At 35.7% G+C, this 143,882-nt stretch overlaps 11 protein-coding genes and 1 long non-coding RNA gene across 44 annotated transcripts in view; 4 read left to right on the top strand and 8 right to left on the bottom strand.

Moving 5' to 3' along the window:
* Positions 1-26,303, bottom strand: part of LOC798191 (tumor necrosis factor receptor superfamily member 14-like) — a 42,355-nt gene extending 16,052 nt beyond the window's left edge. For 2 of the 4 annotated variants that reach the window (XM_021478552.3, XM_073910350.1), the window contains exons 1-4: positions 26,116-26,303; positions 13,996-14,629; positions 12,866-12,991; positions 12,610-12,765 (exon numbers count right to left, since the gene is read on the bottom strand). In XM_021478552.3, the coding sequence (XP_021334227.3) occupies positions 12,610-12,765; positions 12,866-12,991; positions 13,996-14,122 (409 nt within the window). In that variant the 5' untranslated portion in view covers positions 14,123-14,629; positions 26,116-26,303. Of the gene's footprint in view, positions 1-12,609; positions 12,766-12,865; positions 12,992-13,995; positions 14,630-24,228; positions 24,419-26,115 lie in introns of those variants that run through there. The other 2 variants (XM_073910349.1, XM_073910351.1) reach the window with 1 other exon arrangement.
* On the top strand, positions 24,949-27,411 carry si:dkey-23c22.6 (the record flags this gene model as incomplete). Its single annotated transcript, XM_073910885.1, has 5 exons — positions 24,949-25,075; positions 25,179-25,334; positions 25,442-25,526; positions 25,602-25,710; positions 27,406-27,411. Coding segments are annotated over 5 exons (483 nt in total), but the record flags the coding sequence as incomplete, so codon positions are not given.
* A 6,861-nt stretch (positions 27,412-34,272) lies between these two features.
* Positions 34,273-44,249, bottom strand: si:dkey-23c22.5. Of its 4 annotated transcripts, XM_073910348.1 has the most exons (10): positions 43,956-44,249; positions 42,997-43,123; positions 42,051-42,203; positions 41,904-41,933; positions 39,045-39,170; positions 37,490-37,645; positions 37,271-37,358; positions 37,010-37,197; positions 35,400-35,439; positions 34,273-35,194 (listed from the first exon to the last, which is right to left on the bottom strand). In XM_073910348.1, the coding sequence occupies exons 3-9, from the start codon at positions 42,145-42,147 to the stop codon at positions 35,411-35,413; spliced, it is 714 nt and encodes a 237-aa protein (XP_073766449.1). In that variant the 5' UTR covers positions 42,148-42,203; positions 42,997-43,123; positions 43,956-44,249; the 3' UTR covers positions 34,273-35,194; positions 35,400-35,410. The 4 variants fall into 4 exon arrangements, with proteins under 4 accessions (XP_073766449.1, XP_073766448.1, XP_073766447.1 ...); XM_073910347.1 differs by lacking the exon at positions 42,997-43,123; XM_073910346.1 differs by lacking the exons at positions 42,997-43,123; positions 43,956-44,249 and having other exon boundaries at positions 41,904-42,139.
* Positions 44,250-44,687: 438 nt separating this feature from the next.
* LOC137496340 (uncharacterized) lies at positions 44,688-48,043 on the bottom strand. Of its 2 annotated transcripts, none has more exons than XR_011016581.2 (6): positions 47,987-48,043; positions 46,637-46,742; positions 46,444-46,514; positions 45,825-46,009; positions 45,358-45,659; positions 44,688-45,043 (listed from the first exon to the last, which is right to left on the bottom strand). It is a non-coding gene; the product is annotated as an uncharacterized lncRNA (long non-coding RNA). The 2 variants fall into 2 exon arrangements; XR_012384302.1 differs by having other exon boundaries at positions 45,362-45,659.
* A 2,174-nt stretch (positions 48,044-50,217) lies between these two features.
* On the bottom strand, positions 50,218-64,108 carry zgc:153631. Of its 18 annotated transcripts, none has more exons than XR_012383832.1 (13): positions 64,064-64,108; positions 61,813-62,005; positions 60,060-60,185; positions 59,764-59,916; positions 57,764-57,845; positions 57,549-57,650; positions 55,122-55,305; positions 54,972-55,013; positions 54,629-54,754; positions 54,310-54,523; positions 52,989-53,076; positions 52,743-52,924; positions 50,218-50,600 (listed from the first exon to the last, which is right to left on the bottom strand). XR_012383832.1 is itself a non-coding variant. In XM_068223027.2 (10 exons), the coding sequence occupies exons 2-10, from the start codon at positions 61,949-61,951 to the stop codon at positions 50,575-50,577; spliced, it is 1,035 nt and encodes a 344-aa protein (XP_068079128.1). In that variant the 5' UTR covers positions 61,952-62,005; positions 64,064-64,108; the 3' UTR covers positions 50,218-50,574. The 18 variants fall into 18 exon arrangements, 5 of the variants coding, with proteins under 5 accessions (XP_068079128.1, XP_073765944.1, NP_001038889.2 ...); XR_012383833.1 differs by having other exon boundaries at positions 54,310-54,465; positions 54,629-54,725; XR_012383828.1 differs by having other exon boundaries at positions 54,310-54,465; positions 57,551-57,650.
* A 7,560-nt stretch (positions 64,109-71,668) lies between these two features.
* Positions 71,669-74,775, bottom strand: mad2l2 (mitotic arrest deficient 2 like 2). Of its 2 annotated transcripts, NM_001017595.1 has the most exon segments (9): positions 71,676-71,923; positions 71,966-72,002; positions 72,256-72,348; positions 73,374-73,447; positions 73,524-73,618; positions 73,706-73,806; positions 73,908-73,979; positions 74,254-74,372; positions 74,454-74,752. In NM_001017595.1, coding segments are annotated over 9 exon segments (636 nt in total). In that variant the 5' UTR covers positions 74,494-74,752; the 3' UTR covers positions 71,676-71,918.
* Positions 74,776-76,837: 2,062 nt separating this feature from the next.
* smim1 (small integral membrane protein 1) lies at positions 76,838-78,598 on the top strand. Of its 2 annotated transcripts, NM_001163726.2 has the most exons (4): positions 76,838-76,884; positions 77,600-77,631; positions 77,732-77,853; positions 77,971-78,598. In NM_001163726.2, exons 3-4 carry the CDS (start codon positions 77,762-77,764, stop codon positions 78,095-78,097), a joined length of 219 nt encoding a protein of 72 aa, NP_001157198.1. In that variant the 5' UTR covers positions 76,838-76,884; positions 77,600-77,631; positions 77,732-77,761; the 3' UTR covers positions 78,098-78,598. The 2 variants fall into 2 exon arrangements, with proteins under 2 accessions (NP_001157198.1, NP_001189359.2); NM_001202430.2 differs by lacking the exon at positions 77,600-77,631.
* A 3,515-nt stretch (positions 78,599-82,113) lies between these two features.
* On the bottom strand, positions 82,114-92,805 carry lrrc47 (leucine rich repeat containing 47). 2 transcript variants are annotated; one of them, XM_073909466.1, is made up of 8 exons: positions 92,614-92,805; positions 92,200-92,533; positions 90,370-90,837; positions 90,144-90,260; positions 86,758-86,873; positions 86,319-86,421; positions 84,610-84,699; positions 82,114-82,788 (listed from the first exon to the last, which is right to left on the bottom strand). In XM_073909466.1, the coding sequence occupies exons 3-8, from the start codon at positions 90,718-90,720 to the stop codon at positions 82,567-82,569; spliced, it is 999 nt and encodes a 332-aa protein (XP_073765567.1). In that variant the 5' UTR covers positions 90,721-90,837; positions 92,200-92,533; positions 92,614-92,805; the 3' UTR covers positions 82,114-82,566.
* A 554-nt stretch (positions 92,806-93,359) lies between these two features.
* cep104 (centrosomal protein 104) lies at positions 93,360-124,141 on the top strand. 3 transcript variants are annotated; one of them, XM_003199077.7, is made up of 22 exons: positions 93,360-93,406; positions 94,009-94,135; positions 95,029-95,202; positions 95,348-95,486; positions 95,575-95,637; positions 98,645-98,721; positions 98,795-98,975; positions 99,178-99,333; positions 100,720-100,929; positions 102,407-102,613; positions 104,637-104,804; positions 108,393-108,566; positions 113,034-113,210; positions 116,103-116,303; positions 116,418-116,513; positions 117,330-117,390; positions 117,758-117,833; positions 118,121-118,229; positions 118,850-118,988; positions 119,959-120,026; positions 121,751-121,841; positions 122,081-124,141. In XM_003199077.7, the coding sequence occupies exons 2-22, from the start codon at positions 94,023-94,025 to the stop codon at positions 122,245-122,247; spliced, it is 2,847 nt and encodes a 948-aa protein (XP_003199125.3). In that variant the 5' UTR covers positions 93,360-93,406; positions 94,009-94,022; the 3' UTR covers positions 122,248-124,141. The 3 variants fall into 3 exon arrangements, with proteins under 3 accessions (XP_003199125.3, XP_005167010.2, XP_073766426.1); XM_005166953.6 differs by having other exon boundaries at positions 117,755-117,833; XM_073910325.1 differs by lacking the exons at positions 113,034-113,210; positions 116,103-116,303; positions 116,418-116,513; ... (5 more) ...; positions 121,751-121,841; positions 122,081-124,141 and adding an exon at positions 108,636-108,926.
* A 5,032-nt stretch (positions 124,142-129,173) lies between these two features.
* b3gnt7l (UDP-GlcNAc:betaGal beta-1,3-N-acetylglucosaminyltransferase 7, like) lies at positions 129,174-130,730 on the bottom strand. The gene is given in 1 exon segment (NM_214777.1): positions 129,174-130,730. A coding segment is annotated over 1 exon segment (1,239 nt). The 5' UTR covers positions 130,557-130,730; the 3' UTR covers positions 129,174-129,317.
* Positions 130,731-131,801: 1,071 nt separating this feature from the next.
* Positions 131,802-136,493, top strand: si:ch211-147a11.3. 3 transcript variants are annotated; one of them, XM_005166903.6, is made up of 4 exons: positions 132,033-132,097; positions 132,773-132,850; positions 133,016-133,387; positions 135,401-136,493. In XM_005166903.6, exons 1-4 carry the CDS (start codon positions 132,083-132,085, stop codon positions 135,500-135,502), a joined length of 567 nt encoding a protein of 188 aa, XP_005166960.1. In that variant the 5' UTR covers positions 132,033-132,082; the 3' UTR covers positions 135,503-136,493. The 3 variants fall into 3 exon arrangements, with proteins under 3 accessions (NP_001038302.1, XP_005166960.1, XP_005166959.1); XM_005166902.5 differs by having other exon boundaries at positions 133,013-133,387; NM_001044837.1 differs by lacking the exon at positions 132,773-132,850 and having other exon boundaries at positions 131,802-132,097; positions 133,013-133,387; positions 135,401-135,564.
* Positions 136,494-136,895: 402 nt separating this feature from the next.
* dffb (DNA fragmentation factor, beta polypeptide (caspase-activated DNase)) lies at positions 136,896-142,855 on the bottom strand. Of its 2 annotated transcripts, none has more exons than XR_012383586.1 (7): positions 142,702-142,855; positions 142,486-142,612; positions 141,552-141,740; positions 140,279-140,358; positions 139,147-140,162; positions 137,956-138,056; positions 136,896-137,441 (listed from the first exon to the last, which is right to left on the bottom strand). XR_012383586.1 is itself a non-coding variant. In NM_194404.1 (7 exon segments), coding segments are annotated over 7 exon segments (1,002 nt in total). In that variant the 5' UTR covers positions 142,822-142,845; the 3' UTR covers positions 137,098-137,230.
* Between the last annotated feature and the right edge of the window lie 1,027 nt (positions 142,856-143,882).

Raw genomic sequence — 143,882 nt, 5'->3', positions numbered from 1 at the left:
CAGCTGAACAGACTCGTGGTGGAGTCTCCATTCTCCAGGACGCAAAGGCTGCCGTGAGAGCGCATCGGCTGCATGGTTGAGCCTGCCTGAAAAATGAATGGCGCACTGATTTCAGCCGCCGATGACTCCAGAGGAGCAGACGGCGGGCAAGCTGAGACATGCGGCAAGAGCGAATACCCCCCATGCGGTTGATATACGCCACCGCCGCCGTGCTGTCCATCCTGACCAGCACGTGTTGCTGCTCCAGCACCGGAAAAAAAAGGTGATGAGTGAGGTGTACTGCCAACAGCAACAGGTGATATGCCAATGCAACTGGGTTCCTTTCCACAGGCCCGCAGCTGCATGCCCGCAATGCACAGCCCCCCAGCCCGTGCTGGAAGCATCTGTTGAACAACAACATGACTGGACTTCTGTCCTAAAGGCACTCCGGCCCGTAGGAATGAGGGGTCGTTCCAAGGGCTGAGGGCGCGGCGACACAGCGCAGTAGCAGTGACTCGGAGTGCAGATCTAGGATTGGCCGTGACCCACTGCTCTTTTTGGGCACGATGAAGTGCGGCCTTTTAAACCCACTCTCCATCTCGGCTGGAGGGACCGGCTCGATTGCATCCTTCACCAGGAGGACAGCAATCTCCTCTCGCAAGACAGGAGCAGACAGGGGGCTGACCCTGGTAAATACACACTAGTGAACTTGGGGGGCCGTGTCGCGAACTGAATCGCATAGCCGAGTCTGATTGTGCGTATGAGCCACCGCGAAGGGCTGGCCCGCGCTAACCAGGCAGGCAGAGCTCTCGCTAATGGACTCATTGCTACAATCGCTGACGTACCAGCAGTGGGGCAGCGCGGAGTGGGTGTGCTGATCCGGGAAGCGTGAGGGTCCCGCGGAGGAGCTGGAGGCGAGAGCCACACTCCGGAGGGGAGGCTCGAGGGGTGGGAGAAAGGAGACCATCCTCCCAGCGCTCGTGAGCCACTGGCAGACTGGCAGATTTCAGGCTGTCACATCCGGCGAAGTGGAAAAGTGCTCTTTCATTGATGTTTTCATGGCAGTAAAAAGTGCCGTTAGAAATAAGGCCCCGCCCTCCAGCGGGGTAAGAGCAAGTTTCCTCTGATCCAGATGACCTGTCCCAGGGACGCTTCGCGGTCCGTTACCAGACTTAGCGGCGCTCTGGGCAGGGGGGGCTGCCTGCTTGTGCAGAGGCATGTGCGGGGGCGGTGCAGCTCTCGTAGGCGGGCGCCTTCGGCGAGGAGCAGCAGATATGGATGGCACGGCGGGCGGAGCCGGCATACAGTCCCGCCGATAGGTGACATTACCCAAAGCCTCAGACTGCTCTCTCACTGCCTTGAATTCCTGGGTGAATTCACAGACAAGAAAGCGGACTTTGTCGACTTCACGTATATCAGCCAAGTTTAGCCAGAGGTGGCGCTCCTGGACCACTAATGTGGACATCGTCCTCCCCAACGCACACTCAGCGGACTGGTCCGAAGAGCGTAGTCGGATGCGGTGCGAAGCTCACAAGCCTGGGTTGGACCCATCCTCGTGCAGCTCGGCCAGCGCCTGCGCTTGGTAGTGCTGGTAGGTGGCCATCGAGTGCAAGGCGGATGCAGCCTGGCCCGCACCCTTGTAAGCTCTAGCTCCGAGGGAGGCAGATAATTTACAGGCTTTGGACGGGAGACGAGGCGGACACCGCCAAGAAAAGGCGCCACGCGGACAAAGATTGACCGAAATCGCGCGCTCAACCTGAGGAATCGCTACATACAGCACGGGCAGAAAAAAAGTGCCCTCTAAGACTGTGTGAGCCTACTGTGCACCTCCAGGAAGAATGGGACGAGAGGCTTCAAAGGCTTGGCCCCTTGTCCTCTACGTAGCACCCATCTAGTCGGTCTGGCCGCGGAGCAGGGGGATAAACCATCTCCAACCCACGGCCGAAGCAGCCCATGAAAGCACGGCTAAAATGTCCGTTTCAGGATCCGTCTTGACAGCGCTCACCTGCTCCGAGGGGGCGAGCGGGTCTGGATCATCATCGGACAATGAAAGCCCACCCTCCGATGCCACACCTGTCAGCTAAGAACAGGAAACTGAGGCTAAAATTCACACAGGCTCACCAAACTTGAGCTCCGCACAGCTACCGATTATGCTCTCATGACCACCAAATCGGCTGCCCGTGCCCTGGGGAAGACGATGGCCACTTTCGTGGTCCAGGAACGCCACTTTTGGCTGAACTTGGCCGATATACGAGACGTTGACAAAGCTCGCTTTCTCAATACTCCCAGGCTGGCATGTTCAGCGACACCGTCGGGGAGTTCACCCAGGAATTCTCCGCGGTGAAGGAGCAGTCCAAGGCGATGGGGGAGGTCATCTACCAGCGGGCTCGGAAAACTGCTCCTCCCGTTGCCCCTTCCGCTGCGGCCGTTCCTCCGCTTCCGCTGCCCGCTCCACCGGCTAAGCGGCAACGCCGAGCCTCCCGCGGGAGGACCGCGAAGCGCCACTGAGACGGGCCATCCGGAGAAGAGGGGACCTGCTCTTTCCTCGGTGGGGGGCCGAGGATCATCACATCAGTTCATAACAACGGCTTTAAATTCATCGCTGCTGGCCTCCGGGCTGGCGGCAACCAAATTATCAATAAAAGAGCAGTTTCCTCTCTCTCCGCATGCGCAAACCCGAGGACTGCCAGTCTGGGACGCTCTGCCTTCCAGCTCGCAGCGCCGGGACCCTTCGAGTCAGGCCCTCAGAGTGCAGCAGAACGGACTCCTTTCTCACTCCGGCCTTACCGCGGGATCCAGGGAGGAAGGTAAGAGAGATTCTCTTATTTTCTGCTCTTCCTCGGGCCGCACCGCTTCCCGGGGTGAGCACTCCCATCCCGAGCTGCCCCTCCGCTGGCGCGTCAGCGATCGCTCCGATGGTGCCATTAGCGTGCGCTCTGTCAGCTTGGTTAGCTCTACCCAGCGTGTCGCGGTGGCTCATACGGACGGTCAGACTCAGCTACGCGATACAATTCGCCATTCGCCCTCCCAAGTTCACGGGTGTCCTTTTCACTAGGGTCATCCCCGAGAGCGCCCCTGTCTTGCGAGAGGAGATTGCTATCCTCCTGGCGAAGGATGCAATCGAGCAGGTCCCTCCAGCAGAGATGAGGTCCGGGTTTTACAGCCCGTATTTCATTGTGCCCAAAAAGAGCGGGGGGTTAAGGCCAATCCTAGATCTGCGCAGACTGAACTGTCATTTACACAAAATGCCTTTCAGAATGCTCACGCAGAAACGCTTGATTCAGAGCGTCCGTCCACAGGATTGGTTTGCAGCCATAGACCTTAAGGATGCATATTTTCACGTCTCCATTTTTCCAAGCCACCGCCCCTTTCTCCGGTTCGCATTCGAAGGACGAGTGTGGCAATACAAAGTCCTCCCCTTCGGGCTCTCTCCTTCTCCGCGGGTTTCACCAAGCTTGCGGAGGGTGCCCTAGCGCCACTGCGCCTTGCGGGCATCCGCATACTCAACTATCTCGACGACTGGCTCATACTAGCCTTGTCCCGCGATCAGCTGATGACACAGAGACAAAGTGCTTCGGCACCTCGACCAGTTGGGGTTTCAGGTCAACCGAGAGAAGAGCCAACTTTGCCCTGTGCAGAGGATCTCTTATCTCGGGCTGGAGCTGGATTCGGTCGCTATAGTTGCGTGCCTCTCCCAGGAGCGCGCCAGGCTGATGCTTTCCTGTGTAAATGAGCTCCACAGGAAGACAGTGGTCCCACTGAAATGTTTTCAGAGGCTCCTGGGGAATATGGCATCCAAAGCCGCTGTTACGCTGCTCGGTTTGCTTCATATGAGACCACTTTAACGTTGGCTTCGCGATCGAGTCCCCAGACTGGCATGGCGTGCTGGCACGCACCGGGTGCGCGTCGCTCCGTTGTGTCTCCGCACCCTCAGCCCCTGATCGGATCCCCTAGGCTAGTATCCAGGCATATTGTCGTGACGACAGATGCCTCCAGCATGGGCTGGGGGGCCGTGTGCAACGAGCATGCAGCCGCGCGCCATCCACATCCCGGGCGAGCTCAACCGTGCAGCCAATGTGCTCTCACGGCAGCTAATGTCTCGGGGAGAGTGGAGACTCCACCCCGATTCGGTCCAGCTGATATGGGCGCGCTTCGGGGAACCCCACATCGATCTGTTTGCTTCCACCGAGAACGCACATTGCCAGCTGTTTTATTCCCTGACCGAGGACCCCCTCGGCATGGATGCACTGGTTCACAGTTGGCCATCGGGCATGCGCAAATATGCCTTTTCCTCAGTGAGCCTAATCGCTCAAACTTTGTGCAAAGTCAGGTAGGACGAGGAGCAGGTCTTGATTGTTGTGCCTCTCTGGCCCAACTGGACCTGGGTTCGGAGCTCACACTCCTCGCGGCGGCCCCTCCTTGGCGCTTTTCCCTAAGGGAGGACCTCCTCTCTCAGGGATGGGGCACCATTTGGCACCCACGCCCAGATCTCTGGAACCTCCATGTGTGGTCCATAGACGGAGCGCGGAAGACTTGGGTGACTTACCGCCCGCGGTACTTAACACCATCACTCAGGCTAGAGCACTTTCTATGAGGCATGCCTACGCCCTGAAGTGGAGTCTTTTCTCTGAGTGGTGCGCTTCTCGCCGAGAAAACCCCCAAACTTGCCAGATTAGCATTGTGTTATCCTTCCTTCAGGATAAGCTGGAGCGTAGGCTGTCACCCTCCACACTGAAGGTTTACGTGGCTGCGATCTCCGCTCATCATGACCCGGTAGATGGCAACACGCTCGGGAAGCATGATCTAATCATCCGATTCCTCAAGGGCGCGCGGCGGCTAAATCCATCCCGCCCCCCTCTCATGCCCTCTTGGGATATCTCTCTAGTCCTAGCGGGTCTGCAGAGAGATCCGTTTGAGCAACTCGAATCAGTATCACTTAAAATTCTGTCTCTAAAGACAGCTCTGCTGATCGCATTGGCGTCATTGAAGAGAGTTGGGGATCTGGAGGCATTTTCAGTCAGCGAGTCGTGCCTTGAATTCGGGCCCGGTTACTCTCACGTTGTCCTGAGACCCCGGCCTGGCAATGTGCCCAAGGTTCCTACCACCCCATTTAGAGATCAGGTGGTGAACCTGAAAGTGCTGCCTTCAGAGGAGGCAGGCTCAACCCACTCTGCTTTGTCCTGTTTGCGCTTTGCGCCTTTACGTGGAACGAACGCAAAATGTAAGATCATGTGAACAGCTCTTTATCTGTTACGATGGTCGGCAGAAGGGAAGTTCCGTATCAAAACAGAGGTTGGCCCACTGGTTAGTTGATGCCATCGCCCTCGCTTATCAATGCCAGGGCGAGCCGCGCCCTCTTAACATGAGAGCGCACTCTACTAGAGCTGTCGCTTCCTCATGGGCGTTATCTGCAGAGCTGCGGGCTGGGCGACACCTAACACATTCGCGAGGTTTTATAATCTTCGAGTGGAGCCAGTTTCCTCCCGGTTATTGGGTGACCCCGATCAATCGGGGGGGGGGGAATTAATCTCGGTGTCACAAACTCTTGCTGCGCCATGCTCCCTAACCCGGAGATGCGTGCGCCTTTTTCTACTCTGCTAGTGAGTTCCCCTCCTCAGGCGAACCCTAGAGTTCCTCCGAGGCCCCCATCATCGACTCAGCAGAGGAGTCGAATGCATGGCTCAGTGTGCGGTTGGTACGCCCATACGGTCTACACTCATATTGAGGATCAGTGCCAGCTATGCGCATCCCCACTTGGTGATGCCATATGCATTATTACCACAATGTGTTTCCCCTTATCAGGCGGTCCCGTGTCTTCCCTAAACCGCTAACCAGCTTATCATATGTAGCTCTCCCCCTCTTAAGGGCTAGTTCATATGCCCCCTTACCATCAGGTCTCCCCTTCTGGGTAGCAGATGGTCTCCGCCGCGTCCTCCCCCTGCGGGGACTGACGCTTTCCCAACGTACTGTCGTATTCCAAAAAATCCCTAGTCTATATTAGCTAGGTAAAAGTCACTTTTGACCCGCGATTAAACATTAAACATTTATTTCCATGTAATGGTAATATGTTGGGCCTAGTGGACGTTGGAAGTTTGTGCTCTTGGTGATGTCAGTGCGCTCACGCTTTGGCTTGGCAAACTACACATCAGAAGCATGACAGGCTTGGTTGCCGTGGCGCTTTCTATACAGTCTCCCAAAGTCTGTTTATACAGACACATGTTGAAGTTCCCATATGAAGGGGAACGTCCAGGTTACGTACCTAACCCACGTTCCCCGAATGGGGAACGGAGACGTGTGTCTTCACTGCCACAGCACTAGAGTCTCCAGCTGGGAGCTGAGTGATCGGCTCTTCAGCAGGCAAAATTCTGACAAGCTAACTCACACAGCCGACTAATATAGCTCTAATTGGCTCATCAGTTTCAGCTGTGGAGCTTAGCTCCGCCAATTCAATTGGCATTTCATTGGCCTGTTTTTATATCTTTAGAAAAGATTGGCTGTCTAAAGCACTCCCAAAGTCTGTTTATACAGACACACTTCTCCGTTCCTCACTCGGGGAACGTGGGTTTCATACGTAACCTGGACGTTCTCTTACTCTAGTGTTATAACTAACATGTTTTTTGTTTCTTTTGATTTTACTTTGGTGAAATGAGGGATATCACATGAGTAGCAGTGTACTGAGTTCAACAGATTTGACTGAAACTGCTCAACTAATAAAAAAGACAATTACTAAAAAAAATCCTTTTGTTTTTGTAACCGTTACATACAAAGTCCCATTTGACATTCAGCTTGATGGTTTTGGACAAATTATAACTCAAACATTCATGAAGCAATCTTTCAGTTCTTTGTATAATTTAAAAGTCGATATAATCAGAATGTGTCAGGATCCAGCCCTTACAGCCCTGTCACTCCTGTCTGAGTTCAATGTCTCTGTTTGTTTTATGTAAAAGCACATGGTTGTCACTTTTGTTGTGTTGGTCATGTGCTCCCCTTGTCCTGCCTCCTTGTTTTCCTATGCCTCGCCCTGTTGTTTAGTCCTTGTTTGTCTAATAATGTTCACCTGTTCCTCGTGCTCTCTACTCTTTATATATTGAGTTCATTTTCCACTTGTCTTTGCTGGTTCTTCATACTATCTTTTGTGTGCATGTCTAGCTTATCTTGTGTAGTGCATGATAGAGATTTTTTTTTCCCCATATAGTGTCGTTGTCATGTTCACCAGCGAACAACCACCAGATGTCGCTGGTAAACACACACACTTAGAACTACACTTTTCCTGGACTACATTTTCATACATGCACTTCTCCCTGACACCCATGCTCATTCACCTAACTTGATTGCATTCACCACCTGAACCTTGTCATAGACTGAACTCTTACAGCTGTAACCACCCACACAATGATTATTTAGACTATTTAAACCCCTCTTTTCCACACACATGTTGCCGAGTCTTGTTCACTGTAAAGTAGCATCACAACGCGTTTTCCTTGTCTTGTTTTCCTGTGTTTTGAACCTAGCCTTGTTTATTTAGTTGTCCTTGTCTGCCACCTGCCTTTTGACCTCTTGCTTGTTAAATTGACTACGATTCTGGATTGTCCTCACACACCTGTTTGCTCCCGTATTGACCACTGCTTGCCTGACTGTGAATAAACCTGCATATTGGATCCTACCTTCTATTGTGGTGTTACTCCCCGGCGTTACAGAAGTTGTCTTTTTATCTTTATCTTGAATTAATTTATTCATTTGATTCGGTTTATTTATTTATTTACTTCTTTCAGCAAGGTTGCTGTCATTTTCAATTTTATTTCTGTTTGAAGCTCAAGACTAATTTCAAGTTTTCATTTTGCCATTTCTGTGATCCTTAGGCCCAGTCTAGCCCTAGTCTTTTGTTAGTTCTTTATTTTTAATTTCTGTTCCTGTGTTTTGCTTTCTGTTTTATTTCTAGGTATAGCTTATTTGTCTAAGCCTTTTGTTTAAGTTTCAGTATTTGTTTCATTTTATTTTTTGAGCTCTACTTTTCCCCCTCCTAAATATTTCTTTCTTTATTTTTAAAATTCTTGTTTCTCCAGCCGTCTAGTCCTGTTGTGTTGCTTGTGTCACTTGCCTCCTGAGTCGTCACTGGTTGTGGATCCCCTTTCCTTGATGATCCATCTGTTTGCCCTCCCTATCCCTAACAAGAGATTCGGCTAGCTACCGATTGACTGCTTGGCCTTAAGTTTGGAATTCCCCTTTCCTGACCAGCTTGTGTTACCCCCTTAAGACACTCCCCTCTGTATTATCATAAAGTCCTGAGTCTCCTCCCCTCACCAGCCTGTTCTCCTGCCATCACCCTGCACTATTGACTGTCCTTCTGTGTTGCCCTGTTTACCTCCTGTAAATAAACCTTGTGTTCTCCTGTCAATTCTGCGTTTGGGTCCTCCTTGCCAGCCGTGACAAGTATGATATTGAAAAAGATCTTTATTTAACAAAGTATATTTTTACACCTCAGTTAAAAAAAAAAAAAAAACACAAATGTTTGTTTTATATATTTTTAACAGAATATTACAAAGTGGATCCTGTTGTCTTCAGAGGTAAAGATAAGGGGATTATATGATCAATGAGCTTAGTCTAGTGATGTTTGTAAAAACAAAGACTATTTCATTAAACTACAACCCATTACATATTTATTAGAAATATATTAAAACATTTTAAATGGATTTTTCTAAGTCTCTTGGCTATATATTCTACTTATGTTTAAAGGGAGTATTCTTTAATTAATATTAATAACTTTTTATATGCAGAAGTGATGGTTTTAAGAAATTATAAATTTAAGTAGTAAGAGAAAAATCCTTCAGATTTTTTTAAATTAGGACAAATTTTAAATTTAAATAAGATATCAGTATGTTGGCAAGATCAAGCCAACTTAAAATGCAATCTTTATCAAACTCAAATTTTGTTCTTTTTCCTGAAAAGCTCAGGTTTTTTACTTAATTTATCAGAGGCACTCTCCTGTACTGGCACTTAGCAATTAGCTAGGACATAAAGAAATATTAACATCTGCACTACATCTTAAAAAGATTTGATTTTTAAAAGTATTAGGGCTCTATTTTGACGGTCCATGCACAGAGCGCAAAACGCAGGGGGCAAACGCTTTCAGGGCGTGTCAGAACGCATTTTTGCTAATTTACGGATGGGAAAATGCGCTTTGCGCCAAGGCGTATGATCTAAAAGGGTTGAGTTTCTTTTCTTAATGAGTTATAGGTGTGTTTTAAGAATAAACCAATTAGAGTCTCGTCTCCCATTCCCTTTAAGACCCAGCTGCGTCGCGCCAAGAGCGCATTCGCTCTTTACAGGATGCAAAGTAAGTCTAAGTGGAAAAAATGAGCATTTTACAAGCAAACAGTTAAAAGTTTTTAACAGAAAACTGTTAAACAGAGCATCTACTGCGTGAGAATGAGAAATAAATGATCTACTTTCACTTTCGCTCTTGGATAGGGAAACCTTTATGCACAGACATCAATTAGCCTTTAAATAATTAATTTTGTTTGTTAAGATTTGTTTTAAAACTATTTCTAAATTCAGTTCTAATTTCTAGCAAACAAATAAATGAACAATAATGACCAAGTGTGGTCAAAATACTGAGTTATTTCCAAATACACCTGCCATGCCCCATATGGTCTAAAATCTGACAGGTGGGCAAATCTAAGCTTGTTTTTAATAAAACAAATATAAATATGGATATAATAAATAATACTGCTAATAATAATAACATTATACAAAAGCAAATTGTTATGAATGAACTGAAAAAGCCTCCCGAGATGAAGAAGACATAAAAGCAGTGGTTTTTCATATTTATGTAGGCTAGAAAATAATATGTTTTGTAATATTTTAATCCTTTATATTTATATCCTATATCAATTCTTTTTATATCCTATTTATATCCTTAATATTTAAATTTTTTTCATATGTAAAGATATTTGCCTATTGCTCTCATGTGCGTATTAAGCAGTGTGTAAGCGAGGCGCAATAGTCTTTTGGTACTTTCATATAGCAAATGCATTAGCGCTCATTTGTGCGCCCATAGGCGTTCTGGTCTAAAAAGGAAGGCGTTCTGAAGCGGACCGCTGGCGCGTCGCTATTTTGAGAAACTATATTCATAACAATTTGCTTTTGTATAATGTTATTATTATTAGCAGTATTATTTATTATATCCATATTAATATTTGTTTTATTAAAAACAAGCTTAGATTTGCCCACCTGTCAGGTTTTAGACTGAATACCAAAATATCAGACCATGAGAACTGTTATGGAATTTCATGAGACAAGATGCAATGTTCCAATGCATTTACTTATCTAAGAAGTGATGAAGAAACCAACTGTTCCACTGTTCTATTCAAATCACTGTTGACAATGCAAACACAGGCTGGAAAAACAGAGCTACTCTACAGCAGGGGGTAATGCGAGAAAGTCACCCTTCTCCTTCCACCTAAACCCCCCTTCTTGACCCTTATGTTACCTTCTGATTAGAGCACATTTCACATAAAATGTTCAAGGTTTTAATATGGTGTATCTTGCATCACTATATTCATGTTTGGTACCATTTTAAATGTCTCTGTGTGATTGGTAAAGTGGTCTTAATTTTACAGTAATATTTTATTGGTATATGTTAATTTGGTTTTTGACTATAAGATCTTGATAAGATGCTCTCCCTCCTAAGAGATGGTTAAGTCCTCAAATTCACCAGGCCAGGGTTTCTGTGACACTTCTATTGTCTTGAATTTATGACTGTTTGTTTTGACTTGAGTATATAAGGTAAGATGTGCTTTAGGACGGGGGGAAATTTTGTAAAAAGACACCCCATTGCAGCATCTCTGAGACTTGCAATGTATTTCTCTGGTCAGGTATGCATCTCTAACTCTTTGATTTATCTTTGATTAACGGATGTTGTATTGTTACAGTCTCATCTCTGAATTGGCTTCCAGATGATTTATTATGTAATTGGCAGAATACAATTTTACCTGACAAATAAAATGTTAAGTTTTGATTAATTCTGGAGTTTTGCGATTTCATTGTATCCAGTAGATTAGATGAGTCTTCATTACTTTTATTGTATGGCATAATTGAATTGATTAATAGGCGCAGTTGATTATTGTTAGCCATAGCGTGCCGATAACATGTAGACCTTTTAATCATTTAACCACTGGAAGTAGCAAGTTGTATGGGCTTGGCTAAGGATCTGTTTTTTTAAGACTAGGTAAGCTTTAATGCGACCAGCTTTTTCAAATATAGTTAATCCTGCATCCTCTGACTATTTTCAGAGTGTCGACATATTGTCCGTGAGAAGATGCGCAAACCCGGGGCATGGAACTCTGAGCGATGTTGGTCCCTAATGAACGTACAATTAGAATATCGGACCTCAGAAAATATCAAAACTCTAAATTAGATCATAGATAATGAATGTGATCCGTTCTTACAATTAGAAATACAATCTAAATTTTAGGATCATTTAAATTGGAGTCCGATTGAATTCGGAGCTAAAAAACTAATAAAAATAAATTCTTTTCATAAGCACTAGAAAAGGCTTACATGCATTAAACCTTCGACCATGCTGTTAGTTTCGTCATTGGACTAATGGACTCCTACAAGACCATATGGGGCACAGCATGTGTTTTAGGATATAACTCAGGTTTTTAAGCACATTTTGCTATTGTTATTCATTTATTCGTTTGCTGGAAATTAGAACTGAATTTAGAAATAGTTTTGAAACGAATATTTGCGCTTGACAAACAAAAGTATTTATTTATAGACTAATTGATGTCTGTGCGTAAAGGTTTCCCTATCCAAGAGCGAATGTGAAAGTAGTTTCATTATCTCTCACGCAGTAGATGATCTGTTTAACAGTTTTCTGTTAAAAACTTTTAACTGTTAACTGTTTGCTTGTGAAATGCTCATTTTTTCCACTTAGACTTACTTTGCGTCCTGTAAATAGCGAATGCGCTCTTGGCGCGACGCAGCTGGGTCTTAAAGGGAATGGAAGATGAGACTCTAATTGGTTTATTCTCAAAACACACCTATAACTCATTAAGAAAAGAAACTCAACCCTCTTAGACCATGCGCCGCTGCGCAAGGCAAATTTCCCGTCCTTAAATTAGCAAAAAAGTGTCCTGACACGCATGGACCGTCAAAATAGAGCCCTTCATCTCTGCACTCAGAATGCATTCATAACACACTCATTTTCTGTTGCTAAAATTTTTAACTCGATTGCTTTCCACTAAATATGTTAAAATTTGTGTACAATACTAAAGCATTATTACCTGCATTACTTGCACACTACTTTACATGACTATAGTACATCAGCCTGTGCTGTCCATTACACTGTGTCTGTTACTACATTTATCTACATTTTACTATAACATTAAAAGACTGTTATATTATTATATTTATACTATTACTGCCAATGCAAATATACTGCACTATACTCATACTGTGAATTAGGTATACATGCAGTGTCTCTGATGTGAACTTACTATTATTATCTTTTGTATGTACTGCAAGAGCTATCATATAATGAAGCTTAGTCTAACTTGATTTGACATTTTTACTAAAGCTATTTCATGTTTAACTGATTGACTACTGTAAGTAATTACAGGTACAGACCTGCTTGTTTGATATATTGTCCAGGTTGACATCTAGAGTGTTTTAGTGCAAAACTACAGCCATCCTTTTTTTGGTGAATACAGTAGAATCCTGCTAGTGGCTCACAGACAGTATTTGAAGATCGTGTGCAGGTCTTCTTTACTCTCAGACCACTGGCTGTAAAAATATATATATTTGATTTATATAAATTACATAAATAAAAGTGACATACTAGATTTTTTTTACTTGCAGAGTTTGTTTTGGAGAACATTCTCACCTGCGCCACAAGGCGTGCAACGAAAGCACGTGTATAAACCATTGGGTTCGTCAGTGTATGTTAATGGAGGACATGGAACACAAGTAGTGACAGTATCAATAGTACAACGCCAGTAAACACGGTTTCCTGCAAACATAAACATTTTTGAAAAGACACGTCATAAAAGGGTAACACATGAAAACAACTCTTAGTCATACATCATAGGTTTGTAACAATTATAATTAAATAAGCATATGAGCTTACTTGATGCTTACTATGTGATTACTGTCTATTAAAGGTGTAATGGCACACAAAGGTCATGGTTTGATATGCACCTTAGTTTTGGCCATCACAGTTCGAACGATACAACAGGAATAGCAGCAAATCTCCAGTGCTTGCTTTTTCTGTTAATTTAGTATTTTAGTATTAATTCTGCTAATTGTGTATTAAATTCAGTAAGCTTCAAAACTGAAATATCTTTTAATGGAAATGCTAGCGCTGTGTCCATAGGTAACAGCAGGTGCAGCAGACAACTGTTCAACATTATGTGAGCACAGAGAAGGAACTCACTTACTCGCAGACTGACTCACATGCACACAGGATGAGACAGTATCGTATATTCTCATTGTTTGATGGACGTGTGTGACTTAAACACTTGTGTCTTTTTCAGCACTGAACAAGTAAAATTATTTCAGCTTTTACCCCAGCAGCGTTCATTTGTCAGCCTGTGAGTTCCAGAGCAGTGGACAAATCAGAAGAACTCAGAGGTGGGACAAGTGTTGAGATTCTCTTTATGGTAAAAGTTGGCATTACAACTGCAACATGGCAGAACCACTCCTGAGTCAAGTACATACTTTGTGAAAGACTCCTTCGTTGTTGCACTTCTGAGGTTTGTCTAGCTCTAGTGACTGCTTATCTTTACTGACTATATCCATGAACAGAACTAATACATATACCATTACACCCCTACTGTCTTTTTTTGGGGTTCTTATTAGGATGTCTTGGTTACAAAGCATAAATGATGACTTTTTAAAATACACTGTAAAGTTTATTGAGTTAATTACACTAAATTGTGTTTGCTTTTAAGTGGAATTCTTTTAACTTTGTTACTGATTCAGGCAGAAGCTAATATTTAAGAATATATACTGTACCTGGTGCACACATGGGGCAGCATTCTCCATTTATCTCATATTCTGCACGAGCACAAGCACTGAAACACAGCTCCAAATTCAAAGTGACCACAGCAGCAATAAATAAGAAAAATCCAAACTTAAACATATTCAAATAAACTAGACCAATAGTATCTGGATGCAGCCTTAATGATGCAAGCTAAGACTGCATCACTCAGCGATGCAATGTCAGACACAATGCACTCAATGGAGTGAGTGACGTCACTGTGACGGGTAGGGTTAGGGGTGGGGTTAGGTGAGCGGATTAAAAAGCATTAAATGCAGCTCAGATTGCACTGCACTGAGTCTGCAGCCAGACCCCTCTCAACTAGACAGCTGTTTTTTAGTCCATTAGAAAGACCAGCCAAACATTTAATCACCAGACTTCATAAATTCTATGACTTTTCAACACATAAGATGAGGAACTTGATTTTAGACATATGGGAAATTTTCATTACTTCTACCAATGGTAGAAAAAATAAAGAGTTTTCTTCTGCAAAAATGCGGTGGTTTCTTGCAGACAGCTGCATATTTCCTGACAGTTACAGTAGATTCAATTTCTCTTCGAAGGTTTCCTCTTGAAACAGTTGAGTATGCATCTTCTAACTGGAAGGATCTGAAATTACAAAATTACAATAAGTGAGTTTCATGCTAACATAAACATAAAAAAAAATCTAATCAATAATACATCATTGTCTTGTTCAAATTTTACCAAACCAATACATTTTACCAAAGGCATAAAAGTTCCAAGTCCAGAATGATTTGTAGAAAACAAAAATACACACATCAGAAATAAAAACATTCTGACTCTGAGGTGCTTTACTTTCATCAGTTTCACTGGTGTACACTAGTTGGCTTTAAGTATATATCCAGCAATTACATTTATAAGGTAACAAAATAAGCATGTAAGTAATTTGATTAATGTGTAAAATATTTTCTTTTTTCACAATGACTAAAATGACTCTGGAAAGTACCTTGAATCCCAGAAATTAAACATTAACCTCAGGAATTGTAAACATGAAATAAAATACACCAGCGTTACATTCAGCTTTGTGGTCATCTGTCTTAGGGGCTAAAATTCCAAGGCATTCCAACAGCTTCATTCATACTAGAATAAATGTAAAACAATATTTCCCCTAACACATGTAGTCACATACTAAAATCACATGTGAAATTAGTGACACAAAAATGCTTTACCTTGACTTAACCGTGCTTCACCATATTTTTACGTGATTCACTGTGACACATGAAACTCATGTGGTTTATTGATACGGGTTTTTTTTTTATAAGTATCACATTATATTAGATATGTTTTTTGTCCGCACATGTGGAAATTCCTTGTTGGCCTCACAAATGCACTTAACATCACAAAATTAGATGCATATAACATTGAAATAATATACCAATGAATGTCACAATATAACATTTTAACTACTACAGTATATGGTCATCATTGAATAGAGTAATGGCAGACGGTTTAAAAGGTTTCTTTAAAAATATTTGCTGTCACTATGGTCTGTATCATTTACAAAGAAAAGCATTTCAAATTCATAAAAAAGAGGGTCAGTAGAGTCATGAACAATTTACAAGGCTTTCCATCTAGTCTGGTTTGTATACAGATCACAAGCTGGTTCTATATATACTTTATCCCTGTTTTTATTTAAAAAAATCAAATTTTTGCCTCTGTAAACTACTCATTGGTTAAAAAAATTTAATTACAGACAACAGCTGACGGTAGAGTAAACTTAATTTTCACCTCAAAATGTTGATATCAGTGTCAGAATTTGACAGTTATCATCAAATATAGTAATCTATAAAAATACATGTGACTAAGACTTGTAACACATGTAAGGGTAGAGTTGCAATTATATATTTGATTTATTACAACTACAATCAACAAGAAGTACATTTCACTTTCACCATGGGTTAAAAGCAAATAGAAAACGTTTGGTCATGCGGTGACTAAAATTATTTACCCCATTTCATTTTTGCTATTCTCTACACACCTATGCTGCAATGGTTTGGAATATTCATTTTGATATTCACTGTGTACCACAATATTACATTTCAGACATTCGGAAATAAATATTAGCAATTCAGTGACTCAGAAAACAAAGCAACAATCATACAGGAATAATTAAGACAATAAAATTGTATAATTAAAATCTTAAATAGTTTTTGAAAGAACTAAGCTTCTTATGCTCACTAGTCAGCATGTTTAAAAACACGCAAAGTGCCATACAAAAGGTTATACAAAAATACATCCAAAGGGATTATAAAAGGATGGAATAAAATCCACAATAAATCATGAGGTACCCCCAATCTAGTGATTTTGGTACAACAGGTTTTATTGTTTGTTTGTTTGTTTTTGTTTTAAGGATTATATTGCTCATTATATACACAACATGATCATGTTGGCTGGAAAACTATTATTTTGTCAATATGCTTGTTAATTTGCTTTAAGTAGACTGCTACAGGCACATGTTTAATTTACTCTTGGCTCTTTATAACTTATAACCTGCCAAATGACCTTCATTTGTTTTATTAATTGAAGATCTTGAAATTAAAGTCATTATGGCTCATTACAGATACATAGCATTAATAGTCAGACAATGAGAAAAAAGTTAATTTGTATTAAAACATTGTTTTATCACTGCCCTCTGAATCATCATCAAATTAAAAGGGGAGGTACCTAGAGATTCCCACTCCTAGTCAAAAATAATTAAGTAGGCTGCAATGATTAATAAGAACTAGGCAGAATGGACAAACACAAAATAATAAAAATATCCAAAAGCATATCCCAAACACAGAAATCAATGAAGTCAGGAAAAAGTAACAACAAAAGTCACAACAAACAAGGATGCCTCAATTCTCTGATTTAATGCATCACAGTTCACACTTAGATATGCTTGACACTATTAGCAGGTTTGGCATGGTAGAGAACTCTGAGCTTGGAGTTAATTGAGCCCAGGGCTCCTGCCTGATCAATAGGCATAAAAGGGTGTCCGAGATCAGGTAGGTATGGAGAGCTCCCCCTGGTAAAGGGAGTAAAAGGAGGAGATAGGATGGAGGGAGGTGGGGGGTGGTCTCTTCATTGTATAAGCTTGAATCAATCTGATTGGATTACTGCTGATTATGGATGAGAGGCCAGCCACAATCAACCCTCTAATGTGCTACTCTCAAAATTAGTTTGTAAAACTTCACTTAATGAATCGTAAAGGTCTTATTATGTTGCATTTCTGTTGCAGAAAGTGTTAAAGATATTGTTCAGCATTTATAAGAGACATGAAAGTTACCAAGAATAAACATAACTTTTTGGGTTCGGTTCATATTCATAGAGCTAATATTCCATTCCAGAGATGTAGACTTAGTTTCTTTTTATTTATTTTCACTGTACCATATTTTTGTAAATCTAATCAGAGTATACTTATTTTTCAATACCTAAGCCTATAATCTGTAGAAATAAATTCACAAAATAAAAATGCAGAACAATTTTGTAATACAGTTGATCAAGCAGAATTTGACAACAATTGTTTTCTTTATTTAACATTTATCACCAAACAGATGAAGACTACTTTTTATTTTGATTGTAATTTATTTGCAGTGTTAAAATAATACTTATGTTTAAGTCTGGGGGTAAGGTAAAACAGGAATAAGCAACAAATCTCCAGTACTTTCTTTTTCTGTTTTATTTGAACAGGCAAATTGTTTTGTCACAATCAGCTACAGAACTTAAGAGCTGCAAGTGTTGTACAATTTACATCTTGTGATGTTGCTAAAGTACAAACTAAACACAATAATAAAAAATAAAACTTTAGAATTAGGGAACGGTGTATTAAACTATCAAAGATTAAGCTCAGTCCTCTCCTAAAACAACAGAAAAACAATATTTGTGTATTATATTCCAGGTTTCAGTAAGTTTTTAAACAGAAATCTCTTTTGATTAAAATGAAGCACTGTGTACATCCATAACCAGGTGCAGCTGACAACAACTGTTCAATGTCATGTGTGTAGAGAGGGGAGTCACACATGCACACAAGATGAGTATCATATTTAGATTGCTTGACAGATGTGCGTGACCATTATACACTCGTGTCATGCAGCATTATGCTTTTTAGATGCCTTCTAAAATGATAAAACAATTTCAACTTTGACCCACAGCAGCACTCATTTGTCATTGTGTCAGTTCTAAAGAATTGAAAGTACCAGATAAACTCTGAGGCAGAACAAGTGTTGAGTGAGATAATAAAACAGAAACAAGCTTGTGAACTGTCAATACTTCACAATCGCCATTTGCTAGCCATGCAAAAATGAGTGACCACACATGAAGTAACCGTAGATAGAACAGACAGATTGGCCCACAGTCACTATTTAAATGAGAGCTCCATCTGTTGTCTTGGCACATACTGTGATACAATATTATATTATTACAGTTTGAATAATTATTTTCCATAATAATAAAATTGTGAGTAGCACAATCGCCTCACAGCAAGAAGGTCCCTGGTTCGAGCTGGGTCAGTTGGCGTTTCTGTGTGGAGTTTGCATGTTCTCCCCATGTTTGCGTGGGTTTCCTCTGGGTGCTACAGTTCCCCCACAAGTCCAAACTCCAAAGACATGCGCTATAGGTGAATAAGGTAAAACTAAATTGTCAGTAGTGTATGAGTGTGTATGAATATTTCCCTATGATGGGTTTCAGCTACAAGGGCATCCACTGTGTAAAACATATGCTGCATAAGTTGGCAGTTAATTCCACTGTGGCGCCCCCAAATTAATAAAGAAATTATGCCAAAAAGAAAATGAATGAATGAATAACTGTGGTGGCTCAGTGGTTAGTGCTGTAGCCTCACAGCAAGAAGAACGCTGGGCAGTTGCCATTTCTGCATGTTCTCCCTGTGTTTGCGAGAGTTTCCTCTAAGTGCTCTGGTTTTCCCCACAGTCCAAAGACATGCAGTATAGGTGAATTCATTTTTTTTATTTTCTGCTTAATCCCTTTATTAATCTGGGGTCGCCACAGCGGAATGAACTGCCAACCTATCCAGCACACGTGTTACGCAGCAGATGTCCTAATTCACACTTGTACACTACGGACAATTTTAGCTTACCCCATTCACTTATACATGTCTTTGGACTGTGGGGGACACCGGAGCACTCAGAGAAAACTCACGCGAGAACATGCAAACTCCACACAGAAATGCCAGCAACCAGCCTCAAACCAGCAACCTTCTTGCTGTGAGGCGACAGCACTACCTACTGCGCCACCACCCTTATATATTATATTCATTATTTTAAATTATATTTTGTTGATTAATACTTAAATGTAAAAAATGTTACTAAATATTCTTAAAAAGATTTTATTTTTACTTGCAATAAGTCTGGTGCAAGGTTTAATATGTGTTAGTTGAGAATGTTATTTCCCTTTAAGAGGGCGCACCGGAAAGCAAGAAAAAAAGGAAAAAAGGGAAGGGAAAGAAAAAGTTCAGGGTTGCAATGCTGTTGTAATGATGTTTGTGAATACTATTGTCGATGCTCCAGATTAAAGGAAAAAGAAACAAATTATCACCCAGGTAACCCATGTTCATTATGATACGTTGAAGAGACTGGTGTAGAAACAGTAAGTAATAAGGGTTACATTAAGGAGGTAAAACTGGGATTGTACCAGACACAGACATTACTCCAGTTATTTTTCAATTTAATAAAATTGTATTTATGTTTACTGTATTTTTATTAAATTGATCCAGCTCCAGTGATCATAAGAGATGTCAATACAAACTAAAAAAATGTATTTCAATTAATAATGTTCAAATTATTTAAAACTTTTGACAAGTTGCATATAAATACTTCTTTACAACGTCTGGAATGCAATAATGTATTTTGTTTATCCTGACACCATTTGACCAGAAACAGATGTCCCAATATCATCGTATTGTAATTAAGACGATTAGATTTACAAATTGCACACAGGCAAAAAACCTAATAGTCCAAGACTGGGGAGTTTTTGTAACATTTTTTTGTACATTTCTCTCGATGTCTTAGAGATCCTGTAATCCAGTGTTCAAAATGTGATTCAAACTACAGTAGTTACAAGTATCTGCTATTAAATAGCAAAATTACTATGTTTCAAACAGGAGAAGTGAAATGTTACAAATCACTCCATAGTCAGGGTTAGTTGCAAAACACCCTGGGGTGAGATGTAACATTATACTTTATAACATTATTATGAGAATTATGACAATAATGGATTTAACAGTTTTTTTTATTCAAAAATGAGTTTTTAGTGTAATTCCAGTGTAATTGGTGTGTGGCTTCATGTTACAAATCCAAATAAAATGTGCAAACTGCATCAGTTTCAACAATTGGAGCACTATTTGAGTGTACAGCTTCATCAGTCCACAGAGAATAGGGGTCTATTCTTGGTACCTCACTTAAACAATCTCAAACAATTTGGCAGATCCCGGATGTTTTAATCTTGATAACTGATCTCTGGCTAACTTAATTGTTCATTTTTTTAAGTATCTGTTGTAAATATTACTCAAAGTATGAGTAAAAAGTATCCCTTTTAAAAGTACTCATGAGTAGCGAGTATTACGTTGTGAAAAGCTGATGTGTTTACATGTAATTTGTGGATCTGTGTAAACGTAACACAACGTCATAGGACGTTAATATTAGGTTAGATTTAGGTTGTGATGTCAAGTGGCCAAAACTCAATGTCTAGCCAGCGTCTAAGGATAACATTATTTTGATGTCTAATATCAACGTTAAATGACGTTGATATTTGGTTGATTTTAGGTTGTGTTAGAAAGTGACCAAAATCCAACGTCGAGCCAACATCTTAAACCAACATCATATTGACGCCAAATACTTATATTTGTTCATCAGGTATGGCAACCAAAATCCAACATCTGATAGACGTCAGAGAGGTAACGTTCACACAACTTCAAGCTGTGACATCATTAGACGTTGATATTTGGTTGGTTTTTGGTTGGACATTGACGTTGGTCTGACATTGAGTTCTGACGTCAACCCGATTTTTATATCAGTTTAATTCACCTTTATTTGTATAGCGCTTTTACAATGTAAATTGTGTCAAAGCAGCTTTACATAGAAGATCATAGTATATACCAAACAAAATGCAACATCCCCACGACATTGGGGTACAACTTCAATCTGACATCATGTTGATATCTTGTGCTTGCTGGGTGTTTAAGGCCATTTCGGTCCCCATACAGTAAACATCTGTCATTTTCTCATCAGTGACTTGCATCTAAACAGTCTCTGGGTCAATTTAAAAATTTTGGACATTTTCTTGGATACTTTTATTGCTTCCAAACAGTTTGCTACATTTATAAATTGCCGTGTCTTGAGGAAGTTCATTTTGAGGTGATTTACTTTCTCTGTGTGATTTGATTGGACAGTTATTAAATAACTGATTTTTCTAATCCCCATAGACAAGAAAAAATAAAGTAGTGACTGCAGAATGAAGGAAAGTAGTGGAGTAAAAGTACAGATACTACACTAAAAATGTAGTCAAGTGAGAGTAAAAGTACACATTTTTAAAACTACTCAGTAAATTACAATTCCTGAGAAAGTTATTAATTACAGTAATTTGAGTATTTGTAATTAGTTACATACACCACTGACTGGTATTACGCTGTAAAAAGCTAATGCATTTACATGTAATTTGTGGATGTGTGTAACCGTAACATTCTGTAGTGCATTTAGTTATTGCCCAGCAGGCACACAACATCATAATTTTACAGTTTTTTCTCAGTCGCTTGGTGAATTTCTCACAACACTATTTACATTTGCACAACAGTTAATGCATTTGTTAAAACAATTAATACAAACTGCAAAACCTAGTTGATAACCTGCAAAAGCATGTCACTTGCTGAAAATGGGTAGCTCTTTCCTCAAAAGCAAGTATTTGTCAATGAAAGTGTCAGTGTCACCAAGATGAAAAGTCCTGACACCATTGTTTATGAACAAGATAGTCCTCTTTTGCAATTTTACAGTTTTTCTCAGTCGCTTTGGTGCATTTCTCACAACACTATTTACATTTACACAACAGGTAATGCATTTCTCAAAACAATTAGTCATTTGTGCACATCATAGTAGCAGTTTCTCATTTTTTCCAACTAATTGCAAATGCTTTCGGACCTGCAGCACCGCTCATTTGTCATACTGTCAGTTCCAGAGAAGTGGAACAATGAGATAACACACGACTAGTGTTTCTGTTTACGGGATAGGAAGTTGGCATGACCACGGCAACATTGCAAAACCATGTTTGAGATTACACAACCTAATCTTGTATTGATGAAATAAGCCTGCTCCCCAGCTGGTTTGAGCTTTTGCGCTACCAGACCTGTTACTATGCTGTTACAACAAGTTCCTTTTCCTCCTGCTTAGTCCCTTGTTTATCAGGGGTCACTACAGCGTAATGAACTGCCAACTATTCCAGCATATGATTTTGCAGTGGATACCCTTCCGGCTGCAATTCAGTACTGAAAAACACCCATATACTGTCGCATTTACACACACACTTATACCCCACAACCAATTTTGTAATCTGTATACTGCATGTCTTTGTACTGTGGGGGAAACCAGAGCACCCAGAGGGAACCCACACAAACACGAGGAGAACATGCAAACTCTACACAGAAATGTCAACCGGCCCAGCCGGGACTTAAACTAGTGACCTCTGAACCATCCTGCCACCTTATAATAACAATTCTCAGATAAATTTTGAAGAACGAAACTATAAATTAGGTCAAATCATCAATTGCCAAATTGAGATAAATGAGTAATCCACGTACAAAGAACAAACCCCAGGTCAAACACTGAACCCGATGTACTTTGGCTTTGAGGTTTCTTTTTTCATACTGAAATTAAAACATAAACAGGCCTACAGTTAAATTTGCATGGAGTTATAGTAACATTTCACTGATGTTACAAGTAACCAAGTGTTTTGATGGTACAAATGACCCAGAGTCTTGTAGCTATGAATTTTCTTACAGCTATCAGCTGTATATCTTACAGCTATCAGCTACAACATTAGCACCAACAACATGCTTTAAACATATCTACACAGACACACAATTGACATAATTTTACTACAAATCAGGCATTGTTAAACAAAAAATAAATGAAGTAAAAGATATTATACTGTTATTATTCTTCTTAGCTCAAATGGAGTTTTTCCTCTAACTTCAGCTTTGTCTGCAAAAGGACTCTATTTTTTATGTAGAATAAGGACTGTGAGGATTTGTGAGGTGAATCAACTGATTTGTTCAAGTCTCTGATTGCAGAGATTCAAATTTTTACAGAACCTGCGTTACAACCTATCCCCAGCTCCACCCTGAGGTTGGAATGCTTTTTAAAGGCAAAAGGACAACCTTATAAAATTCATTTAACGAGATAGAATTGTCTGGAGCACCTTAATTACTGTAGGGCACTGTTGGCACTTAAAACTGAAATATTATTATTCAATTATGACAAAGAAAACAATCTTTAAAAAATATTTAAAAAAACAAGTCTATAAAGACTAATTGTTTGAATTAATCTAAATAACTAAACAACACAGTTAAAATCTAACAATTTATGACCTGTAAATATTCATCTTTCATTATAAAGATTATAGTTTGTCCCTCTGAAGCAGTGATGATACGTTTAAGACAAATCTCTCTTGTAGTAAATCATTTTTTTTTCCTTGGAATGTAAGAACACTTTAGAATGAGAAGCTTACATCTAGGTAAAATAATGTAAATAATCTTTTCAAATATTTGTGTGATACATAAATGAAGGGGAAAATGTGAGAAAATAACATTTAGGAGATTTAGCGGATCTGTACAGTATGCTTATGGCAAAGAGATATTGCTCATGATTGAAGATTGAATCTTGTAGAATTATTTTTTCTCCTTTGCGTTACTGTGCGTTTTGGTTCTGTCGATGTAATTCGCAGATTATCCCTAAAACACGTATGTTACGTATGCTACGACATACCTATACACGTATGCTACGGCGCTGACGCATAGCCCTTCGCCGTGGCCATCGCCGTCACTGACGTGCACCTCTCAAAAAATTTAACTACACGTCGCAACGACGCGTAGCGTCCGCCATAGGGCAGGACCGAGAGCCGCGCGAATGGCGCTACGCCGCGCGGGCGATTGTTTACGAGTACCGTGAAGGAGCTCCGGATGGAAAGTTTTGTTTTGTGTTTACCTCATAGTTAAAGTTGCTGCACGTCCGACGGTTGCTGCCTCAAAATGAGCGAGTTTGAGCCACTTGTACATCCCGGTGTTACACCATATTCGGAAGTGTTCAGGAAAAGCAAAAAAGTAGCAAAGAAACTCGACACAGAGGAACATTTACACCTAACTGCCAACTAGCGTTTCGGAAGTGTTAATGCAGCCCAACAGAGACAGCGCGCAGAAGTATAAATGCACAGCCACGCGCGTTGCATGCGCCGTTGGTTACGCCGGTCTCCTGACGCAGAAGTATAAATCAGGCTTGCACATCTCATCTCCGTTTTGCAACGACGGACCAATGCGTCAGACTTAATGGAACTAAGGGGTGGGGTTAGGTGAGCGCATCGAGGCAGTAGTTACTATGCTCTGCTGGGCACGTCTATAAAGAATAGACTCCATAAGAAAAATATGTATCTATTTTTGACGCAAGCATATGAAACATCTTTAATAAGAACATGATCCTTTATATTTCAAAATCTTAAAGTTTATTTCTCATTTAGGTTCAAAACGCACAGATAACATAAAATTTGCATCCACTGTATAGACAGCATTTACACCTGTTAAAGTATGACTAGAAATACTTAAATGTCATTTAGTTTGTAAATCTACAGCAAGTGCCTTAATCATGTATTTACTGTGATGGTTAAATGTATAGTGTTCCCACAGCTGAACAACTTGATTTTACATTTTTTAAGGCTCAATTGTTCGCAGTGACTGCAGTGGTGATTTAAGCACCACATGTAAACCCTGTCCTTCAGGAACATTCATGAATGAACCAAATGGACTTCATAACTGTTTCCCTTGCAGAAACTGTGCTGAAGGTGCGTTCCTGTTGCCAATTTTTTGTTATCACCACGTATGCGACATCATGTATGAGTAATTTTCTAATTTCATTTTTGAGTGCCATTATATGTGTTGTTTTAGATCATGGACTTTATATCAAGAGTAAATGCACAACAATGCAAGACAGCATCTGTGATGTGCTTGATGATCATTACTGCATTGAGTTCTTAAATCAGCAGTGCAGTCGTGCGATAAGACACAGTGTTTGCAAAGCAGGACAAGAAACAAAAACACAAGGTACTATTTAACAAAACTTCAGTTAATTGTATCATTGTGATTCATTGTTTAAGAGGTAGTTTAGGCAAAATAGGGGAAAAAATGCTTAACAAAGGTACTGCTTACAGGAACAAAGACCACAGATACAGTTTGTGTGGACTGCACATATGGGTTTTATTCTCCATCAGGTCTGAAATGTATCAAATGGTTAAAGTATGTACAATGTCATTTGTACTACTTTGTATAAGTTGTGTTATCTGTTTTAATAAATATAACTGTTTATCTTAGTTGCACAGCTTTAAATGAAATGCAGACAGAAGATGGCAGCTCTGTAAAAGATGTCACATGCAGACCTACGCGGGGAAGATATGGTCTATTATGTGGTGTTAGGCTTAAGGTACATTAAGCTTCAACAGCTCAAATAGGACACCTAAAATGTGAAATGAGAGAGAGAAAGAGAAAGAGAAAGAGAAAGAGAGAGAGAGAGAGAGAGAGAGAGAGATGATTTTTCTTTTTTTTATTTAGTTACTTGGACTAAGTTACGTTAGGAGGGGGTTAACCTCGAAATGAATGTTGGAGCAGTTAGTCTCCCCTGAAATTGCCCTGATATCTAGGGACAGAGCAGTAAAGGTTAATACACTTTACATTAGGCTATTAGTTTGTACACTAGGCTAATGCTTAAAACAGCTGCTTCAGAATTAAATTTGATTAATTTGAATTAATTTAAATTTGAAATTTGATTCGAATTGATTACAGTCAAATACAGTCACGACAGACAGACAGAACGTAGAAACTGTCTCACCGTCTGAAGGTTGTAAACAATGTCAAATTCCAGATTCCTCAATTCCGCTTCTGTGTTTCCAGGATCCTTTTATAATGAATTTTGAATCACCGACTGAAAAAAACTGGAAAAAAAGTTTCAAAAATCGATTTAAACAGCAGGCATAATGCAATCCCTTATGGCTGTCGGAGTACTTTCGATTTCGCAACATCTGATCTCTGAGAGCAGAACCATATGAATCACGTGACTCAAAAAGTGAAAAAAAAAAAAAAAAAACTTTCACAGCAGATACAAAGTATTCCATTGTTATTAATATCCCTGCTAAAAAATCCAGCTTAAACCAGCCTAGGCTGGTTGGCTGGTTTTAGCTGGTCGACCAGGCTGGTTTTAGAGGGGTTTTGGCCACTTCCAGGCTGGTTTCCAGCCATTTCCAGCCTGGTTTTAGCTGGTCAGGCTGGAAAATGACCAGCTAAATCCAGTTAAAACCAGCTTGACTAGCCTGGTTTAAGCTGGACATAGCTGGTTTTGGCTGGGCTCCCAGCCTGGCTAGGCTGGTCAAGCTGGTTTTAGCTGGATTTAGCTGGTCATTTTCCAGCCTGACCAGCTAAAACCAGGCTGGAAATGGCTGGAAACCAGCCTGGAAGTAGCCAAAACCCCTCTAAAACCAGCCTGATTGACCAGCTAAAACCAGCCAACCAGCCTAGGCTGGTTTAAGCTGGATTTTTCAGCAGGGATGCTGGTCATGAGCTTTAATCTGTCAGATTTGCGTAAGCTTTACTTTAATTACGCTTCAACTCTTTAACCAGTTGAGTTCTCCCTTTGGCATAAACCTGAGTCCATCAACTAAAAGGGATAGTACATGAAAATTAAAACTACGCTGAGTACGTTTGCAACAAGTAGTTGCAGGTTTTAGATGACAAATCTACTACAGGGTGCTGTGTACGTTTTTGTGAATCTGTAATACGTTAGGATCAGTTTTGTTATACGTGTCCTTTTTAACAAATCAGTTTTATGCACATCCACAAGAAGGCAGGGCTTGTCATACAGATCGTCCTGATAAGCCTGGTTCACACTGTGTGACTTTTAATTAGTCTAAATGATTGTAGCATGTCAGACTGAACAACAGAGATTGAATGCAGTGATTGACTATCCTGAGTTCTGAAATGATACTTTACAGCAAACATAAACAATCTGTAACAGTATTTTGCTCACATTGTCTCTCAATAATACAATCAGGGGGAAAATCTGACATTTTGCAATGGTGTCTTGCAGTTGACTATATGTTACATTTATTTTATGTAATCTCTACAGAAATAAAGGTAAAAACCCTGTCACTGCAGTACCGTTTTAGTCTCACTATATATATAAGGGAAAAAACGAGTGCTGTGCTCCAGTTCAGGTCTAGTCAGACTGTGGGTTGTTAGGACTGTATTCCGCAGCCAACTAAAACCATAATTTAAAAGCATTTATTTTAGCTTGCATTGCAAGAGCATGAAAAATGTGGTATTTCATAACTTCCCCAGTCAAATACAGTTTTTTTTCATGTTATAAAATCTATTTTGATTTAAATACTATTATAAATAGCATCCTGTTGTTTTGCATTCTGTAAAATTCTGTAAACATTTCGTAATACTTGTGGATTAACTGTAAATCCTTTACAAATTAATGTATTTTTCCCTTTTTCCCTCACAATGGACATATAGGCATCATCGAGAAACAAAAACATTTTAAAGTTTCTTATAGCACTTTCAAAGCATGGTTCTTTATTAAACCTTTTGAAAATTGTTTTGTTTAGCAATTAAAAGTGGTTCAGATATTATTTAAAGAGCCCATATTATGGGTTTTTGAAAATTCCCCTCCATGTAGAGTGTAACACAGCTCTAAGTGAAGTGAAGTATCCAGCTAAGGCTTAAATCTGTGAGTGTACAGTGTTTAAAACGGTTGATTCATCTATAAAAGAGTCGACTCATAGTGCTTCAAACGAGTCGCCTTGATACCGATTCATTAGGTGTTTCGCCATGACGTACGAACGAAACCAAGTTATTCACGTGCACGCGCAAACCCGGGAGATTTCAAACCTGAGGCCCCACCCTCTGACGCAGAAACCCAGATACACACACACACCCACAAACACACGCACACAAACATGCCGGTCGATTGAAGTCACACTGCAGATGGACATTATCGATTCTCTACCCAGAGATGAAACCTCAGCATTATAACCAAGCAGTTGGAAACTTCTGGAAACTACAGGCTACAAAGAATACTTCATCTGCGTTTGTTAAAGTAAGGATCAGTAAAGAGTAACTTACTAATGGACGTCAGGATGAGTTTCTTCCTCCATTTCTCAAGTACGTGCGATTAAAGTTGCCTCGTTGACTCTAGCTTGCAAATGTATTTAGTTGTGATTTGTTACTTGTAACCGCGTGTACTGTATCAGGTTAACTGGCTATATTCTCTTATCGCGTGCAAAGTCACGTTAAAAACGCGACGCGTGCTGTTTGTTTACGGAGCTCCGTGGTAGAGGTCTGCATTCTCGCTGCTGTCCCCACGCCTGATTTCTGCGGCGCAGGAATAAATTTCCGAATCAATCGCGGGAGCGGTCGGTAACAGGTTTAATTTGAGACGGGAGCGGGCTTTCTAGCAATATCGTGGATATTGCTATGTGAATGAGACAGAGCTTTGCCTGCCTGTGTGTCTGCTTGGCGCTTGTGTGTATGTGTTAGTGCGCGCGTATGAGAGAGAGAGAGAGAGAGCTCTGTCTGGCTGTCTCTGGACTGTTTAGCTGGGTGATTTTCGGTTATGTTCTCCCCCGCTCTTTAGCGGGATCGGGCGCGGCGGGCAGAAAACGGGGCGGTTCGGGCACCGGGACAAGAAATTCTAAATATAAGCGGGAGCGGTCGGGTTCAGGCTAAAACCTGGCGGGTGCGGGCGGAAGCGGGAGCGTTGTCGTCCAGAGGTGTGTGTGTGTTTGTGTGTGTGTGTGTGTGGCAGCTAAAATCCACGCCTACACTATGGAGCGCGTATGAACTGTGATTACTTTTATATTGCTGATTAGCTATTGGGCATTTCATTCTCTGACTGAAGGCAGTCGACCAATCGTGACAGACTGTCATCGGTCCAATCAGCGCAGATTAGCTTCGCGCTAAGGAGGGGTTTGGGAACAAATGAATCACTGGACGATTCATACAGGAGTCGCTGGGATAATTAGGTAAAAATAAATGCAGATTATAAGACCATGAAAGTGTTTTTTGACTTTGCATGCATATTAGACTGTTGTTGGAGACCATTACAACCAAGATATGACCCTATTTCATGTATAATATGGGCTCTTTAAAGTCCAAGAACCCTAATTTGGTGTATTAGAACTATTTTTCCTCAGAGTGAATAATATGTTATATATTATATATACATACATACATAATTCAATAATGCATCTTTGTATGGACAAAGAAAAGGGCAGCTGCAAAAGAGCTGTTTAAAATTCATGATGTTAACCTGGACAATACATCCAGCAAAAAGATACTGATGTGATCATTTTCATGTCAACAAATTATTTTGGTAAATATTACATATTATTATAGGAAAAAATGTTGTAATATATATATATATATATATATATATATATATATATATATATATATATATATATATATATATATATATATATATATATAATTATTATTATTCATTTATTTTTTTACATTTTTTTTCAAGACACTTCTATATAGCTTAAAGTGACATTTAAAGGCTTAACTAGGTTAATTAGGTTAACTAGCCAGGTTAGGGTAATTAGGCAAGTTATTGTATAATGATGGTTTGTTCTGTAGACTATCAAAAAAATATATAGTTTAAAAGGGCTAATAATTTTGACCTTAAAATGTTTTTAAAAATTAAAAACTGCTTTTATTCTGGCCAAAATAAAACAAGAGTTTCTCCGGAAGAAAAAACATTATCAGTCATACTGTGAAAATTTCCTTGCTCTGTTAAACATCATTTGGGAAATATTTAAAAAGCAATAAAAAAATAAAATGGGGGCTAATAATTCTGACTTCAACTGTATGTATATATATATATATATATATATACACATTTAGTTGGGGGGGGGGGGGGGGGCATTTATAACTTGCTTTTACAAAATGCTCAAGTGAATCCTGCATTTTCTTGAGAGGCTTATAAAAAGGATGAGTTTCCAGAATGAAGGGAAGAAAAATTAATGGCACAAACTGTACTGGGATGCTTTTATTGGCCTCTCAGGAACTCACATCCTTCTGCATTTTGTTCCAAGCTCACACCCAAGAACACTATGTTCAGTTGTTGATATATATTTTAAATACATACACGTCTTTTACTGTATTTTGATTACATATTGGTTTGGTATAATAATGCCCACATGTAAAGACATTAATAATTCATCAAACATTGTGTATATAACTAACAGAAGCACAATTCATCCAGCTCAGTTTATTCATTCACACACACATAGGGTTTCAATTCGAAGCAGTGTAAATTGATCATTGTAATGGGGAGACTGACACGGAGGGATCCACTATGCAGTATTTATTAATCACAATCAAGCACAAACATCCAATACGCACTAAAGTGCGAACACATCAACAGTAATCAAGGTCGTTGGGCTGGCGGCTGACAGACACGGAGTGATTTACCAGGCTTAGATCATTGGCAGGCAGCGTGGTTCAGTCCTTATAACAGGCGTGGGTCGAGGGCAGGCAGCATGGTTCAGAATCCGTGTAACAAGCAAGGGTCGTGGGCAGGCAGAAGGCAACTGAGGGTGCTTTCACACCTACACTTTTGTTTCAGAACGTATCTCGTTTGCCCAGTTAGCGCGGTTCGATTGGCATATGTGAACAGGGCAATCACGCTCTGTTCCGCGCCAAAGTAATCGCTCCGAGATCGCTTGAGTAAGGTGGTCTCAAGTCGATTGAAACGAACCCTGGAGCGGATCGATTGCAGTGAGAAAGCGATCCGATCCGAGCGTGGTTATATCACAGTGTTTTATGCATATGTAATAGGCTTACGGCTATATGAAGAGAGAGTTATGAGTAGGGCGGGAAGTTTCGCGAGTCTCCGGTTGCCCGCAAACGAGTGATGATCTCCCGGTAATCTTGCGTCTCCCTCCCTCAAATAGGCATCGTAGTGCACCCTTCTCACCCCTCCCCACCGCGTCTCTCCTCAGACATGTCGCGCGTGCGCACCCTGTCAATCACCACCAAACCACCACTTCTCCTGACAGCTGAGCGGGACGCTGCAAAATAAACCCTGACACTCTGACCAATGTAAGGAGAGTTTACTCGCACGTGACTTGTTTTAGCTCTTTTGGTCCGTTTAGAAACTTTGCAGTGTGAAAGCGAACCGCTCCAAGAGCAAATAGCAACAATGTAACAATTGTAATCTCTGTTTCGGAACAACTGAATCGATTCACAGGTGTGAAAGCACCCTCAGAGTCAGGAACAGTCCAGGGTTATGCACAAGAGATCAGGCAGGAAATAACGCTCAGAAATGCTTGCCGGGGCTAAACAAGACTTCGCAATGAACAGTGGTTTGAGTGTGGCTTATATAGGTGGCGTGGGTCATTACCGTGATTCAGTTCAGGTGTTTGCACAATCAGTGTAAGTGGATGATGTAATGCTAGAAGTCCGGGGATGGCGGCCTCTGCTGGCCAGCGAGGGGAATGACTGGGACCGAGTCGGTGACAATCATATAGGCACCCACATTAACACACAAAGAAAATTACTGAGCTAAACAGAAACAAAACATGTCTTGTGTATGTTAAGGCAGTAAGTATACTCATTTTAAAATGTAAATCAAATATAACCAAAATAAAAAGTCTAAATGCAATTCTGTCAAAAAAAAACTTAGAATAATCAGCTGCTGTTCTTTCAATCTTCTGAAAATATATATTTGGCATAGCCTAACTGTTTTTTGGTTAAAGTCACGAACAGTGCCTATTCGATCATTAAATCCATCTTAAAACAATAAGAACAAAACTTACTTGGAATGAGATGCTAAATGAGAGCTCCAGACTGATAAGCTGAGAGCTGAGATGTGAATAACAGTAATGAATAAAGCATGTGACAAACTTGTGACTGTGTAAAAAAACATACAATGGAGTCTTTGCGCAGGATTCATAGAAACCCGTTGTTATTATATTAATTGGTTATATTGTTGCTACTAATCAGAGTCTGTTTTGCTTAAATAATAAAAGATACATAAATAAGATTTTTCCTGCATGAACATGCTTTAGAAACCAAATATTCAGCTTACTAAAGCTTATAGACACAACCAAATGTACCCCATGAGTCAATGGACAGATACACTTCTATTACAGCATTGCTTTTTAGAATTAATTGTTTTACCGGTTTTATTTTTAAATTGACAATGATAAATAAAGTCTTGTCTATGCATTATTTTACTCTATTCTACATTGTGTTTATAGAATAATTATTTATATTTGTAATTATCAATATTTATAAAATTAGTTTTTATTGTATTGCATTCAGTTAGTGTTAGGAAAAGGGCATTATTTAAAAAAAAATGGTCTGATGTGTGTGGAGTCAGTGTTTTGTAGTTTTTGTGGTGTAAGCTGATGATGTTTCTTTGGGTCAGCATGGATGACATGTTTAGACAATGATCGAATGTTGAGTAGTCACAAATTGAGAGGCAGCAAAGACATGCTTCTTTTATTTTAAATATCATTTATTTTAAATATGGGTTCATCATTTTTGTATGAAATGATATCAAAGTAGTTATTATATACTGTAAATGCCAACACCTTTAAATGTGATTTAAGTTTGTATACATCACTAAAGCTATCATATACATATATTTTGTAGACAGTAAGCAATATACACACATGTACAAATCCACATACAGGTGTCTTATTACTGGTTGGATTATTAATGAATACTTAATAGACGACAGAATACTTAATAGATGATAATGTGAAAAATATGATTAAAAATAAAATAAATGGGGTGAAAAACAATTTAGGGATTTGTAAATAAATGCTTTGTAAAAATAATAAAGAGTTTTTTAATCTGTAGTTTATATAATGCTTCAAGTCGGAATGAAATCAAAATGTACTGTTTTTTTGTGTGTATAGAGATGCTTGTTATAAATGATGTATCTGTGCACTGTCTATTATATTTTAAACAATTGTTTGACCTCAGAATCCTTAATCCAACATCATGACCTTCCCTCACCCTCAAAACAACTTTTCTTCACTTCTGGTCACATGGAATGCCTTTAGTTTGAGGCTATCAGTGTGTGACTTCTTTCTCCTTTCTTTAATCTTCCTCTATTTTAAAAGCAACGCCCATCTTCCAGTGACTTAATCACTTCCCAAATGATGAAATCATGTGCTGTTCTACTTTTTTTCTCATTTCAGGACAATTTCAAGTGGATGTACAGTGTGTCACAATACAGTCTATAGTCACAATAGAGGGGAAAAAGAACAAATCTTAACTTCCATTTCTATTCTTTTTATTTCAACTCTCTACTTATCCTTATTTTATTTTTATGTTATGTTTGTTATCCATATTTTAAATTGTACTTAAATATTCATGTGATCCTTATAGATTTGTTTCAGTTTTTTTTGTATATTTCTTGTTTTTTAAATAACAATATATTTAAAGAAATCTTAACTTTAATGTCGACGCTTATGTTTGCACATTCATTGTATGAAGGTATTTCTAAGCCGATTTTTCATTATCGCAGATTGTTTTGTAGATTCATTGTTTTCCACAGTCTAACCACAGCAGACTATAATATACTCACATGATTCATCTAATTAAATCTAACCTTTTAATTACACCATAGAAGTTTTTTGATTAGCTCAAGTTTAGCAAAGTAGGTTCCCTGTGCCACAAAGTTGGAAAACTGCCAAAAAAAAGAAAAGAACAAAAAAACTGGTCCAGGCAAAAAGAAACTGAAAAACGAACATGTTGTTTTTATCTCACTGACTGCAGATTAATGAGTTGAAGTTGATAAGGAAGTTATTTCTAAAAGCTCCTTTTACAAATTGCTTTTTGTTGGAAAGTCCCTACCAAACCTGTTCCAACACACCGAAGAAAAACAAACAAAAAGGAATTAATGCTGATGAAAAAATAATAAAGAGACCTATACATTCTTACAAAATCAACAACAAAATACAACATATGTAAATAATCATTTACTTTGTACTTTATCTATCAGAGTAACATATCATATATGAAATATCACACACCTGCATCTGTTTACAAATGACTACACCTACAACGACCAATTTCATTATATACAAACTCTAAATGCAAAACAAGAAAATGGTTTTATTGAGCAAATACAAAAAACTAATTCTAGTTGCAAATACAATCAGAATAAACTGATGTAGAATACTGACACTGTTAGAGAAGTTAACAGAATGTACTGTAATTAAAGTTCTAAAATCATTTGTCATTTTCATTGCTTCCATGTAATTTCTTCAGTATAGTGTATGCATTCAAGAAGTCAATATAAAAATATTTAGATTGCTAAAGCAAAAAAAGTGCTCATCTAAAAAGTTTTGTACAAAATTATACCTATACATGCAGTATTACTTGGGAGTACTGTATGTAGTGTTATGAGATCCTTCAGCTTGTAATTACTGTTTCCCCACACAGATCTACACACAGTGCTTTATAAATAAATGAGATTAGTGCTTTATTGTTTAACATATTGAAACCATAAAATTTATAACATCAAAGTAACTTTCTTAATAAAATATTCTTTAGATAATGTGGAACATAGCGGCATTGTTCCTCAGTGGTTAGCAGTCAGCTCGCAGCAAGAAGATCGCTGGTTCAAGTACTAGCTGGACCAGATGACTTTTCTGTATAGTTTGCATGTTCTCCCCTAGTGTGGGTTTTCTCCATGTGCTGCAGTTTCCCCCATAGTTCAAAGACATCCGGCATAGGTGAATTGGATGAACTAAATTGGCTGTAGTGTGTGTGTGTGTGTTTCCCAGCACTGGGGGTACATGAGTTATTGCACTCTGTGCTCGGTTGGTAGAAACTTTTTGTTTGGACACCACCAGTCAGAAGGTCAGATTTACTTCCACTATCAACTGAATACAAAGAGAAAAAGAAAAGGAAGACAGCTAAAACAAGCATCAATCATGAGCAGCCTTCTGCATTGCACTGTCAAAGCATACGAGAACAACATATTACAATAAATTTCACATAATTAAAACCTAATACTGTAATTAAATTTGTCATTATATATAAACTGAGTAACAGTAATATGTGCATATATTATTAACTTTTTCTTACCCTTTAAACAGTCAGTTTAATTTAAATCCACGGAAGTTTCCTTTGAACAAAACAGATATACACATTTTTATTTAAGCATGGTAAATGAAATGTATTACATCTTTCTCTAAAAAAACAAAAGTCTGTACCTGTCTCCCTGTATGAACAGAAGGGAAAAAAAATAAGTATTACTAATGTAATAATAATATCCACTAAAGGTCAAAATGTTGGAGTAATGTTATTAAAGAAGACTCTTATGCTCACAAATGCTTATAGAAAAACAATAAAACAACAATGATTTAAAATAATCAAAAAATTCAAAATTTCAGTGTTACATGATTCTTAAGAAATCATTCAAATATTATTGGTGCTGTAAAAATAATTCATATTATGATTAGTTTTAAATCAGCTTTTGCTAGTTAATATTTTTGTATATTCAAAAGAACAGGATTTATTTAAAACAAAATATTTTGCAACAATATATTAGTCTTTTTTTAAGTTTTTACTGCAGCTTCAGTGCAATACATTTTTGATTTGCATGATTTTCTTTCTATTTTACTTACCACAAACCTATGAATGGTATTGTTTCTATTCACAAAATGCAAACAGCAACAATGATTGTAAAAAATGTTTGCCTTTCTGTGTTCTTTAATCTTGTTTCCCCCACAGTTCAAAGACTTGAATTTTAGAAAAACTGTATACAGTAAATTGGCAGTGTCACTGTCCCATCACTGCAAGAGCTGATAATTCTACTGTTGAGACCCTTAATAAGAGCAGCCGAATGAGACACAGACTTTCATGATCTGCACATCAGCATACTGCTTTTTGAAGTACCATGTGACACTGAAGTCTAAAGAAATGATGAATGCAGCTTTGCTTTCACAAGAAAAAAATGAAAAAACAAAAAATATAACCATAAAAATAAGCTCCTTAAAGTACAATATTATTGATCACATGTATTTTTATTAAATATATGTAGCCTTGGTGAGCAAATGTCACTTCTTTTAAAACATTCAAAATATATATTAATGACTAAAACAATTTATGTCACCGTCATTTTTGCAGCAACATCTAGTGTATGATTGTCAAAAGGGTTCCAGTTACTTGACAATTAAATATTTAATGTAAGAGCTAATGCTAATGTGCAGTGGGCTGAAAAAGTGTCCGATGCTAAGAGGCTTTGGCATGACATTAAAAAGGAAATTCATACTTAAAAACTCTCCAATGTGGCTAAATTATAACAATTCTAAAAGATGAGTGGGGAAAATCCCTCCACAGCGCTGTAGCAGATTAATTGTAAGTTACCAAAAATGCTAGATTGCAATTGTTGCTGCTAAGGGTAGCACAACCAGTTAGGTTTAAGGGCACAAACAATTTTTCACACTGGGCTATGCAAATGTGTATTTTGTTTTCCCATTTATTTTGTTCTCATTTAAAAACTGCATGATGTGTTTATCTTTGACAAATATTTAAATTTGTTTGATGATCTGAAACATTAAAGTCTGACAAATATGTAAAAGGTAATCCGTAAGGCGCAAACACTTTTTCAGACTACTGTACATTTAGTTTGGACTGTCATAAAAAAATCATAATAAATAAAGAGCAAATATGTTTAACAAAGTAAAACTCACTTGTGCTTTTGTATCGTTTCATCTTCCATAAAGGTTTAAATTTCAAAACACCCAATAACGTAACGATTAATATCAAAATGGCTATAACACTAGTAATTATAATTGGTAGAGAAGTTGAGGGATTTCCACATTGAGTGTCAGATGAATGTGTTCCTGGATTTGTTTCAGTAAGTCCGGTGTCCTCACATCTGTAAATAACATCTTGGATCAGATTGGTGGGAAAACGTATGATATATGCAAAAATGAAAAGTGAGCACTCACTTTTTATGTGGCAAACAGGAGGAGAAAGATCCATCTGAATATGTGTCTCCAGTACAGTCTGCACATACAGTATCTGTGGAGCTCGTGCCTGCACACAGTCAACAAATGGATCAAAATATTTAAAAAGGTCAATATACACTCCCTGTTTCCTACTTAATGCAACTATCTCAGTACTGATATCCTTCTACACTTGTTTCTTGTTTATTTATTGTCATTTACCTGCTTGTTCGATATATTGTCCAGCTTTACATTCAGAGTGTTGCAGAGCTGAAGTACAGCTGCTTTTCTTCTTGTCAATGCAGTAAAATTTCTCGAGTGGCTCACAAACAGTATCTGATGACCGACTGCAGGCTGTGTTGACTCTTAAACCTCGGTCTAAAAATAAAAAAATATTAAAGTCAGTGGAATCTTTAATGCACTTGAGCTGTCTTTTAGCAGATCATTTTGCAGTAACTTACATGTATTTTATTTTCAGGGACAGTTTGCCTTAATAGACTTGCAATACTTCAGATCGTAAAAGAATCACTGCATTGTCTATTACTGAAATATGTAACAGAAAACCCATTAAAATTTAAGTTATTTAAAAAAAAATCACCTACATATAATACAGCCTACATATTTCGGATGATGGGGCTGCCATTATTATAGGTGCATAATGTGTAATCTTAAGTGATTCGGATTCAACATGGGGAGCCTTCATTCCAGCTATTTTTACCAAAACATAATGCAGAAAATGTTATTCTTATATCATGTGTGGCTTTTCATTATAATTTCCTAGTTAAAGGACGATTTAAAACTCCATTTGCTTTCCCAACATTACAAAGAGGAGAAAGGGGGAAAGATGTAATGGGCCACAGCCTCTGAAAGAGATTATAGGTGATGATGGACATATACACTTTAAACTAAATGCCATTTCATGGATATTTCTCAATATCGACTCAAGATATTAATTGAGGATATTGATAAAAATCAAGAAATGCTATTCTGGCAGGATATAAAAATGCTGAGACTTGTCAAGACATTCACTAAAGAACAAGCATATTCACAAAGGCACTTGATGATCCATTAATTTCAGTGTACAGTGTTTTCCAGTAACAGCTGATGATGCACCAGACAGACTTTGACAAGCACCAGCATGATTACATTCTGTGTCATTTCTTGAATCTACTGTTCCTCAGTACACACTTTACTCAGATTTGACGTTGTTTAGACTTGTTTAGGGGTTGTTGGCAGGGGTGTCCAAACTCGGTCCTGGAGGGCTGGTGTCCTGCAGATTTGAGCTCCAACTTGCCTCAACACACCTGCAGGGATGTTTCTAGAAAGCCTAGTGAGAGCTTGATTAGCTAGCCCAGGTGTGTCTGATTAGGGTTGGAACTAAACTTTGCAGGACACCGGCCCTCCTAGACACCCTTGTCTCATGGGGAAACAAAATCAGTAGTACTTCCCTTGTTGCTGTTCGACTGAAAACTATTAATGAAGCTGAACAATGTTATATTGCATTAGTATTTTATTTTCTGAGCTGCAGTAATAATAGCAAAAGGTAGTGCTAGCTCACTGAATGAAACATTTAAAGTTATGTACACATAATTGCCACAGTTAAAATGAATTTTTAATATTCTACATTTTTATGGGTTTTCTATGACACACTTCAGTAAAAGACTGAGTACTGTTTTAAACCATACACGTCTTAATGTTGATGATTTCTTTTCAATCACTTGCAAATAATTTTCACCATTTATTTTCAGATGAGCAAATATAATGGGGAAACACTCACTTGAATCACATACAGTGCAAGGAAAGCATTCCTTTAAACCATTGGGTTCATCAGTAAAAGTTAATTCAGGACATGGAACACAAGTTGTGCTGGTGTCATCTGTGCAGTCCCAATAAACATGGTTTCCTGAATAGGCAGTACAGGAAAGCCCTTTATAATTTCACATCATTTCAATAAGCAATTTTTAATGTTTTAATGCAGAATAACACAATTTTACTAAACTCTTAAAACATTAAATACATAGATTTGAAAAATGTTTTTGAAGAACATTTTAACTAACATGTTTTTATCTGGTTCTTTGGAGACTCAGGTTCTCTGTGGCACTACTGTGAAAGCCACTTTTTGGTTCTTTCTAGCGCCTTTATTTGTTGAGAGTGTATTAAAATAATATCTTTTTTATGTAAAATTGTAAACATCAATACTGATAAGGCAGTGGTTCTCAAACTGGGGGCAGGGGGCTGCAAAAACATTCTAGAACAGATTTAATAAACAGGGTCATTTGAATAAATTTTGTGGCCTGTGTCATGCTGAAGATTAATGCATTTTCTCTTATAATTTGCACTCAAAAGTTCATTCTGGGGGCAGCCTTAGGAGAGAACCCCAGACTTCCCTCTCCCCAGACACTTCCTCCAGCTTCTCCGCGGGGATCCAAAGGCGTTCACAGACCAGCCAAGAGACATAGGGTCTTTCCCGAGGCCTGTAAAACCTTCCTAGGTAGGCGTCCAGGAGGCATCAGAAACAGATGCCCAAGCCACCTCAGCTGACTTCTCTCAATACAGAGGAGCAGCTCTACTACAAGCTCCTTTTGGGTAACACCGCTCCTCACCTTATCTATGAGGGTGCACCCTGCCACCATGCGAAAGAAACTAATTTTGGCTGCTTGTATCCAAGATCTTGTCATTTTGGTCATGACATAAAGCTCATGAGCATAGGTAAGAGTAGGAACGTAGTTTGACTGGTAAATCGAGAGCTTTGCCTTCCGGCTCAGCGCCGCTTTTTTCCCCACAACGGACCGGTACATCGACCGCATTATTGCTGCCGTTGCATTAATCCGCCTGTCAATCTCATGTTCCATCTTTCCCTCACTCGTGAACAAAACCTCGAGATACTCAAACTCCTCCACCTGGGGTAAAAACTTTCCTCCAACCTGAAGATGACAAACCACCTTTTTCCGGTAGAGCACCATGGCCTCGGACTTAGAGGTGCTGATTCTCATCCCAGCCATGTCACACTCGGCAGCAAACTACCCCAGTGCATGCTGAAGGTCTATGTATGATGAGTCCAACAGAACAACCTTGTCTGCAAATAACAGAGATTAAATCCTGTGGTCCCCGAACCAGACCCCTCCAGCCCAAAGCTGCTCTTTGAAATTCTGTTCATAAAAATTATAAACAGAATTGTGGAGTCCAGCATGCACTGGAAACAAGTTTGACTTATTGACGGCAATGCGAACCAAACTCCTGCTCTGTTCACACAGGGACGAGACACCCCTTAACAGAGCGCCTCTGACCCCATACTTCCAGAGCACCCTCCACAGAATGCCACAAAGGACACGGTTGAATGCCTTCTCAAAGTCCACAAAACACATGTGGACTGGTTGGGCATACTCCCATGAACCCTCAAGCACCCTGGTGAGGGTGAGCTGGTCCAGGCCACCACGGCCTGGACAAAAACTGCATTGTTCCTCCTGGGTCCTAGATTCAACTATCAGCATAATTCACCTGTACTCTGGCATAGACTTTCCAGGGAGGAGTGTGATCCCCCAATAGTTGGAGCACACCTTCCGGTCCACCTTCTTAAAAATGGGAACCACCACCCCACTTGCCCAGTTTAGAGGTATTGTCCCCAAACTCCATGCAATATTGTAGAGTGATGTCAGCTAAAACAGCCCCACAACATCCAGAAACATAAGCTACACAGAGTAAATCTCACCCACTGCTGCTGCTTTGCCACTGCAGAGCTTGCAAACTACCTCAGCTTGGGTGATGAGTCCACCCCTTCATCCCCAGTCTTTGCTTCCTCAATGAAAGACATCAACACATTATTAAATATGAAAATGTAATAGTGGCCTATATTTAATAATGCTCAGCATATCTGCTTAGAGTTTAATAATGCATATTTTTCAAGGTGTTAATCCAATTTATTTACCCACATTTTTGAAAATGTAAATGAGCATGTTCGAAATTATTTTAAGTTGGAAATAAACAGCATTTTAAAGTCAGCAAAACTGCTAAATCTATTCTAAATATAGTGTTATTATGCAAATTATAACTTGTGGCTTAAGTTACCTCAACTTATGTAAACAAAAAAAGGAATATATATATTTTTAAAGAATTCAACAGACTGAAATCATCCTCCATTGTTCACAGAATGGTTAACTGTTAGCCATGAATAGGCTAATGAATGACAAATCCCTTTAAAATCAATACATTTTTGATAATTTTAGACTCTCAGCTGAGAAGGTACAGAGAGTACAGAAATAGCAAGAAAAAACTGCATAAATGTGATAAATCGTACACAAAGTATGGCTTTATGGAATACAATGAGGGCAGACCACAGTGCACACTGCGTTTGAATATTTCATAGGCAAAAACACTAAAACCATGTCAATTCAACATATAGCTTACAACAATTCATCTAGAGCATAAATAGTTAAATTTTAACTGTTTTAGGAAAAGTTAATTTAAGGATCTTTTTAAAATTTTTACATTTTTTTGAATTGGGGCAGCACCAAAAATGATTTGTCCTATACAATGGGGCCTTCGGCTAAAAAAGTTTGAGAACCACTGTGATAAAGAAAACATCTAAAGGCAAAACAAAAAAATAAAGAATTATATATGCTACAATTTGCATTCCTACCTGCAGCACACATTGGGCAGCACTGGCAGTCTATCTCATATTCAGCCCGAGCACATTGACAAGAACAAAGATCATAGTTCAGAGGAACAATAATTGAAATAAGAATAAAAATAGTTAAAGCGAACATGGCCACAGTCTAGATATTACTCTGTTGAGTAACTGTCAGCAAAGAAGAACCATTTCTTGCAGGAAACCTTTCAGCAGAACCTTTGGATGCCTCACATGATGATTTTGTATCTGACATGTGGCAGGTATACACAAGAAAGGATTATTGTAGAAATCTTCTTACAAATGCATTCTCTGTAAAAAACAAAACAGAAAAGGGTTCAGCTTATTGTAAATCTTTTTGTCTGTGTTTTTTTCAGTTTCCACACCTCACATGCAGTGTCGTGTAAACATATAAAAACGTACCTAATACCATTTTGGAAGAAAAACGACAGTTGCTAAAATGACATTTTAAGCATTTTTTGGGAATAAAATGAACGTTCGTTTTTTTTATTTTACTACCCAGAGTGTAAGTTATTTTAAAGATGATGTAAAATTAATGCATAGATATCAGGATTACCAATTGGAGTGCTCACAATCTCCACAAGATGGGCCTCCAGCCCTCCACACATCACTTGTACAACTCACCCACATGCTTTACATTGTATGCATAAATAAAGTATAACTAACTGAAATATACAACTTTTTCCTACAATAAATTGAATTAATATGTAATTATTCAGAATGAATTGCTACTTTTTCATGGTTTGAATGCAAGACACAGGTAAAATAATAACTATAAACTGAGAAAAACTGAAGTCGTGGAGTAACTAGGCAATTCGACACAAACTTTTTATAAACAGACTGGGACGGAGCTAAAATGTAGCCTATAAGCTAATATTGTAGCCTTTACTTTTTATAGGTAGGTAATATGAACTATTTTACGTTTTGTCAGTTTAGTGGCTAATCCGTTAAAATCATGGCCCCAAACCCCACGCCAATACTCAACTGTCATTGGGAGATGAACAAATCACATTATGAATGAGATTGTACAAATTCATATAAATGTTGGAGTTGGAGTGACGTAGTTTTGAAATATGAACATTACCTCTACAAGTGCTCATGACCTCCACAGTCACTCCACACATCATCAGTATCTCTCACCCGCCTACACATCCCACAATCCTCTGAACCTTCCGATGCTCATGAACTTGATTGTGATATTATACAGACAGCTGCAGTCAATTTACACTCTCATAAATGCAGCTCATTCACACTCAACCTTTGCAAAGTCTTTTATTTTACATCTGGACGATTTACATGTTTGTTTGTTTTGATTTTGGACTGTCTCTCTATTTCTGATTGTTTGCTGACTGAACATCTTTGCCTGTCTTGTGGATTGGTCTTTTGGATTACCTCTGTTATTTCTGTTTGTACTAGTTTGAGCATTGCCTGATTTGACCATACTCCATTATAAAAAAGCTGCATTCCTTTGTTGTACGCTCCTGTTTTTTAAAATATGTATAACTACAAATTATGATTATAATTTTAAGATATATTACTATTTTTTATACAATTTATGGAATGAATACATTTGTAATTATTCAGAATGCATTGATATTCTTGCATGGTTTGAATGCAAGACAATGGTGAAATAAAATCTGATATAATATTTAGTTCTAATATAAATCTAAAAATGCTAACATAAAAGCAGAAAAAAACTTTTTATTGACGTGAAATTAAAGGATTTTCAATTCATTTAGTAGCTATTTCGATGTAAAAAAAATTTTATGGCGAAACTAAAACATTTTATAACTTGAGGGAACTCAAATTTAACTTAACTTTCCCTTTTTTATAGGTACTGTAGGTAATATAAAGAATAACAACAACAAAAAAACACATATCAAACGCAAGACTCAAACAGAAACAATGATAACCTACAGAGTGAAAACACAAAAACTATGTTCGATCCAATCTACAGAATGAGGACAGCCTTTGTTTATGTGATGAAGCTTTAAACATGAAGCACGTTTTTCTTAGTAACACAATAACACTAAAACGACTTACCGAGTACGGTCGCTTCATTTTTTCAACATGTTGTGATCGCTTCAGTTATATGAACAGGTTCTTTCAGTTTCTGTTGCTTTGTTTACAGCGTCGGATGACTATATTACCATTAATTTAATAGCGAGTTAATAACGGCAGTGTGTATTATGTTTAATTCTATTTATGACGCACGCTACATTTAAATATCTGCTCACTTAAGTCAATGAGATGCCATTAAAATAAAACCTTTCAATTTTGTTTAGCGAACGGAATGCTTCCAATGATTTAATGTGAGGAAAGTACCGTCACATGACTGTTCCCAGATAGCAAAATACACTCGGGCCAGTTCCGGCTAGATTGTCGCCTGCCGAAGACTTACCCCTCGGCCCAACTCCGGCTGCCGGACTCGGGCCGGATGCCTGTGGACTCACTGCCCGATTCCGGCCCGAATCAAGCGGGCCAGATGCGGCGGCCGTAAGCGAGCCGACGCTGCGCATCCGCGCCGGAATCGGCGCGAGGGTAATGTGCGCTGCGGCCCGGAGCTGGCGCGACTCCGTATTTATACACCTTATAAAACCTTTTGGTATTACATTGGTACTTAATATATGGTATTACAACCATTTGAATTTATACAACAGCAAACACAGGCTATAATGTAAACACAAAGTGTAAGCACTGTGTTTAACCTTTGAATAAAGTGCAAACTGCATACACATTCTGTAACGAAAATAATCAGACAAATGACAAAATAAATAAATGTTAAACGTTTATTAATTGCAAGAAAAAAATAGTACTAAAATTTTATAAATAATTTTGTAGTGCACAAGAATATCAATATAAAAACAACAATAAAACAACACATTAAAGACACACAGAAAGATTTAAACAAAAAATCTAAAAATAACACACACACACAGATGTTTTTAAAACAACCCTGTTTTCCCAATAGACTTAAATTAAAAATTTGTACAAACAGCTAAATTTTATATAAACCTAAATATAGAAACCAATTTAAGATATAGCAAGAAACATCTTAAAAATACCAATGACAATCCGTAAAATATCCAAGTCAAACTTGTAAAAAGTACTGCAGAATTCTGAAGAAACATCTTGAAACATTTTTTAATAAAACATTAAAATAATAATAAACAAACAAACAAACAAATATATATATATATATATATATATATATATATATATATATATATATATATATATAAATAATTGCAGAAGTATAAAGTCAAACTTATTTTTAAATAAACTTGAACAAAATCAATTGCACAAACAGCAAGACATGAGTGAGATGATTATACATTTCATATATATACACGTCTTGTGCAATTTTATATTTATAATTTTATTTGTATTACGTTTATTAAAAATGTATCAAGATGTTTCTTCAGAATTTGGCGCACACACATACATACATACCTACATACCATACATATATACACACACACATACACACATATATATATATACATATACATATGTATACATATAAATGCAAATGAAAGAAACAAATTGTTCAAGTATCAGGGAACATCCTAATACACTTAAAATGTTGTTTAAAAAATAAAACAAAATAGTGATGTAGACATTTGACACATTAGCTTTCTCTTCTTTCTTCCTCCATCCCTGTCAGGGGCAAGTTGTAGCTACCTTGTAATGCATTTTTCCACTTCTTTATCAGTGGCGTGGTATGGACATTTGTCCTCACTCCATCTGTGATTAAAAGATAAACAGATAATTAGTAGTGAACAAGTACTAATGTAAAAAAAAAAAAGAAAAAATTAGGAAAAAAGTAGGCTACCTACGAAGCAAAAAAAAACAATAAAAAAAAACAAATAAACTTAAAACACTTTGAAATTAGCAAGAGCTTGAACTTACCAGTTTCTTCATTTGTTCAGGCTGCTCCTTTAGTTGATTTTCAAGCTTTTCCAAATCCAATTGGCCAAAGGAAGGTCAAATGTGTTTACATCTGGAATTTTATCACGTCTGTTTTGGTTTTGTGAAAATCAGGCCCAGCTGCTGCTTTATGACGTTGCATGATTTTAAATTTTCAGTCAGTCGTGCTAAAAAAGAAAAACAGATTAGTATAAATCAACCTGTAGCTTATTCTCATACAACTTCTGTAAATACAACAGTGGGTTAGACACTGCTGATATTCTCTAGTTGATCTTTACTTTCTAGCTGCATTAAACCTTAACAAATTTAGTGATGTCTTCAATTCTTACAAAGACATCACGAGATGCAATAAGTCTTGATCTCAAACTGCACTAGAACAAAGACTGTAAATGTTCATAGGTGTACTGCAGGAGTGTCCAAACTTTTTGGGCCGAGAGATGTTTTTTGGGCTGCAGATGGCCCGCGGGCCGTAGTTTGGACACGCCTGGTGTACTGGAATGTACAGTATCTGTGCATCTTCATGGTGGTCTTAAGATTTCTGCCATAGTCATTGATGGTGATGGTACTTGTGGTGCTGCATTGATTTCTGAAATCTTCATACCTGCCTTTTATCCAGCCTCTTTGTTCAAAGTAATTTTTCTTCATCATGGTATAGATGCGTCTATACTGTCCCTTGATCAGATACATTTACAAAACAAAACATCACTTTAGTATAGTGCCAGGGCAAAACTCACAGGTTGTAATAGATCAATGACAATGTTGACAGTATGTGTTTAAAATAATTGCAAACAAACCTGTTCTGTCTTGAGATGTATGACAGGCAATCATCGTCCTCATCTGTCTACCAGTCAGAAATCACAGTTGCATGTGGATGTTTTAGTCGAGCTTCCTCATATGCATCTATAATAAAACATCACATTGTTGTTAACCTCCCGTAAAGAAAAGTTCAAATCCTGAAATACTATCAAAGTTAATTAATGCATATAATACCTATAGTGTAAATAATCAGTACACAGAAGGTTGCACAAGATTTATTCGGAGATTCATGCAGAGTGACAGCCTTATGAATCTGAGACATAGATTTGTAAGATGGTCAAGCACATGCATTATTCTGTACCCATGAAGATTAACCTACCATTGTGAAAAATGTTTGATGATGATAGCCAATAACAATAAACCGTTTCAGCTGTTTGTGAAGCAATTAGTAATGTAATGTCTGAAAAGCTCAATTTATGTTGAAAATGTATCAGCAGTTTACAGCTTATAATGGACTTTTAGCACACAACTATAGCATGCCTATTCACGTTCAAAAGAGTGTGCCATTGACTTCTTTGGTCGTGATGTACTGCAAAATGATCTCACTAACCTTTGTTAAACAAGAACAATGAGACTTAACCAACAAATATTGTTAACCATTCATTTAAATCAGAATTTATCACCGTCAATAACATAAAAAACAAACAAAAAACATCAAAATCTGCTTTAAGACGTTCAGTTTTACATTAACTGACCATTACAGCTTGAGCAAAAGATATAATTGATTCACATAGGCTAACACATATGAATTAAAGTGCATAGTAATATATTTCTCTTGGATAATTTAAAGAGAATAGTAAACAGTCGAGTTTCGATCACTTTTCGTGACTAACTGCATAAACAAGATAAACAATAATATTTTATTAATCCAAAACGATTAGTTTTTATTTACACAATCACAGAATTAATACTGTTGGATAAGTATACGCCTGTACAATGATTTTTTCAACATCCACGGTACTTTATAAGGTTAAATCAGGAAAAAAACACGTTGCCATGTTAGTTAATGGATTCGTCTACAGAAACTTTCTTTAACGCAAAGTTAGCATACACACAAATTCGTTTCATGTTTCTTTAAAATAATTAAAATAGTTTTCAGTTACTACACACGTTACAATCTAACATTGTGTTAAAGGAAAATGAACTTTCAGGCGTGTTTGTAACTGTTAGCGTTAGCATACATTAGCTCCAGTCGTGTTTCTTAAAGCAAGTTACATTTCGTATCAAACTGTTTTAAATTACTAAACGCTGTTACAACCAAACACCGTGGAAATGTTTTAAGCTCTAAATTCGCTAATTATACAGAACACAAGCAGTAAAAAGCTTACCTTTCTGACCGGAATTCACGTGAAGTCTTTAAAAAAAAAAAAACTTTTTCTTCTTGTGATCTTCGTGCCATGGTGGTTGACAACCAGCTTTTTGGAGCATTACCGCCACCGTCTGGATTGGAGTGTGGATCATGAGTTTAGTCACGCATGTGTTTATTATGAAACCAACTTCTGCTTTAAAACAAAAACAGTCAGCACAGGAGCGTGCTATCTCAAAAATAAGCGAATTTTACATAGTTTTTCTCTAGATGACATGTATAATCTATTAAGAAATAATATTGTTTGCGTCTAAACATTGCGAACATCCACACTAAATATTCTTTTTTTTTTTTTTTTTTTTTGCTATCGTACCATGAATATTTTCTCAAATTATCATTAAACGTGGAGCTAACAGATTACTAGATAAATAAAGGACTTAATCGGTTGCCATCAGCCTTAATCGGTTGCCATATGGTTGACCGGAATCGGGCCAGTGCTTTACAGCCGTATCACAACCGCATGTGCGCGAGCGAGCTGCGGGCCGCACTCGGCCCGGATAACACTCGCCGATGCCGAGTCGGAGCCGGAGGCGCCGGAGGGCAGCCGAGCTCGGGCCGATTACTGCCTGCTATCTGGGTTGGAAACAGGAAAAACTTCATTGTAAATGTTTCATTTATTAACTATTTAGTGGGCGAAGTAGCTGTTTTAAACAAGCTTTCCAAAGATCACATGTAGAACTATTATCATATATTGTGCACACGCAAATTATTATGAAGTGTTTCATTTAGTAGCTGTTTATATATATATATGTAGGGAATATGTAATATCTCTTCCTTTCCTCCGGGGGGAGCTGTGTGTTGTGTTAGGGAGATGGGCTGCAGTTTGGCCTCAGTTGTGTTTCCCTGTGGGAAAGGTAAAGAGCATTGATTCAGCTCTACACATAATCTGTTTAATTTCGTCAATAATATTTGCCATCCATGTTATTTTATGAGATATGTTATAGTTTAGGCATTAATTAATGTGTAGATGTCCTTATTTTTGATAGATTGACTTATATTTCTGATATTTTAGTTGTTTCCATGCGGCATAGCATATTTTATTTTGTTTTAGGTTTGATAATACATGTTATTTGGTTGGTTCTTTATATCCTGAATATATTTAACATTTATAATTGCCTGTCATATGTTCTAGTTTATCTTTTCAGTGTTTAAGTTAGTTTGTGAACAGCTAGCTTACTAGTTATGTAGCTGCAGCATTTACATCATTTATTTTTGATCATTTGTACACTTTGTAATTATTTTGTGATGTACTGAGTTGTGTTTTCCTGTGGGAAAGATGTTGCAGTGCCATTTCTGCTGTACAAGTGACAAAATGAAGAGAGGAGTCCATTAAAGGGAAAGCTGCTCTGTTTGGCTCAACCACGGTCTTGGTGTCCTTCCTGTTCATCCTATCACACATACACAACGCAGAGACATTTTGGGGAAGCACACCAACGAAGAGGGTTACATATATATATATATATATATATATATATATATATATATATATATATATATATATATATATATATATATTACTTTGCAAATAAACAAGTTTATGTTATAAAACTTTGGCCAACTGAGTAAACAGCTGTGTGTGTTTTTGTTTTTGTTTTGTTGCATTTAGCATGCTGTTGCCCTTACAGTACTTTATATTGAAGGCATAAATTAGTCTGTTCTTGACTTCTTGAAATCAGACTCAGTGATCTCGGTGCTGCTACGTAGAGTCCTATTGAGCTACAAATAGAGTTCAGGTAGAAAAATGTCAAATCTAAGTAATTGTCATGCAGAGGTTTTTGTGATATGTGTTTGAGTGTACAAATCCAAATCTTGGTGAGGACTTGCTACATTATAAAGTTTATTTTTTCTCTTTATAATAATTAAAGTTATGACACCACCACAAATACTCAAGTGGTGCTCGCTGCAGAGCCATTTGAGGAGAGGTGAGCTCCAGAGAGGGGGAGCTTAAGCTTGAGCTCCACCTTTTTTGCACTTCTTCTACGAGTGATGTCACTGGGGGTAGGGTTAGGGGTGGGGTTGGTGTACGCATTAAAACAGCTTACAGGAGGAGGAGCGACAGCTCATGCTCCCCCTCTCTGGAGCTCACCTCTCCTCAAATGGCTCTGCAGCGAGCACCCTCTCCAAGTACTCCTACTAATATTGGACAAAGGAAATAGGCAAAACAATGAACTACAAACTAAAACTCCATAAAAATATGGCATGAACATTTTATTAAACACGATTTTATTTGTTCTTGTAAATAAGGGCTGTACAGAAAGTGATCTTTCCTTAGATGTGCATATATTGTTGCTACATATTACTTTCTTCTTCACAAATAAGTTCTGCATAAGCTTAACATTACAATGCAAAATCTCTTTTTTTACATAATTAAATTCTACAGTACATACATACACATACCTACATACACAGTAATAATAAAAAATGATCTTGCTGTACAGGTGATGGTTTAAGGGTTTTGCTTCAGCCATTGCAGTGAGTTTAGACAACTTCTTGTCAGATGGTGTCAGGCCAGTTCTGAATGTATAATATACTGCAGTCATTTCCAGATTTTTAGGACTTTATTTTGCCACCAACTACTGAAAGCATAATAAAAAAAACTATTACTTTTCAGATTGTACAAAAAATTATAATATGACACAAAACTGTTGTTACATAACTAAACTCTGGTTTCTAAAGATCAGGGGCCTGTTTCAGAAAGGAGGTTAACTGAAAACTCAGAGTATTTTAACCCTGAAATGAGAGAAACTCTGGGTTTTCCGTTTCAAAATGGCAGGTTTGTTAAACTCGAGAAAGCAGGGTAAGTCAAGCCTGTTTCTGAAAGAAAGGTAACTTTAACTCAGAGTCAGTTACTGTGGTAACTTACTCTGTGAATCTAACCTGGTCAGAAGCAGGTTTTATTTTCTAAACTCAGAGTTTCTGTCGGTCTCCTCCCCTTTTTTAAAGATGAAGCGTTATTTCTTGCCATAGTCTTACGTTTCCACACACCTATTTTTATGCTTATTTTGGATACGTGCATAAAAACGATTGATAGAAACGTCATGATGCACATAACTTAAAATATGCATAAAAAATGTGCATAACTGAGTAGGATAAACTTTTATTCGATATAAAATGTGCGCATAAACTACGATGGAAACACTTTTACTGAACAAATTACAGTATGTACATTAAAAAAAGATCATGATCATATGATAATGAAAATGTGTGTAAATGAACAAACCATCAGGCTGAGCACACTGTAACATGTCTTAAATATTGTTTTAGTCATTCTAAAATGCCTGAACTGTTTCAGTATTATTGTATTAATTACCTCCGAACGTCTGGTGCGTGTCAAGAGTATCCGCGTCTCATGGCTTCAGACGCCCCCACGTGTTCATTGTGTTTCAGCATTGTCTTCTGACATCGAGGCGCAAGTACATTAATTAAGCTAAATAAAGAATAAATTGACGCAGCTTCTTCTACCACAGTAAATTCTGTTTTTACTGTTGATATTTGGAGCCAGTTTAATCAGGAAGTGACGATTTTTTTCTCTTTGACTCGTTGGATGGAATTTTATTCGCATCTTTTATGCAATATTCCAGTTTTGCACATAAATTTATGTAATATATTTGGATGGAAACATAGCTATTGCCTACATTACAGTCACACACAGAAGAACTGTACGAGAATGGCTTATCCTTTTTTAATAAATAATTAAATTAAATTCACCTTCGACATGCATGTAACTAGATTAATGGGATTATTATTCTTTCTAAAAATTATTTTTAGTACTGCTTACCTTCTAAATGTTATATTAACCTCTATCACTTGATCAATAAAAAAGGCAGACACACAAGTGCACTGTTAAATCATTTAAAACTAATAAATGTAAAAAAAAAAAGTTTAGAAAAAAATATATAAATGTCACAAATTACATTACTTATTTCATTATACTTAAATATTTAAATACTTAAAAAGTGACATTAGACATTATCTTGAGCAGTGTTTTCCCACGCTAACTGTCTCTTCTTCACTGATGGTTGCTTCTTTTCAAATATATACGCTCATATTTGCTATAACTTTGCATGAGAACATCAAGTTCAGCTGGAGAAAGAAATGGTGATCTCTTTTATAAGATGTTGCCATAGTCACTCGTAATGTCTGCGCTCCATTGATAATGTCTTTTTATAGTCACGGTGTGCGCGCTTAACTCTGAGTTGGTCTACTCGAAGTTGATTGACCCAACTCAGATCAGCTATTCTGAAACCAAAAACTCAGAGTTTTTAATCTCTCGGTAAATCAACTCAGAGTTCAAGTTTAAACTCTGAGTTGTTTGAACCTCCTTACTGAAACAGGCCCCTGGTCTCTTTAAAATCCAATAATCTTCACTGTCTGATTCAGATACAAAATAAAATGGGTCTCAGACCAGACAAAAAGTACTGCATTAAGACCCATTGTTCCGTGACATGTCTATTTCATCTTGTTTTACGCTTGAACAACTAAATTAACGCTTAAGCCTATTTAACTGATTATATTTTAATTAAATGACATTATTGATGTTGTTAAAGGAACCCTATGAAATTTAAAAGTCCCATAAACTATTCACCTGAAATTTATTGGTGGCTAAAAAACACTTGCTGTGCATAAAGCCCATTAACTAGATTGTTGATAAAAGCTTATTAGAAAGATCACTATAGACATTACACTATACATTTTTATTACAAGTGACTAAGGCTTACCTGATCTTTTTCGTTTCCTCTTGCAAAAACATGTGACTGAGAAAACACTGACACATGTGATTATTGTTAAGGTAACTATAACACTTGGAGCAATGATTGTTAAAGAATTATATGGTTTTCCGCATTCAGTGTCAGATGAATGTGTGCCTGGGTTTTTTTCGGTAAGTCGCATGGCCTCACATCTGTGAATCAAAAAATTGTTGTAAAATAATGACCAACAGCAAACAGAAAAAGCACAAGACTCACTTTGTGTGCGGCAAGCAGGATGAGAAAGATCCATTTGAATATGTGTCTCCTGTACAGTCTGCACATACGGTATCTGTGGAGCTGGTGCCTGCACACAGTCAACAAATGGATGATAGTAACAGTTATCTTGCCAAGTATCTTCTATTGCAACTAACTACAGATAACAGTAAACAGTACTTCATGTTCTGTCCTTATCAGTGATGTAAAGTAACTAATTACAAATACTCAAACTACTGTAATTGAGTTTTTTTTTTCAGGAATTGTAATTTAGTACGTTTTTTTTTTTTTAAATGTGTACTTTTACTCTCCCTTGAGTACATTTTTTAGTGCAGTGTCTGTACTTTTACTCCACTACATTCCCTCAACCTGCAGTTACTGCTTTATTTTTTCTTGTCTATGGGGATTAGAAAGTTCAGTCCTGTCCAATCAAATCACACATAAAAGGTAAATCATAATGAACTACCTCAAGACATGGTCGATCCAGCAAACTGTTTGGAAGCACTAAAAGTGTAAAAGAATATGTCCAAAATCTTTACACGCAATGAACCATAGACTGTTTAGGTGCATGTCATTGATGAGAGGATGACGGATGTTTACTGTATGACAGTCAGCAAGCACAAGACGTCAAACATTACGTCAAATTGACATTTTACCCAAACGTCATGGGGACATTGCATTTTGTTTGAATATGAAAATCATGTTGACGTCAGAAGTTAACGTCAGGCCACTGTCCAACCTAAAACCAACCAAATATTAACATCTAATAATGTTACAGCTTGGTGTTTTGTTGACGTTACCACAATGTGTATCTCACGTTGAATTTTGGTTGCCAAACCTGACGAATAAATGTCAGTATTTGACATCAATATGAAGTCAGTTTAAGATGTTAGCTCAACGTTGGATTTTGGTCACTTTCTAACACAACCTAAAATCAACCAAATATCAACGTCATTTGATGTAATGTTGTCCTTAGACACCAGTATATTGAATTTGTGTCACCTGACAACACAACCTAAATCTAACCTAATAATAACATCTTATGACATTGTGTGCCTGCTGGGCAATAACTTAATACACTACAGAATGTTCCGTTTACACACATCCACAAATGACATGTAAATGCATCAGCTTTTCAAAGTGTAATACTCACTTCTCTTGAGTACTTTTGAAAGGGCTACTTTTTACTCCTACTTTGAGTAATATTCACAACAGATACTTTTACTCTACTCGCATTCCATTACATTTTTAGGCCAGCAATGGTATTTTTACTTTAGTATGGTTTTCAGTACTCTTTCCACCACTATAGTTTGTTAGCATTTACCTGCTTGTTTGATGTATTGTCCAGGTCTACATTTAGAGTGTTGCAGAGCAGAAGTACAGCTGCTTTTCTTTTTGACAATGCAGTAAAATCTCTCCAGTGGCTCACAAACAGTATCTGATGACTGACTGCAGCCTTTATTCACTCTTAATCCTCGGCCTATGATGAAAATATGTCAGCAGAAACCCCTATGCATTCAGATAATCTTGCATTTGTACTAGAAGCAAATAACAGGAGTAACTGTTACATTTATCACAATCATTCATTTTTATTAGGTAAGATTATTAAATTAGATAAACAGATATAGATGAAAACAACTTACTTGCATCACATATAGTACAAGGAAAGCAGTTCATGAGTCCATTGAGTTCAGAAATAAATGTAGATTCAAGACATGGAACACAAGTTGTGATTTTATCCTGTGTGCAGTGCCAGAGAACATGGGTTCCTGAAGATGATGACATACATTTTTTTTTTTTTAATTTGAATAAGCTTCTATAATTTAAAGATGTTTTATTTTAATCCAAACAAAGTTGTATGGCAAAACAAAAGAATACCTTCACTGAAATAATACATGATTTAAACAAGATATTAGCTAAAGGTGTCTAAAATGAAATGTCATTAATAAATTATATATAATGCTTTAACCATTTGTACAGTCTTACCAGGAGCACACATGGGACAGCATCGCTCTTCTACCTCATATTCTGAATGAGCACATCGACAAAAACAAAGTTGAAAGTTAAGAGAAACAACAAGAGCAATCCATAAATTGAACATGGTCTCAGAACCAGTTTGTCTGTTTGGTAACGCACAGAGAGGAAATATATCTTTCTTGATACCGACAGCTTCCTTAAGTCTCACATGCTGTCATGTTGGTTAAATGGCTTGATTTTTGCATTATAGCAGACAGCTTTCAGAGAATGTGACTGGTAGCTCAAGATTTTCCAAGACTTAAATCTTATACATTTCAAATTCTTACACTACAGAATATGCATCCTGTGGAAAACAGAAAGAGAAGAAAATGGATCAGCTCATCACATAACATCATGTTAACTGGCTGATTCTTCAACTTGCAGACATTTAGGAGATAAGTATACTTTGGTAAGTTTATTTAATCAGTGAAATGCTGTAGCATAAATATAACTTTTCTCTAAACATCGAGAGATCAGTTTATGTCCACTAGTCTTCAGAATTCACACTTTTCATCAATTATTAAGACGTTATTGCAGAAATAAATTTAAAAACATATTGAATAATATAAAAAATGACAGAAAACCATGGCTGATCAGTCGTAAATGAAATATGAAACATTTTACATAAAAACTTGTACATTGCACTTTGAGTAGATATAAAAATGAATACAGAGATTTGCTCTGGACAGCCTATTTGTTAATCGTCTTTAAAATCATGCTGAAAACAATAGAAACCATAGGTAAATTTGTAATGACATAAATGGTCATGTTTAGTTTTAATTAATGTTAGATGATCATTTTGTAGTGATCATCACCAAAACACTATAAACAACGAAAATGTTCTGAGTTTAATAGTTAAAACTCGATGGTAGGTTATTATTTGATAGTGTTTATAGTGGAAAATATTAAATGTCTGTGACGTTTCGTGTTTTGTATTGTTCATTTCGACAGAGAACGCATGTACTTTGGCTTTACATTTGTCATAGCTAAAATGGAAAATCTAATTTGACTGACTCATACAAATGAAAAACAAAAAAACTACTTACAAGCTGATGTAGTTTGATTTCACCAATTTTTCATTTACAAAATCACAGCAGGCACAGCACTTCCAAATCTACTTTTACTTTCATGTTCACGGTTACAACATAAGCAGGGTTGCCAGTAGCTCTGGGAAAAGAGCTCATTCACGGCACATAAGAAAGCTGCAAAGCTAATCACGACAATTCGGGAGACACATGCACGTTAAGTGACGGCAGGCACTTTTTTACAGGGACACGTGAAAGTCATAGGGTAAGGGGTCTGCTCGATCTTATAATAACATATCCATATAGAAATCTGAAGGTAATATGCAAATTGCATGTAAACCTAAGTTCATATTTGAATTTCACCTATAAAAATGTCATAAATGCAAAAAAAACCCTTCCAGCCGCAACCCATCTCTGGGAAAATTACTGACCATTTTATTTGTAATATTTTGAAATATTCGTTGCATATGGCTTTTTAAATTTGTAAATTCTGAATATATATGTTAAATGAGCTTGCATGTCAAATCTAATTTGGATGCATCACCATGTATAAATTTTCTGTATGGGTATAAATGAAGTGACTACATGTTAGTATCTGCTGGTCAAGATCAAATGAAAGTTTAAGGTTAAAAATATACTCACTCAGAGACTATTATGTTATAGGTAAACTCAGCCCAAATGGGCTATTCAGTTAAAATAGCCAAATAAGTTAGTGGACTTAAGACGTACATTTCTACATCCACCAACATAACTTGGTTATATTGACCTTTAACAATAATTTGATCTTTTTTTAAAATTTTAAAGGAAGATATATAGCTTGTCAGAGAAATGGTTAGGTAAGTGAGTCTGACAGTAAAATTTAAATTATCACAAATAAAAGTAATGAAGCAATCATAAGTAAGCATACTACATCTAAATAATGGTTTGGAAACAAAAAAACAGATATTGTACACCAAAATGGGTTTACGGGCCAAGCTATCTATATATACAAAATTTTTATATATTTTAAAAAACAGTCTTAAAAATTAGCTTTGTAGTAGTCAGAATTGCAGGGGGACATGGAAAGAAAGGAAACAGAGACCAAAAAAAAAAAAATGGAAAGATAACAGTAAAACAGGATGAATACTCACACTTTTACTAAGAAACTGCGAGGAAAAAAAAGTTTATATGCCTAGACGTTCATCAATATCTCTGGTTTGAGTTCCGGCTGGGTCAGAGGCATTTCTGTGTGGAGTTTGCATGTTCTCCCCGTGTTGGCATGGGTTTCCTCAGAGTGCACTGATTTCCCCCACAGTCCAAAGACATGCACTATAGGTGAATTGGATGAGCTAAATTGTTTGCAAGTATTTGGGTGTGGTTGGAAATGAATGAATTTACAGTGAACAATGAATGAAATATGATTAGAATGAATAGTATGGAAAACTAACTGTGATGAGTAACTTCCCTCTGTGACACTGCTAGATACTTTTTTTTCATTACAATAAAAAAAATACTAAGAGCAATAAGAAACAACAATACACACACAGAAAGAACCACAATGAGTAGATTATATGTTCCACTTCTGCATTCAGCATCAGATGTCTCGGTTCCCATCTTAATGGTTATTTTGCCAAGAGATTCACAACTGTTGGAGAAAGATGATAATAAACTTTGAGTTGAATTTGTGTCTATAAAAATACTATTTACAGAATCTAATGCAAGAACATGTTTAAAAATTGTTATGAAATATTCATTTACACTGTATGCAATTTGCAGAATGTGCCATCTGAATGTGATCCAGCAGGACAGTTATAACACACTGTATCACTAAATTCTGTTCCTGCAGAAAAAAAAGAAAATAGAGTTAACAACTAACTAAACAATTGGTTTCATATATCCACAAATGATGTGAAACTTCTAACACAATTCTGGCTGACATTTCACTTTCAAAAGAACAAAATCATTCAACTTCCTAAATATCAATGTTTTAAATAAGTGACTTTTGATGTTATTAACAAACAAACACTGTATAACATGAGGATCCGAGGTAAAAACTTATGCCCAGTCTTGTTTTCAGAAGACAGTCAATCAGGGCTTCCAGGTTTTAGCAACAAAACTAGCCCCAATGACCAGTCGAAAACACGTCCAATAACAGCAAAACAAAATATTCTACCACCCATTTTCTAAAAATACAAATTTTACATCACTGTACGATTTATAAAGGGTTTTATTCTTTAACAACTGAACTTAAATTGGCAGCAAAGTCCTAGTGGTGTTATACATTCAACATATTAATTCAATTGTAAATCAACAGACTTTCTTTTGGAGATAACACAGTTGTTAATTAGCAACAATCCTGGAGAGAGAGTTCTGCCAATTTGTTAATAAAGAAAACAGCCATAAATAGGCCCAATCCCAATACCTTTGGCCCTTCAACATCCAGTTTGCATGTGAAAGGGAGGGGGTGTCCGGATTTTCTTTTGGTTCTAGGGGAAAAGGGGAAGTGCCAGATTGCCCTTACATTCAAACATTCATTATGGTGTTCATGTTTTACAGTCATGATCTTCAAAGACAAAAAAGAAAATCCTACAAAATCTTCCTATTAATATTTAAATTCTGACATGCAAATAACAAAATATCATCTAATATTGGTAGATTTAACCCAGTACTGGATTGTGGCAGGATAGGCATTCACTGCGTAAAACATATGCCAGAGTAGTTGGTGGTTCATTCTGCTGTGGCGACCCCTGATAAATCAGGAACTAAACAGGAAAAATGAACGAATAGGCAGATTTACAGCTCGTCTGGGAAAACGTTAATGTTGTTTTCCTATGGTTATAGAATATGAGCACTGTGTAAATACACAGTACAGTTTATTATTTCTCATCTCTCTACCAATTGTATGTTTTACACGACAATCTTGTATAAAGGTGAGCGAGTGATGATATATGATGATGTGTGTGTGTGTAGTGGTGCCTCATTTCTTAGGGAAACATTTTCATCCCTACACCTTCACACCATTTCAAGGGCCAAGGTGAAGGTTTAGTGCTATAAAAAAAGAATTGGGATTGGGCCAAACAATTTTTTTCTCTCTATTGCACCTGCATCATGCAAAATTGTGCTTAATCTGTTTGATCATCCTAGCAGTTTTTATCATTTAAAGAATATAAAATTGAATGACTAAAAATATCTATACACAACTGTATAAATACAATTGATGCAATATGTCAAAATATTAAACCTGCAAAATAAAAAGAAAACCATGACAAGTAATTTAAAGTAGCTTGACAATCATGCTGTCAATCCTCAAGAAAACATGATCAATGGACGGACTTAAAGCTTCTTTGAAACTAGAACCCCAATTCAATATTTATTTACTTTAACTGCATACAAAAAAATTCTTTAACACTTTAAATTCTAGTTTTGCAAACAGAAAAGCTTATTTGTCTCAAACCTTTATAAGTTTCTTTCAACTGTTGAACACAAAAGAAGACATTTGAAATAATGCAGAAAATCTGTGACTTCAATAGTATTTTTTTCCTACTGCGACAGTCAATGGTTACAGGTTTCAGCGCTCTACAAAGTATCTTTTCTGTGTTTAAGGTTTGGACCCACCTGACGGAGAGTAAACTGTATGAACTGTCATTTTAGGGTGAACTATACCTTTGAATGAAAGTGTGTTTGTATTTAGAATTTGCTGTGATTAAAAAAATAAATACAAATTCTGTATTGCTCTTTAATCATGATAAAAGACTGACCTGTTTGGTTGATGTATTGTCCAGGTGAGCAGGTTGAATGTTTTATGGCTTTTTTACAGTTGAAGAGCTGGTCTACACAGTAATAATGTGTCAGAGGTCCACACAATGTATCTGATGTTGACGTGCAGGCCTGCTTTTCTCTTAGCCCGTTATCTTTGACAAGAAAGGAAACAAATTAATCAACTGTAAGTTTTAAAAATAAATAAATAAACAAAACAGTAACAATATATGAAAAGCAGTGGCTGACATGGAAGCACCATGACTTACTAAGAGGAAAAAAACTCATTTTTACTCACTGGGATCACAGACAGAGCATGGCAGACATTCAGTGAATCCATTTGGAACATTGGTGTATGTCATCGCAGGGCATGAATAACATGTTGTGCTTGTCTCCTCATCACAGTGGGTTTTAACTCGCTTTCCTAAAAAAACATAAATAATATTTCTAAAACATTCATTACTTATGTTCTGTGGAACACCTTGTACATGTACCGGTGTAATTACGTATGTTGTATTTATTGTATGCATTTTTTTGTATTTCTTATCTTTTGTTATCCTTATATCTTGTAAATGTTCAGTACATGGGATTTTTAAATGGTGCAAGAAATTCCTTGCCATTAAAACTTTGGAATAAATAATCAAAATAATAAAAATAATTTAAAAAGTTGTAAGAGAAAAGCAAAATACACGCTACCAATTCAGAATCTTTAGAATATTTTGAAATGTCTTATTTTTGCCAAGACTGCAATTATTTAATGAAAACTATAATATTGCAAAAATATTTTTTAATAATTTCAAGATTCCTGTTTTTGATTTAGAACAATTTGAATATTGAGAAATGCTACAAATAATTTTATTTCAGATTCTGTCTTTTCCTATAAATCAAAGAGTATTTACTGTTTTCATAATTGATAGTAATTTTAAAATTTTTAAAATCTTTTTCAAGGCATGAATATTATATTTGAAAAGTACACATTTTTTTCAATAAACCAATGCAAAAAATAATAATAATAATGCAATGCTGGTAAGCAGAGGAGACATCTTTTTTTTTTTTTTTTAAAATACATTTTAAAACTTTGAATGTTAGTGTAGATTTTCTAGTTAATTGAAATCTTGTTTTTAATAATTTCAGTATTGACTTCATTGCTGTTTTTAGTCTAAACAAACATGAATTTATAAAACTCTGCTAGTCTTGTAAATGCCAGTGTTACAACGTATCAGATTTTTTTGAAATCTGAATTTAACTAAACTGAATCAGAATATCTACATAAATACCCAGCTCATAATACAGTGCATTATGCTGTACAGTATATATATAGTAAAAGTTATATCTAACACACTCAAAACACAATTTGTCATTATAGATACACACACACACACACACACACACACACACACACACACACACACACACACACACACACACACACACAATTCCACTGGTGGTTTTTAGTACTTGTGTTACATTTTTTGCGAGTCTTGCTTTATATAAGGGAAACTGGCCTAAAATTATTGACTGTAAGTGTTTCAGGAAGCTTCGTCATGTTATTGATTGTGTATAGATTCAAGAAGCATCCTCAAACATGACTGGAATCACTAAATTACGGAATGTTGGATAGGTAAATCTGTGGATATTAAAACTATACTAGATCTATCAATTAGTTAGCTTAAAAAGGTCATATGATGAAAAATGAAATGCACATGGAGATTTTTAAATGACAGAAGTAGGCTATATAATTAGATATATCGATATCAACAACATTGCCTGCCCATCAATGAGGGTGAATTGCACGTCATTCATTGTTATTTATTATTATGACTATGAAATAGCCCCACATACACGTACTGTATATAGTTTCTTTCTTAAAACTTTTTTTATTTTTTAAAAAGACCCATATAAGCTACAAATGTGCAATCACATGTGGAACACAGAAAAATGTGTTGTCGCATTTGAAGGTGGGTAGGCAATCACATAATTAAAAAATAGAAAAATTTTGCTACAGTTAAAATGCTCATTAGTAGAGAAGATAATGAAACAGCTTGACTTACCTGGATCACACATTGGGCAACACTCTCCATTAATTTCATATTCTGCATTATTACATCTTGCTCTACTAAATTCAATGTTTATGGTGAAAAGGAGAGGTAGTACTGTTGATAGATGAATGAAAGTATAGTATGTGTACATAATATCACTGGTCAAGTGGACATAATTTTCTCATCTTCTTTTCCCTTTAATTACCTGGAAAAGAAACATGTCAAATAGCTTTCAGAATAGAAACACAAATCATTTAAATAACTATTTACCACACATTTAACAGCTATCCAAAGATGAACAAGTAAACTTATTATTATTAACATGGATGTAAAGATTGTAAATGTAAATTGGTTGTTGTCTTAGTACTTTTTGTAATTTTAAAAGTATTAATTCCCTTCTGTTATTTGTTCATGCACTGTCAAAAACAAAAAAAGAAGAGAAATACAGTCATGGCATTACTAAAAATGACTACTTTGATGCTTGTTGATGCTCTTGGTGATGAACTTATGATGTTAAAGAGGTCTGACTAGTCCATGTGCTAAACAGCAAAGCTAGACTTCATTGCATAGTTCCGAAATGTTGCAATAAGTTCAGCTGAGCTCTTCAGCATTCTCTGCATCTAAAACTTTTTTTTTTAAATCCTGTTTGACTTTCACATGCACATCAGGGTTACTTAAAAAGTAATCATATACTCATAATGTAAATTGAATAATTGAAAATGAAGTTATAGAAAGAGTATACACAATTAAGTTTCTTGATGTTGTATTGGATCATAAAACTAGTTGGAAACAGCAAATAAATATTGTGATATCAAAACAAAATTGTAAAAACTGTAGCAATAGCATATGGAGCAAGATTTATCCTGTACAATAAATCAATGTAATATAACACACTTGTGTTGCCATATTTAAGTTATTGTGTTGAAATTTGAGGGAATACATATAAATCTAACTTGCGATCCCTATGTACAATGCAGAAAAAAGTCACGAAACTGATAGAAAATGTGGGATATTTGGAGCACACATATCCTTTATTTTTTTAAATTGAAGATACTTAAGTTTAGTGATTTGGTTCAATTTAAAACAGCACAATTTATGTTTAAAGCTAGGAACAAATTACTTCCGAAATGCATACAAAAGTTTTTTGAAGAAAGACAAGGGGGATATAATCTTAGAGAAATCTGAATCTGAAAAAAATTGTGTATGTCTGTATAAGGTGTGAAATTATAAAACAGTCTGGAACAGATTCTCAAACAATGTCAGGATATTAATAAATTTAAAAAGTATAAGCATAAATATATATTATTAAATAAATATAATGAGGAATAGAGGTGATTGAAAGAGAATAAAATAAGAAAGGTATGATGGAATTTCAATTAATGGCTGTTTGCAATGCTGTGTAATTTTTAGGTGTATGTTATAAAAAGTAATTGTACAAATGGAATCAAACATATAGAACGTCAAAGATACCAAAAGAATAAAATATGTATCATGCAAAGCTCATATGTCTCTCATGTAAAAAAAAAAGATAAGTAAAAGAAGAAATCAGTTGAATAAACAATTGTTTTGTGTGGAAATGGGTTGGGGAAAATGATAGTTGTGCTTCATCTGATTCCCGCTCCATTTCGACCATGTTGAAATGTGTTTTGTTTAAAGAATTGTTTTGTGTATGATTTTTTTTTCTACTTGAATTAAATGAATAAAATCGGGGTCAAAATATAATAAACAAACAATAATAAATAAAATCTATACAAAAATATATATTGATGGATAGATAGAGAAAAGTCATTTAAATAAAAATCAAAATATTTATAAACAATAAAGATATAATTCTTTAACAATTTAAATCAAGACACTCCACCACCTTTTTTGCGCCGGGAAAACCCCCGGACAGACAGACATAATTTAAGTAAAAAATCAAATAATTTTTAAACGAAAACGGTTTCGTTTGAAATCAATTTAAATCTTCACTGTCTACAAATATAATAACCTACACGTGCGGTTACGTGCAGTGTTGGCTGGTGGTTAGTGGGGCGCAGTGTTTTGATGTTTTCAGTGGTTGAAAATTAGTTAAATCAGGACAGAAGCATGAATGCGGTTTTGATCAAACAGATAAGATTTTCAATTTCAATCAGACCATGAGATTTATTTAACCTTTAGCGAGCTGTATATTGGTACATTTTGTGTATATACATTTTGATTCCAGTCATTTATACAAACGTTACTTAAATTAAATCAAATAATACTTTATGCAGAAACTTACACAGATAAGATACATCTTCCGCAGTCGAAATTCAAACTCTTCTTCTTATTGTAAGGTTGGCAGCGTTTTGGTGCCTTACCGCCACCTTCCGGTCCGGAGTGCGGACCAGAGCCCTCAACTGCATGCTCAGACTGTATAAAATGAGGAGGGGGAGAGTGCAGCCTTGGATCCAGGCTGATCGATCTACGCCTAAATTTACGCTTCGCCCAAAGCAGTTTTACGGCCTGGGCAGTTTTACACCCAGGGTTCCTGATGCGTCCAGTTGGGGAAGGCAGTAACGTTATAGTGTTATTACAGGCTTTTAGAGGAACTTTATCATAGCACCAAATCAAGCACGACACGATAAAGTGGTATGTTAAATACGTGTTTAAAACATTAGCAAACATGAAACTTAAACATTTTTAATTAGTTTAAGGTCAATGTCAATACGTAGACAAATTGATGTAATAAAACAGCAATGTGTTAGTTTGACTCACTTTTAGCTAACTATGTGCAAGCTAGCTACATGTTCTACATCTCACTTTCTTATGTTGGCTAATTGTCTTTTACTTTTTTTGTCTGTCTTTAGCTTTTCCTGGAAAGATATTTTTCTAACCTGTTCTAATCCTCTTATTTTTAATAATTTCATATTTTCGAATAATTAAATAGTGCATTTTGCATCAACGTTAGAATGTATATAATTGTCCAAAAGAGAATTTAACTCTGCACACCCACAAAAAATACAAATATGTTGTGCAATTTTTTTTTTTAAAGATATATATTTTCACATAGATTAGACAATACACTAGCGTGGTCTGAGTTGTCAGCCAAGTCTACACAACAACCACACTGCATTATTCCTCCAAACTCGACTTTCTTAAATTTATTTTGAAATAAATCTAAACAAATCTTAAAAGATCTAAAAATTGAATTGATTTCATTTTAAATTTTAAAATGGCATTGCATTCAATTACATTGAATATAATGCAATCATGTTCTTAAACAATTTAACTATCATATATCTATAAATGCATAGAGAAGCTCACAATTTCAAAGGGTCCACTAATTTTGTTCATGTACAGTAGCTATACAGTACATTCTATATATTAGCATGAAAGTTTTTATTGCACATGCATTCATATTGTTTATCACTTATGGTTTCAGAATGTTTATAGTAACAATTTGTTACAAAGAAAGTAATTAAATAGGTTAAATATGGGGAAGTTAGGATCACATTTTTTAGCTGCAAATAACAAAAAATAAATAATAATGACTTAGTCCTTTTGTTATACCCTAATCTGTCAACATATCCTGAGAGATACAACTCATAAAATTCTTAAATCATAAATCAAATATATATCCAAATATATATATATATATATATATATATATATATATATATATATATATATATATATATATATATATATATATATATATATATCCAAATATATATATATATAATATATATATATATATATATATATATATATATATATATATATATATATATATATATATATATATATATATATATATTCTGATATGTTTTGATAGATCCAGATAATACATAAAATGGCATGACATGCTTTTTTAAAATTTTTGTTTAATTATTTATTGCTTATTTTCAATTTTTTACTGTTTCTGAGGATTGAGTTTTTAGATATTTGGTCTGGAAACAATTCAGAAACTCAAGAAAATGATTTTTGCAGAGTATTTATACATAACTTTATTTATTTATTTATTTTTCAGTGAGCGTAAAGAATTGGATGCAAGGATTCAGCCTCATTTAAAGAAAACCGGCAATTTCTAGTGATTTGTTGTCAATAAATAAATGCCTACAAAAATAATGTTGTCTGGGTATTTGTTTGTCAGGTCCTTGGAGTTTTAGAAAGTAGCGAATTGTTTGTCTAAATGTTCTGCAGCTGTCTGGTGGTCAATACCACTGCATTCTCATCAAAGCATATCAATAATCCATATTACACTGTATTGTTTGATTAAAATTTTGTCATTTTCAGAATGCAACTTTATATATAAACAATACAACAAAATGCTCTATATGAAAACGTATAACTAGGCTACAATTAACCATTACACTATCCAACTATTTGTGTTTAAAATTTTTCTAATTAAATGAATCTAAATTAATTTGCAATTGGGCTTTTGTATATCTGAAATTATTTGTTGAGTGTATTAATTGTGCATATTCTATAGTGTGTATAAAACACACTTTCTAATACATCAACTTAGTGTTTTTATTTAGCGTGCTATAATTAAAAATATATTTATGTACAGGACATTTAAAAAAACTGTAAGCGTTGACTTCAAATGTTTAGTATTTGCCCATGTATCTTTCATTCCCCCTACTGGACGCATTAGGAACAACAGGGTGACGCCTGCACTTCCTATCGTTTTCTCAGACAGTGCCACCTGCTGTTTGAAAGGTCGACTAACCTGAATTCAGCTGCTTAAAAATTGTAACTTAAACAATTTGATTGAATACATTGTTATATAAAATATTAAGCATACTAGATTTTGATTTAATGCATTAATTCTGTTGTATTTTATTAATTGGAATTGTGAATAGATTTTGTTCAGTTATTTCAATAATTTTAGACATTTATTGTTTGTTTTCTAAGGATTTATCACTCTTTCATATTGAGTTGAGTGAATGAATATTATCTTCATATGCAATAAATTTCTTCACATACAATAAATTACAGTATTCTGAGTAATTTTCTTACAACAAACTTTTTCTTGAGGTCCTACAAGTCATCAAGCTGTAAATAATGCAGAGAAAAATTGTAAAAAATAATAAATGCATTACTAATAATTGTTTTTACGTAGAAAATAACATCAAATAAATGATTTACATTCTTGTTGGGGAGATTTTTCATTTCTCAAGCAAAAAACATGAAAATATCTGCAGAACTTGGTGCATTGTATTAGTGTTGGCAGAGACCCCCTTTTTAAATTGTAATATCTATCTGGGGAAAAATACATATCACAAACTAATTATTTTTGCTTTAACCAAAAAGAACTCATATTGTAAATTCTATACAGAATAACTGATATTTTGATTTCAAAAAACTTATTTGTAATTATTACAGAACTTATTAACAATTGTTAAAGTCTTATTGTGTTACTGTTATTGTCTTTGGTAGCCCTTTCAGATAGATAATAGTAATATGTACAGTAGACCTACATAGTACAAAAATATGCTACAAATTGCGTTATATATTATACATTTTATTTTAAAACTTTTACTTTAAAGTTTTTAATTTAGCCAGAAAACATTGCTAGAAAATTGTCCCAGAATATTACATTAACATCCTGAAACATTTTAACAAATCAAACACTGAAATAATTGTTTGTTAGTGTAATATTTTACACCACATTGATTTATGCCATAAAACCTGGTCATTTTCAGGAATCGCTTTAATAATTGCCCCATACACATACACACACACACACACATACATACTTACAAACACACCCCTTTCCCCCTACTCCTATGTAATAATAATAATCATAATAATAACCACCACAATATTATTACTACTACTTTTACTTCTACTATACTCCTAATGCTTATTCATATTTGACTCTCTTCCTTTTACCTTCTATTATAATTAAAATTATTTATTTATATATGTTATATCCTATCGTAAACACCAGTTTCCTTCAAGAACTTCATAAGAATTCTGGTCTGTACCCTGTCCTTTGCACTCAGTAAACCTTTTAATGTTATTTCCTGAATCGCTATCTCCCTTAGATCATTTCTCATTTCCTCCCTCTGTTTCATACCTGCATTTTAGAATCACATGTTCTACTGACTCCTTTTCACTACAGTCCTCACACAGTCCAGTTTTATGCTTCCCTATCAATTTAAGTGTTTTATTTAATAAACGATGACCCAGTCTTAATCAAGTTATCACTATTCCTTCTCTCCGGTTACCACTACTGACTCTTTTGTGTTTAAAAACCGGTTGAATTTGATACAAATGCCTTCCTTTCTTTTCTCTGTCCCACTTCTCTTGCCACTTTTGATTTATTCTTAGCCATAGTAGACTTTTCACTTGTGCTCTACTCACCCTTCTTTGCATTTCTACATTTTCTTTTGTTAACGCCCTATTTGCTAATCTATCAGCCATTTCATTTCCAATTATCTCTTCATGACAAGAAACCCAAACTTCACCTCCTTTCCCCGACTTGTTATTTTTTGTTGTACACTGGAGTAGTGAAAACAAAATATATTGTCGACTTTTTGAAGAAAATGACCTTAGACTTGCAATAGCTGATGCGGAGTCTGAACATACCCAGACTTTGTCCCGCCCCGTCGTATTACGGAACCCCGGAAGGGACGTAGAAGAGGAGAAAAAAATGGGTGGGTGAAAAAAAAATAATGGGTGAAAGAAAAAAAAAATGAGTGGGAGGAAAATATATATTTCTAAGTTTTTTGCGTTCTCTCGCAAAGTTTTGCGTTCCCTCGCAAAGATGTTTTGCGTTCCCTCGCAAAGATGTTTTGCGTTATCTCGCAAAGATGTTTTGCGTTCCCTCGCAAAGATGTTTTGCGTTCTCTCGCAAAACTGTTTCTCCACAAACACTTCCTGTTCACTGCACTCACGTAGCCCTCCCGTTTTTGCTGAAATTCTCCCATATTTTACCATTCTACCCTACTTTCTTTACATTACTGTGCGCTGATTGTCGCCTTTCACTTTGCAACCTCTGAACCAGTGAATGCATGTTTAAGCGCTGACTGACAGACGCGCTTCGTACAATAAACTGATCCCAGATCAGCGTCTGTACGCGCCATTTAAAGGGACACTTCTGTTATCAAACAAGTGCGCAGCAAATGAATCTCGTGTTTTGTTTAGTTTGATAACAGAGGTGAGAGGTGTCTCTGTAAGAATGCACAGATCTATAATGAAATCAGTCCATTACTTTAGAAACTGTTTGTGCTCATTTAAGAGAAAATAAGCTGTTTAACATAAAACATGCAGGATGCAGGACGTTTCATATTATTCAGTGTATTTGTCTGTTTAAACATACACCCGCTCCTCTGTAAATGGCGTGTACAGACGCTGATCTGGGATCAGTTTATTGTACGAAGCGCGTCTGTCAGTCAGCGCTTATACATGCATTCACTGGTTCATAGGTAGCATACGCACAGTAATGTAAAGAAAGTGGGATAGAATGGTAAAATACGGGAGAATTTCGGCAAAAACGGGAGGGTTTACGTGAGTGCAGTGAACAGGAAGTGTTTGTGGAGAAACAGTTTTGCGAGAGAACGCAAAACATCTTTGCGAGGGAACGCAAAACATCTTTGCGAGGGAACGCAAAAAACTTAGAAATATATATATTTCCTCCCACCCATTTTTTTTCTTTCACCCATTATTTTTTTTCACCCACCCATTTTTTTTCTCCCCCACTACGTCCCTTCCGGGGTTCCGTATCATTTCTACCCATCTTAATGCTACTAACATAGCTAGCATCTCCACTGTGTAAACTCCCACATGACTAATCCTGACACTCCAGTTTCTGGGTTCTTTGCTCTATCTGTAAATATCTGTAAGTATCTCTTTGTATTTTTCTTCAACCCTTTGGTTAAATATTCTTTCCAGATTGATGCTATACCTTGCCTCATTCTTTTCCTCTAACACAAACCAGTCTACCTCTGGGCACACATGGAACAATTTCTGGATATATGACAGTAGAACTTATTCTCTAATCCAGAGGTTCTCAAAGTGGGGGTCGGGACCCCTCGAGGGGTCGCGGGACAATGAAGGGGGGTCGCCTGGTGATTTTCAAAAATCAATAAATTTTTATTAAACCTTAAGACTTACTGTATTTTATCAATAACCTACTGAAGAGAAAAAAATAGTCGTTTATAGTTACTATAAACTATATAGTTACTATAGTAGCTTATAGTTACTAGTTCTATTGGATTGCAACTTCTCGGGTAATTACATTATACTAAAGACACAGCAATACTGTCAGATGCAGCAGATTTTGTAACACCAGGTTAAACTTTCTAGCCCATTTACAGCACTGACATACATAAAAAAACAAAGAATAGACTTGGGTCTATTGGTGTGTTTGTGCGCGCCATTGCATACAAGGTTTCTGTATTTATAACCACCACCTCAGAGAATATTGGGGGTCACGAGTCACTGGCGGTGTCATTTTGGGGGTCGCGGGCTGAAAGGTTTGGAAACCCCTGCTCTAATCAAACACTCTCAATTATTTTGCCACCATGTTTCCACATAAAATTCTCTTTTTAACTTTTGTCATTTTCCCAACTCTCCTGTAATACTGATTTAGTGACATGTGAATTTGTATACCCTTATAAACCTACCCAATAATTAGCCATTAACTGCTTCCTTCTTAATTCCAGTGACAATACTCCCATTTCCACTTGAATAGCTGACACTGGTGTTGTTTAAAAAGCTCCACAACATATTCTCAGTGCTTGAGCCTGAATTACTTCTAATTTTTATAGGTTTGACTTTGCTGCTGACCCACCAGGGGTCGCCAAACTTTTCAGCCTGCGACCCCCAAAATGATAATGCCAGTGACTTGCGACCCCCAACATCCTCTGAGGTGGTTATAAATACAGAAATCTTGCCTGCAATGGCGCACACCCACCAATAGACCCAAGTCTATTCTTCATTTAATTTTTTTAATGTATGTCAGTGCTGTAAATGGCCAGAAAGTTTAACCTGGTGTTATAAAATCAATCTGCTGCATCTGACACTATTGCTGTCTTTAATATAATGTAATAACCCCAGGGGTCACAATCCAATAGAATTATTAACTACAGTATAAGCTACTAATAATAAAAATATAAATAATATAAATATAAATAAATAAACTTCATTGTCCCACGACCCCTCTGAGGGTTCCGACCCCCACTTTGAGAACCACTGTACTACCATATTCTGACACTGACTGTATTAGAGCTACGTAATTCTGTACAGCGATAGTGAGCTTGCACCCCAATCTCTTCCTCTCAAACATCTCATTACATTAATAGCCTTTTTACATTTTTCCTCCATTTTTTGAACATTGAATATGGCCTACAAATGTTAAAGATGAGTCAAGTTTAATTCCTAGAAATTTAAACTTTCCAACCCTCTACATTTTTTCCGTACATCTTTATCTTAAGCTCCTCTGGAATTCTTCTCCTTTTTTCAATGGAACACTTAAACCCCCAAACACATCCCCATTCTGCCACTTTATTAAGTGCTTTCAGTAATTTCTTAATTATATGTTCCATATTCTTTCCTCTCTTCAATGCTCCATCATCCGTGAATAGAGACCTACCTATATCTTCTGGTACCTTTCCAAACACATCATTGATCCTTATAATAAACAGTAATGGACTTACCACACTCCCTTGAGGCATGCCATTTTCCACTTCATAATTATTTGACATATCTGTCCCTACACCTTTTTATAAGACGTTTTTGTAAATTGTTAAAACTGAGCTAGCTTTCAGTATTCGACTGAATGATCAGAGCTTCTTACATTACATTACATTAATTATTATATAAAATAAATAAATTCACCACATTTGTAAATACTTTGTAAACAAGTATATAGAGACATGACAGCTTAGCAGAGTAAGTGTAAGATCACAAAGCTGTATTTAAAAATAAAACAGCAATTTCAACACAATGGCAGATCCAAAGCAGAAACTGATTAAATGAAGCAGAGGCACAAAATTTAGAAATAAACTTTTATCCTACCTAACAAGAAACAGTCTAGAACAAAGTATTTCAACTTTCAAATAGAGCATACGGCTGTTGTAAAAACAAAACCAAAACCAAAAAAACAGTTCCTGTTTCCTGTTTCACACCTTCTGTACCTCCAGGCATGTGATAAACAACAAGAACAACATAAATAAACAAGACCATCACGATGACTTCTGTGTTTTTTCTTCAACATAGAGTTGCATCTGTTCACAGACAAAAAAAAAAAAGTTGATTTTAATAATATTCCAAAACTCTTACATGTTACAAGAAAATGTTTTCATTTCATTTGGCTGTGGTGGTCTTGTGGTCAGTGAAAAACAACAACCAAAAAAAGATATGAACTTTCACAGCACAAATAAGTGTCAAACCTGCTGATCAAGTTCTCTATCATGAAGTTCTCAATCATTTTATGCTTAAGTGGAAACAATGAAATCTGATTCTCTGTAGTTTTCTTACCTTTAGAATATCAGAAGTCATTGTTTTTAGAGGAATGAGTTTAGCTTCCTCCATGTGAACTTCCTGCTCATCTGCTACAATCCATGGAAAATCCTGTCAAATGTACATAAAATAAACAAACGACAAGGAGTACATTTACATGGATACCAATAATATGATTTTAATACGATTAAGACAGTATTCTGATCAAGAGTCTACCAATGTAAACAGCAATTTTTGATTAATTTAATCTGATTAAGGTCATAATCAAACTAAACAGAAATGAAATTAAGACATGTGGAGTATGCCAATATTAACATTATTGAAGTGCAGTACAGACATTTAAACACCGCAATCAAACTATTATCATCGTGTAGGACTTTCGCCAAATTTTTTGACAGTATAGTCTATACACACAGCTGTTTGACACTATTCTCTGCTCCTAGTGAGTCCGTAAACGTCTACAGACACCTGAATCACCAAATGCAGAGTTTTTTTTTCCATACTGTGTGCGATATATAATTCCATTAAAACAACACTCTTCCAGAAGTTCATACTCGCATTAAATATCATGCCTTTCATTGGGGGGGAAGGATGAAATGTTCCTGCACAGTGAAAGTGCCAAACTGCAATTAATTAAAGTCGACTAAAATAAAAAAAAAAAACCACATGAAAATCCAGAGGAAACGTGGATAGCTTGGTGAAGCAATGACGTTAAACAAATTATGTGCTAACATGTAAAACGACATCATTAAGGGGCATAAAAAAAGCAACTCATGTAAACACAATCATATATTGTCTCATTTGGATTAATGATGTTCAATAAAATTCTTTGATGTTCAATAAAAGAAAGTATTTCAAACTATTTAGAAATTACCTAAGGGTGAGAAATCAAAATATTTTTGTTGAACTAGACTTTTGAGGTGAAAAATGAAACTTTAATATGAGAAATGAAATTTTAGACTTGTCGTACATTAAGAGAAGAGAAAAAGCACACAAGACTTTTATATGATATCTTTTTGACAAAGTGTTTTTAGGCTCTCCAGAAGGCTCACTAGGATATCAAAGACAGAAAGAATTGAAGACAGGGAAAGAAAGAGAATTAAAGAGTTTAAAAGCGTACAAATGTTTTATCACACCTTGATGACCTGGACTTTCTCCATGTTTCTTGTGGCAGCTTCCCTAGTGTGAACCAGCACTGTGAATGTGCACCCTGCAAAGACAACTTAAAATGTAAATCTCAAATTTATGTAATAAACATGAGGTCATCATCAAGACTCAACTCCTACCTGGAGGATTGCTGTCCAGAACAGCATCACACACGCTGATCTTCAAGATCATCGCTCTCAGCAGCTGCTCCACATGAGACAGCAGAGTCTCTGAGCTGACACAGCAAAACCCAACACACTCACATGAGGAAGATACACACCTTTAACCTCGATGCAAAATCTCTGAATCCCCTGTTACTCACCTGATGGCCAGCAGCGGAGGCTGTGAGATCTCAAACACAAACCTCTCCACTGGATGGTGCTCTTTATTCATGATCACCACTACAACCTTCTCAGCCTCATTCTGCACAGTATTATTGGAAAATAAATATAAGAATTATATTGTTTATTCTGTCAAAAAGTTTTCTTTATTAAGTACAGACATACGTAAAATAAAAGCCTCACCTTCTCTATCAGTGGCTTGACACAGTGGAGTGTGTCTTGAATGTACTGATTTAACTGAGGATGGCATGACATCTGTAGAAATATAAGAGCTCAAATCATTACTTCAATTCGACACTACCTTTGAGCTCAACATTTTTGGGGCTTGGTTTCCCTTTTTTACTTCATGGAGAATATGTAACCCTTCATCAAGGTTTTAATACAGAAAACTGTTAAACTGTGGTTAGTGAAGCAAAGCCATGGTTGAACTAGCAATACTATTATGTTGTTTGTTTTATTTGTAGTAAAATCATAGTCATTTGTCATAGGGAGAAAATGTATGCATCAATAATCAATTTTAAAGCATTACCTGCACAGGTACATTGTATTTCTGCCTTTTCTGAAAGATCCCAGATGGATAAATGTCTCTGACGTACAGAATGAGGTGAATGGCCACTTCCAAAAACTCACAGAGAATGTCGGCAACAACTGCAAATGATAAAACCCAACCAGAATATTCAGAAAAGCGTTGTTTGGCATAATCATAATTAAAAAATAACTGCAATTTACCTTGGCCAAAATTAAGATCTTGCCTCGTCAGAGTTGCCATACTGAAATACCCCAAATTAAGTGCAACAACCTCGCATTGAAAACATCAGCGATGGTGCATGGTTGCTCCAGAATTCGTCAGGAGAGTTTCGTATTCAATAATGAATATAAAACGTCTTTCGGGAATATATTATTGCAATACACTTGTTGGAAAAAAGTCTTAAATACGCAAATAAACAGTACACAAGCCTACATGTAATAAACAATCCAGTGTGCAAAAAATGTGTGATCTTTGTAAGATGTTTACAATATTCTTCTGTATTCTGTAGTTGAAAAGATATGTAGCAAGAAGGGCTTTCTGGCATCTACTGCCACCTACTGAAATGGATGAATACAAAAAACAACAACTGCTTCTTCTTCTTCCTTTATGCCGAGTTACAGACCAGCGTGAAAGAAGCATACTTCTCCCTACTATTTTGGAGCGTTGTTCAAAAATAAAATGACTTCTTCCACTTCATCAATCGGAGAATAATCTTATCCCAAAATAACTGACGATATTCCAGATCCAGCCTAATTTGATAATACCTTCTTTGAGTTTTGAAAACATAAAGTTACTTTCATATTCTGCAAGAAACAAGGACTCTATCATTAGACAAAAGCATTATGCTTGTATAATTATTGCAAAGTGTCCCTATTAGAAAAGTATGTACTAGACTAAATTAGTTGACTCGTAACCTCTATAAAAAAGCATTTGAAAGAAAATGTAAAAATGCACATTCTGTTTATACTCTTTTATGTAGAAATATGAGAAGAGCATAAATTACAAAAAAGGAAAACTACCCATATAGCAAAGTGTCTCTGGCCCAGCTCTGGCCCACACAATCAGCTTTTGATGGCCCCCATGCCGCAGTGATTTACGATACATGACTGGACCAAGTCTGGATTACAGACAAGGACCAAACATGGACCATATCTGGGCCAAGTCTCAGCCAAGTTAATAACCCATAACTGAGCCTAAACTGGGCCAGATTTGTTGATGTGTCACGACTGCAATGAAACTGATAAACCCAGGAATTATTGTGCTTTAGGCGTGCTATAGGTGTGCTTTATCTTAAAGCAACCTGATTGGCCGAATTTTTTTCTTTATTTTAAAATAAATGTATTCTAAAAGTGGTACAAGATAAGCCAACCTTTCATGACCCACATAACAATTTTTAACATCTGGCCCAAATATTGTGTGCCGCCTTAAAAACAGTGCCACCTCTGCCAAGCCAGGCCTATGTTTGGCCCACATGCTGTATGCCAGTGCCGGATGAATGCCTGCTGTGCCAGATTTATGCCAAATTTGGGGCAGAATTCTTTGCTACCTGGGTATAAAGACTTTAAATGACAGATAATCTAAATAAATCATATTGTTCATAGTACATATTCTAAATACACTTGACTAGTAGTTGTGTTTACTCTTTCAATAAATCATTAAAACTCTTTTACCTAATTGCCTATGTATTGCAGCTAAACCAACATGTTTAGGTTTATGTTATAACAACAATTTGTGAGTGAGAGTGAAAGAAATTGCTTGTCAGAGTGAAGAAAATGATTGAAACTGGAAATAGAAACTAGAATTAAAATAGATCAAAACGACAGATAAAGGTATATTTAATAAGTGTAAAGTAAATACCTAAATAAGAACATATAGTTAACTAATACAGGGGTGTCAAACTCAGTTCCTGGAGGGCCGCCGCCCTGCACAGTTAGTTTAACCCTGCTCCAACACACTTACCTGTAGGTTTAAAACAAACCTGAAGGACTCAGTTAGTTTGATTAAGTGTGTTTAATTATGGTTGGAACTAAACAGAGTTTGACACCTGTGCTCTAAGATAGTGTACAAATAGTAAACTATCTGTGATAACTTCACTTAATAAATATACAAGTAAATAGTTGCAGTATAAAACTATAAAACTACAAAAGTTTACCCAGTATACTGTGTTACAAGTTGTTAGCTCTTGGTATAAATTCACTTGCAGTAGAGGTGGTTGCCATACAAAAGAAAATAAAACTAGTTGTACTGCAATGTTTTACATAAAATACGTAATCAATACAATCAATACAATAATCGTTATATATATATATATATATATATATATATATATATATATATATATATATATATATATATATATATATATATATATATATTAAAAAGGGCAATCTAATTTAAAGTATTGAAGCATCTGCAAACTTTAATCTATAAGTGGCTCTCAACAACACTCCAGGAATAACTGGAGTCCCCCCTCAGACGCAGGATGTAGTTTAGGGATTTATTTATGTCTGGCAGTGATCAAAGGTTTAGCTTAATGATCTCACAGACCCTCCGCTTTTAAAGAATGACACACATAAGCAAAGTCAAAGTCTAAGGATCTGACTGACTGCAGAGCTGATGTCCTGACAACCTGTGAGTATTCAGATTATGCTTTACTACACTCACCAATTTAAAGTTTAAGCCAGGAAATCATATCATAATAGACAATCAATCCAAAAAGTAACTTGTGTCAGTAATAACAAATGCAGTTTTTGTTTTCAGCAATTTCAGAGACAACTAGATAAAACTTTATGCTGTCTGGGAAAAGTAGCAAGTAGCTTTATGTTGGCTACTACTTTCATTTTGAGCTTAAACTTTGAATTTATATTTAGTTTTTGAAGCAGATTTAGTATTGCAGCTTTAACTTTTTCAGTTTTATTCTGAAGGTCTGACATGGATTTGGTGACTGAACATGTGTCGACCATTTCAACGTGATTATGTTATTGGTGCATGAACATTTTCTGCTTGTTTTCAAGCTAACATTAACTAGACACAATTCAATCATAACTTTAATCATAATGTTAAGTTTATTAATATGTTTTTTGCATTCTCAGAAACTATAGAAATTAAAAATGTAAAACAGGAAATACGTTGGGGCCATTGTTATTGTTTACATCCTTCAAAATGGTATAAAGCAACAGTATATTGTTTTTTAATGCAAACAAACTATCAAATATATTAAGGAGTGAAGCATGAAATATGAACACAAACTAAACATATACCTGTTACTCCACTTAAAATGGACTTCAGTCACTGATATTAACTGCTTTGTTTTATTCATTAACTCTTTGAATGATTCACTTTTCAGCCAATTCATCACCAGAAATAAATGACTGTCTGGTAATAAAGCCATGAACATATAACTTAAAACTATAGCAGACATTATTATTGCTGTATTAGATTGCTAATAGCTCCTCTTCTGTATGTCTTTTCTTTGTAGTTGACTTTTAGGGGCAGCAGAGAGCTGGAAATGGAGTCCAATGGGGCCAGTGTTCAATATAACCGCTGGAGTGAAGATAACATTACCTTACAAGAACCACAATCACGCTCCAGACTGCTTGGGTAAGAGTCTTCTCTATATGGATTTAAATTCAAGATGACTAAAAAATAAACAGTTCTGTTACTCAGGTTGTGATTGGAGTCAACATATTGTGTCAATCACATCTGTACCCTATACAGAATCTACAACAGAGTGTTCACTGGACGGCTGGTCATCATGTTCAAAATAGCAGCATCGTTGACAGTGATGGTTGTCATTTACATTGCTGGATACATCACAGGGTTCTACGTTCACCAATGTGGATAAGAACTCTCTGTACTGATAAATAATGAGATATTGGAAAGAAAACTGGTTGTTATTTGCAAAGTGAATTAGATTTTTTAAACTATACTAATATTTAGCTTTTATTTTGTTTAAATGTGCTACACAGAATCACTTAACTTTAAAAAATGACTAATTTCTAATTTTTAATAAGAAAAAACATGTTAAGACTCAAAATTAATGCACTGTCATCATTTATGACTTGTTCTTTCATTCTTGACTTGTTTCAAACCAGTTTTAGTTTCTTTGTTCTGTTCAACACAACTGAGTGTTGAAATATGTTGGTAACCATTGACTTCCACAGTATTCGTTTTTCCTACTGTGAATGTCAATGGTTACCGGTTTTCATCATTCTTCAAAATATCTTCTTTTGTGTTCAAAACTGATTTGGTTTGGAATAAGACAAGAGTGAGAAAATGGTGACGTAATTGCAATTTTTGAGTGCTATTCTTAATGAAATCTTTCAATTTAAAAGATACAATCTCTATTTTGAAAGACAATCTCATATCGAAGTGTATTATAGCTATCACATTAGTCTATATAATTTTTTTATTATAGCAATAAAGCAAAATAATATCTGAATAATTATAATCATGAATAAATATCAATAATTAAATAATAATAATAAATAAAACTCTAAAGCTCAAGCTTTAGTTAATGCTTTAACATTAAACAGGCATTCGTAAAATAAAAATCAACATTAATTTACACTTACATTCAATTGTTTGGGGTCAGTAAGTTTTTCGATAAAATCAAATCATTTTATTTTGCATGGATGAATTAGTAATTGATCAAAAGTAGGAGAAACATGTTTTTAGGGTTAAAAAGCATTTCTATTTTAAATAAATGCTTTAACACTGAAAAAAATTACCTTTGCTGCTTGTTCAAGCTACTTATTTAAAATAAGTTTAAACAACACAATTCTTAAGTTTTTAGTGGGGAAAATTAATTGTTTTATGTTTAATCCATTTACATTTGTAAAAACCATTAAGTTAATTGATTTGTGTTGGGAAAACATGAAGGAATTGTGTGGAACCCAGCATTTTTACAGTGAACTTAAAGGGATATTTCATCCAAAAATGAATATTCTAACATAATTTACTCAACCTTTACTTGTTAATACAACAATTTGAATGGAGTTGAAGCACCCGCTGACACCTATAATAGATTGTTTTCATACTAAGGAAGTTGATGGGTGCCACTAACCAGCATTTTTAATCTAGTTTTGTGTTCAACAAAAGAGAAAAACTCATAATAAGGTTTTTAAACTATATTAGGAAGAATAAATTACGTAATTTTCATTTTTGGGCAGCCTTTATATTAGTCCTTTAATATTCAAAGAATCCAATGCATCAAAGTTTTAACGATTAAGAAATATTAAGCAGCACAACTGTTTTCAACATGTCAATTTATAAATCAAGTGAAATGGAAGGATTTCTGCTGAATGTTCAGCTTTACCACTGCAAGAATAAATTAATTATATTATATATATATATAAAAAAACATTTAAAATAGTAATAAGATTCACAATCTTAGTGTTACAATATGTTTACAATAATGCATTTATTGATCAAGTTGCCTGGATAAATATAAGGCATATACAAGCAGAAATGTCTCCAAATTTTGAATGCTATACTAAGACATCTTGATAGCAAAAATGACACCTAACTCATTTAACTAATGATAATGACATGAACATCATTTTACACTATTAATAATTAACATTACATCCTACATCAGTCCTGGTCATAGATTATTTTAATAGTATCCACATCCTGCTCTTCTAGTGTTTGCTCAATCTCATCCTTCGATGGTGAAAACAAGCTTGCATTTACTTTCACAATCCACGCCGTGATCCTTTGGTTAGTATAATACTCGTCCTCCACAATGTCCATCATTTCATTTTTATCGTTTTCCATTTCAATAGCTGAATCGGACAGTGACGGCTCTGATCTGCTCTTACAAACACTCGCTGAGTCCTTCAGTTCATTCCTATCATTGGCACAGATGTTATTAGACTCTAAAGCCAGAGGTCCTGCTGATGGATCATAAATCTTCAAACTGTCCTGTCTTAGGTTTTGGTGTTGAATCTGAACCGTGTCATTACAGACAGCCAGTCTGTTGCAGATCCTCTGGGCGGCTGCTGTCCGCTGACGTCCATGCTTTTGTCTGCTAAACAATGCCTTGTCCATCCTTACACTGGTGGACAAGATATTGGCTTTCTTCTCCTGACATCCATCTCCATGGCTTGGCGTGCAGGTTTTTGCACTAGACATTGAGACGGTGGATAATCTTGGGCTGTAAATAGGAGGAAGCGAGTTACTCTTGGCCAAAGCCCTGCCATTGTTTCCCTTCGACATTAAAATCTTCTGAGGAGTGCAGTTTTGATTGATTTCATTGCTGAGTAGTTTCTCTGTTGATGAACTGTAGGATCCATTCATTCCAAACAACTCCAAGCAAATCGATGAGTTGGTCTTCAACGTTTCAAGCCTATTGAAGTTTTCTGGGATGCTATAAGAAGTTTTGCTAGATCCGCTTCTCCATCTCATCCTGCGGTCCCAAATGTCATTCTTCTGGGTCATTTTTGAAAATATATAAGTATTTTTAGTAAAACAGTCTGCTGTCGGTGTGATGTGGCATGATGGACTGTCCTAAGAGACAGAGTCGTGCTTCTATCTCTTACAGACGTTCTCTCCTCCTCTTTACATTTCCTGAGTCAGCCAGACATCTGATCTGTAACCAAACCCGAAGCATTCATGTGCTCCACAGGCACAAACAAACACTGGATCAAATCTAATCCTAAGAGTTCATTCAATTATTGGTGAATGTACATTTTAAAAATAGTAACTGTGGTAGAATTATGAGACTAATAACTTCTACTATTGATAGTCAATGATGTGCCATTTTAGTATTTGCATCAAATTGCCTTAACAGAGAATTTTATATATGCAGAAAATACATTACAAGCAAATAAAGTGTCTACTTTGATGTTTTAAATAATGTTTGTGAATCTGACCTGGATGTGGCACAGGTTTATTTTTGGAAATAGTCAAAATGCAATGTCAAAAATCACTAGAAAATTAAGTAAAGAAAGACCATGTTCTCTGAAAACATTTTGCACATTTCCTTCCATAATTATATCAAAACTTAATTTGTGATTAGTAATATGCACTGCTAAGAACTTTCAGACAATGTTAAAGGTGAATTTCTCAATATTTAAATCTTTTAAACCAGTTGTATCTTAGCCAAATATGGTAATATCATACCAAATACATCAGCAGAAAGCTTATCTAGTCATGTGATGTAGGTTTCAGTTTTTATAAATGTATTCCTATGAATGGTTTTGTTGTCCAGGGTCACATTTGTGAAAATAAAAAGGTCAAAATATGTGTGAAATAATGTTTCTTTTCTATTAAGTGTAAAATAAATGTATTAAACAACAAGTTCTGACCCCTAATTATTAAAATATTTAAAGTGATCGTGCAGAAGTTTATCATTTTTAAATGAATAAACACGTATTGCTGACCACTGGGTCAAATTCTGTGAGAGTAATAATCTATAAAGGTTTAAAATGACAAACTAATTTATGCTTTTTGGTCTGTACTGATATATAAATTATAAAAAAAATAGAATGAGTTTTGTTCTAAAAAGCAATTGACAAGATTTTTGGGTATAATGGTGAAATCGAATGACGTTTTAGTAGGTGAAACTGTAAGATTACTTGTTTGATTAAGTCATCCAAGTCAAATTAATTTTAATTAAACAGGAAACACTCTAATGTATATAAACTAATTCAAGTGTATTACACTTTTGTTTTAGTGACGGAAAACCCTTTTTATCTTTGACCCCTGTAGATGTTTTGAATTCAGAGACATTAGATGTTCTTATGTACTAGCAGTCAAATACCTTGCATATTTATATAAACTTGATATACTGTAGCATGATTTGAGTGAATAACTCTATAGCTCACCCAATTAGAAAGTTCAGTAAAACAAGGGAAGTCTATGAAAGATGTTACATTTATTTCAGTGACATGGACAAAGTAACTAATTATTATTAAATAATATTAAAAGTATAAATCATAGACAATGTAACTAATTGTTAAATTATTATAGAGCCATGAATCTATGTTTCATATTCAAAAGCTGGTTGCTTTTTTTAGTGTGAACAATGTATAGATTACTGGCATAAAATGTAAGAATGTCTGTAATTCAAACCACTTCATAGTAGAAAATATAGTGTAAAATAATAATAAAAAAAATACAATAAGAAATAAAATTACATTGTGAGAATATTAATCAAGCAGTTTTCTTCCACAAGAAATACTTTAAGGAGTGTAGATCAGAGCCTTCATACAATATTTAAATGAATGTTTTAATATCCATTTTAGTTGAATGAGAGGGACATGTGGGAAGTGCATTCAACACATTACATAACTTAGCAGTTAAGGTTTGTTATCGGATGATGGATAGATTACTGGGACTGGACATCAGGTCAGTTTTTGAAGGGTAAACCACTTTAAGGTTCCCATCCACATCTACAACCTTCACTTGCAGTACGGTCAGCTCAAAGGAGGTCGGTTCCTCTGCAGGATGATCTGAAACAGCAGTCGTCTCTTCATCTGAGCCCACCACCTCCTTTGAGTCAAAGCTTAATTTATTAAGCTCAGCCATTTTCTAAAATGGAAACAAAAAACTGTCAGTGTAAATTCATGAATACTGGATTGCTAACAAGCATGCTGTTTTCCATCTTAAACATTCATAGCCTGCTATAGTGCGCAGAGAGCAGGCAGCCTTTTGTGGCTTTTCAAATGCATTCAACCAGAAGAAACTTCATAACTGAACATGCAAGTTTAATGTATATTTCTCCATAAATGCAATTGTTCTAATAATTTACTCACTGGCCAGCTACTTTAAACCATAGTAGGATACTTTGTAATTTAAATGAGTCAATAATGCTTTAAATATATAAATCTTATTTTATTAACAACATAAATAAACAGTTTTAATTATTTAAGTCAAACTGGACCTCATTCATTCATTCACTTTCTTGTCGGCTTAGTCCCTTTATTAATCCGGGGTTGCCACAGCAGAATAAACCGCCAACTTATCCAGCAAGTTTTTTACGCAGTGGATGCCCTTCCAGCCGCAACCCATCTCTGGGAAACATCCACACACACATACTCATACACTACAGACAATTTAGCCTACCCAATTCACCTGTACCGCATGTCTTTGGACTGTGGGGGAAACCGGAGCACACGCACGCAAACGCAGGGAGAACATGCAAACTCCACATAGAAACGCCAACTGAGCCGAGTCTCAAACCAGCGACTTTCTTGCTGTGAGGCAACAGCACTACCTACTGCACCACTGCTTCGCCCAAACTGGACCTCTGTTTTACATACATACATACATATATATATATATATATATATATATATATATATATATATATATATATATATATATATATATATATATATATATGTGTGTGTGTGTGTGTGTGTGTGTGTGTATTATTTATTATTAAGTTATCTTTATCAAACAATTAAGTTGTGAAAGTAAACAAACACTTGTGATTGGTTCATGATCGGCCAGATTGGCGACTACCGATTGAGTCATAAAATGTGATTATCGGTTGAGTACTGCCTGAGCATCCCTATAAGTAACTGCAATTAAATTACTTTAATTCACTTCATACTAAAAAAACTTTAAGTCACCTTCTTTCTTCAAATTATCTTTGTTTGTGTTCAACAGAAATAATACATTTCTACAGGTTTATTTAAACAAGTGGAGAGTGAGTAAGTAATGACAAGATTTTCAGCACTGGGTAAACTATCCCTTTAAAGGCAAGTGTAAATCTGGTCTATAAAAAACATTTATACTGAAATCTAAAACAGCAGAACAGATTCTCTTGGTATACTATTGATAGCATAATTGCTAATGAAAGTCAAGTGAATGCAATGAGCCTGCTTTGATAACCGATTTAATGACACTGATTATACAGAGTGTCTTATGTCATCTTACAGTAAAATATTCAGGAGTTATCTGAGCTCTCGTAAAAGAAGAATGCGCGAAAGTGGGACAGGTCATTTGCATCATGGAGGAATTCTTTAATCCGAAATCTAAACCAAATCCTGGGTTTTATCTTCCATGTCATGTTTCACGCTTTTCCATCAAGACAGTAAAAAGTAGAATATTATTATATAACTGAACTAAACACAAAACTTGACTACAAACATCAGTAGTAGTGCTTGCATAATGTGATGGTGCAATGCTTCCGAGACACTGTACACCGTGTGTGTGTATCTTTGCAGAAAGATGAGCTCATTTCTTCCACAAGGGTATCACAGTTCAAAGGCTGTGCAAGCTGTAACTCAAATCAGTGCATTCACAAAATTATTTTTTAAAATTTATTGTAGATAATACAATATAATAATACAATACAAGCATAATATAAGATATAATAAAGTATAAAAAATACAACACGCTTACTATAATCAATGCGTCCATGACATCTTTACAAATCTGTAGGCTGGTGGAGCTGGTCACTTCTAAAAACAGTTCTTTTGTGGTCTTCTTTATCTGTAAAGACAAAAAAAGCTCTTTCTTACATTAAAACTTATTATAAAGAGCTTTTCCAATTAATGTATACAGAAGGTCAAGAATCACACCCATTAAACAATTACTTTGTAAATGCATTTTTAATGTTTTGGACTGTCGGAATTTCATCACATTGACGTAGACATGAATAAGCGAATGGTGATAATAGATGTGAAAACGTTTTTAATAGGGTTGGGCATCTAAGCTATAATGCCGATCCGATACACATCTCGATACAAAAAATACGATCCGATATATTAGCGATACCATTTGTGACATATTGCGATGCAACACGATACGATTCACACCCATATCACGATGCAATGCAATAATTCAGCACTAACTAATTAGATCAAGTTTATGAGATTATGTGAAAGAGGATGCTGTGCCATTGAATGAGTTTGATTATTTATTAACCAAGCAAAACCAAGACTTTTTTTTTACAAACTGGCTTTTCTCTCAGAGCCAGAGTGTCAGTTTACAGTAGAGGGCCATTTTAGAACATATAGCACATATTATTTAAGTATTTTCAAGATAAACAGAATGTATAAGTGCAATATCTATTAAAAATATATATATTTGCACTCTTTCAACATAAAGGTTTACCATTGCACAACAAGAATTGTGATCTAACTTTTCAACTATGAAAACAAGTTTTACAAAGATATTTTGCCACTGAATATTCAAAACTTAAGGTGGTTTCTCACCACTTTTGGAGCTGGTAGCTACAGTTGAAGCAGTGCAGGAAGCCGAGGATGCAGGAACACTGGAAGATGCTTCCACATCAACACTGTGGCGCCGCTTCAAGTGAGATTTCAGATTAGTCGTACTGCCCACGTATTTTACAGATGCGCGGCACATTTTGCAAATTGCATCTGTCCTGTCAAGTCGTCCATCCTTTTTGCAGAATCCATAATGTTGCCATACTTTAGATTTAGAATTCAGTGGGGAATAAAATGTTTGTTTTGCTTCTCGCGCTTTCTGAGGGCGCACCACTAGCTTCATCCGCACACCTGATACACTGAGTTGTAGTGCAAGTGTACACATCCGCAAGTCCGTTGCTAAGGCATACTTTATGTAGGTCGATTAAATTATGCGTCAAAAACAGGTTGACAAGGTGAAGGTAAATATTTCTTGTGTGGTTAATTATAGTTTATTGAAATGAAAATGAGATTGTTTTTAAATATTGAGAGGCTGTCTAACTAATGACGTAATGTGTTTGACTGTGGAATAAAAGGGTGGAGAGTGAGAGGATTGTGTCACACACTGAGGAAGGCATTGTACTGAAACGTTTGTGTTTTCCATCACTGAAGACTGTAAAATAAAAACTATACAAAGTAATTATTCAATGAGTGCAAATCATGACCTTCTGAATAATATTATTGACCAGATCAATGAATCAAAAGCAGTTGAAAAACCACGAGTGCGCAGTGCAAACTTCATTACTCAATTATTGTAATCACACATGTGCACTGACAAAAAACTATGAATATGACAGCAGAATATAAAAAATAAAAATGGAATACAATTTACTATTTGATTATCTTCTATCTAGACCGGAAATAAAACCTCTGCATACTTTATTGAATTTCCATAATTACCTTTGTCTTGTCACTGTTTGTGATTGGTGGGAATGAGATTACATGATCCTCTGCGTCAACCAAGCAAGGGTAGAGATCTTTCCCATCAAGCAGCTGAAGGTATCTGAGATGGAGCATTAAAGTTTCGAAATACGGCCATTAAAACGTTGAATAATGAATTACGCTGAATAATGAGCTTGGTTTTTGCACTTAGTGTTCTGTACAGCCAATGCAATTACATGGATGAAATTACACCAATTACCCACAACAACAGGAGATATTTCTCGGATCACTAAGAAAGTGTTTAGATCGTAAACAAGATGAATTTAGAACATGATGTCATAGGAAAGCAGTTGGAAACTATATTAAAATTAAATTTTGAACAAGACCTTTAGCATTTCTTTAACAGATTGTGCCCTCTAGTGATTAATCGGTGTTATGCTTTTTTGTGTTCTCTTACTTGTGGAGTCCTGAAACGTTTTGCCGCTTTTTCTGTTTTCTCTGTTCGTGTGCTTCCTGTTGAAGTTGCCTCAGAAGATCAACTGCCTTCACCTCCTTACGACCCAGAGGAATGATCTACATTTTTTTCAAAACAAAAACACAAGTTATGCATGACTACATTAAAAATTTTTTTTCAAAAACAAATATATATTACTGTGTAGGGTGTATGTTTATATTGTGGTAATGATTCTGCTAAAATTGCATTTATCTCTTAATCAGGATTAAAGTAGACATAAAATATATTATTATTTTATCATACTGAGACCTACAGAATGTAATACAATTAACATCAAGGAAACAAAAAACGTGACAAATGAAAGAGAGCATGTCTATAGCTAATTTCCATGAGCTGCACATTTTGAGTGTGGCTTGATTTTAAAAAAATGTAAATCTCTGAACGGTAAGAGTTTTAGAGAACGCGATGTGCTACAACAGACAAAAACCACATCAGGTGCAACCACTGTCAGCTAAAAACAGGAAATTGCATCTACTATTCTGACAGCCTCACAAAATTTGACAACAGAACTTTGTAAAATGTTGTCTGGTTTGACAGATTCAAATTTCTGCTAAAGAATTCAGATGGTAGGGTCAGAATTTGGCATAGTGTGGATGTGGATCCATCCTACCTTCTATCAATAGTAAAAGAGATAGTTTATGCTGTAGATAATAATTTATTGTCCTCATGTGGTTTTAAAGCTTTATTAGTTTCTTCTGTTGAACACAAAAGAAGTTTTTTTGCAGAATGCTGGTTGCTGGAATCCATCGACTTCCGACTAGGAAAAAAAAGTGCCAGCTAGCAGCATTTTCCAAACGATCAGCTGGTTAAGTGTGACGTCTTGCAAAGCAGCGTCTGGGTCCAATCACTTTATTAAACTGTATAGGGAGACTCATCAAATGGTAATAATAAATGTTTACAAAGCACTGTAATACTTTCAAAATTCACGATCCCAATATAAATATCCATGCCTAATATCCGATGGCCAAAATGTCATGCATTTTTTATAAATTGTTCAAAATTTGGTGTTTGTGAAGCAACAAGTCCAGAGACTGTTGTGCGCTCCATAATTGTATATAAAATTCACTTTAATGTGTGATATGATTAAAAAGTAGCCATAGACGAATATTGTCTCAATTCAAATGAGTAGCGGCTTGGACCCGGAAACAGTATTTCATACGTCATGACTTAACGAGCGGATTTTCTTTTGTGGTCAATAGAAAAAAATAAGTTAAATCCCTTTGAGGGGGTTTGTGGTCTAATGGTGTATTCTTTGCACAGTTTATGTCCCTTTTTAGTAGCATCTGAGCTTTTTTTAATTACAACAGCCTACATAGGTACTGGTTAATGTTCATCCCTTTTTGACCCCGCACATCATGATTTTGGCAAGTATGATGTGATCCTGGATTAACATCTATGTTGATCCTGGAACATCATATTTATTCTAAAATGTAATCCCTACCCCTAAATCCAACCATAATTGTAAATTATTCCCAAAATCTGAAGGGAATAATAGCTGGAAACAGTCATGTAGAAGTGCAGAAAACTAACCGCAAGTCTAAACTAAGTCAAACATAAACTGTAAACATATCATTCTGATTGGAATGTTGTTCCTGGAGCAACAATAACGTTAATCCAGAAACATACCCTACTTGGTGAAATCAGGTTGGCGTTTTGACCACAGTGGATGGATCCTGTGATTTTACATTCCAGCAGGATCACACCATGTCACAATGCTCAAATCATCTCAAACTGATTACTTGAATATGACAATGAGTTCACTACACTCAAATGTCCTCCACATACCAGATCTCAACCCAGTCAGTTTTATATTCAGGGTTCATAGTCATTTACATTTTAACTACTAAAATTCCATGATTTTTCCAAGACTTTCAAGTAAATTTTCATGACCTAATGTTTCATGCAATGTTTACATATGCGTGGTAACACACACACACACACACACACACACACACACACACACACACACACACACACCGGACAATTTTAGCTCACTCAATTTACCTGTATCGCATGTGTTTGGACTGTGGGGGAAACCGGAGCACCCAGAGGAAAACCAAGCCAACACAGGGAGAACATGCAAACTCCACACAGAAATGCCCCAGCTGAAGCTTGAAACAGCAGCCTTCTTGCTGTTAGCTGTTTCAAATGAGGCGATTGTGCTACCCACTGCAACACCGCAACGCCCAATTTATATTTATATCTATGTAACATTTATTTAGATAATGTTTACACCAAACTAATAATGTGAGACTATGTGATTAGCCAAGGACAGAAAAGCAGTACAGACAACTAACCTATATTCAAGTATGCAGATATCTGTTTTCCACGACTTTTCCAAAACTTTGCGAGTTTTCTGATTTTCCAAAACTTTTCCAGGCCTGGAAAATGCCATGTCAAAATTACATGAACTTTTCCAGGCTTTCATAACCGTATGAACCCTGTATATTATTAATTACTTCCACAACAGTGTGACTTTCTAGTGCCTTGAGGGCCATTTCACCTAATATGATAATGATAAAGATGAGATAAATTTTTGGTCTTTTCATTGCTTTCGGAAGTCCCAAATGTTGCAAGATTTATATTTGAATCTCAAATGAAATATAAATGTATACAATAATGTAACACAAATGATTTGCATCAGATGTCATGTTTAATTTCAAAATATTGAATTTGAGATAGTGGACATGCATAAAATGCTTTTTTTAACATAGTTTTTAAAATAATCTAAAAAAAAAAATGTAACATTTTCTGTGGGATGAAAGTGCAGGATACTATGCTTGATAGTTTAAGGTGCTTTGAGGTCATTTTCATGCATATTTATACAGAAAAATGGCACCCATTAGGTAGAATGGCCCTTAGACAAATACACAAAATACTATTGCTCAATTCTCTTCTTCTCTGGCGAATAAATGAAGCCATCAATTATGGGAATGAAGCAATATAACACATCCTATTGTCTTACTGCAAGGGGCCTCTTAGTGAGGTGCTGAATTCACTGTCAACACAAAACAAACAACAGCGAGAAAAGGACTGTTCATTTATAATTAAAAACTGAGGATTATGGGAGTTCTCTGTGTCAGTCAGCTGGTGGCTTTGAAACCAGATTCCCTCCTTTGATAAAAAACGTATCGACAAAGGTTATTAAACATTCATTGCTGCTGCATTGTTTGACTGTTATGCAACTAGTGGAGTTGTTCTGATTGATTTGTGTAACACCCAAAAAAAAAACGAGACCACCAATAGTCAAGACCATTTAATTACGCTGAACTAAGTATATATTATAAATGTGAATAAGAAAACAATTAAATTAGAAAACTTTCCAATACCTTCAGTGTATCTGGTGGCCTAGCATCATACAGCAGAGGATACTTTAGCAAGCCCAGGTCATGTGTTGCAATGGTTGCTGTTGTCCTTTTGGCACAAATCTCATCATGGAGTTTGGTCTGCAGACAGAATAGCAATACAGAAATAATTATGGAACTTTAATTTTACACCTGTTTTAATTTTATTAAATAAACAGACAGATAGATATTCCTTGAGACTTTTTGTTACCTGAGCAACTAAAAACCTCTTAAGTGAATTTCCTTGTCTGAGGTTCATGCCTTTCACAATGCAGCACACAATGTATGGTCGGACATCTTTGACTGCTGCAGAAACTTTCACCGTGACGGCTGTAGGTGATTCTGAAATGTGCAGAATTCTCACAACCATCTGATTGAGCTCATCCACATCCTCTTCCTCTTTTTTGCTTTTCTGTTTCGCGGCACTTTTCTTTTTGGAGGCGTTACGACTACTGTCAACCTTCTCGTTCACCTCTCCGTCCTGCTGTTTGCCTTTCCCTTTTCCTCTCCCTCCCGCTCTGAGATAATCCAGCACTGATTTGGTAGGGCAGCCATTTACCATCTTCTCAAGCCTCTTGTCCTTCAGCTTGTTGCCTTTGAAATTAGTCTCTTTCAGTTTAGGGCAGTCAGCCAATTCTGCTGGAAGCTCCTGGAGCTTGTTGTTGGAGAGATCCAAAACCTGAGGATGGAGAGAGAGAGAGAGATGTGTGAGAGAGTGCAAGTAAAAACAAATATAGATTGACGTTCAAGAACAGAATAATTTTTAGATTATGCATATTTATCACGCATATAAATTGTAACTTAGGGCTAAACAATTATTAAAAAGTAATCGAAATCGACATTCAGAACCTATAATCGATCAAATTATTCCAGGTCAGTTTTTTCAATGATTTTCCCTATCGCGTGTGGAGCAGTGACCCTGCTCTGTTAATGCTAATTAATATTTCTATGTCGAATGCATGGGTATGGTCAGGTGCAGCCTTTGTGCAGGCACGTTTGAACTACATTGTTAATGATTGGAAGCTGCACCAGAGACGGCATATTTTCCATTACAATAAAATTATTATTTACATTAAAATATTTATTTACAAAAGACTCAAGAAATGCACTGTTTAAAATATTCTTTACATGATATACAATACGAGTTATTTTACTTAGAAAAGATACAGCTTATTTACTACTTTTCATTTGAAAAACATTGAAAATAAATGATTTTATTTCCAAAAGTGCAAGTTATTTATTTTTACTTTTTTTTTTATAAGAAAAACGTGACTGTTGGTTTCAGGCAATGTGTGCTTTAATTTCAGTTGTTCAATGTTGATGTTCAACAAACAATCATAGACAGCAGATAGTGTGTGTTTCCTTCAATTATTTTAAAATCTGGTAAATCTCTCCCTTTTAATATGCGAGTATACCTAATGTACAAAACTTGTAAGTGAACTAATATGAGGGCAAAAAAAAAATAATAATAATCGTTCATTAATTGTGATAAAATTAAATTATTAATTTAATCAAGATTTTGATTTTAGGCCATATCGCCCAGCCCTAGTCTAACTACAAACCTTTTCCCAAAATTTTCCATCAACAATATTTAAGAACATAATAGCCAACTGCCAATCTATATTCTTTATATTTTCTTCACTTAAAAATAATGTTATTATAATTTTAATATAAACTCTTACTGAATCAGCTTTAACTTTACTAATTTAATTTGCCAAAGACTTATAAAAAAAAATAATAACTGATAATTCAAAGTAATCAAAATTACAAATAGAAAAATATTCTATTAAAATTAAAGCCATTTGTGCCAAACAAATTTAAAAAGTCCAAAAGACTTTGACCAATCAAAGAATGTCATTTTTAATAAACAAACAAATATTTCAACAAACATATTACTACAATAATTCCATGAAAATAGACTATATTTATTTATTTGATTGCATAATACACTTAAACTGATTATTTTTGTGTTTACTCTACATGTTAAATTTAAATACAGCATAAAATCATGGAATTTCAGTATTTTATTCTGTTCTCTCACCTTCAGTGAAGGCAGGTTCTGAATCTCACTGCTCAGCTCTTCAATCGCGTTTTCTGATGCAATAATGCTGCTGAGGAGCTCCAGGCCAGAGCACCACAGGTCTTCTGGGAGCCGTGAAAGCTCATTTTTGGACACATTGATACTGGCGAGCTTCACACACTTGCTGAGACCGTCAGGCAGAGCAGTGAGGCTGTTACAGCTGACATTTAGTGTGTTGAGCTCGGTCAGAGCACAGATCTCCTCCGGCAGAGCCTGCAGCTGATTCACGGACAAATCCAGCACTTTGACCGCCTTCAGGTGGCCGATGCTTTTAGGCACGGAAGTGAGCTTGTTCCTGCAGAGGATCAGACTCTGTAGATGAGACAGGTTTCTGATGTTCTCGTGGATTTCATGTAAACTGGGACACTGACTGACCTCCAGGTAGTTCAGGAGCGAGAGGGAATAAAGTCCCGCATGAAGTCCGCCGCTACTCTGGATCTTTTTGTCAACCGCTGAACCCTGAAGCACCAACTCACGCCGGTTCTCCTTCTCTGCCTTTTCTATTTCTGGCCAAACATTCTGAGAGCTATTTTCTTCAGCCATGCTGTCCAACGTAACCCGGAACTTGGATACAACCCGGAAGAAGAACTCGATAAGATAACTAGAGTTTATCATTTCAAATTACGTTTTAATTGACTCAATACGCAAGTTTTTCTTTTAGAAATTTAGCCTTTATTGTTAAACTGTACAAATTGTCGTATTAGTGTAATAACCCCACTTGTAAAAGACTTATTTTTAAAAAGAACTACAAGTACCAGCATCCACCCATACTTCATGACACAAACTGGTTTAGTTTTGATTCACCCGAGTGGCTCGAATCATTTGAATCTCTGTTCAAAGGAATCGCTTAACATACCACAAAAAAGGTTCCGTTGTATTTCGGAATTTCAGTTTTTGGATATTATTATTATTATTATTTTAACTAATAAAACAATATTTAATATCGTTCAGAATATTTCACTGCATAAACATTCTTCAAACAGAGTAGACTTTTTGGTTAACAAAAGTGCTGCGTACAGACGTGAACGAGAACGATTCATTCATCCTAAAGATTTGTTCAGAAACAGCGGATTCAGTCTAGAACGATCGAAATAACCTGCGCATGCGCACATGCCACAGTTGTCAAACGGTGGTTATGGAGATGAATGTGGGCAACTGCTATATTTGGGTAAACGACTTTGTAATTTCATGTGCTAAATAGAAAATGTTTAAACTGCTAATAATTAATCGCTCTGAATTGTATCTGGCTAACGTTTAGTTTGTGGGTAACGTTAAGATCCTAAGTGCTGTTTTGGAGGAGTTGTTGGCGTAATGTGTTAGTGTTTGGTTAACGTTAGCCCGATTGCACGCTAATGCTAAACTCTTTACATACCAATCAATTTCGATTAAGGTCTATCTTAATATGCAGCAAAGCTATAAGCACAATGTGCAATATGTAAGGGTAGACTGAAATAAGTATTAACGTACAACAGGTAGCTACTAATTAACGTGGCAACTTCATGCAGCATGTTTAAGAAGGACAAATGCTATGTAAATAAGGTGTATTCTCTTAATAAAGTTCGTTGTCGTTAGTTTTTTTTTAGATTATTCTTTATCTCAGCCCAAAGATAATTATATTTTTCATATAACTGTATCAAAAGGGCTTATTTGTAGCATGTAAAGGAATGTAACTTACCACAATAAAGAATTTTTTTCTAGATTGCCAGGTTAATTCAGTGTGTCTGGAATGCTTTGGGATATTAAAGATCATGTTGTGTTTGTCCCCATCAGAGCTCAGGACTGGGATGCCTCATAAGATAGGCTTCTCTGTGATCAGCTGGTCTGGTCATGAAGGAAACTACAATGCCAAAAAGCTGATGGTCCATGCGCCCACCGTCAGTGGCTGGAGATCTACTAGGTTAAAGTACTTTATATTTCGTTTGTCAGGATATATTTTATATTCTCAACCCAGGCAGGTGTAGCGGTACCCAACATGATTTATGAGGGATCACAAATTACAAAGCTGAAAGCTCACACAAGTTTAAAGTCTGGAAGGAATGAAAGAAATACCAGTTTGATTATAAACCATGATATAATTTCAGAAAGATTATTACATTATTATATCCAGGTAGTTTCACATGTTTATTATCATCGACTGTATATTTGATTACTGGAATTAAAAAGCATTTAGTAAATATTTGAGTTTTTTTATGGCATTTCCATTTTATTTTTTTCTTTGTATTCCATAGAAAGTAAAATGTCTTCTTTACAGTATTTACATTTTCATTCAGACTGTCTGCAGCTTTTGTTCAGACAGTACATAAGTTAATCTGAGCTTTCATGGACTGTTGTAAATATTAAACTGCTGCCCGAAAAAACAAATATGTTGCGTTTTTCAAAACCGAAGTGTATGCTTGTAATACAGTGTATTCATGTTAAAATACGCAGAACACTCCATATTCACAAACTTCTTTATAAAAACAGAGCCTTGTTTTATTGTCTGCAATTTTCATTTTAATTTTAAATAATTAATTATTTTTTTATTGTCACTTTAATCCTTTAAATCTTGCTCTTTCTTTGTTTCTTTGCCGTTTGTCAAACAGTGTTTGTGTGTTAATGTTAAAATAAGGTTCTTTTGGAAAAAAATAGGAACCAATTTTTATATTTTAAAATGATGCTTTTACAATTAGGATAAATTATTTTAAGTCTTTGTAAATATAAAAGCTTTTTGATGAGCTGTTAATTATTGCCATAATAGCTGGTTATTAATTAAAGTGGTATTTACTTTAATGTTGTATCTATTGTGTGTAGGTTTTGTCCATTCCCTCAGGAAATAATTCTGCAGTTGGCCGAGAGATGCCGCATCAGGAAACTCCAGCTCCTGGCCCATCAGTACTTCATCCCGTCCAAGGTGGAGTTCCATGTTGGAGACATGCTGCCTGAGTCCAACTCAGCCCAGCAGGCTCACAGTCTCCATAGACTGGGGTGAGCTAAGAACTAAGCATCACTGCTCTTTTTTATTTTGGTCAATCTCAACAGTTAGGGTATATTAATTATATAACATTTAATCACACATTAAGAAAGACATCTTGCTGAAATATCACTGAAACGAATGAGTTGCCTTTTCCAGGTATGTTTCTCTCTCTGACAATGAGAAGACTGGGTTCAGAGCCAGAGAGCTGAAGTCAGTTCATGTTGATGCTGTTGGGTCTTTCCTGAAGCTTACCTTTCACAGAAACCATGTTAATCAATACAATGTCTACAATCAGGTACAAACTGGTTTATGTGGGCAATTGGAATGCCTTTGTTTATTGTAAAATATAAGGATGTCTTCTCACATTCTTTTCTATGTTGTAGGTTGCGTTGGTGGCTCTAAATATTTTGGGTGACCCTATAGATGGAAGTGACATTGGAACAACAGTAAGTAATAGTCATTTGTTTATGGAAATATTCTCACCTTATCCCCCAGGTGGCGTTGGTTTACTGTCAAACAGGATTCACTCAGATTTAGTTCAGAGCAGTCATCATTAGTTTGTCAGTTGCCAAATTGTTGTTTTAAACAGAATTTGTTGTTTTTAGACACTTTTTACTCATTGCATGCACAAATAAATTTAACTTGTATCATTTTGTCAGTGGTTGTATCAGATTTTTGGTTTATCTCCTGAGTTCAGATTGAGGCTCAACAAAATTGTTGATTTAAAAATATATATTTGAGGAAGTAGAATTTAAATAGCATTAAATAATATTTTTAATATCAATTAATAATTTTTTAAATAATTAATTTGTGTGAAATGTGCCCTATACATTACATATTTTTAAAATATACTTAGTTTATATATATATATGTATATATAAAGAATGTAATTATTTAAACAATCCTGTTTAACAAATAATTAAATTGAATTATGAATTATCCTTTGATGTTCTAAGTATTCATTTTGGTGGAGGTTATTTACTAATGTATGAGGAAAATATAAAACTATGTTAAGCTTATATTATGTGGTGTGGTGTTAACTATTATGAATGTATAAATAAACTTAAAATATTCAAAGAAAAAAAAATAGTTTTTAAGTTTGTTTTGAACTAATTAAATTCTTACCTGCCGTTTTACCAGTTTTAATTCCAGTTCAACATGCTGTGGCCATTGCAAGTGATATTCTAATATGCAAATAAATTTTCAGGAAAACAATTATTATTAAAAAATACCAATAGCTAGATGGAGCAGCGTCAATTTATTTGATATATTTTCTGGGATGCATCAAATTCATTTTGTGGTTTGAGGTTTAAATGTCTCACATTTTAGTTAGTATATCAGTAGTACCCGACAGGCATTTTTTTCCATATGCTGTTGTTCTTAAGGAGGTCTAATGGCTTGTGCTCAGTGGTGGAATGTGGATGTGTGTAATGTGAGTCTGAGCTCCATAAGCACAGCAGAGCTTCAAATCAGATCACTCATCAATATATCCGCATCAGCCTTCCCCCATCTCCAGTTCACTCTCTCCCCCTTCTCTTTTTCTCATGCTCTCTTTCTCCTCTTACGTTCACCTTGTCCCCCCCCCCTTTTTTATCCTCCATGACTTCCTCTCTCTCTCGTCCTCTCCCACCTTACTAACAATCTCTGCATTGTTAATCTCTAATCCTTCTCTCTCTCTGTCCAGTTTGGAGTCTCTTTGTGTTATCCAGGACTCCGGTGATAATACGTTTTGGTTCACAGGGAGAAATCAAGATATTTAACCTTTGTTTGTTGGGTAGAGATTAATAGCCAAAAGACATTTGATTCAAAGGATGTGATGCATATTTAGGTTATTCTAGTCAAAATTTGCCCTTTTGAGAACTTAAATCCTTTAAGAAGTCTCTAATTCTGTAAAACTGAACATTGTTATTGCAATATTCAAATTAGCCTTTGATCTTTCAGTGTATTTAGTTTATTATTTCTGTAATGATAATTAATATTTTTACAGTTTTTAACTAGGCCTTTCATGGTAATCAATATACTGACTTATCACACAGCACACACACATGACCTAAATATTTTTGGTGATGCTATATATTTCGCCCATGCATAAAAGTCAATGCATAAACATCCATGCAATAGCAACATTTTAGCTGTTTGCGCAACCTTAGTCATTTCAGCCAATCTCTATTGGAGATGTCAGTGTCAGCATTTACTCTTAAGTATTATAGTATTTATCTAAATACCATTGTTACCTTGCACTTTTTTGTTACAATTTATTATTTTTATTCATGATGTAACTTTTTTTCAATGTGATTCTCATGCCTAATTATTAAATTGTTAAAATTTCCCACACGTACTGCAAATTCACTAGTATCCTTTAAACGAGAACTAGAAACCCATCTCTTCCGAGAACACCTTAACCCTGGTGAATAAAACCAAGACCACATGTAGAAGCACTTTCTCTCTTCCTTCCTCTTTCTCTAAAAAATTTAAATTAAAAAACACTCAGACTTTAGCACTAAATTCTTTGAGCACAAACAAGTTACTTTGTATAACTGTTACTTTGTATTATCGCTGAATGCCTCCTTAATGGGGTTTATATGCATACGGACATTTAATTTCAGCCAACCAGCCAGCCTCAGCGATTCTGGTCTTTCCATTATAAAATTGCCATGTTTAAGGTCTGATTTCTTAAAAAATCAGTGATCTTCACAGCCTGATAGATATACAATATGAAGTGGGTTTCAGAAAGGATTAGAAGCACTGCATTAAATTCCATTTTCCCCTGCCATGTATTTGAAATATGACAGTTTATTTTATGTTTGAACAACTAAATAAATGCTTAAGTCTATTTAACTTAATGTATTGTAAATACATTACAACATTGATGCTGTAAATGGAATCTTATGAACTTGAAAATAGTCACATTAATCTTTCACCTGAAGTTTATCATTAGGTGAAAAACAGTAGCTGTGCATACACTCCATTGTAAGCTGCCTTGGACAAAAGTGTCTGCTTAATGATTAAATGTAAATGTAAAATTCTTAATAATGAAAAAATATGTGTTCTTTGAAAGATAGTGCTTGTATTCTGATACTGTTATATTGTCATTCTGGCGTTGTAAAATAAGTGGCAGAAATTGTCTTAATTACCATAACATTGTTTACCGTGATACATTTTGGTACAATATATCGTACAATAAAAAATAGATATTGTGATATATAGATATATAAAGCGTTTTATTTTATATATACAGCTATATATAATACTTTTAGAATTAAATAATTAATTTTTTTGAAAGAAATTGTTTATAATAATATAGTTTTGTTACATTTGGTCAATTTAACAAACCCTTGCTTAATAAAATAAACATTGTCATGCTTTCTAAATATAAAAAGAAATTCAACTGGAGGAATAGTGTATTTGCTTTAACTGTTTAATTAAATATTAATTTTCTTGTGTTTGTTCCAGCTAAGCAGAGATCATCTGATTGATCAATTTCTGAACAGCAGCCAGTACAGTTCCTCATTGGATGGCACTTACACAGGGTAAAATCTTTACAATAAATAAGTGCAATGTGTCCTCTATGTTTCTTGTGTGTTTACTCTTATCATCTTGCAGGCTCTCAAGTTATAAATGTGAATCCATCTCGCCGCTGGATGACTTGGCTTTTGACATGTATCAGGACCCTGAGGTGGCCCATATCATTCGCCTGCTAGACCAAAAAAAACAGGTCATGGTTCGAGAGGAAAGATTTGATTCGGCCAAAGAACTCAAACAAGCTATTGCTGACCTGCAAAAGGTAATTATATTAGCCTTGTTTTGTTTGAAAGTTCTTTATTTGGATGTACTTTGTTGAACTTTGGGCATATTAACTTGAAAGGGATATTTAAATAAAACCGCAGTTGTTATATAGCCTGGCAGTAATTTTTTGGCAAGTCAAATGTCTTCTTTAAAGCTCAGATAAGCTCTTGTCTTTTATATTTTTTTCTGTTTTTGTGTAGGTGGGCGAACGGTTGGGCCGGTATGATGTGGAGAAACTCAGTGCAATAGAACGAGAGGACTATGACACAGCCAAGCAGAAAAAGGAACAAATGGATGCTTACAGACTCGCAGTCTACCATCAGCTGGAGATCCATAACCTGCTGGACATCAGTCAGGTATACATGCACTTATCAATTTAGCCATCCAAATAATGTTGGGTTTCAGTATGTGTGAACAAAAGTGACAGAAAGACACTAAAGGTGTGGTGACAGTAGTGAAATTCCAGTGATGCTTTGTAAGCAAAGAGGGCCATTGTCACTAATGTCAAAAATGTATAAGGAACAACTTCAAACAAAGCAGTTTTAAGTAGGCATTAGCCGGTATGAGATTCTGACGGTGATAACCTTGGATATAAATATCACAGTTTCACGGCATCACGTTATTGACATTACTGCTCTAATGGATGCCCTTTTTAAAATGTCTGGGTGACAAACAAAAGCCTTTTCCCCTTTGTACACGGTATATTTTAATTTGGGAAATATTTATAATATTTTGGAACAGTAAACATGTCAGGCTAAATAATTTAAATGAATCATTGACTTCTGCTGTCCTCATTTGTTTCAAAAACACAGATTTCTTTACAATTTAAAACGGCATCTTTGGAGATCTTTTCTGCTGGAGAAAGACTTCCGACAAACCGCGGTATACCTTGAACACAGTTATCCACCCATGCCTAGTTTTAAGTATGAGTTTGTGTGACCAACTTAATAAACAAATTTTTTCTTCTCATGCAAAATTCAAAGCATGCAAATTACTGTTGGAATGCATAATATTACAGATTTTGTAGTAAGAATGATTACAGTTTTAGAAGCTTACTGAAATGTCTTTTGAAGATGAAGATTTCTACAGAAATATTAAGCATGGTATTGCTTTTCAATATAGATAATGACAAGAAACGTTTCCTGAGCACCAATTTGGATTATTAATATAATTTCTGAAGATGTCATGACACTGAAGTCTGTAATGACTTCTGTTAATTAAGCTTTATATTTTAAAATATATTAATATAAGAAACATTATTAAAGTAGTATTTCAGTGTTTTACTTAAGTGTAATAATATTGTAGCAATATTTTTTTTACCATTTTATTAAATAAACATAAGGTGTGTGTGTAAAAAACTTACATATGCCAGTGTTCAAATAGATAGTGAATATTATGTTTTTTTTTTGCATGAACTTTACCTTTAATTTGATTTTCTGAATGAATAATGCAACTGTTGTGTCGTGAGGGCCCAGCTCCAGTAAGATTAGTACTCTGATATAGCAGTTTCCTTGCTGAATAATGACTGTGCTGGTTGTTCTGAGATCAGCTGCTTGCTTCTTAATCATCTGAAGCTAGAGAGATGTTTATACAACAGAAAATAAATGATGTGGACAGTTATTATAGAGAGCTCTGTTTTTGTGTGACCAGCTGTCTTAAATGTAAGACAGCTTAAACATCAACAAATCATCAGTTCTTAACATTTTCATCCCTAAATGTGACCTTTTTTCCTGTTCTTTCAGATACACAGAATGTCTGGACTTTCTGACTCTGGATTTCTCTCTCCACGAGTGGGGACACAGAAACACATGCCTCATCCACCTGACACACATAGAAAGAAGAGACAAGGACCTGTGAAGGACACAGATGAGCAGGACACTTCAAAAACAACTAGTCCCAAGCATACCATCCCCTCAACCCCCTTCACCCCTCCTCACGTCTCCAAGATTGATGTAAGTGTCAGTGTATGCCAAAGTAACAGCCATACGGTAGCACTGCCAGGCTGCTCTAACCTTAAAACATATTTTGTTGGAATGTGTAAGTTTTAATACCATTATACAACATTTTTTTAAGGAGAGTACTTTGATGGACATTTTTAAAAAGGTACCACCAGGAAGAATTTAAAATTATCAAAAATTGAACTGACAAATCATGTTTAACTTGTGTGAATTTTATCTATTTATATTTTATGTACTTGTCTAAATAACTTTTTTTATTGTAATATAAATTAGTTTTTATCATGTAATATTTTATGTATTTCCATTTTGCCACGAAATAGCCATAAGTTGTTGATGTGGCAATAAATAAATAAAAAATAAATAAACAACCATAGCAGAATATGAAAATGTCATCCAGTGCATGTTTTGTTTTCCCCCCGGTTCTTTTACATTACCACAGATACTACTTTTAAGGGTTCTTCTTTCTGCCATACACCCTATAAAGGGTTATTTGCGTTAATGAAAAACACTCTCTCTTTCTTTCTTTGTGTGTAGCTCTACTCTTCTCCAGCACAATATTCAAACTCTATCTTCACAGACACAAGGCTCTTTGTAGATTTATTATTTGTGCAAGTGTGTGGTTTAACATGTGTGTCTGGGATCTGCATTAGCCTGAGAGTTTTATGATTTACCATTTAATAAAAAAATCTAAAAAAAAACATTAGCATCAACAACAAATTATTTGAATTGAAAGACTCTCTTGCTCAAATCAAAATGATATTTCTATTTAAAGACTTGCTTTTTTGTTCTGCAAGAATTCATTAAACTGATCAAATTTGGTAATGCAACCATAAAGAGCATAAGTATTCAAATTGTTAAAGGGATAGTTCTTCCAAAAATGAATATTCTTGTATTTGCTCACCATTGAGTTTCTTTTTAAAGATATTTTGAAGAATGTTAGAAACTGGTAACCGGTCATAAATACTTTAGAAGTCAATGTTTAGCTCTAATAGAAAAAAGCTCAAACTGGTTCGTGACAAATCATAGTTGAGTAAATTACTGAAGTTTCATTTTTGGATGAACTATTCCTTTAAGGATTTATTAGTGCACCTTGATCACTTTGGCTTTTATTGTTGTTTTGGTGCTGGCCATTCTGCTTAATAACCTTGAAATAACATGTAAGATGAGAACACAGTTTGTGCTGGACAATTATGGGATGACAGGTGTGTTTGTCACTTCAGCACAAAAGAAACCTTTCAGGGGGTTTATATGACAGTCAGATATTATTTCTTTGCAGTTTATAATGACAAAGTTTTTATGCATGTAACAAATTGCTAGCATTTTAAGAACTACTCAACATCACTTGTGTTATAATTATTATTCACGTGAGTTAAAGAAGCTAGGAAGGATTTGGATGTCTAATTTAAAAGAAAAAAAGTGTTTGGACCTCATATAAATGAATCATTATGAGTGTGCATGTGTGTTTTCACAGATTAATTCTCTTCCTTATGACGAGAGGCCTTTGCCAACTCTCAGGAACAGGTTGAGTGATCAGTCAGTCAGTGAGCTTGATGAGATACTTCCTCTGGCAGACACAGCCTCTCCACGTAGCCCTCGGGCATCAGGACAACCAGAAGAGCTCACAGAAAAAGCTCAGAGAGAGGCCAGTCTGCCCATTGAAATATATGGAGAGAGTCTGGTGAGACATGCAATATTCACATCTTCCAGTTGAATGATTTTATCATTATTATTTAAGACAACTGGTCTAAATCACAAAATATACTGATCTAAATCTCAAATTTGTAAAAGCCGTTGTTTATGACTTTGGCAAAAAATCGTTTAGGTAATTCAAACGATTTTACTTATTTGTTTTGGTAATTCATTGCAGATTGTTAATTTTTAGGATCATGACTCTTAAAACACTATTAAAACAAAATTAGGCAGTTTTATTTTTTTGTGGTACTTGTGGTGCTAAAGTTAATTTATTTGTGCACACAGATGCAACACATTTATGTTCACATACATTTGTGTTTTTTATTAAAACCACCTCTTTTAATGATACCTTTCTTCTCATGATTACTTTACTGGCACAAGGGGAGGTGACAGTAAATAGTTTGTATTTGAGACATGGGGCTCTATTTTGACGATCCAGGTGCAAAGTCCAAGGCGCAGGGCAAAAAAGCATTAAGAGCGTGTCAGAATCCACTTTTGCAATTTTAAGGACGGAAAAATCTGCTTTGCGCCATGGTGCATGGTCTAGCAGGGTTGAGCTTATTCACTTAATGAGTTATAGGTGTGTTTTGAGAATGAACCAATCAGAGTCTCATCTCCCATTCTCTTTAAGAGTCATTTGCGTCGTGGCATAGCGCATTTGCTATTTACATGGCAGACTTTGTAAGTGGAAAAACTGAGCGATTCACTAGTAAGAAAACTGTAAAATAGAGCATCTACAGGCGAGAATGAGAGTAAACGAGCCTCCTCATCCTTTACTTTCACGTGTTGTTCGCACAGACATCCATTAGCCTATACATAATTTAGTTTAAGCGCAAAGATTTGTTTCAAAACTATTAAATTTAGTTTTAATTTCCAACAAACGAAAAAATAAACAATAATAATGAAGTGTGATAAAAAAACGGTGTTATTTCCAAATACACCTTCTATGCCCCATATGGTCTTAAACCTGACAGGTGGGCAAATTTAAGCTTGTTTTTAATAAAGCAAATATAAATATGCATATAATAAATAATACTGAAAAAAGTCCCCCGAGATGAAGGCATGAAAGTGGTTTTTATATTAATGTAGGCTAAATAATAATATGTTTTGTAATATTTTAATCCTTTAATTTTTTGTCATATGTAAAGATATTTGTGTATTGCGGTACTAAATGTGTGTATTAAGCAGTGTGTAAGCGAGGTGCACAACTAACGCGCTCTGCGCTGGACTATAGGCCTGCTTTGATCTGGTTTATTGAACAGTCTATTATAGTTCCCCAAAATAGCAACGCACCAGCAATGCACCTCAACACGCCTCCTTTTTTTTTAGATCAGAACGCCTATGGACGCACATATGAGCACAAATGCATTTGCTATTTAAACAACGTGCTGCAAAACGTCAAAACGACTCTTGCGACAAGCTGAAACTAGCAAACAACAATTTCATCGCATTGCGCCGGGTGTATGATAGGGCCCATAATCTTTAATAGGTCACCCAAAAATTCTGAACATTTACTCATCCTTGACTTGTTCCAAACCAGTTTTAGTTCTATTGTTTTGATAAACACAATAGGAGGTGTTTTGAAGAATGTTGGAAACTGATACCCATTGACATCCAAAGTAGGAAAAACTATGTGTAACTAATGCTACGGAAGTCATTGGTTACAATAGGTTTGAATAATAAGGTCTCTCTACTAGCAAACTGTCTCTTAAATGAGATCTTGCAAATTATAGCAATCTTGAAATCCAATCAATTCATGATTAACAATGTCTATAAAAGTTTTGTTGATGTTTGAGAATCAATTTCACTTGGATATGTCACACAGTAAAGTAAAGATCTATTGCAACTTCCTTTTCATGCTATTTAACAACTAGCTGAGAAGGCCATGCATAGCTGTTGTTTACAGTCTCACAGCACTCTGCAAACTCTAACATAGGTGAAAAGGTCAGCTAGGGGGATTCTGTTATTCTGGAATGTGATCCTCACTTTCTTTCTCTTGTGTCTGTTAGGTGGCAGGAGCCTATTCCAAGACATGGTCCTACAGAGAGGATGCTTTGCTGGCAGTCCGCAAGAAACTGATGGAGGTCCCGTCTGGAAGCTCAAAAGCAGAACTGCGGAGCATGACAAGAGCAGCTGTGTTCCTCTGCAAGAAGGCCCTCACAGATAAAGTGTCATCAGTACGAGAGCTCTCACTTTATTTTAGCCTTTAGTCTTTTTCTTTGATTTTTATCGCCTCTACCTTTTGTTTGTTGGCCTCTCCTACTCTTTCTTTCTCTTGCTCTGTCTGTCTAATTTCTCTCATGTTGCCTTTTTTTAAGTTGAGTTTCAGGCCAAAGACAGAACGGCACCATCAGCATGACTGATAGTCGTGACTGTTTAGCAGGTGTCGTGTTCTGTCTAGTATTGTGGATTATCTGTAGAAGTGATACAGCAACAAATACTGTATAAAGACTGGCTTATCTTTCTTGAGGTTGAACTTAGCTTCGGGCTTGAGGGAAAGTGCGATTGAACCGATTTTCTTGTAGTAGTGGGTATAAAGTGGAAGAAATGAATCAATTCTTGGATCACCATCAATTAAGGATCGATTTTAATTGTAAGGCTCATTATGGCATATCCTTATAGTTAAACAGGTACTTTTTTTGAGAGGCATATATTTGACCTACACTCACATTACCGGGGCCAGTCTGATCTGTTGATTTTAAACCAGTCTGATCTATTTATTTATATATTAATCTTGCGGTTTATGGTATTACAACATACCATGAATTATAATTGTCACTCAGATTGAGTAAATGGCAATATGAATTGATTTTGTACTTTTTAAGGGTTAGTTTACTCAAATATTTCATCATCATTTATTCACTCTAAACTTGACTGACACGTTTTTAACATTAAATATGTGTGCACATTCAGGGTTCCCACAGGGTCTTAAAATGTCCTAAATTTCAAAAACAAAATTTTAGGCCTTAAAAAGTCTTAAATTCTCTGAAATATTGTGTTGTAAGTCTTAAATAATTTTAAACGGGCCTTAATTTTTCTCTGTCCTAGTAAAGCTACCCAATCTAGCCGACATCCATCAACAATCCATCTCAATAAAACTTTTTTTTTCAATATTGAAAATTTTTTTTATTGCAAAGAGATCCATTTTACAAGCGGTTTGCCTTTTTTTCTTCTTTTTTTTCTTCTTATTCTTATCAATTTCTCTTAATTTCCCTATTCAGTGAAAGAAAACTAAAAGTAATTACACAATTTCTCATGATAATAACAGAGCAACATTTCACCTTACATGATACATTATACTCAATTAATTTGGACCAAAAGTCAACAAATGTATATTTTTGATTATTTATGTAAATGTCTAAATAATAAATAAACTTTTAACAATGTTAAACTTGTCATTAAAAAAGTGTATGAATCTAGAGTAGTCTTTTTTGACTATTAAAGTATGTCGCTAAGAAATAATTACATTATTATTATTATTATTTATTTATTTATTTATTTTTATTTTATGTAGTTGTGGCAACCAACCATTAGAAAAAAAATAACTGATGTTTAGCCATGTATTAGTCTAAAATTAAATTCATAATGGTCTTACAAGGGTCTTAAAAAGTCTTAAGTTTGACTTGATTAAACCTGCAGAAACCCCGATGCTGAGAGATTTTTGAATAAAGGTGTACACTTAAAGGAAACACACATGCTATCTATGAAAATTTATTAAACATCATTGCTTAAAAGCTGAAATTAAAGCAGACATTGCCTTAAACCAACAGTCAATTTTTGCTAAAAAAAAAAAAAAAAAAAAAAACTTGCTTTTGGAAACAAAACTAATTATTTTCAGTCTTTTATATTAAAAGTATAAAATAAGCAGCATCTCTTTTAAATAATATAGTTCTTTTATATCCTGTAAATAATATTTCAAACAGTGTATTTCTTACATTTGTAAATATTTTATTGTATATATTAATTTAATGTAATGGAAAATATGCCATCTCAAGGCATCTCTGGCTCAACTTCCAATCATCATCATCAATGTAACGCAAAGTAAGGCGAGGGTTATGCAACCAGCCTTAAAGGAATGGGGTCACATGGCTCCACACATGGTAGGGAAAGTAATTGGAAAAAATTTTAGCTGGAAAAATTAGATTTATTATACGATTATAGATTCTGAATGTCGATTTCGACTTCTTTTTGATTAATTGTCCAGCCTAACCTGAGTTTACAAAAATAAAAGTTCTAAATGTTTGGAACAACTTGAGTGTGAGTAAATGGGTGAGAATTTTCATGTGTGTGAACTATTTCCCTAACAGGTTTAAAATGTCACCTCTCATGTTTTTTTGTTTTTTTTTTACTTGGGTCATGTACAGGTTTATTTCTTCATAACTCCATGCAGTCACATATGAAATATTCTTCACATTGAGCATTCAAAATTAACATGTGAAACCCATCTATGTTTTTTTAACTGTTCGCAATAGCTTTGCTTGGGGAAAATAACATGCATGTTATATTATATTAGCATTAAATGTAAGTTAAGCGTAAAATACATTTTTAATGATGTATATTAGGCAGTTTTACAAATAGGTTTTTGAATGCAAATGAAATATTCTTTAACCCTTTGGCATTCTAAAGGCCCTTGCATGTTTGTGGTTGTAATGTGACAGCTGTGTTTAATTCTCCTGACAGTCCTCTGATAAATCACTCACTGTTAAAGTCATGGCCTTTCAGAGTTTCATCTAAAGCTCTTTTAAATGCTTGTACTGAGAGTGTGAACAATGTGCCCGCTGCTGGACACATTCCAGTGACCCTCTCTCCACGGTTATTTAGTTAAATCAACACAGCACAGCATTTAACTGTGTGCTTTAGCTGACCTGTTGACGTTACTCTGCACCATGTGTTGTTGGAAAAGCTACAGAGACTCTATCTGTAAATGCACTTTAGCTGTAATTTGGAGGAAATATTAGTAGTGATGTTCTAAAATTCTATTTCATGTATTTGTATAGTATATGTAAGACTTTTTTTGGTTGTATGCTACAAAGAAGATTGTATATGAAAAGACATGTTTATAAGCACCATAAAATCTCACAGAAGTTTCGATTAATACTAACTTTGGTGTGAGTGTGGTATGTGCAGTTCATTTGCAAATGTGTGAACAATGCCATCTGAAGACTATTGTAAACAAACCGGTGGACCGAGACCTCCCAAATGAAGTCTGATGTTAGTTAAGAACTCTGAGACATCTAACTAACCAAACAGTGCAAAAAGTTTCTTGCTTTGATTTTGTTTGTTTGTTTGTTTGTTTGTTTGTGTGTGTGTTGTTTCTAGTTCTAAAATAAAACAAACAAGCAAGAGTATCTAAAAAGACTTAAGTCAAGAAGCATTTTATTGGAGAGCAAAATATACAGTATTTTTTCTGAAATAATGTCAATTTAAAGTTTTCCCTTAAAGCTAAATAATCTTAATTATCTTAATCTTATCTAAAGCTAAAATATTATTTTGCTTATCCCATTGGCAGATAATTTTTACTTATTATTTCTGAAAATTTGACAATTTTTTTCTTGCTTGCCTAGAAAAAAAGTTCAAGAAAAGTAGGTAAAGTAACCTTACACTCAGTTAAAACCTTACACACAGTTAAAAAGAGGTTAAGTAGGCAAATAGAAAACTTATGAAATTTTAATTATAAAACGAAATGTGACTATATTGAATAATAACTCTGCATGTGAGTTTTAGCATGTAGTGTAACAGCTGTGTATGTCTGTGTTCTATTTCAGGTGTTTCTTGCATCTCTGAATCTGCTTAAAACGATTTTAAGTGAGTTTATTCCCAACCATCAGCTGGGCAAATCTGAAATCAGTCACTGCGTGGAACAGACTTGGAACAATCTGATCTCCAGAGCCGGAGACTCCACTTCGAGACTCAGAACGCCGGCTATCACCTTCATACAGGTTAGTGAGCAATTCTGAGATACTTTATCTGAATACATCTGTAGCAAAGCGCTTCTCACATGTTTTCAGGTCATTGGGTGCGATGAGGTAAATTTCCATTGGAAAAATATCAACTATTCTGGTAAAGGTCTATATGGCTTTTATTGACGACTTGACTGACTAAGAATCTTCATAGGTGACTGGAAGGGAATTCTTTTGAAGGCATTGTGTACATTTATGGCCCGGAGCTTTCAGATGTACAGTATTTGTGGTTTTCTGTATGCATGAATGATGAGCTTTAATGTAACCCTGCTGTGAGATTCCCTCATTTCACTGAGCCATTATCATCAACTGGATTTACATAAACGGGTATAACAGGTATGCTTGGCTCTTGAAGATCTGTGTTTATTATCTTTGGATCTCCTTCATTCTACTGTACTTCTTAAATACCATGACACACAGTGGGGGAAATAAGTATTCAAAACGCCACCATATTTCTCAGAAAACATATTTATAAAGATGCTGTTGACGTGAAATTGTCATCAGATGTTGATGGTAACAAAAGAATTACATATATGAAAAGAAAACAAACATAATTATTTTACAAATTAAGTTGTGTAATAAAATAAAAGGATACAGGAAAAAAGCATTGAACACATGAAGAAAGGGAGGTGTAGAAAGGCAGTGAAAGCACAGACAACAGCACAAATCTCTCTGAAGTTATTCAGCAATTCTCTGTCCTTCGTCATTTTAAACTAATAATATCTGCTTCAGTCCAACATCTACATTATCAGGATGACGAAGATGAAACTACGATGGACGTTTCAGCAAGATAATGATCCAAAACACAGCCAAGGAAACTCTCAAAGGCTTTCAGAGAAAATCAAGCTGTAGAATGGCCCAGAGGATCACCTGACTTGAATCCAATAGAAAATACAAAACAAAGATCAATTTGGATAAATGAAACCCACAGAACCATCAAGATTTCTACACTTTGTTGAAGTCTGTGAAAAAAATCACACCTGAGACCTCATTCTCAACATGAGAGTCATCTTTAACTTTACCGCACTGGGGTGCTGCTATCACCAAAAAAGCCTTTTATATAAAATATTTAATACATTTGAGTAGATCAGTGTGTCATTCCATTGTTATTACACGCAAACATTTTTTTTGTTATATTTTTATGTTTGTATTGTTTGGGTTTTTACCAAAATCTGGTTCAATAACATGTGAACAGGTCCTTTGGAAATAATATTCCCAGGAAAAAAACATGACGTGTTGAATATTTTTACCACCACTTTATCAGTCTCTGAAATAAAAATGCTTAAAAGGTTTTTGCTGAACTAAAGACATAATTTGACAAATGCCATAAAGTGCTTTTGTTAAAATCATACTATTTTGCTATGTTGGATAGGTATGGCAGCAAGCAGTATTTACTCATTAATTGGACTACATTCTTCCTCTATGTAGCTAAACTGTACGTTTCTAGTCATTGAACTATCTAATTACACATTTGATTATGTATACATAAAAACTCCAGATTACCTCTGCAAATTGAATGTAAAAACCTGCTATAGCTCCACTATAATTGTGAATTTGAATTTAATTAGCATATTATTGTCAACATGTATACAGATAAAAGGTTACCAGAGTTACAACCTGCAGTAGGCTTTTAGATTGTATATAACAAGTACAATATATGTAGAAAGCAGTCTCGAATGGACTGACATGTTTGGTTGGCAGTTCTGTAGAACTTCATCTTCAAACAATCAGCAATTTCTATCTGATAGGGATGAGGATGTTTTACTTACCTGGGAAGCTGAATGTGTTTTATTTACTTATTAACATCTGCAATTACTTTATTATTCGAATATTACCACATTTAAAGGGATCATTTACCCAAAAATAAAAATGTTATCATATTGTACTCACTCTTATTTAATGTTTTAGTTCTTCTATTTAACACAAAATAAGCTATTTTGAGGAAAGCTGAAAACCTGTAACCATTGACTTTCATAGCATTCGTTTTTCCTACTAAGGAAGTTAAAAGTTACCAGTTTTCAGCTTCTTCAGGATAATGCTTGGAACCACTTAAGGGAGAGTAAAAACCTTGTACATTTGAATATGGCATGAACTATCCATTAAGGTTACAAAATAATATTCATATTTATTACATTTCTGTCATGAGGGATTGTTAGTATATTCTGAAATCACCGATCACAATTATTTCCATTTGTATTATAAACTGTTTACTCAACTTTTTTTTTAAACCATCATTCTATAACCACACCAGGTACAAAATGTCCTCTCAAATTTGCTGGGTGATGAAATGAACCACATCTCTTTCAGACAGATTTATTTAATTTTTTTTGATTGACTGATGTTGGTACAGGTTGTCTGTCTGTCACCATTGTGTAAGAAGACATCATTGTACTTTTGCCCTCATGTTCAAAAAGATATGTGACTCATACTTCTTGTCAAAAGCCACACCTTGCTGTGAACAATTTAAAGTCAAACACTAATGCCAAGACCTTAACATGTTACCGAGCCATCAACACCACATTATCCTTTACATCTCTGCCAACCAATACACATTTGTCCATTACTGTCTTGGAATATTGCCTTTATTGTGTGATTCAATGGGCGTCCACAGTTTTGAGTTGTCGTTTTAATGTGATGTGTACAGTTTAAATGTGTGTCTGACACAACAATTATAAAATAACTTTATAGAAATGAGCAATAATGTAGAAAAGATATCTAAACTGAAATTTAAATGGACTAATGCATCTATCAGTTAAATATAAAATTAAATGTAAAGTTAAAATAAATAATTATATAATGTAATCCAACGATTAGGTTTGTTCATATTGGACCCAAATATAGGCTGAAACAAAGCAGCATTTTTGCAGTATATGATACTTTTTTTTGTCCTGTATTCAGTGTAGGCAAGGTGGACAAGTTAATAATAGCATGAGCAATTTTCCTGTGCTATATGATGTGAGAAATAAATCTATTCACTTTCTGATTCATTCATCTAATTTTGTCTGCATTTCTTTTTTCTGGTCAGTAATTCAGTGGCTATTTTTAGTTTGAAAACCCATTAATTTTATTGGGACAACCAGCAGCACGAACCAGAATATTTGAACACAAACATACAACATCCCCCAGCAAGAGAACTGCTGGAAAATATGAATTGAAATATTATATATTAAAAGTTATATTAATTATTAATATTGTTGCATACTTCAAATCTTGTATTCAAGCACCCCATAAATTACCATGATAAGAAAGAAAATGACAGTTCAACATTGTTTTCTGCTGGATTCCAGGTCCTATGAGACTTTCTGGTAATGAATTGGCAGATGAGAGTGACAGAATGTTTAATTTCTTCCTCCTTATAAATCTATAATTATTTTGTGCATATACGAGAAATGGAATGGCTTTATATATAATAAACAGCTAGAGATCAACCAGAGCATGAATAAAACACACTTTTCAAATGTTAATTTTGAGACTAAATTATATAAGAGACTAGATCATGACTAAATTGTTAATATTAAATGCCAAACTGGTCACTCTAGGTTGACTCATTTGTAAAAATGTTTTGTTAGAATGCTAAATTTTAAACACTACTAGATTTTATACTGACGGGAACTTTGATGGAAGTTTCTAAAAATGTCGTTCCAGGATGAATTTAACTTTTATAACATATCAAAGTGAAAATTTTAATTGAATGTTTTAAAGCATGATCACCTCACAGCTAGAGGGTTGCTGGTTCGAGCCTCGGCTGGGTCAGTTGTCATTTCTGTGTAGAGTTTGCATGTTCTCCCAGTGTTTGCGCAGGTTTCCTTTGGATGCTCCATTTTCCCCAACAGTCGTCCCAGTATTGGGTTGCGGCTGGAAGGGCATCTGCTGCGTAAAAACATATACTGATTAGTTGGTGGTTCATTCTGCTGTGGCGACCCCTGATTAATAAAGGGACTAAGCCGAAAAGAAGATGAAGGACTGAATGTTTTTAAATGTAAAATGTTAAGTATTTTTTTTTCTTTCTGTTTTTTACTGATATATGAAGTTGTTGCTGTTATGTAGTATTTGTTTCTCTGTACTGCCTTTTTTATGAGATATGAGCCATAAGTTGCTGTTGTGGCAATAAACAAAAAAAGTATTAATATTTAAAAAAAAAATACATTCCAAACCTTTTTGACTTTCTTTTTTCTGTTGAACACAAAAGAAGATATTTTGAAAAATGTTGGAAACCAGTACCCATTTAACTTAAATTATTTAGTTTTTCCACTAAGAAAGTCAGTGGTTACAGGTTTATAACATTTTGCATAAGATTTTCTTTTGTGTTCATCAGAAAATGGTAACCCATTAAGGTTTGGATTTACTTGAGGGTGAATGAATAGATTTTTTATTTTTGGTTGAACTATCGCTTTAAAAACGTGTTCTTTGTCTTTGTCTAATGCTAGCTTGTGGATTTGTTTGCAGGAAATGGCCTTGTTTAAGGAGGTGAGAGCGCTCCAGATGGTTCCTGTGGAGCTGGTCAGACCCATGCAGAGCAGTGTGCCCGCTAGACAGGCACTGAGCAGACTGGAACTGATTGAGAAGCTTCTAGAACAGCTGGGCACCAAGGACTCTGGCTTCACCCTTGACAGCATCATGCGGGTATTGGCCTAACTTTCACTTTTTCCTCAGATGATCTCACTGGGTGTCAGCTCAGCTCAGTGGCCCTCTGTTTAGTCATGATGTGGACTTGAAGTTTCTAAAAGATTTTTAAGCTACAGTAGCCTAAACTGAATTTTTTTTTATTTGTTCAACACAAGAGACACAAAGTAGACTAAGAGACCACACAAGCACTGACTGCCATTGAGTGACGTTTAAGGGATAGTTCACCCAAAAATGAAAGTGTACTCCGTATTTACTCACCTTCAAGTGGTTACAAACCTTTATGTGTTTGTTTCTTCTGTTGAACACAAAAGAAGATATTTTGAAGAAAGCTGGAAACCTACAACCATTGACTTCCATAGCAAAAACAAATACAAGTCAATGGTTACATGCTTCCATCTTTCTTCAAAATATCTCTTTGTGTTCAACAGAAAAATTAACTCAAACAGGTTTGGAACTAGTAACAGGTGAGTAAATGATGACAGATTTTTCAGTTTTGGGCGAACTTTCCCTTTCAGTGTTTGTAAATGGTACAAACCTAAATTGTGCTTTAACCTCTAAGACCACGCAAATACTTTTTTGTGGCCAAAAAATCACCAATTTAACCTTTTTGAGAGCTGAAGGTTAATTTAATTCTCAGAGGTATCATATAGGTTCTTTAGGTCTTCATTAGACTGTACACAAAGTGGCCTTTGTATGACGGAGTGGGTGTAGTCAATTCTACGTAATGTCTGTTACTATTAGTTTCTACGAAATGACACAAGTCTGCTCTGACAGCCAGCTTCATATCCATGGCACAGTTAATGAAAGGCATTCGTAAGTCTCAGCACTCATGATGTTGTTATACTTCCCTATTTTCTCTCAGTTGCAGAAATTCTGTTTTTGTTTTTTCTTTAAGCATCTGTGAAGCATGAAGTGTGTTTGCAATGCAAACTAGTGACACAAATGCTACAGAGACTGTGAAATTTCACAGGGATGCTCAACACAATCTGAGCTTTGAGTCTGAAATCCAAATGGACTTGTAATAAAACAACAGCTTTTGCTTATTTTGTATGTCAGCTTAGAAGATTTAGGTCTTTCTAAAGGCCTGAGGTCATATTTTCCTCTACATGGTTTGGTTGGATATATTGATAATATTTAAATATTTTCAATAACTATTGAAAAATGTGTAGCGGAGGCCAGCTAGCAAAGTGCTATGCAAGTAAACTTCACTTCTCTGATCTCTAAAGTTACTCTAGCGAAAGATGCTAGAGGCCGTGGTCTTTAGCCTGCTTGTTAGAGCAATTAACCCTCATACAAAGAATTGCCAGATTGATCCCAGCTCAGACCGGGTTGGGTGCAGTAGGACCAGTGGGTTTCAATAAAATCTTTTTTACATATTTGATAATACTTTTCTTGTATAGATAAAAGCCATCTCAATTTTTCCTAGACATACAAGTTATACAGGTTTCCAAAAGTACATAAACGACAGGTGGATTTTGTTTATTTATTTAAAACGCTTTTATTCATTCATCATTCTAAAACAGGAGTGTCCGAACTCGGTCCTGGAGGGCCGGTGTCTTTGATAGTTTAGCTCCAATTTCCTCCAACACACCTGCCTGGAAGTCTAGTAATCCTAGAAAGAGCTTGATTAGCTGGTTCAGGTGTGTTAAATTGGGGCTGGAACTAAAATATGCAGGACACCGGCCTTCCTGGACCGAGTTTGGACACCCCTCAGAGTTCCTCATATTTATTGGGTCACTCTTTTATTTTGAGCATTTTCATTGGCGATCCCCTACTCAATGGTTGCTGTAGGTTACATGCAGGGATGGCTGCTAAATGCCTTTCGCATGCTGGTTTCCCGGGAGATGAGATTGGCTTCAGGGCACAGCGAGAGGCGATTGGGTTTCCTGTAATTAAAACGAAAGATCTAGAGCCTGGGGGCACATGAATGGGATCTGTGTATGGGGAAGGGGAGAGAGGAAAGGGAGACACAAATATTTTTAATATAGTCATAGAGTTTATATAAAGTCATTGTTTTACATGTTGTAAATAAAGCATAAAAATCATATTTGTTTATTAGAAATATAGAATTTATTAATATTATTATTATATATGTTTAGGCTACTCTAGGTATTCACTGCTGTTCAAAGGTTTATTTTTTTTCAAAGATCTGTTATACTCACTTTGGCTGCATTCATTTAATCAAAATTACTGTAAAAACAGAAGTATTATGTACTATTATTACAATAAATAGCTTTGGAATGTATTTTAAAATAGTAAATGCTATTTATTTACTTTTTTAAAATATTTTTTAGAATAATTTTATTCCTGTTATGAACAAGCTGAATTTTTGTTTCACACGATTCTTTAGAAAAAAAGAAGTGCTTAAAAGCTATTTCCTATTATTATTATTGTTGAAAACGATTAAAGGCATAGCTCACCCAAAAATGTCAATTTTAGACCCATTTGCTCATTCAAGTATTTCCAGTCCTTTGAGTATGACACAAAAGCTATTTCGAAAAATGTTGTAAACTAAAAGCCGCTGACGTCTATGGTAGTAAAAATACTATGAAGTCAAAGGCTACTGGTTACCAATATTCTTCAAAAGATCTTTTGTTTAACAGGAGAAAGAAACTCAAACAGGTTTGAAACAAGTGGTGAGGTAGTAAATGATGACAGAAGTCAACTATCCCTGTAATATTTTTATGGGAGCTCTAATACTTAAGTTTTTTGGTGAATTTAAATGTTTTGTCTAAGTCATGGAACTTTGAATTAATTTAATGCATCCTTGGTGAATAAAAGTATTATTTCTCTTGAACTTTCAAAAATGTTCTGGCCTTTTGTTATGAATAGCTTTCTATACTCTCCAATTGCTTTTTAAATAAGTCATTTGTGTGTGATGTGTGTTAGTTTCTGACAGGTGGATTGGAGCACAGCTCTGCCTCTGTGAGGGAACTTTCCATGAGACTCATCCAGACTGTGTACCGTCTTCATGGTAAACCAGTTCTGAATTATCTGCCACCTGATGACTCCAGCACACGTAAAAACGTCCTCTACAAGAACCTTTTTGACTCGCTTGCAAAGTTAGACGGAACAACCATTAACACACAGGTAAACTGGTCTTAATAGCGTCCTTATCTTTGAGCTTCATAATTGACATGCTTGAAATATTAATGTGTGGGCTAAAAAGAATGTTTTCAGTTTTAAGAGTCACTTTCATTTCAGAAGTCAAAAAAGGGAGCAGAACGAGACGAAGGTGAGAGGGAGAAAGAGGAAATAAGGAGCTTACAGGAGCAGCTTGCAGTGCTGAAGGAGATCAGTGTAGGTTAAACAATAATATCCATTCATTCATTCATTCATTCAGTTTTTGACTTAGTCCCTTTATTAAACTGGGGTCACCAGAGCAGAATGAACCGCCAACTCATCCAGCATATGATGCCCTTCAAGCTGCAACCCATCACTGAGAAACATTCATACAAACTCATTCACACACATACACTATGGGCAATTTAGCTTACCTAATTCCCCTACAGCGCATGTCTTTGAACTTGTGGGGGAAACCGGAGCCCCCATGAAAACCCACACGGACAAGGGGAGAACATGCAAACTCCACACAGAAATGCCAACTGACTCAGCCGAGACTCGAACCAGCGACCTTCTTGCTGTGAGGCAATCGTGCTACTCAATGCACCAACGTGACACAAATAATATTAATGATTAATTATATTTGAGATGTGCTTTTCTTAATCTCAAAGTGCTACAAGACATACAGCAACAAATAAAATCAAATAAGAACGTATAAAATCTCTGCAACAAGCCAAAAGTCACACTACAATAAATCAATAAATAACCAAAGATTATAAATTGCATAAAAGTGACAGTGATAGTCCCAAATTAAATGCTTTGCTAAAAAGATCTGTCTTAAGAAGTTTTTTATTCAAAGTTGAATTAATCAGTTTTTTGTTAAATTGTCTTTTTAATGCTGAAGCTAAATGGTCTTCTTTATTGTTAACATGACATTTTCATATATGAAAGGTCATTTGGAGAATTGGATGTGCTGTGCAGTGCTGAGATGACTGTAGAGATAACTTTTAATTTAACTCCGAAATGCATTCAAGATTTGAATCTGTTTTTTAGGAGAAAGGGAAGGACAATGCCAAAGTACCTGAGAAAAAAACAGAGAAGGCAACCAAATCAGGTGTTGTACTGGTATCATATTCAGTGTTAAATGTAATTGTTTTTGTGAATTGATTTGGTAAAGATAAATTTAAAATAGAAATCACTATTCAGTTGCAGCAGGAGTTGCAATTCATACCATGCTACTTGTCAAGAAATGTTGTTCTTCAGGCTTTTGTTTTGACCTTCAAGTATCTGTTGGCAGGTTTTTATCAAATGAAAGATTACAATGATCGAAAACAATTCCTTTGTCTGACAACATATTTTGTTTTAAATAAACCTCATGAACTGTTAATGTCATAATTTTTTTTGCCAAAGTACCGCCTGTACATGTTAATTACATGTATAGCGTATACATTCAAATTAATTATGTTTCTTTGTTTCAGCAGGTGCAAAGAAGGTAAACCAGTCTGTCTCTGGTGATGTAAAAGCCAGTCAATCATCTGCTGTAAACTATTTAGACAAGTATGTGTCTTCCTCATTGATTCTCAATTTAGCAGTTTTTCCAGTCAGTGGAATCTTCAATGACTCAGTCATTTTGCAAATGTCAAGGGTTTTATCTTGTCTAGCTGTTCAAATTTGCCAATATAATCTCAACAATGCATTTGAAAAATGATAGGGTAATGCGCTAGGCTAATGGGCACTCATTTAATCAGTTTGTCATTGTACTGCTGGGAAAAAGTCTTGATAGCACGATAAAGGTGAAATGAAATCTCAGAGTTAATGATGATTATGGTGTTGTGTGTGTGTAGTCTGTGTATTTTCTGTGGGGAGAGAGATGAGTCTTTCACTGAGGATGGACTCGACCTGCACTACTGGAAACACTGTCCAATGCTCCAGCGCTGTCTTCAATGCAGACAGGTACACACTCGCACACATACATATGTGGATTACAGGCACTCTGCATAGTCTTAATGATTTTATACTGTACAAACTGTACTCTCTCCTTAACCTACACCTACACCTATTCCTAAACCCAACCCAAATTTATTTGTCTTCAACCCTTTTGGTTTATGTGAACACAGGAAGTGTCTTTATAAGCCATTGTATAATGTAATGGCCATGGCTTAATACTGATGTGTTTTCATTAAACACAATATATTCAAGTACAAACATATATACTCACTCATAATTCTTTCAGGGATAGTTCACCCGATAATTAAATCCGTACCCTCAAGTTGTTCCAAATGTGTTTAAGTTTCTTTTATCCATTGCACATAAAAGTAGATATTTTGAAGAATGTTGAGACCAGTTTCCAATGATAGTAGTCCAGTTTCTTTTCATAGTAGTTTTGTATGCCTACTATGTATACTAGTACTAATTTTCTAACATTTTTCAAAATATCTTCTATTTGTGTTTTTTAGCTTCTAATGATTTTTTGGGTGAAGTATCCCCTTAATATTTTGTATTGGTTGAATTGCTTTGGAAAGTGTGTTATTGTATTACGTACATGTGTGTGTGTCTGTGTCTGTGTTTGTCAGGTGGTTGAGATTGCGAGTTTGACAGAGCACTTGCTGACAGAGTGTGAGCGGAGGACAGATTTCTCCCAGTGTCCCCTCTGCTCTGAAGCCCTCATGCGAGATAAGCTAACGGAACATGCTCAGAGCACTGCTTGCAATCGTGAGTCTCCATTGTGGGGTTGAGCTGAGTTTTTACTTCACCATACTTGGTGCTAATGTTGGCATAATGTTAACACATTCTCAAAAACTTGCACCTTAACTAAAATTGGCACTTTGGGTTTCAGTTGAAAGATGCTGCGCCACAATGCACAGCGGTGTTCAGGATGCTTGTTTCACTCTCTATTTAGCCGTAGTTATTGCGCAGTGTGACTCGGCTTTCATAGTGACATGTACAATGACAAGTGACAAAGCACATGCTTACCAGAAGAGCAAAGTCTGCTCAAATAATGTGCTGATAGAAGTAGTATAAACTTGTAAACACTTGTAAAACAATGCCTCTCTGTAGTTTTACCATCAAAATAATGTGGTTGTTTTATAAGCGTGTGTTTTTTTTTTTTTTATCAATATAATTTAAATTGAGGTAAAAGTCTTACAATATTACTTTATATAAGAAAATAATAAATAATTATAACAAAGGATTTTTGGTTTCGGTTTTTAAGTATATCCACAAATGTTGGCTTTGATTTTGGCCCAGACTTTTCATTTTGGTGCAGTCCTGACATATATAACTTGTCCTTATTAGAATGTCATTTTTATCTTTTCTGCTTTGCACATTTATGTCAATATGCAATACATATTAGGTTATATTTTCTCCTGTCACATCCTTCTTTTTGAAACACACACCCTTTTGTATTTCCCTGCTATTTTCATTTTCTTACAATAACAACAAGGATTCTTTACATACAGATGACCACGTTTTCTTAAGAAAATTATTCTCATGTAAAATGCGTAAGATCTTTTAAACCTTATATCATCATCTACTTCCCAATTAAAATCACTAGCCAACTTTTAAATATTTAGTGATGGATGAGGGGCTATAAGTCTCTAGAAAAGCAATATATAGCACTATTTGTACCATGTTATTTGTATATAACATTATTTGTTTAATGATGATTTTTTTGTTTTGTCAGCCCCATCTTCTGATGAAAATTGCAACCACTGTCCTCTGTGTCATGAAAACTTCACATCAGGGGAGGAGGTGAGATCACTCATATTCACACACACGCGCGCACACACATGTTTGTTTTTGTGAAAACTGAATATGTTACATAGATTTCTATTCATTTTATACTGTTCAAAAAACCCTATATTGTATTGCTCTTACCCCACCCTACCCCTAAACCCAATCATCACAGGAGACTGTGTACAACTTTACTCATTCTTTGCGATTTAAAAGCTTTTTGAGTAATGAGGCCGTCACCAATGTCCTCGTATTTCACCTCCTTTTTGTAATACCTGTGTCATACCCATGTCATTATACAGATTTGTGTCCTAATATGTTACAAAAGCACATACACACACTTTACATTCAATTCATACTTATAGTCATTATTTGTCAAGATTAAATGTAAGGCTGCTTTTTTTTATATTTCTTTTTATGTGTAAAACACAATAAAACATTTTTAAATATATATATTTTTTTTATTAATAATTATTTTTAAGATATACTTTATAAAATGTATTTGACCAGATTGCTTAGAGATTGCTTAGTGAACCTAATGCATTAACAGCCACAAAAAGTAAATAAAAAAATAAATAAAAAATACTCTACATCATTTTATATATTTTTTGTTTTATTTTATATATTTACATTTTATTTTATTTCAAGTAACAAAATAGTAGTTTTAAGTGCAAATGAAATATAACCCTTTTTACTTTAGTAAAATTTATATGTTATTGTTACTTTTATTGGTCTTTTTTTAATACTTTTTTGGGCATTTTTATAATTTTTTTGTATTTCTGTTTACCTTTATATTATAAGTAATATGTGTTGTATATAATGTGAGTGTGTATTTTTGTTATTGTAGAATATAAAAGCATTTGAAATTTGTTCTCATAAAATATTAATCTAATATTTTCATTTTATTAAATACAATTTTCATTTAGCACTTTTTCAGTTAACAACAAAAACATTTTAATCATTGAACTTAATATGAGCAGGGAATGATACAGGGAATACACTGAACATTACATACATTTTTGACTTTTTAGAGTTCTTAGTTTACATGCGTACATTCTGAAAATAGCTGTAAAGACATTGTTGGTGCTTCTTTGATTCAGCATGAAATCAATAGATATTATACAACACGTTTCAAATATCCATATAGTATACTGTAAAACCCAACAGTCAGATTTATCAAATTAAATTTGTGTAGGTAACTCAATTTGCTGGACATTAATTCTTCTCATTTGAAACAAGTTTTGAACTCAGTGTTAAAGGTAATGAGTTATTTAAGTACCTCATTACTTCAACTTAAATGGAGTAAGTTCACTGTACTCAAATACTATAGATTACGTTTTAACTCAAATGGTTTGTTGCAATCGATCTTCTCGAACGGTTTGAGTTGCCTTAACTTATTTGGTTTTACAGTACTACTTACAGTGGTTTTAGTTCTCTTCGTTTATTAGGTTTTGCTGTGCTCAAATTGATTCATTTACTCAAATGGATTAAGTTCACTGTACACATTAGGATTAGTTTTTGAACTTTTTTCAAAAAAGGTTTGTTTTAAATGGTTTGCGTTACCTTAACTTTTTGGGTTTTACAGTGTATGTTTATAATATAAGAATATTTGCTTGAAATCAAGCATAAAACAACTCTGTATTTGAAATGGATTGACCCCAGCATTAAAATGAGTGTTAAACTCCTTCTCTCACACATGTTCCTCATAGAGCAGCAAAACAGTGCATGTGTTGTGTGTGCAGGGCTGGAAGTCTCACCTCATGGGACCAGAGGGCTGTAAACACAACTCACGGAGGAGAGCGATACAGCCTAGCACTTACTCATATGCACAAGGTGATCATTCATCTCTTATAGCCTTTATGAGACCTTTACAACCCCACACTGTCCCCTTATTAGCCCCTTCTGCCCCACAAAGCCCCCTATGGACTCCAAATCATCCCGCAATGCCCCATCCTACCAATACACATTATATTTATATTCTTGTAAAATTCAATAGTGTTTACTTTGTGTGCCTGACCAATTAATGCCTTTAAGTGCTTTGTGTTTGCATTTCTCATATGTTTTGCTCTCAGGAAAGTCAGTAAACACAGCTGGAGGTAAAACAACAATGGTCATTTCTGAGTCTAAGGCTAGAGGGCTGGGAGGAGGCAGTCGCATCCCTGCTCCAGCATCCAGAATGAAGAGACGCAGCAGAAATCCTCCAGACAAGGCCTCTACATACCGACTTCAACAGGCGTAACACACGGCCCACATGAAAACTTGAGTAGCTTTGCTGGAAGAGTCTCATATAACTGGTCAGTCGCAAATATACAGATCATATCAGGTTTTCAGATTTTAGAAATATTCCTCTAAAGGCCAACTTACTCTTCACTAGCAGATAGCGACCATGCTAATTTGGTGTTGAGGGAGCAGTATTATCTCTTTTTCCACCAGCATGAACTTAGAGCTAGTTCAGAGCTAGTGCTATAGTTCATCTGAAGTTATTTCCGCTGAGCAAATTCATTAAAATATTGTCTTTTTGTTCTTAAAGCATTTTAAACAGGTCTTAATTAAAGCTACCCTTTTGGGCCAAGACCCATCCAATCACCAATAATCCATCTAAAAAAAACTTTCAGCAAGACTCTATTGATAACTCTAAGTACCATTATGTTTTGTTTAGTTTTTTAAAGAAATGTTTTGTTAGAAAAAAACGTGCATATATATACAATAAGGGTTTGCTTGTTTTGACATATTATTTAAATTATGTGGCTAAGAATTAACTTGGATTGGACAATTAAACCTGTTTTCCGTGGGACCAGTAGGGCTATTAGAAAATTTTTTTTTGTTTTGCCCTGTTTAACTCTGAAATTTCATTCATAATGGTCTTAAAAGTCTTACATTTGACTCTGTGAAACCTGCAGAAACCCTGAATCAAATTATGGAGCGCTGCGTGAACACGATCTTCTCACTTGTATTCATGTCAAATGAACACATTAGCATCACTCTTAATCTCCATCTATACAAACTGCTGCAGGGGGACCACACAAAAAACTGGTTTGCTTTTCAGTGAGCTTGAGGGCCAGGTCTGACATCAATACATATGTGTATTTTTTTTCCAGAAATCCTAGAATGGAAGAGCCAAATGCAAACACACCACCCAGCAAACAATTTTGTGTTTAATAGACATCTAAACGTACACAGCTTGGCTAAAGAAAGGCTAAACTTGGGCTGTCAGTGTAAAGCCCAAAACTAGTCATCAAAATAGACAGATTAGACAGACTTTATATGTGTAGTCATTCATTTCTGTTTATGTGACGACTAGTGTAGTTTTGGTCTATTGTTAGACTTCTATTAGATGTTCACTGACAGCCCAAATTTAGCCTTGTTTTAGCCAAGACGACTATGTTTAAACATCTATTATACATCTTCAAAACAAATGCTTGCTGGGCATAAACAACAATGGTGGACGTTGTGTTGCTATTGATGTTCATGGCATCTAGACATGGTGAATTCAGCATGTTCATGTAGCTTGCTGGAAGTTGTACAAAGATTACAAGTGATAACAAATCTTTTATCATCTTGTTTAGCTGCTTTTTCAAAAATGGTTTTCTAAAGATTGTGTTTGTGTGGTTGGTAAACACTGGTAGGGTAACTTCGGCTTCTGTTCCTGATGTAAACGGTTATTGCTATTAGCTCTGTAATGTTTTGATGCTGCTAATTAACCATTATTTCTGGTTTAGAACTGGTGCTTTGAATGTAAAGAAACAAAAACTAACTTTAACTAGGCTCTGGCTCTAAAGAAGCACTTAAACTGCTTTGGTGGAAAAGGGGAGCGTGTTGCTTTTGAAGGTGTTAGTTGGCACTTGTTGGATCGTGGAATGTTTGAGAAGTGATGCAGTGTAATTTGGGGTATTGTCTGTGTTGGTTTCTGTCTGTCAGTGCAGTGTAAATTGGCCTTAACTAAGTTTGTTTACCCCTAAATGAAAACTGTCATTTACTTCAGCCTTTTGTCAATCCAAACTCAAAGGAAATGTTCATATTTGGAACTCAAGTTAAGATATTTTTAATGAAATCTGAGAGATTTCTGTCTTTTTACTGAAAAATTATATCCTTTACATCCTATTATATGTTATAAAGGGATAAGACACCTAAAATGAAAATGTACTTTCCATTTATTCACCCTTAAGTGGTTTCAAATCTTTGAGTTCTGTAATCCTGTTAAACGATAAAGAAGATTTTCTGAAGAAAGCTCAAAGCCTGTAACCATTGACCTTCATGGTAGGAAAAACAAACATAATGGAAGTCAGTGGTTATGGAAGTCAGTGGTTATCTTCTTTTGTATTCAAAACTGGAACAGGTTTTGAATAAATGAAGGGTGAGTAAGTGATGACAGAATTGTCATTTTTGGGTGAACTGTCCCATTAAGAGATCACAATCAGCATCATTTTCTTAGCACATGTCACCAGACACACCTGATGTAGAAATTTACCCAGAAATGAGCGTAAAATCTAAAAGGTGTCGATGTGAACAAAAATACTTGAGCAGCACAACAGATTCATGAACAGGTGTACATTTTGTGCATCTGCTTTGTTTACTTCACAGGTGGCTCACCTGGATTTGTGTAATCTGTTTGAAAATAGTTTTCTTGTATAGTGTTTTATACTCGTTTAGTGTGTAGTGTTTGTGTATATTTTGTGGTTGTCACACTATTATGTTTGTAAAGAATCTCTAACACCATAGCCAACAGTAAAAAAGCAGCCTTTTAAGATAAGCTTATGTCCAAAAGATTTAAAATTGACAGATTTGAGATGCGTAACATTCAGATAATGTGCTAAAATTTCTTGCGACACTCGTCCTGCGACTTTTCACTTCTCAAACTAACAAAAATGTTGTTTTTCCTGAATGTTTCAGAGGTTGAATCACAGAACTGCCTTGGTGCTTCTCATAAAAATTGTGACTGAGTTAATAAGAGGTGGTGCCAAACTTGAGCTCACTGATGGGAATCTAAAGATGCTGTTAGACTATTTATGATATATTTGGTCTTTGTGTTTGCTTCAGTATTAGAATCGTAAACTGCTTGGTCTGGGGGTCTGTTCTTCGTATGTGAATTGCTCATTTGGCTGGATTTAATTATTGACGATTTGAAATGATCCACAATAGTATTGTCCTTCAAAATTCATTCAGGGGTTGTTGTCGTAACAACAGGCGTGTAAGCACAAAACTACCCAGAGTAGTAAACAGATTAGATTGTGTATTTTTAAACGAAGGTGGCACTAAAAGCATGTGCGAACTGCTGATATTTTCTTACAAGAGTACTTTATTAAATAAGGTAGAATAACAGTATTGTAAAATATTTTTTTAAATTAGATATCAGAATTTTTAAATTTATATATTTTAAAAAACTAATTTGTAATCAACATTTTGAAATAAAGGTACAAAAATTGTGTTGGAAGCTGGAGCAGTGCCTTTTTCCAGAGGTTTAAAGAGAACATATTTGCACTTTTTAGTGATTGATATGGACACTTTGTACACTAATATATACTTTTAATATACCAATGGGCTTTTAGATACAAAAGCAAACTTTAAAAGCAACAGCCGCAGCTTTAGTGCAATGTCTGAGATTGTTTTAATTGTTTTTGTTTTAGAAGTTAGATTTGACTTATTATTTTTTTGAGAATAAATTATATAATTTCATGCAAATGCAGGGCAGAAGCAAGAGATTTTTATGGATAATTTATTTTAAAAGCCGCTGGATTAAGAAACTTAAGTACTGTCACATAGAAAATCCAGTCTAAAGGCAAAACTAAATAAATTGTAAAGCCTGTGCAAACAGCCTATAAAAACAAATGTGGAAAGCCAATGCGTATCATTTAACAAACAGTTTCATTTACTACATATTTTATGTCCTTTTGCTTACATAATTGAATCTTAATCAGATGATGTCATAATCCTGTTGTCTTGCCACCAGCCAATCACTACACAGATGATCATTTCTGGGATGGATAGATCTGTCCTTTACAACAAACCTGAACACACAGTAATCTCCGATCAGTTGATCTTTGAATTTTTTTAAATGATTTGCAAACATGTTTGAGGATAAAAATTAGCCAGAGATCAGTCAGTCGGATTAGATCAGTCGGTTAAAAGATCCAGGATCTGCTGGATTGTTTAAGCAAGGTATGAAGAACAGACCCCTACATGTGCGATTCGTTAAAACACAGGGTATGGTCCAAAACTCCACATCAAACTACTCTGTTGTATTGATTGTGTTATAAAGTGAATGCTTCAGAACAGTCACGATTATAAAGTCACTGAAACCATATGAAACAAAGCCTGATTGGAATATGATGATTCTGTGCCTGAAAATAAGCCATAATGTAACTTTTAAAAAATAGTGATGACTGAACACAAACATGCAAAACTGAGTTTTTCTAGTGTGTGTGGACAGGATAGTGAAAGGAGGACTTCAGGGATTACAGTTTAGGTTACAACCCCATATAATACAACGTCCATGTATTGTATAATTGACATGTGACTCCTGCAGAAAGGTTTCACTCGTGTATAGAGGCTTTACTGAGATGTCAAATATTTATATATCAGCTATTTATTGATTTAAATCAGTTGTTTTCAACTTCTTTGGCTTAACAGCCCCTCATCATTCAACCCATCCCCCGTCCCCTTAAATACACATTGGATATTTCTACTTCAATTATAGAGTAATGGAGGCCAGTTAGTGAAGTGCTGTGCAGGTAAACCTCTAAAGGTGCTCTGGCAACAGACGCTAGGGGTCATGGTCTTTAGCCTCCTTGTTAGAGCAACCGACTTCTATGCGGAAAGTTGCTGATTCGATCCCAGCTCAGAGCGGGTTGGGTGGTGTAGGACAAGCAGGGTTACAATAACACAGCTTCTTTTATCATTACTTTCTAAAATATATTAATGCAGAAAGTTATTGTTCTGTATTCCAGAACTGAATCCTCTATAAAATCAGTAGTTATTTAGGTAAATTATAAAGAATTAGGATTTCAGGTTACATCTTGATTTGATGTATTGCAACATTTGAAGTTGGATTCGATTTACATTTGAATACATTAATAATTAACTAATTTCAATATTTTTAAGTCAGCCCAAGAGTCCTGGTTGAGAATTACTGATTTAAATATGCAATTTCTTCAGAATAAAGAGAGTATTTCTAAATGTTTCCTTTGTTGCACAGATGGAGATACATAACCAAATAGTATTAATTTTGCCATCAAATGTCTGAATATTTATTCTGTATAGATGTTAAATAGATAAAAATGATAGAATATTATGGAAAGTTTTGTGAATGTGTTTGCTTTATTTAGATTTATGTTTAGTTGTATTACCAGAATTAATAAGCACAGCAGGGTGCACTGTAAAATATCAGTAAATTAGCAGTTTTCTGTTTTTTAAGATCGGATTATTTTACCGTTTATTTAATTTGAATTTCTTTATGGGATCTTGATCTTTCTTCCAACAACTTTTAACCTTAAAATGTTTGAAAAAGTGACTTTTATTAACATTTTTATTAGCTAAAAGTGATGTACTCTCAGGGTTAGTGTTGTATATTACAGTACAAAAACCTAGTAAGAAACTGCCATATTGTTTCTTAATTGCTATATTGTTTCTTATACGTTATATTATTTCAAACTACTAAAATGTCAATAAATGCCACTGTTAAATTGTACAGTTAAAGTTTTAACATCAAAAGTCGACAAAACAGAGATCAATGTCCCTTAATGCAATTCACAACCATAAATAAACCGTTAAGACCTATGAATTACCAAAAAAATGGAAACGCTTAATTAACAGATATTTTTAGTGTGGTCTCAGTAAGGGGTCTCTGAAGATAAGCACTAATTTGTGTTGGTTCTCAAAGACATGATTTCAAGTTTCCTTTGTGAACCCTAAACATATTTATGATCCATTTGAAAAATAATTACCATTGCAGTTTCAGTCTGGTGACTTTTTTTTTTTTTTTGTATTTTTCCCAAGATCAGAGATTGAATGTTGTCTGTACTTAGACATGCAACACCAGACACTTTAAAACATATTTCAAAAGAAGAGTTAGAGAACATTTATAATGTTACTAATAAGTGTATTTTTGTGACCACGGTTCATATTTAATTGTGATTTGAATTGAGCTCTGTGTGCATTAATGTCAATGGAAGCGTTGTAGCTTTGTTTGTTAGAATCTTTTTTTTTTTAATAAAATGTTTAAATAGAGATGTCATGCTTTTTTTTGTTATCTAAATATGCTTCAGATATTTAGTTTTGTAAAAGTTATTTGATTTTGACACAAACACCAAAGCAAAACTCACTTATAACAGTTAAAAGGTGGACAGTGTTGACTAGTGTGTGTGTGGGGGTATTATCAAAACGATGTTGATCTAATGTAATACAATACTCCCGTTAATGTAATTTCAAACTTGTATGACTTGATTTCTTCCATGGATCACCAGCAAGAACATTTATTTTGATTGATGTTTTGTTAAGCTGAGAATAAATATTTTTCAAGCAAAAGCAGAAGTAAATAATAACTTAACATTTAGTATTTTCCTAACAAACTTTGTGTGTGTATGACAAGCATTAGAAGTATAGAAATATACCGCATGCACTTAGTCATAGATTAAAAGTTTCTGAAAGCTACATTTTAACATTGGTTAGAATATTATAATATGATTGTTTCTTATTCAGACACTAAAAACTCTATTAAAAGAAGTCTAATTTTTCAAAAATGTCATAAATCTAATTTTATAGCAGTTTGTTAAACAAAAGGCAGAACTAAAAATGTAAGCCTGTCATTTTCTTAGATGGAACAAGTCATTTGATTTAGATGATTGTTGGTATTGTTATTTTCTACAAAACCATATTTCCATTTGCTTTTATAATATTCCTCTTATTGTAGCTGTTTAGTTAATTATTATGTTTTGTTTTGTAACTGTTTTGCTAAAAAGCTTAAATAGGTTGTCTATTAACCTTCTGTCTTGACAGTAGATAAGAATGTCCCCCATAGGTGTAAATATAAAATAGCTGATTGTATATTTTACGACTTGAAATGTCCAAAGAACCGTTGTAAACAGCATGAACATTCCCGCTCGACACTTATTTGACCTATAAATCACACAAGGCACACATTTGTTCCTTGTGATAAGACCATATTCAAAAGACGATTATACCTTGTGGTTTATTACATCTGGCAAGTTATAGGCATAATCATCGTCCTCATAAAATCACAAAGTTCCACCACAGTGGCAACTGAAAACAAAAACGCTTCACTTTGAAAAAAAAAACACTTTATAAAATTATTCTTTATAGTACAAATTGTCTGGCACAGCTCAAGTCCTCGTTTTGAACAAGCGTCCACATTTTCAGCAGGTCCTGCGGAACGAGTTTGTGCACCACGATGAGGTCACGGAAGAAGCACGGCTCCCGGTTCAGACGCGTCACTTTCCGCTTAATGATCCCGAACGTCCTGAACCCCAGATGCACTTCAGGGACAATATTGAGCTTCTGAAGGCACATGCCCACAAACACATCGTCAATGGGGTAAAGCTCCACGCTCTCAGAAACCGTAAAGACTTTGCGGGCCACCTGAGAGGACATAAGAAATCCCCCTCCGCCCAAATAAGGGGGGTAGCGTTTATCATACAACTCTCTGGGGATGAAATACTTACTCTGGCGGTTTCTAATCGGCTTTGCTTCTAAAATTGCATCGCCTACAATGAGGTTTTCCACTTTGTTCTCCTCCTTCCTGAAGCCAATTAGTTCCACCAGGTTTTTGGTGTGGACAAACACATCATCATCCCCTTTGAAGATGAAGGGAACGTCTGGGCAGTAGATGCTGAACCACCTTAGAAAGTTCACTTCTTTCAAGGTCAAGTTGAAGAAGGTGTCCATGAAGTCCCACTGCAAAATGTCCCCGTAAGTTCGATCCTCATATTGAACTAGAGCTTGTAAGTTTCGCGAGTCTTTGCCAGGGGCTGGGGTGCCTAAAAGAAACAGCGTTTTGATTTTCAAGCCTTGAATTTCTTGCTCCTTTCCCCAAGTCTTTCGCACGGCTTCTCTCCGGTCGTGTTCTTCAATAACAGATTTAACCACGACCAGAACATCCACGCCGCCGCCGCACTTCTCCGGGTGATTCAGCAGCATTGGAAAGTATCGGCAATGTCTGTGAAGAACAAATTCGTGAAACCTTGGGCTCAAACGACGAAACCAGAGTTGAGTTTTTATCGTGGAATTTTCAGTACATGTAATTTTATTCACGTCCCATTTCTTGGGCAGTTGTTTTAACGCCCGCTTCGAGTCACTGCCGCCTGAGTGAGAAGAATTTTCAACCGCCTTGAGGTTTTTACTCTTGAATGACGGGCATTGGGGGCCACACCATCTGCCTTTCACTTCGACTTTTTTGTCTTTACTGTTCGTGTCCACTGTTATTAGCTTCTGAAGCATCAGTAAAGTGGCAAAAAGCAAAGTTAAGCTCACCGCAGTTTTCACATTCTTCTTCTTTCGGCAGAAGAACTCCGTTACGCACGCGCTCCTGCACTCCATCCCGCAGAGAAAGTCCGTCAAGTCGTCTGGAAATGTTATAGAACTATCAAAAGCAAATAGTCCATAAAGGGCATTTTTGATACAGCTCGTCGGCTTCTACTTCTTTCTGTCACAGTGTCATATTTGTGTCTAATAAACTGTCTCGACAGGTTCCTCTTGCTTCGAGCTCCATCGTTGAACTGGTAAAAACGTGTGGCAGTGATCCTGTAAAATAATCGGCTGTCTGCCCTCCTCTCTCCTCCTCTATAGCCTACCTGCTACGGGCTCTCTGGTCACACACAACAGCTGTGCAAGCGTAGTAAATGTGGGTTCCTTGCAAACAGGACTAATTACGTATGCTATTTAATGTAAATATTGGAGTTGAACTTAATTTTATTTCCACTTTACTTGTAATGTTCATAAATCTCTGTTGATGTCCCTCCCTCCCACACATACACTATGAAAGATGCTAGTTGACACTATGCAGTTGAGCAGCACCAAACTTACACTGATATATTTTTTTAGTTTTGAGCGCCCTCGTGTGGTTGATAACCAGAGCTTCACTGAACTTGGCTTTTAGCATTTACAATATTGACAGCATACAGTAGGCTGTGGATGAAGGGTGGATGAAAACAAAGTGTAAAGGACACACACAACCACACAGTGTACATGGGCTATATATTTTGGCTGGTTTACGACGAGGTGATTGTTGGAAATATTTGGAAAAAAATTAAAAGTTTAATAAAATGAACACATCGACTATAAAATAAACAAATATAAATATTAAAATGTTTCAATAGTTGATAACATTACACACATATTACTAATTGTTAATACATAAATTCAAAATAAACTATAAATCAAATTTGTAAGCAAATGTGTAAATAAATACTGTTGTCTTATATGTCTAGAAAGGGCAGGACTAACAAATGAAAATGTATAAACAAGTCTGCTAATAACTAGAAACCATCCAATCACCACCATATAAAGGTTTGAGGCTTCTTCTCGTTTACTTAGGTCATTCACATGACAGTTCGATTGTACATAATTTCATTTAAAGTCAGATTGCAGGCAACTCAAACAAGATTACAAAAACATTTAAGAAAATATGACTGTTTTATCCTACATTCTAATCAAACAGGAGGGCGTATTATTTTTTCACGGTCGTCTCATTATAAGAGGCTGGATGTAGGCTATTTAACATCGTATTCGCGTCGCGTTAGGCACTGTAGCCTATATAGCTGTGATGACTCATTCGACATATTTCTACGATGAATAGCTAGTCTAACTGACCACCCCATTTAGTTTAGTCGTTACTCTGTGGTAAACCAAATTTCAGTGTTTTTGTACAAAAGAACGATAACTGCTGTTACTCGATGAACATCAGCCGCTGACAAAGATACGCGTTTATTACATAAATAAAGTTTTCAACCGGGAACTCGTGATTCTGCACAGTGTAGATTATCGTATATGGGCGGGACTTCAGTGGTTACCGGAGATAAACACAGGCTGGAGTCAGCGCTCGGTTTTGGACGCCTAAACTTTCAATGAGGGCGAAGCAGGTAAAATAACCGGATTCTTTCAGTACTTGATCTTTTGAAAAGAACATTACTGTTTGCTATAATCTGGACGTGCACAATAGGCTTTGAGTTTACTTACTTTACAGTGTTAGCGTTTTGTGTTAATTTAGTTACGTTAACGAAGTAGCTAAAGTTTTGGGCATTCAGCTGGTCTTGTTTGAAACACGTGCTTTCAATGTTAAGCAGTGTGTTTTTACTGGTGTGTTTTTGTTAAACGCTAAATTTCCCAGCAGCAGCAGTAGTGTTGAAGATTTGAATCTTCCAGTGAACCGAATCTTTTGAATCGGATGACAATGAAGATCCGTCTACGAATCAATTGAGTGATCCGTCGTTGTTCCGTTTTTTAATTGAAATTTACGTATTTTTCGCACACCTATAGGTCGTTTTATTTGTTTAAAGTCATGTTATAGATTCGCATCATCATGGTCCATCTTTCTACCAAGTTAGATTCATTCCTTTGTTGCGAAAAATGAGTAGTACATTTCGTTAATTTTTTTTTTTTTCACATTAAAATGCTCTAAAAGCATTAAAGTCAACAGCAAACCCCACCCTGTTCGGTTAAAACGAAGCGCCGCTATCCAGAAGTCATTTGGTTAAACACGGATGCATAATTGATCGTATGATGTCCCTAATAAAAGTGTTGTTCTCTGGTTTCAGACTGTCGTTGTGAGCCTCGGACAGCGAGTGTGCGGCGCTGTCTCTTTAAACCCGCCCGGTGTGAAAAGTTCAGTCAAGGTCAGTGTCAGTGTCTACACAACCATCTCCTCCCCGCAGTTTCCGTTTGTCGGCTACAGTTCGCTACAATGTAACGAGCGTTCCCACGATGGGTCTGAAGCTGCACTGATATATTGTATTTACTGCGCACATTCGCATTTATTCTCTGCGTGTTCTCGACAGAAGGCGGCAAAGAGGAGAGTTCTGCTGCAGAGATCGGCGCCTGATATCGCGCGCGCTGTGCGACAGATGGCTGGCGACGGCGGCGAGGCCAAGCGGCTCCCGAAGAGACCCTTTCACGGCGAAGTAGAGGAGAACTCAAGCGCGGCTGTGGATGGAAACGTTAAAATTCAGCCCGGGAAAAAGGCTCCTGGTGAACGGCGTGGTAAGGAGAACTCCGCCGCCAAGTGCACGGGTTTGACAAGCGGCTCCGCAGAGGCGAAGATGGAGCAGAGCGTTCACGGCTCGCAGACCACAGACCCGAGCGTTTTCTTCGACGAGGACAGCAATCATGTTTTCCCTGTGGAGCAGTTCTTTGGGAACCTGGATGTTGTTGAGGTAAACCGATTCAGAGCTTATGTTTTCATTATTGGGAGTCAGTGGAGAAATGCAGCGAAATGGCGCTGGATTTAAACTCATTTCAATACGCTGCTATCATGCGTGACCAGCATTTACCTTTGGGTTTGAACCTTTTAAAGAGACCTTATTTTTTTACAGTGATACATTCACGTCTTTTTTACACGGCTGGTAGAAAAAAAGTCACGTGGCCAGAGCTTGACGTCTGTTTTGAAGCTCTGTAAAAGGAATCGTGAACGACAAATCGGCAAACATAATTAAATATTGTTTATACGCATTTTTATGCAGCCTAACATTTACATTTTTATTACAAACAGGGTGCGAATTACAGGGGGGTTTGGGGGGAGCTCCCCCCCAATTAATGCTTGATCCCCCATGAAGGACGTCAAACAAGAAATATAGGGGTCAGCCCTTAATACTAATTATTTAAATAATAGACAGACATGTTATCACCACACAATGGTTCGTACTACTGTGGAAAATATTCTTTCAACAGACTGAAACTGCAGATGTGGACCACCGATAGACATCGTGTGTTCAAAAGACTGTTTTCTCTTAAAATAGGAATTTGTTTCCACATTCAGCCTAAAAGTACAATAAAATTTAATTCTTAATTAGCTAATCAGAGGATACTGTAGAGCAGAATACTCTAAATATCCCTCACAACACTGAAAACTTAAATATGCTTAAATACGTGTTAATAAATAAATTAGATGTAATTTAAATAAATGCATAAATTTGATTCACTTGAAGTATATGCATTACACAAACGAATATTACCAAAAATTTATAAAATTTATAATTCGCACCCTGATTACAAACCCTTGCTTTGAGGCTATAAAAGAAGAAAAAATAACTACATTGAATTCATTTAATTAGGAAAAATATAAAAATTTGTTGTAAGGTTTACTAGTTCACGTGAATATTTATATTTATTAATATATTTGCCAGCTTCAATTGATTGTACCGTTATTTTTTATTCATTTTATTTTATTGCTTTTAATACTATTACATTTCTGCTTTATTTTCCATTGTTGCAGTATTCTTGGTGTTTTAATCAATAGAATACCAATAATATACAGTGCTCAGCATGTATGAGTACACCCCTCACAAATCTGTCTTTTAAATGTACATTTGTAAAAGGAAGCTATACAATATTATATTTGTGCAAATACATTAGATTAGTCAGTACTGAAGCCAAATCTGGAGCTTATATCAAAAAAAAAAAAAAACTTTTATGTTGTAGAAAAATTTTAAATACGAAAATATCAGGAGAAGCAAAATAATCAAAAATTTAGTTGTAATTTCTTTGCAATATTTTGCTTGGATTTAATTGTATTTCAATTCATCTAAATATGTTTGGTGACTAAAACATTATTTTAATAAATATAGCTGTTTAATAAATCTGTTCTGTTTAAATGCACAAATATTGCCTATATTCACTGAGAAATGGATACAAATATTAATTTTTAAAATGGGCTGTAATCTATGCTGAGCACTGTATATTATAGTATATTTTGATTTGTTTATATTTTTAACATTTGCGTGTATTAGAATTTAATAATAGAATGCAAAAATATGTAGAACTTGTTTTACATAATTAAAAAAAAGAAAGAAAATACTTTAATATGTAGTACATTACAATTAATTCCTATATTTCTCGGAGAAAACGTTAAACAAACAAGTTAAATACCAGTTTGCAGGAAGTGAGCGTTCATGGCCCTTTGCCCCAGTAACATAACTCTGCCCTATGTTAAGCTTTTCAGATAAATAACATGCAGCCAGATGGCTTTGTTTGCACACAGTAATCCAGAAATATTGAGGTTAATACAAGAGCATGTAGGATTATAAGAGTGAACTTCTGTGGATGATTTTCATCAGAGTGTCAAATAGCAGCAGGTGTCTGCTTGAATTCTCCGTGCACAATAGCCAACTCTCATTAATGCATTTTTAACACGGCTTAATTTTTAAACAGTCCGGCTTGATTTATTTCAGGATTACCCCCGCAGAACTCCAGGCAGCAAAAGAATGACCCGGAGAGAGTACAGGAGCATGCATTACTATGCCAAAGAGGACAGTGAAGAAGAGCATCTATGAGGACTAAATCACTTCAGCTGCCGCTTGCAGGAGTACAAATGACTGAAGAAGCGTCATGCTGGTAAAATGGACTTGATTTGTTTTAAAACAAGCTATTTTATTCTCTTAACAATAGAGATGCCCTGTGTTGTTCAATCGGTAATGAGGCACATTATAATCAAATGCAGAAATCCTGTGCATCCCTAATTATAAACTTAAGAGCATTCATTCAAGTGCTGCACTAAAAGAATGTACAGTAAAAGGTTTTATGTGAGATTTCTGGTTTAAAGCATCATGTGATTTGTCCCGAAAGAAGGCTATTTAAGGAAAACTTGCGTACAAGTGTAATGGGGTTTCTACCATTTGTTGTTACTTATGCGTTCATCCATCAAGTGCCTCATGTTTGATATTTAGACTTCGAAAGCAATTGAATACTAGCCTGTCCTTTATGAATTTGGCACTTTTAAACATTCTTTGTTGAGAATGAATCCATTTGTTTTTGGAAAAAAAACACTTTATACTTCAGAGTTGGTGCTGTATAATTGAAAGATAAAGCATGTAGATTTGACATATCTTAATTGCTCTTTGATATGCTCGATGTAAAGAATTTATATTGGCGTCTCAAATTAAGAGGATTTTATTGTAAGATTTTATTGTGAAATTGTCATTTTTAACATACAATTTGAATCTGTTATATGCATGTGGCTCCATCAGAATTTGTCTGTATATGATATTTGTAAATTCGTCCGGATTTGCACTAACAAGATGTAACATTTTTACAGATGTAGTTTATTTGCGATTATGTATGAGGTAAAACTTGTAGAAAGTGTGATTTTTGAAGTTTATATTTTTCTATTGACGTGGTGAATCAAGTGCTAATTTTTGCTACCAAATGCCTTGTATGTACATGAAATGTAACTTATTTAATTTCTGATCTTCAGTGTATTATCATACAAAAAGCTAGAATACTCCGTCCAGACAAAATAAACCTCATTTATGATTTGGGAAACAATTACCTGGTTTCTAAATTAATGTCTGATTTTTTTTTTTTTTTTTTTTTTTTTTTTAAGTGTGATGAAAGTGTGATGGCTTTTTTGACAAGTGTTTTTTTATCCACCCAAAAAAGCTTGAGTGAAAAAGTAGCTGATTATATGTTACAAAAGTCAGAGTTTGATGACCACTGCATACATATAGCATTGTTTTCACAGATCCATGTAAATGGGATTATTTTTTTTACAATGCTGCTGTAAGGAGAAACCTCTGTTTTCAGCACTTCATTGTGTAACTGTACCCACAGCTTGTTGAAAAAAGTACTGCAGACACTCACTGTACAAAAACATTCTGTTCCCAGAGATGACGATAGAAGATTCAGATGATAAATCAGTGGCTTTTGGCTGAAAGCATGATAAGGAAATTTAGATAAACACAGATTTTTATCAAAGACTTTTAGAGCTAAAAAAAGTAAATCCTGAAAAAGTATGCTACATTATTTAAAAGCAAATGTTTTTGTACAAAAATTGTATAAAAGTACAGTACTCAAGCAAAATAATGTAAAAACTAAATCAGTCACTGTTTAAAGCCCTGATAAAGTAAATAATTTGAAGACAAATGTTGTGGTATTCAAATATTGTTCACAGCACTCAAATAAGATCAAACCTGAGAAGTTCAGTAATTTGAAGAAGGCTTACGATTCACCAAAGCTGAAACTTTTTGGACTAAGCTGCATATTTCATAAGAGGATTATGGATGTCATTTTACAGTCTTCTTGACCCGTTTGTAGATTTTTCGGGAGTCACAGCTGAGCTCATGGGCCCCTTTCTTATGACAGACGATGTGAACAAGCTTGAGATTCTCTCTGGTGAACAAGAGTTTGTAAAAATAATCCACATTTATATCATTGCTCTTATTGGCCTCCAGTGCCTTGGCGAGAGCAGGAATGACAGTCCTCTTCTTTTCTATCCTGAAAAAGACACGCTTTTCTTAGATCCTGTTTACACATTTTTGATGATCATATCAGAGGTGGGTGATGCAGGAGTAAACAAGGTATGATACACTTTTTCTAATTTTGATTTATTCAAATTTTTAAATGTAGTCTAAAATGCATAAAAAAAATATTGTGTATACTCCATTATGTTTGCTGTTTGTTCAAAGTAGCTGTTTTAAAATGAGCCGAAGCAACACAATTCTTGATGTATTTTTGGGACAACTTTGTTTTAATTTTAATCCACTTAAATTTGTAAAAATTAAATTAACAATTTCTTCATGTTGTCCAAATCCAAATCAATTGTGTGGAGTCTAGCATTTTTATAGTGTAAGTTTACCAACAGCTGACTTTACATCATTTCAGAAATGAAATGATAAAATGTGACCTGCAAATTAGTGTAACTGACCTCCTTTTTACTTTTAACAATAATGTTTATAAAATGTTGACTTATTTCACAGACAATACAGTAAATATAAATGCTACTACTCACAGGTGGTCAAGATTCCAGGTGCTGAACAGGATTCTGCTCTCGCGGTTTCCGTATGGGTTTATTGAATGCAGAAAATTGCAGCTGTTCTCATCAAAAGCACCCTGTTACAGCAAGAAAGGAGAGATTTTATTTATGAAAACAAAGGGAAAAGCATAAATTATGTACTTATGGGGCCAGACATGCTTTTATAATTTATATCAAAAGAACATTTAAATAAGCCTTTTTTATTTTATTTTTTAGATTAACCATTTTAATTTTAGCTAAAATAGATTTTTATAAAATGTTTGTTTTTTTAATGCACTGTATTTATGGTATGTTGTTGAATGTTTAATAAGTATGTAGGCAATAAAAATAAAATCACTGAAAAAAATGGTTCAATGGATTTACTAAATTTTTTAAAGTAAGTGGTTGCAAACAATTTATATGGGCTGAATTTAAACAAATTAAATGTAGCAATGTCCAACTCAATTTGTTTTTATTTTAGCTCATATGAATCGTTTGCAAACACCTTAAAATGTTGGTAAATCCAATGGTACTTTAACATAACTCTAAAAAAATATGAAATCAATCACAGTTTAAAGATCCTAAAAAAGTATGTAACATTATTTTAAGGGCCATGAAACCCCCTCGTTTTAGCAGGGTGTTTTCACACCTCTACTTTGGAAAAAGTCAGAAAAGTGGGCGTGTCCAGCTCTGTTTAGGGGGGAGTGTCGGAGGAAGAAAAGAGGCATGGTGTGGGAGTGTCTATTTGGGCGCGCTGAATTTCAGAGTCAAAACACACACCCACAGCGGACAATGTGACTGTGTTTACATGGACATCTGTAGTCGAATTATTTGCCAAATTATTAAATGGTGGACTTTAACTGCAGTTTGGCTCTTTCATTCAGGGAATTCATTCATGTCCCTCGCGACAAACGAGATATTTGATTCGAGGAGCTGCTCTAAGCGTGTATTTTTCATGCAATGTTTGATACCGCACGGCGAATGAGAGAAAAAAAACTCAGCATTTCCCGGAAACTTAGATGCACACGGCAGGTAGTGTCAGAAAGCCGCGTGTGTTATTCCGGTCACAAAATCCTACTCGAGGTTATAGTTTGGTTGTAGTCCTAACTTGTTTACACGGTGCAATAGTTTTTTCGATACGAATAAAATACGAACTGAATAAACATAGAGCACTGGTCGCTCGCTTACCAAATCTGTAGAGGCAGGACAATCCACAGCAACTAGAGCCACGTCTTTATTTAGAGGAGACTACAAGCGAATCCGGATCTCAGCATTTGCAGATGAGAACAGCTCTCAGGTGAACAATAATCCTCCTTAGACACCCAAGTTATTGTTGTCGAGCGTCGCGTACACTGTTAATCCACACGTGATCCAGATGAGCTCTCACAGAGAGAAAATGAAAACGAAACTTAACGGCAGCAAACTATAAAAGCAACACTTCACGCTTGTTTTGCCAACACAACGTGGCGTCTTTGTCGTCTAAACACTGTGACAGTAATGAATATTAATGAAGTTGCACAATAGAGCGCGCTGATTGGTTTGAACCAAGCTTTACTTATGCATTAATGCATCACACTGTAAGACGTAATAAGACTCACTCTGGCACAGACGTCCAGTATGCTTGCTGGAATACAACGCTATTATGTCATGACTACGACGCAGCTTTAAAAATTCATTTCAAACCGGAAGTACGAATTTGCTTAAAATAACGCAAAAACAACCAATTTACACTGTTTAGTGAAATATAGGTGTCCTAATAGTGTTTTTAGCAGTGTGGGACACATATACGTCTGTCAACAGCTCAAAAAATGTGTTTTGGTGTTTCGTGACCCTTTAAACACCAGTGTTTTGGTACCACATGGTAGACAAAACAAAAATAAGGTAAAACCTGAAAATACTTGTTGGTTTTTAGCACATTTCTTTGAATTGAAAATATAAAATCAATCAGTCAGGGTTTAATAAGCATAAATACAGCAACTACTTTGATGGAAAATGTGTCTATACTGATAAGAAATGTCACAGAACAGCACCTGGCAGGAGAACCAGCCCTCTTCAGTGCAGAGTCTGTTGGCGTCCTTCTCTGATCTGTCAAAATAGGTGCCGTTGTACCTCGCAGCCTTCAGTTTCTCAGCCAAAGCCTCCGCCACCTTCTTATATTCACTTTTTGTTTTGGCATTTTGAATAGTTTGAGTATATCCATCAACCTACCGAGTGTGTAAAAATAAATCCTGATCAGAATGAGGGCATGTATCCTTAAATCATAAACTAAATACATTTCAACTAATTAAGATCTTAAGCAGAAATGAGTGCAGTTCGTCACCTCTTTTAAATATCCCCGGATTCTGCTCTCGCAATTGTACTTCATGTAAGCAGACTTGGTTTTAAAGCGGGTATCAATACCTATACGTAGACAAGAGAAATGAGAAAAAACACACACATACAGATGAAGTCAGAATTATTAGCCCCGCTTTGAATTTTTTTTCATTTTTTCATTTGAAATTTTTCTCAAATGATGTTTAACAGAGCAAGGAAATTTTCACAGTATGTCTGATAATATTTTTTTCCCTGGAGAAAGTCTTTCAGGTAGAATAAAAGCAGTTTAAAAAATTTTTAAAACCCATATTAAGGACAAAATTTGTTAGCCCCTTTAAGCTATTTTTTACGATAGTCTACTGAACAAACCATCATTTTACAATAACTTGCCTAATTACCATAACCTGCCTAGTTATAGGGTATATGCCGAAGCATACTAATAGGACTTTAAATTTGCCCGTAACCTGGGTTAGGCGCTTCCGGTGAACTGTATGCCAATGCAAAAATCAGCGCGTTTAAGGCCAGTCTTCTTTAAAAATCAGCGATCTCCACTGGCTGAGTGATATCTAATATAAAGTGGGTCTCGGATTGTACAAGAAGCACCGCATTAAATTACATTTTACCCGGCCATGTCTTTATAATATGAGCATTTATTTTACCCCAGTATATTCAATGGAGCTTCTGCGCTAGCCTGGAGATTCTGACGTGCATGTGCGAGTAAAAGCCTTTTGTCTCGTTTTACGCTTGAACAACTAAATGAATACCAAAGTTTTTTAACTGAATGTATTTTAATTACATTACAACATCAATACTGTAAAAAGAACCGTATAAAATGAAAAAATAAAAATCACAATAACAGGTCACCAGAAGTTCATCAGTATGGGTACAACACTAGCTTAACCTAGTTAAGCCTTTAAATGTCATTTTAAGCTATATAGAAATGTCTTGAAAAATATCTAGTCAAATATTGTGTACTGTCATCAAGACAATGATAAAATAAATAAGTTATTAGAGTTGTGTTATTAAAACTATTATGTTTAGAAATGTGATAAAAAATATTTTCTTTGTTAAACAGAAATTACGAAAAAAATAAACGAGGGCTAATAATACAGATTTCAACTGTATAAAAATTCATAATTAAAAGCAACAGTACAAAAATACGTGTGAAAACATTATTAATCATTGTCAATAAAGACTTTTTTTGTTGGTATTAATGATGCTAACATTGTATTGTATTATAATACATGTATTGCTATGTATTTTCCCCTGACTTATGTTACCTTCAAACCAGTCATGATCCTGTAGTCTGTTCTCCAGCTCTGAACGGTCCCTCAGGTTACTCAGCAGGTCTCCCAGGATCCTGCGGCGTTTGGGGGAACGTTCATCTGACAGAAGACCCTGTGCTGCACTGACCAGCAGCTCCTCTGTGTTTCTGTCCAGACCCAGCACTCGATTTATTTCATCTGCAACTGTACGAAATCAAAAGATAAGCCTGTTAGACAGCTTTTTCTTTTATGTTTCATTAAGGTAACGTTGGTTTTTATACACTGGTTTTATATTCGCACCAAATTCATTCATTTCACCGGTCTGTTTATTGTTTACCATCCTAATATTGCAATATTACATCCTAATATTGCAATAATTTTGAAATCTCATTAACCCCTGTGTGCTGTTTGGGATGTTTTCATCCACTCTGGAACGACTTTGAGTCCTAATTTGGCCACAAGTTTCTCTGTTTCAGCAAATAGAATGATTTTTTACACATATTTGGGACAATGCTTAGAAATTATTCAAAATTTTTTCAAAAATGTATTCAAAATGGCTGTTTTTGACTTCCATTATAATGGCATTTTTTGATTGCAAAGCCATGACGGCATATACTCATTTAACAGGGAAAAGCACCAGCAATCAAGACTGCATGATAATTTGATGTCATGGCTTTATAATAGAAGTCAATGTGTCAAAAACAGCCACAAACGAAACGAAAGGGTAGTCAGTTTGAACACTACACAAGTGTTAAGTATAACTCTTCCATTTTCAATTTCAATTTCATTGAATGTGAACCATGTTGTACATTCATAGTTTATAGCTGCTTATGATATTTCAGACTCAGTATTCAATTGAGCGTTATAAACAACATAGAGGCCGTTAAAATGAACATATGTGCGAATATAAACCAACTTTACGTCAATATATCAGTGTTGTCTGACTTACACCCATTCCAGCTCTGTCCATGGGGCAGGAGAACTAGATCTGTGTTATTAGGAAGATTTTGGAAATACTCTTCGGTAACTACTGTCCCATCCTCGTATAAGCAGACCAGTACACCGGAGCTGGATACCTGTAGATGAATTATGGATGTCTGATAACTGCATTACACAGTACAGTAATAGCGACGCTTTCTTCATCCGAAAGTACATTTTTTCTCACCTTCAGTAATTGACATCCTTTTTTAATCAGCTCCTTTAGGTTAACAGCCGCAATTCCGTATTTTCTAGCCTGGTTGGCGCTTCTTATCTTAACCAGTTTGGGTTTAGTTGTTTTGTGCATATTTCGCCTTCCGCAAATCTGAAGTTTCTTTTTCGCCGTTTGTTTGCAAAGAGCGACCAAAACAACGACGACACGTACATTGCCATCTAGTGGATGCAGGTGAATTAACACCTACTTTATACTGTATGTGGTTGTTTTTTTAAACCTCTTTATAAAACATTTAAATTCGCGTTCATGGATCACACACACATTTGCATTTAGTCAAAACAAATATAAGCTCATTATAAAATCTTAAGTATAATCATTTTAAAACTTTTATGAGGTGTGTATTTAACTAATTAGTAGCCTGTTTTTATTGCTGATTATTATTTTATTAGGTTTAAACATCATTAAAAATTTAAATATAAGAAGTAGAACATGAATACATTTTAATTAATGTTGTATCACAAAGCCCAGAAAATTAGCACGTTAGAAACAAAGGTTTACTAAGAAATTTGTTTTTTAATTTTTTTTAAAAGTTGTTAGCACAGCAGGAAGGTCACTGGTTTGAGTCCCGGGTGGGTCAGTTGGCGTTTCTGTGTTGAGTTTGCATGTTCTGCCCATGTTTGCGTGGGTTTCCTCCCGGTGCTTTAGTTTCCCCCACAATCCAAAGACATGCGCTTATAGGTGAATTGGGTAAGCTAAATTGTCTTTTGTGTGTGTGTGTGGGAATGATAGTGTATAGGGGTTTCCCAGTGATGGGTTGCAGCTGGAAAACATATGCTGATAAGTTGGCGGTTCATTCCACTGTGGTGGTGACCCCTGATGAAGAAAGGGACTAAGCTGAAGGAAAATGAATGAATGTATGAACATCCACATTTTTCTATAACGTGAAGTTTCAAAATATAATTTCGAGAGGAGCACGTGATATGATTGACCGCAGCTGGTCTCTCATCTACAATCATTAGTTAGCCAATCAGATTAATCCAAACTCACTATAAGTAGCCAAAAGCTAAAATGGCTCCCCTACCTTGGTTTTCAGAAGAATCCCCCATCCACCCCCTTTCTTCCTTTACGATGGGGAGCTCTCAAGAACTACCTGATCTCCTACTCTCCTTACATGCTCAATCTACCAGGTGGGA

This window comes from Danio rerio, chromosome 8 (genome assembly GCF_049306965.1).
Source record: "Danio rerio strain Tuebingen ecotype United States chromosome 8, GRCz12tu, whole genome shotgun sequence".
NCBI classification, from domain to species: Eukaryota; Metazoa; Chordata; class Actinopteri; order Cypriniformes; family Danionidae; genus Danio; species Danio rerio.
This window is presented reverse-complemented; position numbering and strand designations above follow the sequence as displayed.

What these genes read in the sequence shown, in the direction of transcription:
- si:dkey-23c22.5 (XM_073910345.1), bottom strand. Translation starts at nt 42,030, where the DNA reads ATGTTCGCTTTAACTATTTTTATTCTTATTTCAATTATTGTTCCTCTG. An exon ending in CTGCCCAATGTGTGCTGCAG is followed by an intron (nt 39,171 to 41,903) that starts GTAGGAATGCAA and finishes CTGCCTATTCAG; the next exon opens with GAAACCATGTTTATTGGGAC. An exon ending in ACAATATATCGAACAAGCAG is followed by an intron (nt 37,359 to 37,489) that starts GTAAATGACAAT and finishes GACTGTGTGCAG; the next exon opens with GCACGAGCTCCACAGATACT.
- zgc:153631 (XM_068223027.2), bottom strand. Translation starts at nt 61,951, where the DNA reads ATGTACACATACTATACTTTCATTCATCTATCAACAGTACTACCTCTC. An exon ending in TTGTACTATATGTGATGCAA is followed by an intron (nt 54,466 to 54,628) that starts GTAAGTTGTTTT and finishes TTTTCATCATAG; the next exon opens with GCCGAGGATTAAGAGTGAAT. An exon ending in GAGGAAACGAAAAAGATCAG is followed by an intron (nt 50,598 to 52,742) that starts GTAAGCCTTAGT and finishes TGCTTTCAGTAG; the next exon opens with TTGGTGGCAAAATAAAGTCC.
- mad2l2 (XM_005167034.5), bottom strand. Translation starts at nt 74,493, where the DNA reads ATGGCAACTCTGACGAGGCAAGATCTTAATTTTGGCCAAG. An exon ending in AGATCTTAATTTTGGCCAAG is followed by an intron (nt 74,373 to 74,453) that starts GTAAATTGCAGT and finishes TATCATTTGCAG; the next exon opens with TTGTTGCCGACATTCTCTGT. An exon ending in TCTGGACAGCAATCCTCCAG is followed by an intron (nt 73,448 to 73,523) that starts GTAGGAGTTGAG and finishes TTGTCTTTGCAG; the next exon opens with GGTGCACATTCACAGTGCTG.
- smim1 (NM_001202430.2), top strand. Translation starts at nt 77,762, where the DNA reads ATGGAGTCCAATGGGGCCAGTGTTCAATATAACCGCTGGAGTGAAGAT. An exon ending in TCACGCTCCAGACTGCTTGG is followed by an intron (nt 77,854 to 77,970) that starts GTAAGAGTCTTC and finishes TACCCTATACAG; the next exon opens with AATCTACAACAGAGTGTTCA.
- lrrc47 (XM_073909466.1), bottom strand. Translation starts at nt 90,720, where the DNA reads ATGGTAAATGGCTGCCCTACCAAATCAGTGCTGGATTATCTCAGAGCG. An exon ending in AGAGGTTTTTAGTTGCTCAG is followed by an intron (nt 90,261 to 90,369) that starts GTAACAAAAAGT and finishes TTCTGTCTGCAG; the next exon opens with ACCAAACTCCATGATGAGAT. An exon ending in TCATGGACGCATTGATTATA is followed by an intron (nt 82,789 to 84,609) that starts GTAAGCGTGTTG and finishes TTTCCATTTTAG; the next exon opens with AAAATGGCTGAGCTTAATAA.
- cep104 (XM_005166953.6), top strand. Translation starts at nt 94,023, where the DNA reads ATGCCTCATAAGATAGGCTTCTCTGTGATCAGCTGGTCTGGTCATGAA. An exon ending in CTATTGCTGACCTGCAAAAG is followed by an intron (nt 98,976 to 99,177) that starts GTAATTATATTA and finishes GTTTTTGTGTAG; the next exon opens with GTGGGCGAACGGTTGGGCCG. An exon ending in CCCTTGACAGCATCATGCGG is followed by an intron (nt 113,211 to 116,102) that starts GTATTGGCCTAA and finishes GATGTGTGTTAG; the next exon opens with TTTCTGACAGGTGGATTGGA.
- si:ch211-147a11.3 (XM_005166902.5), top strand. An exon ending in GTGTGAAAAGTTCAGTCAAG is followed by an intron (nt 132,851 to 133,012) that starts GTCAGTGTCAGT and finishes TGTTCTCGACAG; the next exon opens with AAGGCGGCAAAGAGGAGAGT. An exon ending in GGAACCTGGATGTTGTTGAG is followed by an intron (nt 133,388 to 135,400) that starts GTAAACCGATTC and finishes GATTTATTTCAG; the next exon opens with GATTACCCCCGCAGAACTCC.